Raw genomic sequence first — 140,362 nt, forward strand, 5'->3', positions numbered from 1 at the left:
ACAAATACGCTGTGGCTACATTTAATTATGTAAGCAATTTTAACAATTGGCCTTTTATACCATACCTCTCTAATTTATACACAATCCCACTGTGCCATATACAATGTTTACCTAATAAGAAAATCTACTACTATTTATGATCAGTTCCCTCAAAATGAATGTTGTAAGCCTCCCCACAAAGGCACGGAGCTTACACCACGCATTCACTTGACGGGCTGGAATAGGTTGATCTGCACATCAATCACTGGATTGTTTGGTCCATTTGAGTATTTCCAGGCCGCTGTCATATACGAGAAGCTGGCACGCACGCAGCACGGTCAATTAATATAAATTCCTAGCGTTGGTTATGTTCTAAGTGTGATGAGGGCATGGGAGAAATAACGACACCACAAATAAATAACAAAATAATCAAAAGAATACTACTAGGTCACTATTGTGCCTCTTTTATGTTGACCCAGATCTATAAGAGAAATATTTCTACAACGTATGTTAGAGGGTCATTTCGAAATGGCTATGGAAAAGCGTAGACTTGGTGTACCGTGACGAGGGTTGGTCGCGTGGAGAGGAGGGGCTCTAGGGTTGGAGCAGGACAGTGCTGGAACTGACGTGAGGTGAAATTGGGTTTGACGTCGCGTCAAAGATTATTGCACTTATATAGCGTGCACGTGTGTGTGTGTGTGTGTGTGTGTGTTTGTTGCTGCTTGTACTAGTCCGGACTGATGCCGATTTAAAGTGCTAGCTCACTGAGATACCATGCCGCAGTTTAACATTAATATCCCACTCAGACACAGTATACTGACTCCGAGCCGACCAGTCCTTGTTTTAGCCCCTTAATGCCGAGCGCCAGACAGGGTAACAACAAGTGCCATCTTTTAACGTCTTTTTGTATGACGCGGCCGGGGATAGAACCCCGGACCTTCCGCTCTCCGGGCAGACGCTCTACCACTAGACCACGGAGGCGGCTAAGTGCTGGAACTGACGTATGTCGACATGTCCTCAGTATCCAGTACTTGTTTATATGGACTAAAGCTGATCCGGTGGGCAGGCTAGGAGATGGCGTGGAAAGCTGCTGCTAACAGTTGGCTATTTACAGCCCGGAGAACATCGATTTTGAGAAATGCAAAGATAACAAGGTAGACACAATTTTATGGATAACAACTTTAATATTGTAAAAAGTGACGTTTCCGTATAGATCCTTATACCGTTGTCAAGCAAGACTGAATAGGGGACATAGTACAGAATATATATCATTCAGTCTTGCTTGACAACGGTATAAGGATCTATACCGAAACGTCGCTTTTTACAGTATTAAAGAAGTTGTTATCCATAAAATTGTGTCTACCTTTTCATCTGTCAACTTCTAAGTAATGCCTATCGAACAATTTAGCAAAGATTACACATTGTAATGTCTATTTTCTGAAAATGATCTTTGTCATATAAGGACGGTCATAAACTTCTGTTTAGGATAGTTCCCCCAGCAACCTACAGTATATACTTGTCTTACGAGGCAACTAAATGGATCAGGTTGTCGGGCTCGGTAACTTGGAGGTTGCATCTCGTCGCACTCCGACTGCGTAGATCGTTAAGGATATCGATTAGTGGATTGGCTGGTATACTCGACTACTTCGAGATCGATCTGCATAAAAAGTAGAGCCTTTTTTAGCGATCCCATATGTCTATATAGTATCTCGCACTCGGAAATGAACTTCTAAAAAAATATAATTTGACAAAACATTTAGTCATTAAGAAAGTGTTGTGTCGCGGCATGCCCACCCCTAGCCACCCTCCGCCCAGAGTATACGTACGTACCCACTGCGGTAACACACTCCATGTAGTGAAAGGCACTTGACAATCACTAGTCTTCTCATGCACGGTGGACCATATGTCGGTAGGGGCTGCTTCCCGACACTACTGACCCAGTAGCACAAAACACTGCTGACAGGACCTTTAAATAATCTGCGGAAATGTCAGGTAAGGCATTAATTTGAATTGTTAAGTTCATGTTATACCTATATTGTTTAGATTTCATTTACTCTCCTATTGCGTTCAAATAGACATCAAGAAAAACACCCACAAAACAATTACATTTATCCCAAATGTTATTTACGTGATCTAACGTAATTAATTTTGTATGTTGTATTTCAGAAGCGTTTCTCTATATAATCTTGTAGATAGTTTCAACTACATATGTAAATGATGTTACAGATATATAGAGAACCCGTGAAGATCCGAGTTGAATAGGTCTTCAGCAACCTATACTGTCCTAAGAGGCGACTGACGGTATCAGGTGGTCAGACTCGCTGACTTGGTGCAAGTAATCGTATCCCGATTACGATGCTCATGATGTCAATTACTGGACTGTCTGACCCAGACTCGATTATTTACAGACCGCTGTCATATAGCTGCTACATTGCTGAGTACGGCTTAAAGAACAAACAAACAAACAAACAATGTAGATATTAATACACGAGCCAGTGTCATATTGTTTATACGAAAGTAGGGTCAGAAAAATCAATATTTCCGGAGCTAGATATTTCGAGATATACATTTGACTAGGTGGCTTGTGTTCTGGTAAGTAATGCATCCCTGTTTCTCGGTTTTATAGAATTCTAACAATTCCATTTCCGAATCCAATATCAATTTCCGAAATGAGACCCAGAGGCATGTCGGCGACCTCCACTGTTTGCCGGGGAACAATGCACGGCGTTCACGTACAAACCTGGGCATGTACCATTAAGTCAGTATATATACACAGGCCGAAGCCGGGTAATAAAAGGTTTCATTTAGCTGCCAAATTCATTATAACCATTGGGTCACATTTAGCTTGTTTGTCCACGTTCTGTTTTCAATGTAAGACATATATTCACCATATTCCCCTTGTATGTGTGTTATACAACTCTGTATTAAATACAGATAAAATACGGAACCATCATTTTGCTTTACTTCAGACTGAAATAAAAAGTGCCGGATACCAAATCTTCATAGATGCTATAGCAACATTAAACAGTGACAAAAAGTGGATGTGTTGTAAAATGACGAAAATAATAACTGTCTTGACGATAACTCGATAAATCGTGAGGATAAAAATATTAAGGAATGAAATGTCACATAACGCCGAAAACCATATTTTCAATATGTAAACTACGCGGTATACATGATCAGTGTTCAGGGGCGTAGACTAGCGGTTTAGGGTTCGCTTCCCCACATGGATACACTATGTGAACCCTATTTCTGGTATGCCCCGCCGGGATATATTAATGGGACATTTCTAAAAACGACGTCAAGCCAACCTCAGTCACCCATTCTCTCAATGTTCAAAGGACGGTATATATAGTGGCCCAATGGCTGACTCACGTTGCGTCGTCACATGGGTATACTTAGATATTTGGTGTCACTATGACATAAACATAGACCCGATTATTGGTAAATAGTTATTTTTTTCCTATTGAAAAAACCCCCGGATTGTTTAAGATTTACTACCATATACTGTTCAGAATACTGTTAAGGTGATGGGCAGTCTCCAAAGGCTCATTTATTAGCAACCGTTTCGGGGGATAAGTCGATAGTTAAATGACACATAAAATTCTAAAAAAATCTTTTTTAAAAAGATAAAACGTTAATTAAAATTGCTGCGTCCCAGCGAAATGTTGTGTCACCCAGACGCGATCCAACATGGCAGTATTCCCTAGCCCCGCACATGCTATTATCTAGGGTAAGTGCCGCTTTGGGGGGTAGAATATCAGTCGGGGAGGAAAGATTAATATCTGTCAACAACACGGACAGATTATCGAGTGACAAGACCTTGTTTACACTATAATGCTGTGAGAGAGGGGCTATTGTCTTGTACTGCTACCGATACTGTCGAGACGGGATATATGACCGTTATATACACCGCAAGCCTGAAGTTTACGCATAGTTGTAATGCTGACTCTGTTGTAATAACGAAGTGTTACGTGCATTAAAAGTATACAAGTGATCATGTGGTTTATATTACGAAACCGAACCCAGTGCTTTGACACTCATGCCTTAAACCAACTACAGGATAGGTTTAGCATGTGTAAACATGTCGAACAACAAAGTAAATAATAATATAAATAACTTTTCATGATCAGATCAGATGATTCTTCATAATATTTTTCATATGCGCAAAATTCAAAACGTTACTTAAAAAATCATGACCCGCAGGACATGCTTACCCTTTTCGCGATTTTCAGTGACCCATTCATGTAATATTCACCAGTATCTAGCATTTTAAATATGCCCAATTACAGTTTTGAATTGTTTCGAGACTGATTATTGTCTGGTATTGACGTTATATGTTTATACAAAGTGTACCTTAGCTATGACGTTTGTGAGTCGATGCTGAAGGAAATACGACACCCAAGCGGAAAGATAGCAATGTACAGTCGTCCTGTACTGATACTAATTGAAGATGATTAGCCACAAGTGTCTTTTCAAGTTAAATCCTCTTGATAAAAAAATCCCCCACGTTGAACAACAGTTTTTCATGTCTACGCGCTCAGACAGGTTCAAGGATCAGTGTAAACATTCATCTGTGCGAATATCTGATTCACGAAGATTAGCAATGTGTGTAGGCGATTAAAAGGGTGATACACATGTCAATATTATATATGTCAATATATCAATAACCATGATGGTCAAGATGATAACACACATGTCCTCAATACCCCGGGTGGTCAAGATGGTAACACACATGTCATTAATACCCCGGGTGGTCAAGATGGTTACACACTTGTCATCAATACCCCGGGTGGTCAAGATGGTAACACACGCCCTCAATACCCCGGGTGGTCAAGGTAGTGACACGTGTCCTTAATACCCCAGGTGGTCAAGGGGTCATCAAAAAAATGTCAGGTGTATGAACCTGTGAAGACTAACAACATGTGACCCTTGTATTAACGTTTAGTTCAAGTTAGTTGACTTTAGTTCTGCCCTCCTCAGTGAATGTAACCCTAAACTTGCAATTAGCCACTCCATACTATGCATATCAACTTACAATGCACTTTAGAATGTACTAGGTGTTTTACTTTGTAACTCTCTTGCACCAGTATAAGTTGAAACTACAGTAAACTACGGTTATAACGAACTCAAAGGGACTTCTAATTTTAGTTCGTTATAACCGTAATTCGTTATAAGCGTGTTCGTTATAACCGTAGGTTACTGTACATGACCCTGTATACAAATTCTGTACGTTACATCTCGGGAAATAAACATTTATAAACTAAAATAAATAAACACTTTGTAAGAGGACAGAACTACAAGTAGGTACATACCACAAATCAAGGATCATAGACGTTCGTCAACTTGATGTTTGTTCAGCCTTAACATTCTAATCCAAAAGCACATACAAACAAATCAGTATTGTGGGACTGTGCAATATCTAATATACCTAGAGGAACACGAGCAGATTGGTATAAAAACTTATCTTTGATTTACATATACCTGGATCAAGTAATCGCAGCTTGCCTGTCACAGGTAAAACATAGTGGCACATTGCCTAGATACTATCTACAACAGGATATACACAGATTAACTTTCCTATGTGATCGGGTGGATCCCCTTGCTTCATTTGTCATGACTCTCATATTACACCGACCGGTGCGCGGCATTGAAGGCGGACATACACGCAGTGCCACTCTCTACCGTCAGGATACACTGCCTTGACACTCTCGTGCCCTGAGAAAGGTAAGGGTGAGGGGACAAGAGGCAGGGGCTGGGAGAGGCATGGGGGGTGGGGAAGGGGAAGATAGGTATTACCCTGGACACAAGTGTTAACACAATGGAGGCATGTTCTCAAACCTGTACGTTAACTGTTGTAGATATACTACTCGAAATAAGTTGAACACACCCAATTCTTTCATATTACAATAGTTAATTTGTCAGGCCACCCGATGTCTTCAAGTTACTATCGTGAATCTGTCAGGCCACCCAATTCTGTCATATTACTATAGTTGATCTGTCAGAGCAATATTAAAGAAGAGGGTCTACTTAAACTTCTTTTACATAGAATATATACCTGCCATAATATTATGTATAAAAGTGATGAAATATTGGTATAACGTGCTATATGTGACCATGGTCTTCAAGTTGGTTCCATATTTTGTATTCATCTTCATGTCATGTTTTCTTTTGTAAACGTTGATCTTCAACTTACTTACTTACTTACTTACTTTGGAGATTTAACGTGCGCTTTCCGACTGATGCGTATTTCGCACACGGGCCCGGCCAGGCCATTTAATGTGTTTCCGAAAGGGGCGAAGGTGGTCTGTGCAACCCAAGAGGGGGGTTTTAGGGGTTGCTTATATAGAATTTGGGAATTTTGAGATTTGGAATAGATGCCGATGGGATTGGGGAGGAGAACTAAGGGAGCTGGGTATGGTGGATGTTTGTTTGTTTATGTGATTTTGATTTGGTAGGTTATTGTGTTTTTAGATGCGTTTTATTAGTTCCGTTTTTATTAAGACTACGCCTAAGGCCTTGAAGTTTTCTAGTTTATTTTGTGGGATTAGTATTGCTTCTAGAGTTAGAGCCTTGTTTAGATTGAGGGTGGTTTGTAATGCGGTTCGATGTGTTAGGTAGTGTGTGCAGTGGATGAGTGCGTGTTCTGGGGTTTCTGGTTGTTTGCAGTGTGGGCAGTTACCTGTAGTGTGTTTATAACAAAATTTTAGGTGGTTATTTAGGTTGGTGTGTCCTGTTTGGAGTTTAGTGATTACTCTGTCGATTTGTTTGGATGGATGGAGAATTTTTGGTTTGGTTAGTGGTTTGCTGAGCACTATTTTGATTTGGCTATTTGAGTTTAGATATAGGTTATGCCATTTTTTTGTGATTTTTTGCTTGTTTACACTTTTAATTTCTGATTTTGAGATGGGTAAGTTTAAGCTTATTTCTGGGATTTTGAGGGATAGTTTAGCTGCTTTATCGGCGTTTTCATTACCGTATATTCCTACGTGGGCGGGTATCCACAAGAAGGTTATTTGTTTGCCTGCCTTAGTTAGGTCGTTGGAGCTTTTAAGTATTTGATTTATTAATTTAGGTCGGTTTTTGGTATTTTTGTTTTGGAGGGCTTGCAGTCCACTTAGGGAGTCGGTAAGTATTAGGAATTTTTTTTGTGTTTTTTGGATTCTTGATTATGGAGGGCTGAGGCCATGCCCATTAGTTCTGCCGTGAATATTGATTGGTTGTTTGGGAGTCGGAAGGATTTTGTGGTTTTAGTTGGTTGTGTGGTATGGACTCCGAAACCTGTGTGTTTGGAGGTCGGATCTGAGGATCCGCCCGTGTAAATGTGACACCAATTTGGCCAATTTTCGTGTAGGTATGCTAGTGTGGTAGTTTTAGCTATGTTTGGGTCGGTTTGTTCATTTATTTGGCTAGCTAGTGTTGTGTCTATTTTGGGTATTTTAAGTTTAGGGGTGAAGATATTTGATTGTTTGCAGTTTTGTTTAAGATTTTTAATTTGGTGTTCATTTAGGTAGTTTGTTATTCTTTGGGATATTGGGGTAAGTAAGGGGTGTTTACGAGCTAGAGCTTGGTTTTTGGGGCTGATGTTTTGGTTTATTAAGTTTTGGATGAGAGGGTTTGATTGGGACGCGGCCCAGAAATTTAAGCTTAGCTGTTCCCTGCGTAGACTTAGTGGCATTTCTCCTGTTAAGGCCTGAAGTGAGGTGTAGGAGGTGCGATGTTGGGTGCGTGTAATTAGTTTGAGAGCCTGATATTGTATTGAGTCAAGTGTTTTAGATAGAGAGTTGTTTAGGGTGTTGTATATGGCGCAGTCGTAGTCTAGTTTTGATCTAATTAGTGATATGTAGAGAGAGAGGAGGGTATCTTTGGATGCTCCCCAGTTAGAGCCAGTTAGGCATCTTAAGGTGTTTAGGTCTTTACTGCATTTAGTTGTTAGGTTTTGGATGTGAGCATCCCAGGTGAGATGTTCATCGAAAATAAGTCCTAAGAATTTGGTTTGTTTTTGAAATTTGATTGTTTGATTGTTTAGCTGGAGGATTGGGGAGGCGGGTTTCATGTTTTTATGTTTGAATACTATTCCTGTTGTTTTTTCTGAGTTAAGGGAGAAGCCCCATTTGTCAGCCCATTGTTGTATTTTATTAAGAGATTTTTGGAGTAAATTTTGGACCATGTTCATGCTTTTAGTGCGGATCCAGATGGCTCCATCATCCGCGAATTTTGATGTGTTTACTTTAGGGGATAGGCCCTCGAATAGATCGTTTATCATTATATTGAAGAGGGTGGGGCTGAGGATACTGCCCTGTGGAGTATCATTTTTCTAGGGGACATTGGTCCGATAGAGTTTGGTCTATACCCACGGTTATTTTACGATTGTTTAGGAAGTCCTGGATGTAGTTTATTATCTGACCTTTGAGTCCTATTTTTTTTAGTTTTTGTATTAGCCCATCGTGCCATACCATGTCGAAAGCTTTAGAGAAGTCTAAGAAGATGCCTGTGGTATATTGTTTATTTAGTTGTCCTGTCTTAATATCTTGTTCTAGTCGGGCGAGGTTATCTAGGGTTGAGCGGCCAGGAGTGAAACCGCTTTGATCTGGGTTTATGATGTTATTTTGGGTTAAGTAATGTTGTAATCTATTTTTAGCCATTGATTCCATTACTTTACATAAGTTTGAAGTTAGGGATATTGGTCTATATGAGTTAGCTTGATTAGCTGGTTTATTAGGTTTAGGGATTGGTATGACTAGGGCCTGTTTCCAGGGAGTAGGGACCTGTCCGTTTAGGTAGATGAGATTGTATAGTTTGAGTAGTGCCTGGAGTAGTTTTAGGGGGAGTTTTTTAATTATTTGGTAAGAAGTTAGGTCTAATCCTGGGGCTGTGCCCTTTTTCCTGTTTTGGATTACGTAGAGGAGCTCCTCCATTGTGTAGGGTTGATTTATTTCTAGATTGTTATTGTTTGGTTCTTTTGTGGGTTTGTTTTCTGTTTTAAGTTTATTTTGGAATTTTTTACTGAAGTTGGTGTTACTGCTAACAACTTTGTCATTAGCGTTGTTTTATATGACGGCATTGTTTGATGAGTGAGCGGATGTTGTTTTACGCCACGTCCAGCAGTATTCGTGTTGCATCACAGCAGTCTTTAAATAACCCAGTCAAAGCAGGGGTTGATATTATGAGCAACGTCTAATGCCGTCCTGTACGATGACAAACCATCAAGCGGGACACCGTGCCTGACTATCCGATCCATTTGGTCACTTCTTACGACCAGCATAGGTTACTGGGGACCAATTCCGACCAGATTGGTTGGCTGGTTGGTTTGTTGTTTAACGCCGCACTCAGCAATATTCCAGCTATATGACGGCGGTCTGTAAATAATCGAGTCTGGACCAGACAATCCAGTGATTGATATCATGAGCATCGATCCACGCAATTGGGATCGATGACATGTATCAACCAAGTCAGCGAGCCTGACCACCCGATCCCGTTAGTCGCCTTTTACGACAGGCAAAGTCACCTTTTACGGCAAGCATGGGTTGCTGAAGACCTAATCTACCCCGGAATCTTCACGGGTCAATTCCGACCAGGAATAACCAAGAAGTGAGACGCCTTTTTTAGGATCATGAACACCATATGAACATGCAGAAAAAGTCTTCTGGACATTTTGTTTTGACAAGATGATCATGTTTGTTTTCAGGTTGATGCAAGACGACAAATACTGAGAAGATCCTGAGCGACGCTTGTCATTGGCCTTTCACGAACATGATGAGTGCCCCGCCAGTTACTTTACATGTGACAAGTCAGCACATCTGATGGATAAGTAATATATCCGGTTGCTGAAGAAAGTCTGTGATTAAATATAAAGATGGCGGCTAGCATTTCTTTTGGTCGTCAGCGCGAGAAGACGATGTTCATGCGCAGACGATACCTATTTGACATCTACATGCGCGAGGGGGATGCGCACATGAGGGACAAGAAGTACAGGAAGGCTGTAGAGAGTTACGACGCTGTGAGTACAATATGGGCGCCTTTGAAATAAAAATAATGATCCAATGTTGTCAACAAGAGTAAAACATTCTCACTTTCTAGTTGAAAATAATATAAGTGAGTGAATGAGCTGGGGTTTACGGCTCTTTTAGGAGTTTTTCAACAATAAAGGGGGACACCAGAAATTGGTTTCACACATTGTACGCACGTGGAGAGCCAACCCGGGTCTTCGGTGTGACGAGCGAACGATTTACCCACTAGGCTACCCTACCGCCCTTTACTACCTGCTATAACTTCCCGTTTTATGAAAGATTAATAAACCTACAAGGAAATACATTTTGCAATTGAAAAAAGGAAGAAAAGCATTCTAGGCCATTTAAGTTAATTGGTATTTCGAGATGAACTTGTTCATATGACGTTCTTCATAATACATCTACCACTTCCTTATTACAGGGGCGGTCGGGTAGCCTAGTGGTTAAAGCATTCGCTCGTCACGCCGGAGACCCGGGTTGGCTCTCCACGTGCGTACAATGTGTGAAACCAATTTCTGGTGTCCCCCTTTATTGTTGAAAAATTCCTAAAAGAGCTCTCACATATACCCTCTCTTATTAATGCTGGACTGGGGCCTGTTTCCCAAAGTGAAGACTGTGGTGAAATTGGGTTAAACGTCGCGTCCAAGATTATTGCACTTCTATAGCGACGTGTATGCACGTGTGTGTGTGTGTGTGTGTGTGTGTGTGTGTGTGTACTCGTCCTGAGTGATGCCGATTTATAGTGCTAGCTCACCATGCCGCAGTTTAACATGAATACCCCACTCAGACACAGTATACTGACTCCGAGCCGACCAGTCCTTGTTTTAACCACTTAATGCCGAGCGCCAGACAGGGTAACAGGAAGTAGATCTTTTAACGTCTTTGGTATGACACGATCGGGGATAGAACCACGGACCTTACGCTCTCCGGGTGGACGCTCTACCACTAGACCACGTAGGCGGTCACTAAGTGAAGGGGGTGAGGGGGCTCGTCAAGTAAGGCTCCACAGTTCGAATCCCACATATTTCGCCCTAATTATGTTTCCTAGTTAGGGCTATGGATTGAAATTTCGTGGCGTTACTATATACTTTCTAACTGAGCTGAATAAAAAATAACGTTTACGTTTTCCGATACTGCTTATATTGCGGTAAGTTTTAATTCATCAGTGTTCATATGTCAATGCAGTAAACCAAATCTAATTTTCGTGTTAGAGAAATGTCGGAAGCAACTTTCTGAGACTTATTAGTTCACCGAAGCAACGAACAAAGGCAGCCATGATACACGCATGGCTTTGCTAATAAAGCAGGCTGAGTGGTCTCATGTTGCCGGGAAAGTTAATAATGTCAAGTTCCAATAAGGATATGTCACGAGTGAGTTCTGTTCAAATTTGACTGACAAAAAGTTTATTGAGATAGTGCCCTGCAATATAAGCATTAAGGTCACAAATCATTCAAAACTCCGCCAACAGAGGGGAGAGCGGTGCGCTTTGTGTAACTGACATTTAGATATTGAGCACTATCCACGCTCGCCGACAGCATGTATATATGTGGGTTGTTGATAGGGTTCATGTAAAAATTTAATTACTGTTTTACCTTCATGTGGAAACCACGTTCACATCCGTCTGTCGTATAAAGGATGGCTGTGATTACGTATACGCCTTCTTGCGTTATTTTATGTTGACTTCAATTGAAGTTACTGTCCGTCCATAACTGATCCTTTCCTCTAAAGTCAGTACTTGTACTTCGAATTTGTATCAAATGTCCTTCCTTGTCTTTCTGGTCGCAAGATAACATCGATGGTCCTTTTTGAAGGGCGATAGCACCTCCTCTGTGGTTCTTGAAGGGCGACAAGCGTCCCTAGGTGGTCCTTGAAGGGCGACGAGCGTCCCTAGGTGGTCCTTCTTGAAGAATGATTACTGTTCCTATGTGGTCCCTCTTGAAGAGTGATTACTGTCCCTAGGTGGTCCTTCTTGAAGAGTGATTACTGTTCCTAGGTGGTCTTTCTTGAAGAGTGATCACTGTTCCTATGTGGACCTTCTTGAAGAGTGATTACTGTCCCTAGGTGGTCCTTCTTGAAAAGTGATTACTGTTCCTAGGTGGTCCTTCTTGAAGAGTGATTACTGTTCCTAAATGGTCTTTCTTGAAGAGTGATTACTGTTCCTTGGTGGTACTTCTTGAAGAGTGATTACTGTTCCTAGGTGGTCCTTCTTGAGGAGTGATTACTGTTTCTATGTGGTCTTTCTTGAAGAGTGATAACTGTTCCTGGGTGGTCCTTCTTGAAGAGTGATTACTGTTCCTAGGTGGCCCTTGTGAAGGGTAATTACTGTTCCTAGGTGGTCCTTCTTGAAGAGTGATTACTGTCCCTAAATGGTCCTTCTTGAAAAGTGATTACTGTTCCTAAGTGGTCTTTCTTGAATAGGGATTACTGTTCCTAAGTGGTCCTTCTTGAAGAGTGATTACTGTTCCTAAGTGGTCCTTCTTGAAGAGTGATTACTGTTCCTAAGTGGTCCTTCTTGAAGAGTGATTACTGTTCCTAGGTGGTCCTTCTTGAAGAGTGATAACTGTTCCTAAGTGGTCCTTCTTGAAGAGTGATTACTGTTCCTAGGTGGTCCTTCTTGAAGAGTGATTACTGTTCCTAGGCGAGAATGGTCCCTATAGATGTCCTTCATTGAAGGGTGACCTCATCCTTACACGACCCTTGTCTAAACCAACATGGGATATATTTGTCTGGGATTATCATTTAAAATTGAGTTTCAAAGAAAGTGTGGTTGCGAGTGAATATGGCCTTTTACGCCATTTTTAGCAATATTCCAGCAATATCACGGCGGGGGACACCAGAAATGGGCTTCACACATTGTACCCATGTCGGGAATCGAACCCGGGTCTTCGGCGTGACGAGCGAACGCTTTAACCACTAGGCTACCCGACCGCCCCGGTTGCGTTTAAACACTGCATTTAGTCTTTATTGCTATGCCGTGTTTTGTGAAAGTATACTACTCAAAAGAAGTTAAAGAACACCCGAATTTTTCATATGACTATAGGACCGCCTCCGTGGTCTTGTGGTAGAGCGTCCGCCCGGAGAGCGGGAGGTCCAGGGTTCGATCCCGGGCCGCGTCATACAAAAAGACGTTAAAAGATTGTACTTGTTGTTACCCTGTCTGGCGCTCGGCATTAAGGGGCTAAAACAAGGACTGGTCGGCTCGGAGTCAGTATACTGTGTCTGAGTGGGGTATTCATGTTAAACTGCGGCATGGTATCTCAGTGAGCTAGCACTATAAATCGGCATCAGTCCGGACTAGTACAAGCAGCTACACACACACATACACGTGCATGCACGTCGCTATATAAGTGCAATAATCTTGGACGCGACGTTAAACCCAATTTCACCTCACATATGACTATAGTCAACATGTCATACGACTATAGATTAACTATGGTCATATGAACAATTCGGGTGTTCTTTTGAGCAGTATATATTCTATGTCAATTTCTTCATGAATTAGCCGCGCCAGGTTCCACTGGTCGAAGGTTCGATTCTTAGATTAGCTCCGATTTTCACCCTTGATCTTTCAGCACTATACGCGTGCTTGTAAACTTCTCTGACATGATCCACTTTGGGGTTTCCACCCACACATGAAGCTGACACGCCGTGAGACACAAGTTGCGTTAAAACCGGTTAATTCACTCATTCATTACTGATCGTTGCACCTGTTGTTGCAGGCCCTCCGACTCGATGCCTCTAACCTGGCGGCGCATGTGGGGAAGTCACATTGTCACCTGCGTCTAGGTCACGTGAAGCTGGCGTTGGCGGACGTTGAGGGAGCACTGTCTATTGATAACGTCTACCCACCGGTAAGTGTGGCCCTGTGTAATATATACATGCAATTATTTACGAACTGCCTCTGTATCATGTATAACATTAGAATAGACATCATCTTGACCAGATATATTTTGTGATAAACTTCTTTGATCTGTATGTTAAACGTATAACTTACTAACGTCTCACCGCGTTGCTCGTCCATGCAGAGAGTTTTCAACTTCACGGCTTGATAAATTATATAAGCAATATAAGCGTTTAATGTTACTAAACAATTGGGGGCACCTGTGGCCCAGTCGTCTAAGGCGCCGCGATTCGCTGTGCGATTCGCTTGGGCACGCCAGAAACCTATGATTGTGAGTTCGAATCCCGGTTCACCCCGATTATGTTTCTAGGTTTGTCAGCACCATACCCGTGCTCGTGGGTTTCACCAAAGTGGTAAATGTCTGAGACCTGCATCACTTAGGGCTTTCCTCCCACATTAAGCTGAGACGCCTCGATATAACTGGAATACTGTTAAAAGCGGCGTTAAACCCAACTCACTCACTCACTACTAAACAACCACCCGCATGTTGTTGAATTTTATCTAATGTTCCAGGCGATACTCCAAAAGGCCACCATCTTCTATACTCTCGGTAACTACGACATGGCACTCCTGTTCTACCATCGCGGTCACAAGGTCAGTCCCGAGAGCACCCAGTTCCAGGAGGGCATCACGAGGTGCCGGCGCCACATCACCGAGACTACTAAAGGTACATGGACACACCAGGACCCACTTGCACAAAGCAATCTTAGCCCTAAGATGATTGTAACTCCCATACTTTAACATAAGCTTACAACAGTCTTATCGCTGAGGTCGGTTTGTGCAAGTGGGCCCTGCAGAGGAGTGAAGGAGCCAGTAGTTTTATCGCTGATTCCAACAATATTTCAGTTCTATCATGGCGGTCAGGCTAATGTGGGAGAAACGCCAAACCAAAAGACCAGAGACAACAGTTCTTTGGCCTTATGGACGTTTTCCCACGTGCTCTTTAAAGAAAACCTATGACCACGGGTAATGTGGGCCAACAATAATTCTAACCAATCATTGGACTATTCGAAATGGACGTGTTGGGCCGTTGCTGACACCATGGACTTGGTGTCTGTATTATGAGTGCGTAAGTGAGTATTGTTTTAGGGCCGCTTTTAGCAATATTCCATCAATATCACGGTGGGGGACACCAGAAATGGGCTTCACACATTATGCCCATATCGGGAATCGAACCCGGGTCTTCGGCGTGACGAGCAAACGCTTTAACCACTAGGCTACCCGACTGCCCTGGCTGTATTATGAAACAGGAGATAAACCTTCAATACAGAGCTACGTAGATCCGATGCTAAAATAACCGAACGCTCTTGTTGTACTTTGAAACCTCTGAACATCAGGGTGGATGGGGGCGGTCAGGTAGCCTAGTGGTTAAAGCGTTCGCTCGTCACGCCGAAGACCCGGGTTCGATCCCCGACATGGGTACAATGTGTGAAGCCCATTTCTTGTGTCCCCCGCTGTGATATTGCTGGGATATTGCTAAAAGCGGCGTAAAACCATACTCACTCACTCACTCAGGTTGGATGGCTGAACGAGTAATATTTCATCCTGCATGCTTCACTTTCAGGCACGTCGATGAAACTGACCGAGGCCGGAGACTTGACCTTGTACGTCCACAAGAAGGTACGGGTACCCTTTTCGCGAACACCTGGTGTCATCACCAGTGGAATCTGTTTCTTCGGATAATCGAGACTGGTTATTCTCTGGCGTTGACGTTTTAAATTTTTGTATGATCCACAATAGCTGAGTCAGCTTTCAACAATTCAAATATGTACCTATCCATTTTACTTACATTTATTGCATCTTCAAATTATATCTAACATAAAGATTTTTGCATGGTCATAGATGCGAAAGATGGGCGGAGCTAGAAGGCAGAGTGACACGCCCACAGGACCCCCGTTATCACGTCACAGCAGTGCAGGGAGGGCGAAGAAGAAGGAAGCTAACCCATTACACAGATTAGGTAGAAGACAACCAATTAAATTATCCCGAATTAAAAAAAGAGCCAATCAAAACAGGTTGAACAAGTCAACGAATCAGAGTCGGGCCTGGGGCGGGACGGTGTACTCGGAGCCTGACGAGAGGACGATGAGGGAAATCCTTGGCGAGCTGTATGGCGACAGGGTCTATCTGAGAGACTTCGTCCGCCAAACAGGTACTCACCTCAACATTACTTCTCTCAGTTCGGACCGCCTCCGTGGTCTAGTGGTAGAGCGTCCGCCCTGAGAGCGGAAGGGTTCGATCCCCGACCGCGTCACACCAAAAGACGTAAAAAGATGGTACTTATTGTTACCCTGTCTGGAGCTCGGCATTAAGGGGCTAAAACAAGGACTGGTCGGCTCGGAGTCAGTATACTGTGTCTGAGTGGGGTATTCATGTTAAACTGCGGCATGGTATCTCAGTGAGCTAGCACTATAAATCGTCTAAAGGCGTCTAACGGGATCTAATAGTCAGACTCGGTGACTTAACTGATGCATGTCATCGTATCCATATTGCGTAGATCGATGTTCGTTATGTATCAATGGATTGTCTGGTCCAGACTCGATTATTTACTGACTGCTGTCATATTGTTGAGTGATGCGTTACACAAGAAACACACAAGCAAAGCCTTTATAATATCGATCATATATCGGGTACCCGTACGTCTTATGGCTAGACTGTCCACATTGGACATAAGTGTAGATAATGATTTTGTCGGACCCTATAGTGACATAGTCTTAAAAGAGGTTTCAATTAATGGGATAAAATACTCGACGTTTAATCCAAAGTGACAGATGGAATGACGTGTTAGGACACATACCCATCTTGTGTTTTCTGCGCCATTGTTTCTGTTTTGCATTTACATTCTAACTACAGTAAACTACGTTTATAACGAACACGCTTAGAACGAACTGACGGATATAACGAACTTATTTTTCAGTCCAGACCATTTGTTGCATATATGTTGCATGTTTGCTTATAACGAACTACGGTTATTACGAACTGAAATTAGTGGTCTCCTCGAGTTCGTTATAACCGTAGTTTACTGTATAGCCTATAGCAATAACCCCATTGGCACTGTTTTGATTGTCTTCAGATGAAGGTGAATCTCGAATTGATGTTGAAATCAACTGTATAGCTGAGAATGGTCTTCAGTTCCTTTTGGAGAGGGTGACCTACTGGAGTCTCAGACGCCTGCCACCTGACCCCCCTCCCTCCCCTCCGCTATCACGCAAACACAGTCGTCAGGGCAGTAGTACACAGCGGAAACTCACAGAGTCACCCCTTCCTAGACAGAAGAGCTCCCTCTGGGACAGAGAGGTCAGCGACCTCATTAGGGTTCTGAAAGAAGAGAACTCGCGTGATGACTCTGAAGAGGAAGTGGAGGGTATTGTGGGATACAGGCCTTACAGGAAGGAAAAGAAAAAAGTAAGAAAATTGCATTTTGAGTTTGCCACCTACAGACCAGGAAGTGAAATGGGAGGGAGAAAAGGAGAGAGCAGTGCGGAGAGCGGACAGAAGAAGAGCGGACAGCAGAAGAACACACAGCATCAGAAGGAGCAGATGCCAGACATTGAAGAGGAAGAGGAGGGAGATCACGTATTGGACTACTTGATGAAGGAGCTCGCGGACATTGTGGATGGTAAGGAGAACCATTCATTGTAACGTGTTTCTGAGAGTTGTTTGGCTGTAGGTGCTAAAAGCAACGGGAATGTATTGCGGGGGTCATTTTCATCAAAAATTAATCAATCATTAGTGTTATGACGGGTGGAAATAATTGTTCCGGGTGTCTAAGTGCATGTCTGCCGATGTGTTATAATGTTCAAAGGGCACATGCGGTCCAGTCATTTAAAAAGACGCTATTCTCTGTGTACATGTATGTAGGTGCTAAAAACAACGGGAATGTATTGCGGGGGGTCATTTTCATCAAAAATTAATCAATCATTAGTGTTATGACGGGTGGAAATAATTGTTCCGGGTGTCTAAGTGCATGTCTGCCGATGTGTTATAATGTTCAAAGGGCACATGCGGTCCAGTCATTTAAAAAGCCGCTATTCTCTGTGTACATGTATGTCCCTTAAGCGTGCCAGAAACCTATGGTCGTGGGTTCGAATCCCTGATTATGTTTCTAGGTTTGTTAGCACCATATCCCTGGTCGTGGGATTCACCAAAGCGGCAACTTCTAAGATTTTTCCTCTTATATTATACTGACACGCCTTGGTATAAGACGTTAAACTATACGAGAGAGAGAGAGAGAGAGAGAGAGAGAGAGAGAGAGAGAGAGAGAGAGAGAGAGAGAGAGAGAGAGAGAGAGAGATTATAACTAAATGTCAACGTCACAGTTCACAACACTTAGGAGTGAGATGTCAATGATTCAGTAGCGTTTATGTACCCCACGTGCAAACATGCAAGCGTGCACACGACGTCGGACAGGAGTTCGCAAGGTGCTAATGACGTCATCAAGAATTGACGTCTGACGGTGATATGCTGTCGTAGTTGTCAACGTACTTTGTGAAGACTGGTGGCACGTCGCAGTCGCTGCAGGTGACTTCTCAGTGAGAGTTCTGTCACGTAGGTGAAAAACGGGGGTTTTCCGATTCGTGGCTGCGAGCAGAGCTGCCGGTCACCATGTAACGTTGCATCAACCTGGTTTGCGTACAGTTCACGATTATTGCAACTTGGGCGTAACTAGCTCCCCACTGCACCACACCAATTGCTCTTCCTCGTTGATCAGCAATTAGCCTTGTCGTACACTTATCGTTGACTGATGATTTTATTTTGCCATGGCACTGTTTTTAAACCCTTATGCGCACGGGTATCATGCTTCGTCAGCAGGGTTGGGGTCAAGGGGGGCGATCAAGCATCTTATTCTGTCAGATCGTCATCAGAGCCGGCGCATATGTTTTCAAACATCATTGGGCCGCTTAATGTTTGTTCCAGATTATGCACATGTTCCAACACCATTAATTCAGATAAAGTTTGCGATTTAGAATTATGAACTTTCTGAAATATGACAGTAAGTCTAGCTTTGGAAACTCTATTCGCTATTCGCCTACATGTATTTGATGCCAAATTCTTCAATACTGTATTTTAGCTTTTGATCGCGAAGACTTCGAGGAATGCAAACGGAGGGCCCATGTTTGTCTACAGACAATGTCCAACTACACCGAGGACGACATCGCCGACAAGCGTGACGTCGTGGCCAGGGTACACAGTATCCTTGGTAACACTCACCTGGAACTAGGTGAATATGAAGAAGCACAGGAACACCACGAGAAGGACCTGTCTATTGGAGAAGAATGGTGAGTTGCGGTGTCATCAGCAGCTACGGAATATACAGACTTTAGTGATGTAACATGAGAGATATAACATAAGTTTCAATGCAATGTTTAAAACAATACGTACACATCTGTAATTATATATCGTCATATGTAAAAACAAAAAACATTTATTAATCGGTATAATACGACGTTACTGTCCTAAAATATTTGTGCGGCGTTAAACAACAGACCAACCAACCGACCTAAAATATTTTACATCATGTCTTTCTCAGCAATATTGACGAACCAGTGTCACGGGCTCTTGGAAACCTAGGTCGAGTATTCGTCTATAAGAAACAATTCCACAAAGCACTAGGAGCGTGAGTAACACATCGTTTCAATGATTCTATACCCTATAATCCAACATCGGAAGCATAACCTGTCTTTAACAAATATCTTAACAAACTAAGAACACCTTTTATCTCATACATTTTCTAAATAAGGGACAGTGTTAACAAAAACAAAGAAAAAGTGTCAAAATTTAGCAAAACGCGACAATGGGACAACCTGGCATTTTTACTATACCACAATGTCCCTCCCAGGATTCCATACATCTCTCCCTAGTCGCTATATGGCTGAAATAATGCCGATGCGACGTTAAACTTTAACTCACTGACATTTCTCACTTGGAGTATTTTCGTTTTTTGACAAATTACTGATGATATCTACTTGAAATCTATGGTGCAAATTTGAACACGTGCATATAAGACATGCGCAACTGGATGAGATCGCCCACATTTAGGGGATGGTCAGTGTCCTAGTCTTTTTCAGGTTTCCTGTTGCCAATCTTGGTACACGATAGAAAGCCATTCATCGCACAGACCCGTGAAGATTCCGGGGTAGAATAGGTCTTCAGCAACCTATGCTTGCCGTAAAAGGCGACTATGCTTGTCGTAAAGGTGACTAACGGGATTGGGTGGTCAGGCTCGCTGACTTAGTTGATGCATATCATTGATCCCAATTGCGTGGATCGATTCTCATGATATTAATCACTGGATTGTCTGGTCCAGACTCGAATATATACAGACAGCCGTCATATAGCTGGAATATTGCAGAGTGCGGCGTTAAACAACAAACCAACCATTCATCACTGACCATGATATTGCTGGAATGTCACCGGTATTAAACTCCAATCCCTCACCTGCAATGTGTTTTGATGGTAGATTTGCAAGGAAGACGAAGCTCGTGGAGAGGCCGGTCGAGAGGGCGTGGCTGTTCCACGAGATAGGGGACTGCTTCCTGAGTCTCAGCCAATACGGCTACGCAAGGGATTCTGGGAGGAAGTCTCTGCACGCAGCGGAGGAGGCAGAGCATCAGCTGTACCAGCTTCAGGCCTGCGTCCTCATCGGGGTTGCACAAGGTACACGGGCAATACGCGGGCAATACACGGGCAATACGCGGGCCAAACCCTTGTGGTAGTTAGACTAGCATCTCTGGCATAAGACAGAAGCAGGGGAGCCACGAATTTATTCTTTTATACTAAGTGACAGGTAATTTATTATGGGGATGTAAGAGGGTTTTGATGTACTAACAATAATCCCCCTCCCCCAACCCCCCCCCCCCCCCTAAGGTTTAACATATTTTGGATGACCCTCCCCATATCCTTTTACCATCCTTGAAAAGACAAAAGCACTTTGTATGTTATTATAAAATGACCCCATTCCACCCATAATAAATGACCGGTCAAGGTCACTAGGAAATGGTCAGGCAAATGGTATTCTGTCTAGTTTGTCCGTTGTGATCATTTTGTGACTCACTGTAGGCACCACTAAAGACTACATGCAATTCCCGAAAAAGTTTAACTCTTCTTGCTCATCTTTTGAAGGAAACATTTTGAAGAAATGAGTTTTGTATAACACAGGTGCCAATATTTGAAGGTGTTTGTGAGGAGTGAGGAGTAGATTATCGATACCCTACAATATACAAGGGATAGACCCAAATAGAGAGTTATAATCTATTCGTTTTGTTCCAATCAGTGAGTTTGGTTTGGTTTGGTTTGTACCTTCAGTTATATCACGGCGTGTCGGCTTGATGTGGGAGCAAAGCCCGTGGTGATGCAGGTCTTAGACGTTTACCACTTTGATGAAACCCACGAGCACTATAATAGAGAAAATCTAGGAATAGAATCCGGGCTAATCTGGGATTCGAACCTACGGTCAATGGTTTATGCCTGTTCGTTTCAGTTTAAACAGTACACAGCAATGCTCCTGTTAGGTTAGGTTCCGTTAAACTAATGGTATACAGCCATGCTTATGTTCTGTGAATTTCCGTAATACTGAGGGTATAGGGTATATGTCGATGCTATATTCTGTTTGTTTCAGTGAAACTGAGGGTATACAGCGATGCTTATGTTCTCTTTGAACGGGCGCTGGACCTTGCCAAACTAGAAGGTGCGCAATAATTACCCATAAACTCCACAAATCTGTGGCCCTGGCTCCTCAGAGTAAACAAAACCCCTCTTCCAATTATCTTTAGTACCTATCAAATGCCAGGAGTACGAGTATTCACCGCTGATATTTTCGGAAGCACATAATAATAATAGTATTCAATAATAATATTAATATTAAAAATAATAACAACAATAATAATGATAATAATAATTATAAATTGTATTTGGCCACAAACATAGAGGGACACAGATCCCAAACGTGTTGAAAATGTTAACAACCAACGGATCCCATTCAAATGCATTGTCAACTCCCTGTGGAAGAAACAACTAACATAAACTCTGAACTCACGGTTGAAATGCGATCAAATATATGAACTAAACTAAAAATATGTGAAATGATTATAAGCATATTATAGAAATGAACACTGCCTTCCAACACGATCCTCTCATCTTCTGAAACTCTTTTGAGAAACAGCTGACAAAGACAGTATCAATATTGTATTTCAGGTGATCGTGACTCCCAACGGATGATAACACAAGCCCTGGGTGAGGTGAATACCCGGATGTCAGAAGTGGCTAAGAAACGAGGTCAGAACAGAAAGGGGTCAACAGACAGTGGTCAAAGTGCTCACGCTACTAGTAATGTACTAGGAAACGATAGCAGAGAAGAAGCAGGAGGGAACACGAAAATGATTAGCCCCGCACTTCTTGACGACAGCAGAGAAGAAGAAACACAGCAGACAGAAAAGATGGACCCTACCCGTGCAGACGACAGAGAAGAAGAAAAAGCGCAGACGAAAAAGACTGACCGTACGCCAGCAGACGACAGAGAAGAAGAAAGGGATCAAATGAAAACTGTTTACCCTACACCGACAGACGATACCAGAGTCGAAGCGAACAATCCACAGCCAGAAGACACACAGGAGGGTCAGCAGTCACTGGTAAAGGTGCAAGAACACCCCGATGACACACAAGAAGACCTCCCCCGCGAAGTGACAACAGGTGGAGCTGTGGTTAATGTGGCAGAGAGTGATACTGAAGCTGGTGATCATCAGGGCACATCTGTCGGGGAAGATGACAGTGATGTGACAGAGACAGACTCCGAGACAGCAAGTGACAGTACAACTGTGAGGGGCGACAATGATAATGACACTTACCAAGGTGAGCGTCGATCCCGAGCCTAGACCGGACGACCTTTGGTAGCGGGGTGATGGCAGGACTTACAAATGTCATTGTCTGTAATCCACGACTTTCTACGAAAGTGACTCAATGCAACTTCGGATATGCGTTTTTTATTTACATTCATTTGACGTACAATAAAGGATCTACTTGTACCCACTGTGGAAAGTTTCCGTGTCTTGTAAAACAAATGTTTTCAGTAACATGGTACGTGTCACTTATACGACTGATTGATAGGTTCTAAGCATCACAAAAAAGAATTACATAATAGTGAAATCTTTTGTTGTGGTCTGTGACGTCAGCCGCATCAGAAATGATCCAGAGAATCCACGGTACGACCGTGCGTTATATGACTGAGCGTCATATTGCTAGTTCATTACCACACTCGTTGGCTTCCATAGCTTCTTACGCCTGATCCAAAACGCACTAGCACAATGTCGTGATAATGTAGCTCTGTTCAAAGCTGATCAAGAAAGGTTCTTGCAACGATTTGTGACAAAGGCCGAACCTGGGTAGACCACTTCCAGTCAAAAACAACAATCTGCAAAAACAATCTGCAAAAACTTGATAACTGCACTTCCTTAAATTTGTTCCTATTCCAAAGGCCAAAGGGCCCTGCTTATTTTACTCGCAATTAGCTCAATTGACTCAAGTGAGTGAGTGAGGGAGTATGGTTTTACGCCGCTTTTAGCAATATTCCACCAGAAATGGGCTTCACACATTGTACCCATGTCGGGAATCGAACCCGGGTCTTCGAGCGAACGCTTTAACCACTAGGCTACCCGACCTCCCCTCAACTGACTCAAGATTATGTATTTATCGTGTAATGTCCACAACAAAATAGTTTACTTTTACGCAATTCCTTCCATGTCAATTTGTCAATCGACCCTCGTACTTTTGTACACTATCTCGGCACAGTGATGAACACACCAAGTATGACTTAAAGAGACACAACAGAAATGGTTTAGGGAGACTGGGGACACGACTTAATCAACGACAACCTAATGTTCTGGGAGATTTTTTCGATACAGAATATGTTTCCAGTCAGCGCTTCAAGCGCTCCAGGTACATGAAGGTGGTCTGTAAATAATCGAGTCAGCACCAGGCATTCCAGTGATTGACATGAATACACACAATTGGTATACGAAATGCATCAAACAAGTCAGAAGCCTAACCACTCAATCCCGTTAGTCCCTCTTACGACAAGACACATCCACGTACACCCTCTAGTCTCCATGCGTATCTTTTCACATTAACGGATCCCTTGAGTGTAATATTAGCAGAATGTCATGTTTAGCTTCTTCAATGGCAAAATGTCTTGAACTCTTATTTTAATAACTTACACATAAGCACAAAGAAATGTATCCATAACGTTAAATGCGTGATACGTGAAAATAATATATGTCGTTGGCTAGTAGGTTATTTACTGTGGTTTGTACCAAGATGTGAATTATTGATACCACAAATTCGATTTTAGATAACAATAAATGCGCTTCGAATTTATAATATGTAAACATCAGTTTTTGCTTTTAAAAACGATTTTGTGATATCTAAAATTATTTACTGCAATCTAAAAACGAATTTGTGATATCAATAAATGTATTTATTGATATCTAAAAGTATATTGTTTGGTAGCAATCAGTGAATTATTGATATCATAGAATAGGGAATAAACAATAAAACGGCGCCTCATACAGATATGGTGCAATCAAATATTAATTCAGCTCGCAATACTTATACTTATACCGATAAATGTAAAACACGCCTGGTTCATACTCACGATGCTGTCAGAGAACTAACTAAAGCCATTCCTAGTCACACAGCTGCTGACATGTATATTACAGCCGAATTCCGAGACGGCCGAGACAGCCATGTTAGCAGTGAGGTGTGAAATGCTGCTACGCACAAGTTAGCATATCAAAGCTAATCCATTCATCATGCTAGAACACCCACACGTCATCCCCTTTAATCCAAAAAGAACCATAATCCGATTTTCATGGATTTATAGAATTCTGGGTAGGCCTATGTTGTCAAGAAACAAACGCTTACTTCTATCAACACGCATACAGGTGCCTCGGCTCTAGAAGATATATGTGTATGATGCACGTGTAATGGTGCGGTACTGACGGACCCACGTTGTCTATGCTAAATCACTGATGACCAAAACAGTCTTCGTTGGAGTACTCTTCATCTCAAGGACAAGCAATACATTTTGTCTCCATGTCCGTGAACCTGGCTCAACGAAGAGTAATGGGACATCGTCCTATTTACCGTGGAGGTGTTATATAGTCGTATATACGAACAGTGCGTATATGCTGTACTTGGATCACATCGTTGAACGATGGAGCAGCCTTAGGATGTACGCGTTGAATGTGATACAATTACTATCCTGCCTGTGGCGGAAATCTCAGCTGAGGTTCTCCGGAATCAAATGTTCTGACGTGTTCTGATGAACACACTTGATATCCTGTGACATATATTCTTCCAAAAGACATCCAATCTCGTGAAGGAAAACTGAAACTATAATCAAAATGGTGGATATAAAAATGGCGACTCCTCGTCTGGCAGACGGCAGTCGAGTGAAGGATGGTGGTTCCGCCTCCAGATGCCTGGTTGACATCTACCTGAAGGATGGGCGGGAGTACATGGGTCAGCAGGACTACAAGAACGCCCTGATTAGTTATAACAAGGTGAGGAGGGTCACCCGTTGTCATGGGTAATCAATGTGAGTAGAGGCCCTAAAGGCGCCGGATTGTTTGTTGGTTGTTTAACGCCGCTCTCTGCAATATTCAAGAAAGCGGTCTGTAAATACTCAAGTCTCAGCCAGACAATCCAATGAATGACATCATGAGCATCGATCTTCGCAATTGTGATACGATGACATGCACTAAGCAAGTCAGTAAGTCTGACCACCCGATCCCTTAAGTCGCCTCTTACGACAAGCATGGGTTGCTGAAGATCTATTCTAACCCGGATCTTCACTTGGTGAGGGGCGGTCGGGTAGCCTAGTGGTTAAAGCGTTCGCTCGTCACGCCGAAGACCCGGATTCGATTCCGGTCATGGGTACAATGTGTGAAGCCCATTTCTGGTGTCCCCTGTCGTGATATTGCTGGAATATTGCTAAAAGTTCGCATTTCACAAAGTGTGAGCCCATTATGGTGTCCCTTGAATATTACTGAAATCCCCATAATCCTAACCTAACCTATCAAAAGGTCATAATAATGCATAGAATAATTTAAATATGTATTGTGTATTCCTGATATGGCAATAGTTCTGTAAAATGACACCATTCAAATACGAAAAGTTGGTTATTTAAGATTATGTATCATTATACTGACGGAAAGAAATAAAGCAACATATGTAGGGAGGATTGCATCGGAAGGATTACAAAGTTGCTATTTACTTTTTCTCAATGCGAAGTACGATACAACTTGACCAGCCATCATGTATTATTCATATTATATACACTTACCAAGTTTAATGAATACACAGTAGTAAATGAGTATGCTTCCCCGAAACTGTCCCACAATATTCATTGTCAAATTATATTTTCCGAATAACGGTACCATACAGCTGGAGCAATATGAATTTAATATTCTTTGCTTCACGATTATTCCATCTTGTTGATGCACAGTTTCTTAATGCAGGCCCTAGAAATAGAATCAGGTGATTCCACGGCCCTTGTCGCGAGAAGTTGGTGTTATTTGAAAATGGGAAAGCGACAGAAAGCACTGCGAGATGCGGAGACGGTGATGGATTCTGACGTCATGAACACTGAGGTAAGAGACACGCAGCTGACTGCATCCACATAAAAGCTGTGATTCTTAGAATGAACCTATCGTTTCCATAAAATCATAGGTGTTCAACATGGCGATATGGAGGGTATCCTATCCTCAATAGTATGGTATGGGCTTAGGAGCGTACACTAACGTGTACGCTATATACGCGCAATAAGCTTGAACGCGTTGTTAAACCCCATTTCACATCATCTCTATATATAACAAGATAATAATATTCACCAAATTTCCACAATGACCGATTCTGATGCATCTTGGGTAGCATGATGGTTGACCGAGTTCATCACGCCAAAGAACATTTCTGAAAGTGACGTTGAAGCTCACTCACTCACTCAGGCAGATCCAGAAGAAACCTTAGATGTATATTCGGTCTTGTCTCTGAGTGAGTGAGTGAGTGAGTGAGTGAGTGAGTGAGTTTGGATTAGATCTACTTTGAACAGTATTTCAGTTATAATTATACCATGGCGTGTTAGCTTGATGTGAGAGGAAAGCTCGATGTAATGCAGGTCATAGACGTTTACAGTTTTGGTGAAACCAACAAGCACGGGTATTATATTAACAAAGAACATAATCAGGGAGAATCGGGAAATCGAAGTCACGATAAAAGGTTTCTGGAACGCCAAAGGGAAGCAACTCTGTACAGCGTATTTCTGCGCATTAGACGACTGGGCCACCCATGCCCCTCCTGTATGTTGAGCAAATGCTAAAGAAAGGTGTTGTCTCGCCTCCTAGGCCCTGCATGCCAAAGCGGAAGTGCTGTTCCAGAATGGCAACTTTGAGCTGTCACTGATCTACTTTCATCGGGGACTCAAACAAAGCCCCATGAATAAAGAGTTCTTGGCTGGCGTGAAGAAGTCGCAGGAAGGCGTGCTCAAGTTTGGCGGTGAGGTCACTGAATGCGCAATGTAGAAGTTCATGTTCGACAATGATTTCCGGTTTGATTGTATGGCTGTGTGCAATTATTGATATAAAAGCTGATGTTTTACTTTGTAGGCAGTAACCGGGGTCTGAGAATGTCCACTGCGGGAGACCTTTCTCTTTACATGCACAAAAGAGTAAGTATTGGGATCTATTCATTGATATATACCATGATTCAAATGAATAAAAGCCTCAAAAACCATTTCTATTATAATAAGAAATCTCTGCCAAAAGCAGATTCCATTGTACGATTCAGACTATATAATACGCATGTGTTTAAGAAACACTATCAAATAGTGATGATACCAGAAGTTCGAGAAAAGGTGAGCGTATCGGTGGCAACTGTCACAAACACATGCAAAGGCAAGGAAACCCTTAGGAATTGCAGGGCAGACATTGCCCCCAGTCATCCATACTTGTCGACTATTGAGGGTCAGTTGATCACAATGTGTGCTCTGGCCATGGGTGTCTGTGTGTCATTGTTCCCTACGGCGGGAGCGTTCATCATTCAGATGATTTGCTCAAACTCTAATTTATACAACTAAAAGAAAGTTAAGGATCATCCGATTCATATTACTATAGTTAATTTGTCATGCCACGACAAATTAACTATAATAATAAGAAAGAATTGGGTGGTCCTATACTTGATTTGAGTAGCATAATTCCAGAGTGCAACCTGAAACAATATACACTAACCCATTTCAACAAATCTTCTAGATATTGGTGCCTGTACAGTTATTGCTAAGAATTATTTGTATACAGTGATTATTTAAATTTTCATCTAATCAAAGAAACAATTTCCTTGCATGAATTGCAGCACTCGAGCAAAGGAAACGGGGACCCTGAAATGTCCCCACGTGCAGATGTAGCTCCACCCCAATCAGACAGGACACATGACAGGTTATTGAACACAGCGCCAGACGACTTCCGGTCAACAGTTTACTGCCCTCTGACGAGAATATCAAAGAAACCTGGACTTTCCCACTTCCGGTAGAGTACATTATTTACTACGTTCATATCATCATTGACATTGTAAATGACTATCTCTGCTTTGCATGAAATTTAAAGAAATATAATCTTTCTTTTACGTGTCACGTGACGACTGAGTGTATTTTCAGTTCAGTGACTGGTCACTCAGAAAAATGTTCCTCCGAAATATCTCACATGACCGGAACACAACCAACAGATGGCGTTGCACAGAAGCAGATTCTAGGACAGCTGTATACAGATAAGAAGTACCTTCAAAGCCTCTACCAGTCCGTCGGTATGCATGGAGACCACACTGATTATAACTACCGTATTCGACGTAATAAGCGCCCAGGGCGCTCTCAAAATTAGACATAGGGGGCTCTTATTAGAATATTTTTTGGTGGAAAAAACGGATATATACGACAAATATATTTTTCCAGAATTTAATTGCCCATAATACGGGGTGTATATAACACACGAGTGCGTATTATACACGAATAAATAAGTCTTGTGTACATTGATCAATCGGAAGGGGTGCTAATTGGGATTGTTCACTTGCCAGTATATTCGCAAATATCGCCGTAGGCGCTTATTACGTCGTATACGGTATATAAGGGGCTTACATATTCTGTTCGTGAGAGTGGGGAAAGAGGTGGTTGTGTCTGTGTAGCTGTGTCTGTGTGGCAGGGGAGTGGGAGTGGGTGCGGTGGGCTGGGGTGTAAAATGTTCTCGAAATTGTTGGAGTTCTCAGGTATCACAAATACATTGAACACTGGATGTCTGACAAAATGTTGTTGTGGGTCCCTCAGAATTACAGAGGGAGAATGTGTAGGCTTTGAAAGGCTGACTGAAAACATATTCTGCCTCAGACAAACTTCCCCAGCTCCCAGGGTCCGGATAGGTCCCAGCACCTCGTGCTTGTCAAGAGAGGGGACTAAATGAGCTGGTGGTCACAATATCTCAACTGGCTAACTGACAAAACTATCTATACAACGACAATGCCAAAGAATAACCAGTTTCCATTGGGCATTAAAGGCAAAATAGCGGTAAAAATATATGAATTATGTGAATAACCATGATATAAGAAAAGAAGCATCACTGGAACTTTTGTGTCTGAGTACAGTTTTGGGATAATCTCCTGGCGGTATTATATTTTTATCATTTTCAGATATGTCCATGGAAAACAAGGGATCCATCTCAGACTTGGCCGAGAGTGGAATAAACTTCCTCCAAGAACGAAGTTCATACTGGGATAAATTAGGCCCCCTACCACCACCACAACCCAATCGTCGCGCATATCAAAGAAAACATGGGTCCTCATCCAGCGCTCCTACGTCTGTGAAAAGCCTTACAACAAACCCAGCATCGGGGCCTACAACAGAAAGTCGTGTTGATGCTCCGCCTAGTGTTCAACATGTCAGCTTCTCTTTTGCGTCACATGAACAAGATGAGGAAAACTCAGTTGCAATGGACACAGACTCCCACGGTGGTGGACCATCTGAGAATTTATCTTTGGCGTCTAATGCCACGATGACGTCACTGGAAGACAGCACGAGAGAGGCAACGAAAAGAGAGAGGAACCTCTATTTTGCACAGGAATTGGAAGCCATTGAGAAGCGTGAGTGTACACTTTTTTTACTACATTTGTTATTCAACAGAGTTAACAGCCGTTAGAGTTTCCAATATCATTGTTTGACTTACACTTACCATTCAGGGGCGGTCGGGTAGCCTAGTGGTTGAAGCGTTCGCTCGTCACGCCGAAGACCCGGGTTCCATTCTCGACATGGGTACAATGTGTGAAGCCCATTTCTGGTGTCCCCCGCGGTGATATTGCTGGAATATTGCTAAAAGCGGCATTTAATCATACTCACTCACTTACCATTTGTGACACACCATGGGGATGCCGGGTTAGAATTGCTCCCCAGTGTCGTAAGACACGACTTAATTAGTCAGTCTTGGTGACTTGGTCGATTGTATGTCATTATACCCCAATGTCATGGATGTTTGCTCACAATACTGATCGCTGGACTGTCTGGTCCAGACTTGATTAATAATAACATATAACTGAACTGTTGTTGAGCGCAGCGTTAAAAAATAAACTACTGTTCGTGTGTTTCAGTTTACACTAAAGGCAAGTTCACTGACTGCAGTGACCGTTCAGAAGCTTGCCTAACTGAAGTCCAGGCTGTAAATGAAAGGGAGATAACTGAGAAATTGGACGTACTTGCCACCCTGCATAGTTACATCGGCAACGCTGCTGCCGCCAGAGGGCAGTACTCAAAGGCAAAGTTCCACCATACCAAAGACCTGGAGATTGGCGAGTTCGAGTGAGTGTCCTGAAGAGAAGGTCCACGACCTGACTAAAATTCTGCAAGGAGTGGGGATGATATTGGATGCAGGGTGTGCACGCCTCCTTTTTTCAGACCCCTACATGTAGGTTTTACTGTTGGCGACAACCAAACATTCGAGGGGTTAACGGACATTATCAGAATGTTGCAATATGTGAAAGAAAATATTCTACATGCACTAATGGTTCACAGAGAGAGAAAAGCTCGAATCAAGACCAGTAACCTATCTGTATAATTTTCTGATGAATAAAGGCACAACATTAAATAGAAAGCCACGTTATTGAGATCTATTACATGGTTTCAAGGTGTAGGTACAAATTGTTCAATCAAAACCAGTATAGATAGTGTAAACTGCAGGACAATTGGGGCCAATAGGTTCATACGACGAGCACAATCAAGATAGACGTGTTCCATATTCACTGAATACATTATCCCACTATAGTTCAAGGAAACTGTTTCAGTGATATGCCCGAAGTGAGTTCCAGAGCTCTGGGTAATCTTGGCCGGATGTACTGCAGCCAGCGGAAGTACAACAAGGCCCTAGACGTGTAAGTGTGACAACACCCTGGCCCCTCGAGCATACAACCGCCTCCCAATAAACTCAAGAGTATCACAGTCTCTTCCTCTGTATAATGAAGCTGTTGAGCATTAACGTTTGCAAGTATCCATTGTAAGGGTTCCACTGCTAATGATGAGTATGCATTTTGACATCTTATAAATTCTGTTGATCACAAGACACCAGCACCTCAAATATGTTAGGAACTCCTTCAGTCATTTGACAGGCCAGAGGCAAGAAGCAACTGTCTTGGGTCAGACTATTTTATTGTCGATCAAGTCCCAGGTTTCCTCAACATCCAGAAGATGAGATATTTGACATCTTACACTATAAAACTGTTCGATTCTGCCTTACAGCCTGGCTAGAAAGGCCCCCCTCTGTTCCACTCCACGAGAAGTGTCCTGGGTGTTCCTGGAGATCGGCATGTGCTTCATGGCGCTTGGTTACCATGACTATGCAAGCGATTGTGGGAAGAAAGTGCTGAGTGTGGCCCGTCCTTCAGATCTGCAGGATGAGCTGTTCCAGGCACAACTCCTTGTGGCCAGTGCTGAAGGTATGTATCCTGCTTAATTCTTCACTTAAGACATCCATTAATTTCACCTTTTAATATTCTTTGCATTTAGCCAATTCACCCAGAAGCCAAAGTTGCGATTTTGAAATAGAGCAATGCCTACATACTGTGTGGGACATCTTATGCGTGTTGTTACTATAATTATGAATGTTCATTGATTCATGGGGAAACTGTATATTTTGTTTTGTAGAGAAGATGAAAAAATATGAAAAGGCATCTAGCTTCTATTCAACAGCACTAGACACGGCTATAATTAGAGGTAAGTGGTATTTTGTATCGTTATATGACGTCAGTATTGTCGTTTTACTGAGGACAAAGACACTGTTAAAGACAACAGTTTAAGACTTTGGCATTAATATATTGAGGATTACTAATATATTTCTTTAGACACTGAACTCACTTGTTAGGACTCGACTGTTTCCTGGCTGAATAGCAGTCCAAACACTAGCTTTTTGTAAGGAAACCGTGTAAGTGGCGGGTGCTACCGGTAGAGCAGGTCATGCATACCCTTTTGGCGAACAGCTGGTATTATCACTGTTTTTCAGTGATCCATGCATATAATTGTCACCACTATTTTGAAATATTTTTCAGCAGATAATCAAGATCGACTGTCCTATGGCGTTGACGTTTGTTTTATAATTAATATTTACTTTACACAGAGAGGAAAACATTATTGAGATAATTCTTGAATGATATCTTTTGTATATGCTCATGTGGATAGTCTATGTATAAGAATTACGGTGGCAGTAATAAATACCACTGTAAACCATTCACTGTACCATACAGTTACAATTGATGTTGTGCTAATTAAGGTACATGTAGTTCATTGAAGGTACACGTGAGATTACTTTTCCTGATATTTGTTTAACTCTATTCAGGTGACAAGATGGCAGAATACGCTATACGAAATGCAATGAGGATGATTGAAAAGAAGTTAGCTTTCATGAAACCAAGACAAGGACAAGGAAAGACAACTCCAAGGCAACAAGTCCCAACTGACAAGAAGGAAAATATTTCGCATCTTGCACCCAACGTAGGAGGACAGTTTGAGAGCACTGGAGTTGTTAACCAAGACACAGACCAGACAAATGCATTGCCAGATATATCTGATGCTACAGTAACTGAACCAGATTCGACTGAACCTGAAGCATCTAAAGACGCATTCACAGAATTACATGGAACTGTAAAAAGGGAATTTGAAGGTGTCACTATCTTGTCTGTATTGCAAAAGCTGAGAGAAGAATATAACTCTAGTTCGACACATACCATATCAGAGTACCAAGAATCTGAAACAGACAAAATGGATGACAGTACATCAGATTTGGATCAGATTGACAACCAACGGGTTAAGCATCGCCCATCAATGAAAAAGCGTGGTTCCTTTATGAGACGTAGGTCAAAGAGTCTTCTTGGTAGACGTATCTCATTTAAACAGTGGGATGAAAAAGGAAACTTGTTAGAGCACAGTGAAGAGGGTCTGTACCCCTCGGAAGAAGATGGTTCATCAACTGGAAGAACTCTGTCGAAAAGGGAAAGGGCAGCATTAACTATCCAAGAACAGTCAATGCGAATCAGGTACAAGAGGATGGACACTGACTGGACTCCACGAGATATCAATCTTGCAAAGTATTCTGGAGATGAGTTAGAAGAAGAAACGTCTATCTCCGAAAGACTAGATGGGAACGTGATTGCTGCTGCTCTTGCAGAAAGTGGCTATCTCAAGTTGATTAATATGGTTGGCTCAAAGTTTGATATTGGTGGTGGTCTTCCCAATACTGACGTGGACAACTATACTTTAGATTGTGAGGAAAGTGGTGAATTAAAAACAAACTGTATAAATGATGATGTTAAGATCATACCCTCTGATCTAACTGAAGAGTCTGAATTGTTTGAAGAGGATCCTGGTGAAGGCCAAAACCAGCCTCCCATTTTTCTTTATCCCCCTGAAAGTGAATCATTTTCATGTCCTTTTGACAGTGAATTTGTGGTGGATGAAGAAGACGTCATGGTTGTGTCCACAAGTGGGGTGATACGGGAGGACCATGAACCAACAGCCAAGATACCTCGGCGTCTCTCAGTTGTATTTGAAGATGTCACTGATGAAGTGAAGGAAACTCCTGAACCTCTGTGCATTATTATTGATCAAGAAAATATGCTTGGGGCAGATACGAACGATCCGACACGTCAATCTGAAACAATCCTCTCCTTGGATTTACCTGAAAAGAACAAACCAAAACTCAAACCAACTGATGCTGCTACACGTACAGCCAGTGAACCAAGTGTTTCGGAGAAAGGTGGAGAGGTTGTTTTAGCACCAAAAAACACATCTCGTTCCAAAGCTTCGAACAAATCTATTGAATCAAGAGACATTCCCCAAAATGGCACAAAGGTATCAAACCGAAACAAGCATGTTCATATTGAGACAAACTCAGATACAAAAGAATTATCAACTCCGATAAGAACCAAACTGATACACGCAGAATCAAAGGCATCAAACGGAAACAAGGACGTTCATATTGAGACAAACTCGGATACAAAAGAATTATCAACTCCAAAAAAACCCAAACCGATACACACGGAATCAAAGGCATCAAACCGAAACAAGGATGTTCATATTGAGACAAACTCAGATACAAAAGAATTATCAACTCCGAGAAAAACCAAACCGATACACACGGAATCAAAGGCATCAAACCGAAACAAGGATGTTCATATTGAGACAAGCTCAGATACAAAAGAATTATCAACTCCGAGAAAAACCAAACCGATACACACGGAATCAAAGGCATCAAACCGAAACAAGGATGTTCATATTGAGACAAGCTCAGATACCAAAGAATTATCAACTCCGATAAGAACCAAACCGATACACGCGGAATCAAAGGCATCAAACCGAAACAAGGATGTTCATATTGAGACAAGCTCAGATACAAAAGAATTATCAACTCCGAAAAAAACCAAACTGATACACACAGAATCAAAGGCATCAAACGGAAACAAGGATGTTCATATTGAGACAAGCTCAAATACAAAAGAATTATCAACTCCGATAAGAACCAAACCGATACACGCAGAATCAAAGGCATCAAACGGAAACAAGGATGTTCATATTGAGACAAACTCAGATACAAAAGAATTATCAACTCCGAGAAAAACCAAACCGATACACACGGAATCAAAGGCATCAAACCGAAACAAGGATGTTCATATTGAGACAAGCTCAGATACAAAAGAATTATCAACTCCGAGAAAAACCAAACCGATACACACGGAATCAAAGGCATCAAACCGAAACAAGGATGTTCATATTGAGACAAACTCAGATACAAAAGAATTATCAACTCCGAGAAAAACCAAACCGATACACACGGAATCAAAGGCATCAAACCGAAACAAGGATGTTCATATTGAGACAAACTCAGATACAATAGAAGTATCAACTCTGAGAAAAACCAAACTGATACACACAGAATCAAAGGCATCAAAAGGAAACAAGGATGTTCATATTGAGACAAACTCAGATACAAAAGAAGTATCAACTCCGATAAGAACCAAACCGATACACACGGAATCAAAGGCAATCACTCTTGTAGCAAAACAAGCACCAGTTAACCAGGGTTCTAAGGAAACCACTAGAGGGCATACTACAAACATTAAACCTAATTTTGTAAAGGGTGAAAATGGAACTGAAAAGAAGGATACCAAACCTGGTATTAGCTCTCTTGGCCTTGTGGAGCACAAGTCTCAACTAGAGCCTGATCAGGGAACAGCTAAACATACTGTGACTGAACAGAGAAGTGAAAACATTAAACATGAACAAAAATCAGAAACCGTAACTCGTAAACAAATCTCAAGGAATAAGACACTTTATAAATCAAAGCTTCATGACAATCTTGCAAGGACACCTGAGCCAAAACATGTTCCTGCAAATTATGACCCAAGATCGGCACTCCCTCAACAAACAAACTCCCTGGGTGACACGAAATTGGAATATGAAACGTCTGTAGTTATGAATAAAGATGAGCAGGTCAGTAAGAGTGGGAACAAGGAAGGTGAAGACACGGCAGATGCTGCTGAAACTCCAGTGGTTCTATCTTTCGGTCAAAGACTAAAATCATTCCTTGGTATCCTATCGTTGAGGAAGCCACAACCACAACTAAAAACACAAGAAGCAGAGAAAGATATTCATCCTGGTGGCAATTTGGATAATCGTAACATAGATGTTGGTAAGGATGACATGTCACTGGCGCTGAGGGAAGAGATGAAACATGATGAAGAAACGGCCAATGGAGAGAGCAAGGAGCAGCAAGGAGACACAGATTGTACCGAGGTATCTAAATCTCAGGCATCTGACGCAGACCAATTTGTGCCTGAAAGTGAGGCCAGCACTTCTGACGTGATGCAGAGGACTGATGTTAATCGCCCCCAAAATGGTAAAGAAAGTAGTGGTAATGCGATTAAAAGAAGTGAAATACCTCCGTTCATTAAGAATAGGAATCTTCTTTATAAATTAACTGACAAAGAGGGTAAAATTGTGTTCACTCCAATGGAACCAACTGAACCGAATAACAAGTGGAAGGTTGTCTACATGAGAGTGAGAAAGGGTGAGAGAAACTTCACGATTCCTGTCGTTCAAGCGCCCGCTGACAAGGAGAAGGGCTCTTGTGAGACATCGGGTGAGACATCCATCGAGACAGTGAAGCCTACACAGAAACTGTACCCGATGAAAAGTCAGTCAAAGAAACAGTTCCGGAAGAGGATGGCAACAAACCTGGGGGGTGTTCCTGAGGACAAGGAATCAAACATTGACTCGAAAACAAGGAAATCCTCAGAGAAACCAAAACCAGCGGTAATTCCAATCCCAGACGACAAGGATCGCTACAGTTCTTCTAAAATTGACATAAATTACATTGCGACCATGTTTGAAGGCAAGAAGGGCTCTGGTGGTGAGAGGTTGTCTGTATCTGGAGACAATACTGAGTCTGACACGGGTGTGAAATTGCGGGTTCGACAAGGTCAGGAGGTTGTTTACAGGCAGACAGACAGGGATGGCAAGGTTGTGTTGGTACCGGTTGTGAAGACTCCAGCACATAAGGTTGTCCTGGTGAAAGTGAAACGGAAAAATGAGGCGTTTGTCATACCAGTTATTGTTGACAAAACAAATGAAAACCAACCCACAAAACAATGACAGTCACGTCTATATTTGTGAACGTCCTTTGGGCCTGCCGGAAGCCTGTGATGTTGGGTTGGAATCCCTGTTCGCATTGCTTGTGCTTCTAAGCTATCAGCACCATATCCGTGTTCGTGAGTTTCACCAAAGCGGTAAACGCCTAAGACCTGCATCACCTCAAGTAGCATCAACTTGTAAGTTAATAGTATATTATCATATGCAAGTTAAGTGACTATATGTGTACGGTTGATACTTACAATAAATTCCCAAATGGTTCGCCTTATAGCTGTTGCAATGTAGCTGTCACTGTAAAATAAACTGGTAATATGTCGTTTTGGTCGACTTCTCTGTGGAAATAAATGGGGATGAATGAGTGAGTGATTACATGGCGGTTCTGAGACGCCAACTCACTGAGTTGAGTGTTGAGTTGCGTGCTATAGTCATGCCAGGATCTGGGGCGGTCGGGTAGCCTAGTGGTTAAAGCGTTCGCTCGTCACGCCGAAGACCCGGGTTCGATTCCCGACATGGGTACAATGTGTGAAGCCCATTTCTGGTGTCCCCCGCCATGATATTGCTGGAATATTGCTAAAAGCGGCGTAAAACCATACTCACTCACTTACTCACTCAAGCCAGGATCTGCTGATCTAGAATGAAAAGATTTCGTCGTGATTAGGATCATTTTCTGTAAGCACCATACCAGTGCTCGTCTGTTTCACCTAGCGGGTTAACATATACTCTTTGTCACATAAAGCTTCCTACAACGTGAAGCTGACACCACATGACATTAATGCTCAGAGAGGATTTAAAGGGGCACTAATCTCTAGCTTCTTCCGAGCTGTCTAACACAGCCCACAAGGAGGGCTCACTAGCTGCCGTGAGTTGATTTGTTCATTTGTTCAACGCAACTGAGCGTCACAAGAGACTGGGCTACCGTCTGTTAGTACAGCGTAAATAAACCTTAAAGCAATATCGATACGCATTTCTGAAGACTGATTGATCTGTGAAAATTTCGATATTACAAAGGGCGCATGTTTATTAATTTCTTCAACCTAAACAAACAGACAAAAAGAACGGTGTAAGCCAATCGGATGTCGTTATTTGGTAATACCCCTGATGGTTATAGTTCAATGTCAAAATGTATCCTTACAGTGAAAGCATTTTCGGATTTCGGATCGTGGTTGATAATACGATTACTGGGTTTTTGAAAGGCATTTAGAAGTGATACACATAAGGAAGAGAATATATGGATATCAACTTCTTTATTATGAGGAACACAGCGTTTCGGAGTATATGCTTACACCTTCATCACCCGATGAAGGAGTAAGCATATACTCCGAAACGTTGTGTTCCTCATAACACTGAATGGTTACCCGTGATCTATGAAAATTTCGGGGGCGGTCGGGTAGCCTAGTGGTTAAAGCGTTCGCTCGCCACGCCGAAGATCCGGGTTCGATTCCCGACATGGGTACAATGTGTGAAGCCCATTTCAGGTGTCCCCCGCCGTGATATTGCTGGAATATTGCTAAAAGCGGCGTAAAACCAAACCCACTCACTCACTATGAAAAGTTCGATTTAACAAAGGGCGCATGTCGTTGCCTTTTCGTTTGGATGCGTGTATACGTTACAGTCAATGTGTAAAATCTGATTTGCTCGGGCAATTTATAGAATGTCCAAATAAGATTGACTTACAATTATTACGACGTTCAAAAGGACATTAAAACATAACAATAGACTAAACATGCTAGAGTTAGAGGCCAAAATATATAAAAAAGTACTTTCAATTTTGACTTTCGTTTTCTTTTTATCCTATCATTTTCAGTCAAAAATACATTTTTTCAGTTAATTTGTTAAATAACTAAATACTTAGACGTTTTATAAATTGCCTAAGTGAAAATTATAGTAATTTTACACATTGACTATAACATGTACACACGATAAAATAAGCATTGTTCAGGTGAAATATTTAGTTGGTGTTACAAGTCAAAATTGTCTAAACGGAAATCGCACAATACCAAGCAAGTGACTTATCAAAACGTCGTCATCATTACCGATGCTGCCACATAAGATACCCAAACTTCCTTACTATTTACATGACAAAAGTGTATTTCATTTTGTTGATCAATGTGACGATACGCCCTTATTCAACACACTCTTTCACACACCTCTCATTTTGAACCAACCACCATCCACACTGGCCATGTGATCCAAGATAGCATGCCACGATATCGCTTTACAGATACAATGGCGCGTTGTAGTCTCAACGCCTGTGTTGTACACACGCACTAGGGCTGTCTACATGGCACACGTGTACAGTGTGTATAAAGTCACATGGGTGCAGTGTTTAACAGGCACACGTGTACAATGTGTATAAAGTCACATGGGTACAGTGTGTATAAAGTCACATGGGTGCAGTGTTTATAAAGTCACATGGGTACAGTGTTTATAAAGTCACATGGGTACAGTGTGTATAAAGTCACATGGGTGCAGTGTTTATAAAGTCACATGGGTACAGTGTTTAACAGTCACACGTGTACAATGTGTATAAAGTCACACGTGTACAGTGTTTATAAAGTCACACGTGTACAGTGTTTATAAAGTCACACGTGTACAGTGTTGATAAAGTCACACGTGTACAGTGTTTATAAAGTCACACGTGTACAGTGTTGATAAAGTCACACGTGTACAGTGTTTATAAAGTCACATGGGTACAGTGTTTAACAGTCACACGTGTACAATGTGTATAAAGTCACACGTGTACAGTGTTTATAAAGTCACACGTGTACAGTGTTTATAAAGTCACACGTGTACAGTGTTGATAAAGTCACACGTGTACAGTGTTTATAAAGTCACACGTGTACAGTGTTGATAAAGTCACACGTGTACAGTGTTTATAAAGTCACACGTGTACAGTGTTTATAAAGTCACACGTGTACAGTGTTGATAAAGTCACACGTGTACAGTGTTTATAAAGTCACATGGGTACAGTGTTTAACAGTCACACGTGTACAATGTGTATAAAGTCACACGTGTACAGTGTTTATAAAGTCACACGTGTACAGTGTTTATAAAGTCACACGTGTACAGTGTTGATAAAGTCACACGTGTACAGTGTTTATAAAGTCACATGTGTACAGTGTGTATAAAGTCACATGGTGCAGTGTTTATAAAGTCACATGGGTACAGTGTGTATAAAGTCACATGGTGCAGTGTTTATAAAGTCACACGTGTACAGTGTGTATAAAGTCACATGGTGCAGTGTTTATAAAGTCACACGTGTACAATGTTTATAAAGTCACATGGGTACAGTGTGTATAAAGTCACATGGTGCAGTGTTTATAAAGTCACATGGGTACAGTGTGTATAAAGTCACATGGTGCAGTGTTTATAAAGTCACATGGGTACAGTGTGTATAAAGTCACATGGTGCAGTGTTTATAAAGTCACATGGGTGCAGTGTTTATAAAGTCACATGGGTACAGTGTTTATAAAGTCACATGGTGCAGTGTTTATAAAGGCACATGGGTGCAGTGTTTATAAAGTCACACGTGTACAGTGTTTATAAAGTCACATGGGTACAATGTTTATAAAGTCACATGGGTACAGTGTTTATAAAGTCACACGTGTACAGTGTTTATAAAGTCACATGGGTACAGTGTTTATAAAGTCACATGGGTGCAGTGTTTAACAGTCACACGTGTACAATGTTTGACAATCACATGCAAGATGTTTATCAGTCACATTGTGCAATGTTTGACAGTCACACATGTTCAATGTTTGGCAGCCACGTGTGTACATTGTTTGACATTCACACGTGTACAATGTATGATACACATGCATGTAAAGTTGAATAACCAACCAGTAGACCCCTGAAGATCCGGGGTAGAATAGGTCTTCAGAAACCCATGCTGCCTTAAGAGGCGATTATGCTTGTCGTAATAGGCGACTAACGGGATCGGGTGGTCAGGCTCGCTAACTTGGTTAATGCATGTCAATTGCGTGGATCAATGCTCATGATATCAATAACTGGATTGTCTGGTCCCGACTCGATTATTTACAGACCGTCGTCATTTAACTGGAATATTGCTGAGTGCAGCGTTAAACAAGCAAACCAGTAATCCGCATGCTTCATAAGGAAAGAACAAAACACGCTGGAGAGTACTTAGCCCAGTCAGGTTCTTCAAATGCACACCGCAAAGTAGGTCTCCCGCGCATTAGTTATGCGCTATTGCCGTCTTAACTAACAGCCTTGACGTGTATTTTACAACAGTCCCGGGCCATGTAATGATTACAGTCACACCACGCACCTTTGTTCGGGACGGTTTGAAATACAGGTCTCCATTTTTAAGAGACATTCCAGCCATGTTTATGCCTATGTATGTTTTTCTTTTATTTTGACATGTCACGACCCAAAAACGAAAAGAAAGCTAAACCCTTTTGATATTTTCTTAGGTATATAAAACCATATGGCAATGCATGACGAATTAATATTTTTAAGTAAGGATAAGATATATGGATGAACATAATCTTTATTACAATTAGGAGTGACGTTTCGGTGTAGGTTCTAACATTGTTATCAAGAAAGTGGTGTACAGTGTATGGTTGACAAGCATATATATAGGTATGGGGCAGTGTTTATACAGTAGAGTAGATTTGGATGTAGTTACATTGGAGTGGAGAGTGACCATATAATAGATAATAATAATAATCTATTATATGGTCTCTGGTACGATGAACGAAACATTCCGACAATGAATTTCTCCAGAAAACAAAGTTAATCAATGACTTCCGACTGCCTAACTCAGAGACCATATAATATTTCTGCTCATTCACCCAGAGAACAATAATTGACTGGAATCAAATTAAACAAATAACACCGTAGAGGTTTAATAGAGTTTGGGGACAGCTACTGTCTTTATAAACTACACCCCCTCCCCCTCTTCAAGAAAAAAAAAGAAGAACAAAAAGGACAAATCCTTAATGACTACTGTATCGATGCATGAAATAGACTATATTCCCCGGGCGCTGTCGAACAAGGGAGATAATCCGCGGGAAAAGTCAATAAACAAAATGGCCGAAGAGAGGGTCTCGTTTATAGAGGAAGATCTTCCTGTGGCTGCTTTTCCAAAGATTGCGGACATCAGGCGACAGGGAAAATTATGCGACGTAACACTGAAGGTAGACAGTCTGGTGTTCACATATTGCTGGAAATCACAACGAAACTACATTAATACCCATATGTTTTGTTCTTGACGGCATCGAGATTGACTGACCCAGTTGTCACCCTGTCACTTGTTTGTTTATATGTGTTCTGTTTATTCTGTGAATAAATACAAAACATATAAATTAAAAATATTTGTATTATGGTAACTGCGGCCAAATTGCTGGAACATGAAGAATATATTACCATGGTAACTGGAGTATTCCCATCTGATTTAGGCCTAGTGACATGATAAACATGACCTAAACAGAACCATTTTATGGAAATTTGTGTTGAAGATTATTGTGCCGTTTTCCCCCTTCAAACAAGACTGAGCAGAAATGCAGTTTACCTGGCTCATCTTTCATAGCACTAATTGGCTCAGGCTGCGGTCTGTTGCTCCTGCTTCACAGATCTCACATGCTTGTTAGATCCTTAGGGTTAACCCGTGAAGATTCCGGGGTAGAATAGGTCTTCAGCAACCCATGCTTGCCGTAAAAAGGTGACTATGCTTGTCGTAAAAGGCGACTAACGAGATCGGGTGGTCAGGCTCGCTGACTTGGTTGATGCATGTCATCGTATCCCAATTGCGTGGATCGATGCTCATGATATTAATCACTGGATTGTCTGGTCCAGACTTGATTATTTACAGACCGCCGTCAAATAGCTGGAATATTGCTGAGTGAGGCGTTAAACAACAAACCAAACCAATCCTTAGGGTTAGTTGTGTTAGGCTTAGGGTAGGTTACCCCCAACACTATCCTTACCCCTAGGGTCCCCTTTCCGATCATACACCCCTTTATGATCATTAGAGTTAGGTATCCCTTAATGATCAAACATCACTTCATGATCCTTAGGGGTTGACAGGCTCGCTGACTTGGTTGATGCATGTCATCGATCCCAATTGCGTGGATCAATGCTCATGATATCAATCACTGGATTGTCTGGCCCAGACTCGATTATTTACAGACCGCCGTCATATAGCTGGAATATTGCTGAGTGCGGCGTAAAACAACAACCAACCTCAACCTCCTTAGGGGTTGAGCACCACTTGTCTATCAGACACCACTTTACGGTCCATAGGGTTAGTCGTGACGTAGGGTTAGTCGTGACGTAGGGTTAGTTGTGACGTAGGGTTAGCCGTGACGTAGGGTTAGCCGTGACGTAGGGTTAGTCGTGACGTAGGGTTACTCGTGACGTAGGGTTAGTCGTGACGTAGGGTTAGTCGTGACGTAGGGTTAGTCGTGACATAGGGTTAGTCGTGACGTAGGGTATCGGTTGGCTGTCTCTATTCAACAACTTATTCTTATGTTATTTGAGGAAAATCTGTACAATTTTTATCAAGTTTTGCAGAGAAAATGGCAATTGCACATGGGCATTAGGGTAAACAAATTGGGTGCAGATCACTTAGTAAACAAGCACTTGTTATTTCTGATAGTGTGTGTGGTCCTGTAGTCATGGTAGTTATGTGTTGACTAATTAGATTAACTTATTAGTCTCGCTTAGCTTCAAGCTGGCAACATTAGTTGAAATTCAAAAATTGGGCCCAGTCAAGTGCATTACTCCATAAGTCTCTGAGTCCAGTCAACATGGTCAACTTTCTAAAATAGCAATATACCCTGTAAGTTGTTATGAGCTTCATTATGTCAATGATTGTCTTGGTCGTGATGGTGCATTGTGCCCCTGACCCGGTATAATTTGGTAACATCTCCACATGTGCCCCCTCACCCTGTATAAAAAACATCTTCACACGTGCCCCCTGACTCTGTATAAGTAGCATCTTCACATGTACCCCCTGACTCTGTATAAGTAACATCTTCACATGTACCCCCTGACTCTGTATAAGTAACATCTTCACTTGTGCCCCCTGACTCTGTATAAGTAACATCTTCACATGTACCCCCTGACTCTGTATAAGTAACATCTTCACATGTACCCCCTGACTCTGTATAAGTAACATCTTCACTTGTGCCCCCTGACACTGTATAAGTAACATCTTCATGTGTGCCCCCTGACTCTGTATAAGTAACATCTTCACGTGTTCCCCCTGACTCTGTATAAGTAACATCTTCACGTTTGCCCAGGTGGGAGATCAAAAGTTCTCCGCTCACCGCATCATCCTGGCGGCAACCATTCCCTACTTCCACGCAATGTTCACGCACGACATGGTGGAATCCAAGCAGGATGAGATCGGCATGCAAGGCATTGATGCCAGGTGGGTACCTCTAGCTTTTTGGATCCCTTTATTTAATAACTATGGCAACAACCTGTACATGCTCAAGGACACCAGGACATGCAATCTCAGAAGCAGTAAACTCAGATCGTTCAGTACCACTCTCCATCAAGATCTGACACGCTTCCATAGATCTTGTCAGGCGAACCCTGAGCAAAATTTGACTGCAAGTGAAACTCTGTAAAAATATCCGTGATATGGTATAGACATTATTGTTCTCCATTTGGTACTGACTGTTTACATTCATTTTACAAGATATTGAGATTAGATGTGATGCTTTGAAACCTCAACATTGACTGGCAGATAAGGCACTAGAAAGATTGAGGGGTTGAGAAGTGTTAGGTGCATGATGTGATATAATCTGTTTCAAATGAAGCATGAAAATCAAGTTATAGGTAAGAACGATAGTAGTCTAGATTCAAACTCGGCAACAGCCGACCTGGTTACCATGGTTACATGTGCTGTCTTGTTGCTGGCAGTGCCCTGGAGTCCCTGGTGAACTACGCCTACAATGGCCGTGTGGAGATCAACCTGAACAACGTGCAGTCTCTGCTCATTGCCGCCAGCTTCCTGCACCTGCAGAGTGTGAAGGAGGCATGCTGTGACTTCCTCAAGGACAGGTGAGGAGAAGTGAATGGACGTGCTGAGACATTTACTGTAATGGTGAACGAACGGTTGCTTAGAGTTTAGAGTTTGGGGCGAGAGTTACGTACGTTGTAGAAAGACCATTGAGAACGGCGAATAAGAAAGGTGAGTGTAATTGCGAGAGGTGTCTTTGAATAGTTTCCTTGTGTAATGTTGCACCCTGGGTGCTCCATGATGTTTTATGAACATGTGACTTGGAAAGTTTAATTTGACCATGTGGAACCCCGGAAATGCGATAAGATCGGTTAGAAAGAACATTGTTTTGAACTTTTGATCCCTTGGTTTTCGTTTGTTGTTTGAAAACCCTTGGGAATAACTACCCTTACCGCCATGATAACTTCGCGGGAATGTCCAGTGTCTCTATAGGGGGCAAGGGTGACCCAGTCGTCCAAGGCGCCATTATTTGTTGTGCAGAGTTGCATCACTTGGGCATGTCAGTAACGGTTGATTGGGAGTTCAGATCCCGCTTCGCCCCAAATAATGTTTCTAGTTTTGTCAGCACCATGCTCGGGGGTTTCACCAAAGTGGTCAACATCTGATACCTGTGTCACTTCAGGCTTTTAAGGTGACACGCTGTGACATGACTAGAATACTGTTCTCACTGGCGGTAAACCTAACTCACTCACTCACTCACTCACTCACTCATAACCATGATGACAAGTGGAAATAGTCACTCAGTCACCAAATAGAAACACATTGGTAACCATGGTAACAGGACGTTTTTAATATGTCTCAGATTACAATCGTGTTCACCAGAAGCTCTGACACTGTGATATGTTTGGTGTGTTGTAGACTGCACCCACAAAACTGCCTTGCAGTGCGAGCCTTTGCGGACCAGTACATGTGCTCCGGGCTGGTGGAGGCCGCCAACAAATACATCCAGAACAACTTCCGCCAGGTGTCCAGCACCGAGGAGTTCCTCAACCTGAGTCACACCGACATGGTTGACATCATCTCCAGGGACGAACTCAACGTCACCAACGAGGAGCAGGTAGAACTCGTCACCATCAACAAATACACGATGGGGACATGAATGGCCCAGTTGTCTTAAGTGCTACACATATGTACAGAGTTATGTCCCTTAGCAATACCAGGAACTGCAGGTTGTAGGTTTGAATCCGATTATGATCATTAGTCTGTTGGATGTTTCCCCCCAGTTGCTATGATTGACCTATATTACTGCTGTATTACTTGTAAGCCTGTAAGAAATTATGGCGAACGGTCAAATTTATCAAAGTAGACACAATTTATGGATAACAACTCGTTCTTGTTTTACTGTAATGGCAATGTTTTCGTATGGATCCTTATACTGTTGTCAAGAAAGGACAACGGTGTGAGGATCTATTCCGAAACGTCACCATTACGGTAAAATAAAGAAGTTGTTATACATAAATTGTGTCCACTTTCTCATCCATCAACTTCTAAGAAATGCCTGTCAAATAAGTCAAGTCTGTCAATCAGTGGTTGATAGCAGCACGAATCACCACACCACTTGGGTGCTGTGGCAATCAGAAATGTCTCAGTTTTCCATCATCAACGAATATATTACAGATGTACCAGTGAAACTAGGCTTGACTGACTTATGTGAGCTTGTTGCCAGGTATTTGAGTCGGCCCTGAAGTGGGTGAAGCACTTGATGGAGAACAGGAAGGAGGCGTTGCCGGAGTTGATGGTGAAGGTGCGGTTGCCGCTGCTCACCCCGCAGTATCTGTCGGACAAGGTGGCCACGGAGGAGCTGATCAAGAGCTCGCTGCAGTGCAGGTGATTACCATACTGGAACATGAGGGACACATGTCTCTCTCTCTGTTTTTGTTGTAGTGTTTTTGATGATGGAAATCGTCATTCTATCAGTCCATTTTTGACACTTGATCACCATGATCATGATGCAGTCTGCAACTTTTCCCTCTAGTTTGAAGCCAGAGTCCAGTAAAAGTCTGTATGGTCTAGTAAGCTAAACTATATTATAATGAAAATAATGTTAAGAGCCATGTTTGGGCAAGTAGACTTGGACACATTTGGCACAGACTGATGATGATGTATGTATATTGTTATGGAAATCAGTTTTGAGATTCAGTGAAGGCAGAAGTAGTCTTGGTTATCTCATGAATCTTAGGCTAAAAAAATTAATAGTCTTGGTTCTCATGCACTGCCCGCATCATCATAAGATCTGCCGCACGTTTTGTTTTTATTTCCATTTTCAAAAAAAATATAAAATCCTTAAATATTCTGTACATGCTGTATCTTGAACACAGGACCCCGGCAGTTAAATGCTACAATACTTTAGTACAATATAATTTCACCGAAATTATTGTGAACAAAATTTGGTTACATACTACTATGAACAACAAAAAAACAAAACAAAACATACTACCTGCCCTCGCAATAATTGCCTGTGAACTAATTCTATTATTTACCGGGGTATTTAAGCCTCAGACAGAACTGGAGTCTTTGGTCCTTCATTAGTTAGTTGTGGGTAATTATTTTTATGTCAGACAGATGTTGTATGTCTTCAACCAAAGTGAAATGAGTACTTCATTCTGTGAAACTTTGCAATGATTAGCTATTGCTTGTGTTGTTTCTCAGAGATTTATTGGATGAGGCTCGAGATTACCACCTGATGCCAGAGAGGCGGACGTTGTTACAGACTTTCAAAACACGACCACGGTGTTGTACAGATGTACCCGGCATCATCTATGCTGTGGGAGGCCTCACGTCGTCAGGTAAGTCAGTTCATGTCTTCATCTCACGTTGTCAGGTGTGTCAGTACACATCGTTAGGTATGTTTGGTATGTAAGCTCCACTCATCAGGTATGTGACCGTACATCTGTTCACATCGTTAGGTATGCTAGCTCTACTGATCAGGTATGTGACTGTACATCAGTTCACATCCTGAGGTATGTAAGCTCACTTGATCAGGTACATGACCGTACATCAGTTCATATTGTTAGGTATGTTAGCTAACCTGATCAGGTACGTGACCGTACATTTGTTCACATCGTTAGGTATGTTAGCTCACCTGATAAGGTACGTGACTGTACATCAGTTCACATCCTGAGGTATGTTAACTCACCTGATCAGGTATGTGACCGTACATCAGTTCACATTGTTAGATATGTTAGCTCTACTGATCAGGTATGTGACTGTACATCAGTTCACATCCTGAGCTATGTAAGCTCACCTGATCATGTACATGACAGTACATCAGTTCATATCGTTAGGTATGTTAGCTCATCTGATAAGGTATGTGACCGTACATCAGTTCACATTGTTAGGTATGTTGGCTCACCTGATCAGGTACGAGACCGTACGTCAGTTCACTTTGTTAGGTATGTTAGCTCACCTGATCAGGTATGTGACCGTACATCAGTTCACATCGTCAGGTTTTGTTAGCTCACCTGATCAGGTACGAGACCGTACATCAGTTCACATCATTGGGTATGTTAGCTCACCTGATCAGGTATGTGACCGTACATCAGTTCCCATCGTTAGGTTTTGTTAGCTCACATGATCAGGTACTGTAGTTCACATCATCAGGTTTATCACTTCACATCTTGAGGTACAGTAGTCAACATAGTCAATGATACGTCAGTTCACAACATCAGGTACATCCAACTCATATCGTGAACCCACATTGTTGCAGGTATGTCAATTCACACAAAGTACACATGTTTAATGGTGTTGTAGGTGACTCTCTGAGCACGGTGGAGTGTTTTGACCCAGTGGTGGGGCGATGGAAGGTGGCCGAGGCTATGAGCACCATGAGAAGCCGAGTGGGCGTCGCCGTCCTCAACGGTAAGTCCAACACATCTAGGTTCAAGGCTTTAATCCAACCACATCTTTCAGTGTAAAGGTTTGTGAAACGCAAATAATAAGATGCTGCCCTATCCATAGTTTTAATCTACTCTAATAACATTTACTGGGTATATACATACCTACTATTTGTGTATAATAACTAGCCTCTAGTTGCGATGTAGGATAAGAATATTGGTCTCCAGCACCTATCTGGATTGGATGGTCGGTCTTGCTGACCAGGCTGATTGGTTGTCATCAAAACCCATATACATGGATCAATGTTTATGATGTCAATCACTGGATTGTCTGGTCCTGACACACTTATTTACAGACTCTCATCATATTGCTGGAATATTGAGTGTGTCTTTAGACAACAAACAAACAGCAAACAAACAAACAATTATAACTGATGTTCTGTCTTCATGAGGTGTTGTTTTTTTTAGCTTAGCCTTGCTACTCATGTAAATATCAATTTGATGATGTAAACATCTTATGATATTTTAAAGTTTGGCCAATTGTCATATGCTCCGAGAATGCTTCGTTTCTTAGAAGTTTTCCACCACAAATTGCTATGGATCTTATGATCATGAGGACCGCCTCTGTGATGCATTGGATAGAGCGTCTTCCTGGAGAACGGAAGGTCGGTGGTTCAATCCCCGGACTCCAGTGTCTGAAACTCAGCAGAGTAAATCTGAGAGCCTTAACATGCTTAAGGGCCTGGTGAAATTTAAAACTATCAGCCCGAAAACAAATCTGTCGGCCTCTGGCCTATGGGCTATTTCAAACACTGCTGGCCTCATCATACCAAAAGGCATTGTCCCAACTGCGTGGATCGATGCTCATGATGTCAATCACTGGATTGTCTGGCCCAGACTTGATTATCTACAGACCGCTGTCATATAGCTGGAATATTGCTGATTGTCGCTTTAGGCGAAACCCACAGTACCAGTAAATTGCGGCATGGTATCTCAGTGGGCTAGCATTATACAACCGGCATTAGTCTGGACAAGTGAAAACAGCTAGACACACACGCATATATGCTCGTCGCTTTATATGTACAATAATCTTGAATATGATGTTAAACCCCATTTTGCCTCACCTAAGATCATGATAGTATGATCTGTAGTATTCATTCAATCTCATACAAAGGTATGTCGTACCAATTGTCACTGTGTACACAGCATGTGTGTGAATGACATCATCAAGTATTGAGGAAAGTTTCTGTTGTGCATTGAATCTTTGAGTAATAACAAAAATCTCATATGCTACTAAAAAATAGTTAAGGACCACCTGATTACTTCCTATTCCCATCCTGACCATAGTTAATCTGTCATGCCAGGGTTGACTATAGTAATAGAAAAGAATCGGGTGGTCCACAACTACTTTTTGTGGTATATCTGCTCCTGTTGTGGCTGCCATGTATCTTTGTGTCGTCACCTGTGAAGACTATCACGTCTGTAGTCCACCTTTACCTGGTCAACTGTATGTTTGCCCAGGCTACCTGTACGCCATCGGCGGCTACAACGGCATGGACAGGCTGAACACAGTGGAGGTGTTCGAGCAGGAGAGCAAACGGTGGAAGAAAGTCTCTGCCATGAACTGCAAGAGGAGGTAGGGGAGACAACTCTGTATGACTAGCTCTTGGGTTCTTCAAAGTTTTACCATTGGATGTTAATTTTCACCTTAGTTTACAACAGAGCACTCTACCGTATTCGACGTAATAAGCGCCCAGGGGGCTCTCAAAATTAGAAATAGGGGGCTCTTAGAATATAATTTTGGTGAAAGGGTTGAAAGATCGTAAATTTTATGGTTTCTGCTGACAGCCTGAAATGATACAAAGGAAAAGTCTGTGCGTATTATACACGACAGATATATTTTTCCAGAATTTAATTGCCCGTAATTAAGGATGCATATAACACACGAGTGCGTATTATACACGAATAAATGTACACGAATTGTGTACATTGATCAGTCGGAAGGGTGTCGGATTGGGATTGTTCCGAGCCAATATATTGGAAAATATCGCCGTGGGCACTTATTAGAGCGGGGCGCTTATTACGTTGAATACGGTATATTAAAGACAGTATGGACTAAACTAATACAACATTTAGGTGGAGGGGGGGAGGTGGGGGATAATTGCAAAGTAAGAAATATAGACTGTTTTTGCTTGTCTGTAACTATACTAAGCTTCTGTTTGTGTGTTCTGTGCCTAGTGCCCTGGGAGCAGCCGCACTGAACAGCAAGCTGTTTGTCTGTGGAGGGTATGATGGAGTCTCCTCCCTCAAGTCCGTGGAGTGCTTCGATCCCAAGTCAAATATGTAAGTGGTAGGGCTGGGACGGGTAACTCAGGTACTCGGGTCGGGTGGGTCCTGAGTACCCACATGGACTACCCGGACCCGTGGTCAGTCACCTGACATATTGTTTAATGACAAAAACTCACTATAGCTCAGTTACACTACAAGTTGCTAATGTTGATGATGCCAGTGCTACAGTTAAACTATTCTGAATTAGACTTTGAGTAAGTGAGTGAGTGAGTGAGCAGTATTTCAGCAATATCACTGCAGGGGACACCAGAAATTGGCTTCACACATTGTATCCATGCGGGTTGTCATTTCAGTCAATATGTGTCCTCTGTCAGTTAGACTAACATGTGGTCTATGAAGTATTTCATTTCACTAAATAGATCAGAAGGTCTGGCTTGATGACTTTGTTAATAGAATGTCATTGTACGCTGATTGATGACGTGGATTGTTGCTTGCAATATCAGTGACTGCATGTACCCTGTACATGTACATTAACTAAAAATAGATCCTTTCCACAAGCATTAGTTCAACATGGTGTTGAAAGCTACATCATGTTCATAGTTTATCGATGTATAGATATATATCCATGTGCGCTGAAGTAATAAAGTTCTTTGCTGTTGAAACAGGTCATGTAAAACATGTTTGAGTGAATTCAATGATGTTGTAGGTGGTCGATGATGACAAGTATGCAGAAGTACCGAAGTGCCGCCGGTGTTGCCGTACTGCATGGGGACATCTACGCCTGTGGCGGCCATGATGGATTATCAATATTTGATTCTGTAAGTTCTGTTCTCATTCTTTCATGAATTCGGCTGGGTGATCCAACTATTCTGGTTTCTCTGTCCCTATCATAGGAGGCTGAGCATTCTGGGAGAAATGAAGGTCATGGTCATGTGTTACTTGATTCTCATCTCTGACCAAGCTTACCAGCTTCCGTGTATCATGTTATGTTTATACGTTGACACTTTGGGGCATTGTGGACATATGTGAGAACAAGTTTGAAACGCTTTTAGAACCCGACATGTGTTGCCACCACATGGGGATTCTGGGTTCGAGGGGGCACGGTGGCCCAGTCGTCTAAGGCGCCGCAATTTGCTGTGCAGAGTTGCGTCCCTTGGGCATGCCAGAAACCTATGATTGTGGGTTCGAATCCCGGTTCGGCCCGATAATGTTTCTAGGTTTGTCAGCACCATACCCATGCTCGTGGGTTTCACCGAAGTGGTTAACGTCTGAGACCTGCATCACTTCGGGCTTTCCTCCCACATTAAGCTATGTGATATGACTGGAATACTGTTAAAAGCGGCGTTAACCCCAACTCACTCACTCTTCGAGTGAAGATCCGGGTTGGAACTGGTCTTCAGCAACCCATGCTTGCCTTTAAAGGCGACTACGCTTGTCGTAAGAAGCGATTGGGTGGTCATGCTTGCTGACTTGGTTTATGCATGTCATCGTATCCCAATTGAGTGGATTGATGCTCATTATGTCAATCACTGGATTGTCTCATCCAGACTTGAGTATTTACAGACCCCTGTCATATAGCTGGACTGTTGCTGAGTGTGGCGTTAAAAAACAAACAAATCGGGGTTGGAATAGGATCTAAGCAACTAATGTTGGTTCAGATTACTTCATCATGTTCATGGTATGACTGGTCTAGTTAAGCATGGTATGTGACTTGGTTTATTGTATATAAGCGTACCCCAGCGATGTGGTTCACTGCTCATGATATTGACTTGATTATGTACAGGCTGCCGTCAAACAGCTGGAATACAACTGAGTGTTGTGTTGAAAAAACGAAACAAAATGTGTAGCCATAACCATGATAACTATTCCATATTTTTCAGCCACACATCTTTTGAATTAACTATCTCGATTGCTTGGTTGTAGGTGGAATGTTACAACACAACAACTGGGCAGTGGAGAACAATAGCCAACATGAACTCCAAGCGATGCCGTCTGGGCGTGGCTGCTCTCAATGGTAAACTGTATGCCGTGGGAGGCTACGACGGTGCCGTGTTTCTCAAGACTGTTGAGCGCTATGACCCAGGCAGCAATACATGGGAGTATGTTTTGCCTATGAAGATGAAGAGGAGCCGAGTTGCCGTGGCAGCAACGTATGGAAAGTTATATGCAATAGGAGGCTACGATGGTCAGGCCAACTTGAATTCTGTGGAGATGTATGATCCAGAGTCAAGCACATGGACGTTTGTCGCCTCCATGAGTGCCCATGAGGGAGGAGTTGGGGTCGGCGTGGTCCCCATGGAGGAAGCTGCCGTGTGATGTGGAGTTAGTCATGACTGTGGATGTGAATCTGTGAAACACTTATACGGAACTGGCAATGGTTGGTGCTGTGGAGTCTGGAGCAGGTTCTGATTGATTTTGAGGGATGTTGCCAGAAGGATGCTGAGTGATGTTGCTAGCAGAATGCTGCAGGCCATTTGGTGAATGGTCCTGAATGGAATGTTGCAATGTTGATTCTTGGCTCTGAATGTCATCAAAATGGGTTTGATTGATGCTGAGTAATATTGCAAAGGCTGTTGCTTGCCAGTTATGCTGATGGTCTTGACCAGCTAACTCTACATTAGCTGGTGCTGAGTGGTCTTGATTGGACAGTTGCTAGTCCAGAGTCTTGCTGATACCAAGTTGAGCGGACCACCAGAGACTGAAGCTCACATGTGAACTAGTCACCTTTATACAGCTGTAACCTGTAGTCAAGTTCCCTTGATGAGCCATAAGTTACATATGACATCATGGGACCTTGTTTGATGTTTAGTAAGATACCTCTGCTAATACATGATGATGATGATGATGATGATGATGATGATGGGACCTTGTTTGATGTTTAGTAAGATACCTCTGCTAATACATGATGATGATGATGATGACGACGACGACGGTGACATCTTGTGGACTAGTCAAAACTATGGATATGATTAACAACTGTGTGTAATTTACTCCCAAAATGAATTTAGAACCAAAATAATATATGTTGTTAGTCTATAGCCTGCATTTGCCCTGAGCTTCAGATTGAATTGAATTCTCAAGGGTTACATCACCGATTACAGTTGTAAAAGACGGACCTTGTCTCACATATATAGGGCATGGGGCCCATGTTATTCCTTCGGTCATTTATTTGTAATGGGTCAATGACATGGGCCCTCTGACAATCTGAAGCACTCACTACCTATCTCCTTGTAGGTCTAGATCATAGTAGATTGTATTTTCTGTGTAACATTACACCAAGACGAGATAGTCAGCTGCTTTTTTATGACAACCTACTTTCTTACATAATCATCCAATGACAGCGTGTGCACTGATCAATTCTTTTACTTTTTTGTATGTGGAAATGCCAGGACCATACAAATAGTATGTATGATTGTATGTGATCTTGTCAACACTGTGATTGCTATCTGTGATAGTGTGTTAGCATGTCACTCCTTTCTCTGTTCAGGGTAGGGCATCAGGTACACACAGGGTCTCATAAAATTAGTGCTTCTGTGTCATATACAGAATATAGCATGAAAGTCCTTTCTCTGTATAGATCTTGGGAACAGGTATGATAATATACAGGTTGTTACACACTCAAGGCAAGTGTTATATACAGTATATAGCAAGTCACTTCTTCTCTGTACAGAGCTTGGGAACAGGTATATAGAGGGTGTTACACACTCAGTGCTTCTGTGTTATATACACCATGTCACTCCTTTCTCTGTACAGGGTAGGGGAACAGGTATATACAGAGTGTTACACACTCAGTGCTTCTGTGTTATATACAGCAGGTCACTCCTTTCTCTGTACAGACCCGGGGAACAGGTATATACAGGGTGTTACACACTCAATGCTTCTGTGTTATATACAGCATGTCACTCCTTTCTCTGTACAGGGTAGGGGTACAGGTATATACAGAGTGTTACACACTCAGTGCTTCTGTGTTATATACAGCATGTCACTCCTTCCTCTGTACAGGGTAGGGGAACAGGTATATACAGGGTGTTACACACTCAGTGCTATTGTGTTATATACAGCATGTCACTCCTTTCTCTGTACAGGGTAGAGGAACAGGTATTGACCTTTTTCACACTTTCGCCATCTTGGATCGAAAACGAGGCTTGGAGAGCATAGCTCTATGCAGTGAGAGTCGCATCAGCTCATTGGGAATAGACAGCATGTTGTGCATTTCACTGATGGACATTTCAAACTAACAAAAAATGGTATCCTCTGTATATAATACAGAAGATATTTCACATTAAATCATGAGGTCCAACTAAAATATGCCTGTTATACACTGGAATTAGCATTTTGCTGTCAGGATCCCGGAAGTGAATCGAAAGGTGCATTTCGAGATACGTATTTCAGAAATGGATTGTTTTATCATAACCTCGTCGGCATATAGGTACAATGTAACAGTACATTCAATGACAGAAGTTTTCTATTGTAAATAAACCACATAACATGAAACACGTCAGTGTACTTTTGCAAAATTGCTCAGTCAATGCGTGGCTTGGCGAACTCTAGATCAAGATTGAGATCATGTTTATTTCATGTTTCATAGTGGTGTTTGCTGCACAACGCACTATCGTTTTGCCATGAGTCCAGTTGACAAAAGACACTTTTTCTGCTATGATTTTCATTTTAACATATTACAATGTTAATTATGAAAATAATTCGTGTGTCAAAATAAATATTCAGAAGGGGCGATAACCCTATTCAGCGTGTACAATGACAGATGATACTTTACTTGTTCTTCAAACATCACTTACTTAACTGATTATTGCCGATTGAGATTGCACCGTGCACTACAAAAGTAATAATGTGTGAACTGTTTAAAATAAGTTAAAAGGAAACTAAAAATTGATAAATATAAATAATGCATGAAATTGAAGAAATATAAGAATTGATACAACTACCAACTTCTTGAACACCCTCACCTAATCCTGTATGATGAAAGGTAATTGTACATCAAAAGGAAGCTACTAATACATTTATCCTGAATAGTTTGAAAATGTCTTGATCAGATATGAGTACAGATAAAATAACAAGATAAAAAGAATCAACTTCAATTGGTAATCAAGCCAAGATAAAATATATGTATTGGTACAAATTATGTTGATGGAACAATCTGGATTTCTCATATTTGACAAAGAAAAACAAACCAAATTTTCATATCTTTATTTCTCACAATATAAGTTTTCAAAACTTAACATGGACTGGGTGTCTTTGTCAGTCAAAAGCACCTAATTAAATTCCAGGAGAAAATAATGTTCTTGCTTGTAAACAAATGGTACAATGTGCTTTTTCAGTGTCCGATAAATATTGGCCATGTTGATTTGTGAGTGAATAAGGCTTTTCAGTTCCTCGTCCTTTGACAGGACGCACATTGTAACCATTGTGTTACTGTCAGCAGAAAGCTCCTCCAGACATCCGTCACCGGATACTAGTACTTCATTGTGTTTACTCGCTGGCCTGAAATGAATAATTCTATTATATTGTAATAATATTCCTACTTCAATAACCTTTTTTATAAACCTTTTATATTAACTTTGTCAGATCACAAGATGAAATATTATTAAACATATTTTATTGTCCAAAAAGACAAAGGGCAGCACTTATTACCGCCTTCTCCCTATATACAGTTATACATAATATTGCATAATGAAAATGAACAATTTACAGTTGAAGCTTCACATTGTGGAAACATAGTGCGCAATATATATACAGTGCTCATATGAAGGATATGTACCATGTGCTGGAAAGTGAAGACAGTGTGCATCTCATACATATCCTAATATTATACATTTTAGTGTTGAATATAGATTTAACAATATTAATGATTAACAGTTTGGAAACAATAATATGCTAGCTACTGAATCTGTTAGTCGTTTCTATAAATTTGTGTACAGACAAGAATATTTTTGTATTCAGGAAAACATCTAAGTTTGAATCACCAAAAAGAATACTATGTAGAGTATTTTGTCCTCCAAGATTATCGATAGCTGTCAGTAATGTCTCCCTAAAATCATCATATAAGGTACATTCGAAGAAGACATGGAATGAATTTTCACAAGGAGCATGCTATACAAGGAGCATGAGATAAATTCATGCTATCATCTTTATTTGACAAGGAAAACAAATTTCTTCTATGTATTTATATTTTTTTATTTTTCTCGTTTTGATTGAATTATAAAAAAATATCAAAATGATCACACCACTTGACGTGATTGAAATAAACTAAAGTTCTAAAGATTGTTAACAATAGTAAAATATTACATCATAACAATATAATTATTGCAAAATGACACAGTAAGCACAACTATATTCTTATGTATAAATTGATATGATTAATAATCAATAATACATGGCAATTGCTTGCACCCAAAAATATCTTTTTGTTTTAAAAGTTTCAAAACATGTTTGTGGACATAAAACCAGTAGGTTTCACAATTAAACAAAGGGAATAAATGAGTTATGATTGCAATACGCATGGGAATTAAAAATAATTATTTTTATACTTTAAGTTTTTAGTAATGTCAATATCAGTTTATGCATTTGAAATATTTGAATACAAACTGTTAAAGAGTTATCTGTTTCTGTAAATTATATAAAGATCACATGTAGATTGAACATTTACTGGACATTATTAGTTGGGTTTTTGTCCATTTCATGACATGATTAAATTGGTACAGTAAAGTAAATATCATTTTGGTAGAAATATTAATTTTTACCAAAATTGCAGATCAAACTGTACTTTACTTTAAATATTAACACACCCTTTATGTAATAAGTCAGTTGAAATATTACACCTCATGCTATCTAATCTGTCAACATTGACAATCAAAATAACAACTGTTCACAATCCCAACAGCACAAGTAGATCTAGAGGTCTAATATTTTATTGGAATGCATTTGAGTCCATTAAAATTTACATCAAATACACAACTGATGCAAACTTCTGATTTGTTACGATTGTAAATTCTCAGTAGGTTACAATTTGATACATTATATCAACATATCAATTTAGTTAGTTTCTGACATATATCTAGATATGGTCAAAAGGTCAATATTTCGACTTCAAATACAACCCGCAAAGTTATTTAAACTCACAATAAATAGTTTGGCTTAATGGTGTGTAAACAATGAATTATTTTTTAAAAGATTTCAGTAGAATTTGTTTTAAGTCTGTTCAGCTACCATAAACTGCACTGGGAGTTACCAGGTGGTCATGGATATTTTAAATTTAAATCACAACAGAACGGCCAGACTCAAATTTATATCGGTAAGGAGACCAGATAACAGTAAAATAGTTTGTCAATAAGAATAATGTTCAATACTTACGATAAATGTACCGGGATGGTTAAATTGTCACAGTTTGTCCCGATTGCATGCCTTGTTGACATCTCCATGTGTTTCATGTGCTATCCAGCCTTCACCTTCTGCTCTCCAAGCCTCGCTTTCAAACCGGAAGTAGCGAAGTGTGAAAAAGGTCAATATACAGGGTGTTACACACTCAGTGCTTCTGTGTTATATACAGCATGTCACTCCTTTCTCTGTACAGGGTAGGGGAACAGGTATATACAGGGTGTTACACACTCAGTGCTTCTGTGTTATATACAGCATATAGCATGTCACTCCTTTCTCTGTACAGGGTAGGGGAACAGGTATATACAGGGTGTTACACACTCAGTGCTTCTGTGTTATATACAGCAAGTCACTCCTCTGTACAGGGTAGGGGAACAGATATATACAGAGTGTTACACACTCAGTGCTTCTGTGTTATATACAGCATGTCACTCCTTTCTCTGTTCAGGGTAGGGGAACAGATATATACAGGGTGTTACACACTCAGTGCTTCTGTGTTATATACAGCACGTCACTCCTTTCTCTGTACAGGGTAGGGGAACAGGTATATACAGGGTGTTACACACTCAATGCTTCTGTGTTATATACAGCATGTCACTCCTTTCTCTGTACAGACCCGGGGAACAGGTATATACAGAGTGTTACACACTCAGTGCTTCTGTGTTATATACAGCATGTCACTCCTTTCTCTGTACAGGGTAGGGGAACAGGTATATACAGAGTGTTACACACTCAGTGCGTCTGTGTTATATACAGCATGTCACTCCTTTCTCTGTACAGAGCCGTGGAACAGGTATATACAGAGTGTTATACACTCAATGCTTCTGTGTTATATACAGCAGGTCACTCCTTTCTCTGTACAGACCCGGGGAACAGGTATATACAGAGTGTTACACACTCAATGCTTCTGTGTTATATACAGCATGTCACTCCTTTCTCTGTACAGGGTAGGGGAACAGGTATATACAGAGTGTTACACACTCAGTGCTTCTGTGTTATATACAGCATGTCACTCCTTTCTCTGTACAGGGTAGGGGAAAGGTATATACAGGGTGTTACGCACTCAGTGCTTCTGTGTTATATACAGCATGTCACTCCTTTCTCTGTACAGGGTAGGGGAAAGGTATATACAGGGTGTTACGCACTCAGTGCTTCTGTGTTATATACAGCATGTCACTCCTTTCTCTGTACAGAGCCGGGGAACAGGTATATACAGAGTGTTATACACTCAGTGCTTCTGTGTTATATACAGCATGTCACTCCTTTCTCTGTACAGGGTAGGGGAACAGGTATATACAGGGTGTTACACACTCAGTGTCACTCCTTCCTCTGTACAGGGTAGGGGAACAGGTATATACAGGGTGTTACACACTCAGTGCTTTTTGTGTTATATACAGCATGTCACTCCTTTCTCTGTACAGGGTAGGGGAACAGGTATATACAGGGTGTTACACACTCAGTGCTTTTGTCTTATATACAGCATGTCACCCCTTTCTCTGTACAGGGTAGGGGAACAGGTATATACAGGGTGTTACACACTCAGTGCTTCTGTGTTATATACAGCATGTCACTCCTTTCTCTGTACAGAGCCATGGATCAGGTATATACAGGGTGTTACACACTCAGTGTGTCTGTGTTATATACAGCAAGTCACTCCTCTGTACAGGGTAGGGGAACAGGTATATACAGGGTGTTACACACTCAGTGCTTCTGTGTTATATACAGCATGTCACTCCTTTCTCTGTACAGGGTAGGGGAACAGGTATATACAGGGTGTTACACACTCAGTGCTTGTGTGTTATATACAGCATGTCACTCCTCTGTACAGGGTAGGGGAACAGGTATATACAGGGTGTTACACACTCAGTGCTTCTGTGTTATATACAGCATGTCACTCCTTTCTCTGTACAGGGTAGGGGAAAGGTATATACAGGGTGTTACACACTCAGTGCTTGTGTTATATACAGCATATAGCATGTCACACCTGTCTCTGTACAGGGTAGGGGAAAGGTATATACATGTATATGAGTGTTACACACTCAGTGCTTGTGTTATGGACAATCCCCCCCAACACACTGATTGTATCTTGGACATTATAGTACTTGTTTTAACAGCTATCCAACCAGCACTATTCATTATATATAGAGCACAGTGAGCCTTCATCATGCTTATGCCTCTATACATTATGTTTAGTGGATCTTTGTACCAACGGAACAAACGCTGGTGTTTGAGAAACATGGCCATCTCCCGAGAAATGGCTGTCTCGTAACAAATTTAACTGTTTGATCACTGGAGTTCTTTCTCAACTAAACCTCTTTTTGTAAGCCTTTATCTTCTAAGCGTGTACAGATAGAAGTAGAGATCGTGACAAATCACTTAAGCCATGTTACAAAAAACATCATGACATATTGGTACATTCTCCTTACCAGAGGGGGCACGGGTGGCCCAGTCGTCTAAGGCGCCGCGATTCGCTGTGCAGAGTTGCATCCCTTGGGCACGCCAGAAACCTATGATTGTGGGTTCCAATCCCGATTCGCCCCGATTATGTTTCTAGGTTTGTCAGCACCATACCCGTGCTCGTGGGTTTCACCGAAGTGGTTAACGTCTGAGACCTGCATCACTTCGGGCTTTCCTCCCACATTAAGCTGACACGCCGCGATATAACTGGAATACTGTTAAAAGTAGCGTTAAACCCCACTCACTCACTCACTCACTCTAAGCATGTACAGATAGAAGAAGAGATCGTGTCAAATCCTTTAAGCCATGTTACAAAAACCATCATGACATATTGCTACATTGTCCTAGTCAGACCTTGGTGGTAGCTATTGGATGCAATGGTTAGTACTAGAACTTTAGTGCTTGTCCCCATCAGTGTATTTAGTCAACATGGATATGTAGTGGTCTCACTCTTTTTCATGCAGTACCGGGGTGGCCCAGGGATCAAAGTTTTTTTCTCAATCAGCTGATCAGAGTTCTCATCCCCATTTATCCTGGATTATGAACTTGGTTTGTTGACGGCACAATATATATGTTGGTGTAGTTAGCGTCTTTGACCTGCATCACTTTGGGCTTTCATCCCACATTAAGCAGATATGCTGTGATATAGATTGAATACTGTTTGTCCTCCCTGCCTGTCTGCCTGCCTCCCACCATCCATCCCTCCCTCCCTCCCTCCTTCCATCCCTCCCTCCCTCCCTCCCTCCTTCGAACCCTCCCTCCCTCCCTCCATCCCTCCCTCACTCCCTCCCTCCTTCCATCCCTCCCTCCCTCCTTCCATCCCTCCATCCCTCCCTCCCTCCTTCCATCACTCCCTCCCTCCTTCCCTCCCTCCTTCCCTCCCTCCCTCCCTCCCTCCTTCCATCCATCCCTCCCTCCCTCCTTCCATCCCTCCCTCCTTCCCTCCCTCCTTCCATCCCTCCCTCCCTCCCTCCTTCCATCCCTCCCTCCTTCCCTCCCTCCTTCCATCCCTCCCTCCCTCCCTCCTTCCATCCTTCCATCCCTCCCTCCCTCCCTCCATCCCTCCCTCCCTCCCTCCTTCCATCCTTCCATCCCTCCCTCCCTCCATCCCTCCCTCCTTCCATCCCTCCCTCCCTCCCTCCCTCCCTCCCTCCTTCCATCCCTCCCTCCCTCCCTCCATCCCTCCCTCCTTCCATCCCTCCCTCCCTCCCTCCCTCCCTCCCTCCCTCCTTCCATCCCTCCCTCCATCCCTCCCTCCCTCCCTCCCTCCCTCCATCCTTCCATCCCTCCCTCCATCCCTCAAACTCACACTCTCATAACCACGGAAGACTTAGATTTGTGGTCATACTGGGATTTTTAAGAAATAGGATCAACTGTTCCAATGTAATGGGATGCATGATTTGGAATATTGCTGGGTGAGGCGTTAAACAACAAAACTTAAAAAAACAAAACCTTACCTTGTTTGAGAGCTGATATGTTTGTGTGGCATATGGTATGGCATATCAACAACATGATTCATAGGCATCAGAGAAAGTGTACATATTGTTAGTGGAAATTGAATATTACAAAGCTTGCTTGTGAATTGTTCCACTTCAACAAGGAACATCAAGATGATGCTGGTCCTTAACTTCGTGAGTGTTGTTAAGTGGTACTATGTAAGGGGACGTCCTGTTTACATCATGTTAGGGAGGGGCGGTCGGGTAGCCTGGTGGTTAAAGCGTTCGCTCGTCATGCCGAAGACCCAGGTTCGATTCCCGACATGGGTACATGTGTGAAGCCCATTTCTGGTGTCCCCCCGCTGTGATATTGCAGGAATATATTGCTAAAAGCGGCGTAAAACCATACTTACTCACTCACTCACTCATGTTAGGGATGTTTCAAGTCAGCTGGTGCATGTTAAGCTCGTCCTGTTGCTAATTCCTCTCCTTCAGCATCATGTCATGTTTTGGAAACAAAGCTTTACCCCAATCTGAAGCTGAGCTGAACAAGCTGTGTGATAATGGGAGGTATGTCAGCCTCTCACATGTAGGGCTTTCAGCATGCTTTAGGATGTATATTTACACATTATAGACATGCTCATTATTAAAATGACTGCCACCTCATTTCATGAGGTCATGTCACTCCTCAGATCCTCGGAATAATATGAATGTCATGATTTTAAGATGTGATTTTTTAGAATCCCAGTCCAATCGTATCCCAATTGAGTAGATTGAGGCTTGTGATGTCAATCACTGGACTGTCTTGTTATTTACAGATCGCCATCATCTAGGTGTGCGTTAAACGACAACAAACAAACAAATATTTAATAAGGCCAGTTGGGACCATAGTTTTGAGACACTGGTACGGAGACTGGTACATTGGTGGAAGAGGACAAGATACAGGGGTTAGTCTTATACTGGGGTTAGTCTTATACTGGGGAGTGGAATAAGTGGGTTTTGTATTTGGATTAATACCGAACATATGATAATATTTAATAATCATGTGTATCTCTGTCAGTAGGTTAGAAGAGAATGTTGAAGCATGTCAAACAAGATCAGTGGATGTGTCTTGAGTACCTAATACACAAATACTGCCGAGGCGGGGCGGTCGGGTAGCCTGGTGGTTAAAGCGTTCGCTCGTCACGCCGAAAACCCGGGTTCGATTCCCGACATGGGTACAATGTGCGGTTCCCCCGCCGTGATATTGCTGGAATATTGCTAAAAGCGGCGTAAAAGCACACACACACACACACACACACACACACACACTCTCTCTCTCTCTCTCTCTCTCTCTCTCTCTCTCTCTCTCTCTCTCTCTCTCTCTCACTCACTCACTCACTCACTCACTCACTCACTCACTCACTCACTCACTCACTCACTCACTCACTCACTCACTCACTCACTGCCGAGGCAGGAACTTGGTCAGTGTGTTGTAGGGCAGCACCTCATGGGTACAAGGCGAATGTTAGTATTTCATTACTATGGTTACGTTTGTACATAATTTGTGATGAGACGTAAGAAAGTAAATAAAAAAATATGATTTCATTCAAGTGGGACTTAGAGTGGTTTGAGATGTGTTTTGATATCAGAATCACTGTGATTTCTGTAAATGAAGGTGGTGGTATATTCATGAATTTGAGCATGTTGTATTATTTGTCTACACCTGAAATCCAGTATTGAGTATTTTACATTACACTGTACCAAAAAAATGAGATTGTCAAACCTTGCTTTTTACAAATGTTTAATGTAATAGACATTATACCTGTGATGAAATTGTTGCACCATTGATAAATATATATGCATGTGTGAGATTAATGGAATTGTTTTATTCATAAGCAAAAAATATAATTATGAATATGTATTATGATTGATGATAATACCCCTTATAACTGTCAGGACTATGAGTCGTGATCGATGATGTACTATCACTCTGTAGCCAGTGGGTTGTTTTTATACATGATAAGCAAAAAATATTACAATGAATATGTAATATAATACTACCCCTTATGACTGTCAGAGCCATGACGACTGTGATAGATGATGAACTATCACTCTGTGGCCAGTGGCCCATGTTGTGGGGTGTGTCTACATGTGCAGGGTGTATGGACGAGTGAGAAACATTTCTATCTCTGTACTTTCTCAACTTAAATGTGCTTGTTTTTTTGTGTGTGATACATGCAACATTGTCATGTGATGTTTTTAGTTGTTTTTGTATATATGTAAATATACTGATGTCAACACAATTCTGTCTCTGTTGTTGATATATGTTACAAGGCTGCAGTGATGACAGGTGCTGACAAGCTCTGCTACAGTGGTGTTATTGTTGCTCTCCTTAACCAGATGTTCATACATGTTGGTGGTTGGTTGGTTGGTTGATTTGTTGTTTAACGCCGCACTCAGCAATATTACAGCTATATGATGGCGGTCTGTAAATAATCGAGTCTGGACCAGACAATCCAGTGATTAATATCATGAGCATCAATCCACGCAATTGGGATCGATGACATGCATCAACCAAGTCAGCGAGCCTGACCACCCGATCCTGTTAGTCGCCTTTTACGACAAGCATAGTCACCTTTTACGGCAAGCATGGGTTGCTGAAGACCTATTCTACCCCGGAATCTTCATGGGTCAATCCTGAATGTGGCACCAGATATTGTTATACAGACAAGGTAAATATGCAAAATATGCTACTCAAAAGAAGTTAAAGAACACCCATGTCTTCATATGACTATAAACTATTAACTATATGAAACATTGGGTGTTCTTAACTTCCTTTGTGTAGTATATATTGTACAAATAGGCATGGGACTAATCCATGCTGACATTTCCGATATTTGGGATTTCATTTAATATGATTAATGCAATCTGGCAATCAGTTTATGGATTGTTGTTCATGCTATCAACCACTGTTTGTACTGTAGTTGTGTATGTACAACATCCACTCACATGTCAGTGTGTGGTCAGGCTAGCCCAGTCATGTGAAGAACTACAAGCTGGAATACAAGCTACATATAGCTGGGATTTTGTTGACTGCAGCATTAAACAACAAACAAACAAACAAAACAAACGAATGTCAGATTTTCACTCACTATGAGCATGGGTTTGTCAACAAAGACATGTGCTCATGGGCTGCCCTAAAGTGGTCAACGTCTAAGACCTGCATCTTCTCGGGCTTTCCTTGGGGCGGTCGGGTAGCCTAGTGGTTAAAGCCTTCGCTCGTCACGCCGAAGACCCGGGTTCGATTCCCGACATGGGTACAATGTGTGAAGCCCATTTCTGGTGTCCCCCGCCGCAATATTGCTGGAATATTGCTAAAAGCGGCGTAAAACCATAGTTACTCACTCACTCACTCACTCGGGATTTCCTCCGACATCAAGCTGACAGGCCATGATATAACTGAAATACTGTCCACAGCAGCCTTAAACACACTCAGCCACTCATTTACTCATTGGAATGTTTTCAAGTTATTTCAATATTTTTCATAGTTTGAAATCCGACAACTAGGGAATCATCTTGAAAACAATAATTAGGATGACTTCAAAACAAGTGCATTTAGTTTATTGTTCTCACTATTTTTAGGGTCACAGAAGAAATTAATATGACAGACGAGTGTCAAATTTGGATTTGGATCAGATGTGGTTTACAAACATTAATTTTATCTCACAATCGTCTTAAAAATTGTGAGCTACATTAGCTATACTCCGTTTCGCTAAGTTTTTGTTCTAAAATAAACTTAGGAAAACAATTTGCCATATTGAAATGACATTGAAATCAAATCCCTTTGATCAAAACACCTGACGCTAAAATTCATTACATGAGGGATGTTAAACCGAATGGATTGATCACATTAAAAAAAAAATTGTTTTGAGACATGTTTATTTCTGAAAAACAATGAACCATGACATTTTATTCCCTCAAATATATATAGCATCACGATTATTCTGTCCTGTTTCCCACGTTGTAAAAGCCCCTGCTATTTCGTCCCACAGAACAGCGTACCGGCTTGTCTTTGTTTGGCCTAGCCAACATCCGCGGAGCGAAGCTTGTACCCAGTTGACCTTTACGTGAAGCATAGACTGCGCTGAACCTCGTTTCAATTAGCTGTATCACTCAAAAGATTATTTATAATTCCATTTCACACATTAATATTTTGTTATACTGATATATTCAATGAGATAACAGAAAATTTGAACACATTTCATACTTTTATAGATGTTTCTATTTATAACAACCAATCAAAAGACTCGTTGATTCACAATTCAGTGTGGACGAGGAACCAGTCTAGACTGCTGTGATTCACATGGCATTCCCGTTTTGATAAGCATTGCTCCGAGATATAAATGGTTGACTTTATCCGAAGTTTATTTGAGAGTGAAATTGACAACACATGTACACAAGCGAAGTAAGTGGTAGAGGACACGTATATTTGCTGGGGATCACATGGATTCCAAACGTAACGTTGTTGCCATGTGGGGATTTCTAGTCGCGTGCTTGTTGTTTCCCGCTAGCTCAACCAGTGCACATTTGCACGGACCAAACACACCTGGATCCGACACTAACTCTTCTACGCGTGCAGCGGAAGACATGCATTACCACGGTAACAGGACCGATACACTTTCCAGGCGGAATATGGGATTACATTTTTCGTCATTACTGATGTCACTGTATTCGAATTCCGGTATACTGAAAGTGAACGACGTAATACGCATGTTGAGAGATGTCGGGGTACATTTAGGCGTTGATGACAATCATCAACATCAGCCCGATCATAATCATCATCATGATCAACGGCACAGACGAAAACGTGGCCCTGGACACATCAGCCGCCATGCGAGAGATGTATCAAAGACTGAACACATATCACATGGCTTTGAAACAAGTGAAGCGACACATTTTACGGAAAACAACGAGAGCAACGACGATATGGTAATTAACCACGCTTTTATATTTATTCTATACTTAGACAGTTAAACTGCTTCCTTTTCTATTTCGAGACTGTTTATATATATTTTTACGTTTTCTACAAATGGTTTTTTTCATGTCTAATGGATACATGTGATAATGGGTAAAGGAGTACCACTTATTGTAAGTATATAATATTCTACCAGGAAATTGAAGAATGCTAAAGCGCTCGGTTCAAGTTTAAATAAAGGGGTATCTACTCTACAGTGGGACTACATCTAGGGTTTATCTCCTAAATCATACGCGGATATAAAGGTGTGCCGGGGTACGCACACCCTCCCCATTTTTGAAGCATCTAAACATGTACTAAAAAGACATATTAAAAATATCATAAATATTATATTATTTGGTGAAAAGTTAAAAAAAACAAAAACTTGTTTCGCGAGTGATTTTCATTCTGCTTCTTTCCTGTTTGAAGCTTAATACAAGCTCTGGTCTGACGGGTTGATGTTCAGGAAACACAGGTATATAAGCGGCTTCATTCTTTTTTTCCAGGAGGAAGTTTAAGGAAGTGTTTTTTACGGATTTGACGCTTTAAGTATCGCGGAGCTAGTGAAGGCAAATATCGACATGCCTGTGGGATCAACGCGGTTTAGCTGGGTTATATCACAAGTCGCCATGCAAGAACACAGCCGAACAATATTCTGTTTCCATAATAATTTCTCAGATATATACTACTCAAAAGAAGTTGAAGAACACCTCATTCTTTCACATCACGATATGGTTAATGTGTCATGACAGATTAACTTTGGTAATATGAAAGCACTGGGCGTTCTTTCACTTTTTATTAGCAACATACTTTATTACTCTATCATCGGTGCCTTTAACTCCAGCATAAGGCATCATTAGTATCATTATTATTATTATTACTATTATTATTATTATTATTATTAATAACAGAGACTACTCATGTCTAATGAACGTGATGGTTTATGATTTAAGAGAAAGAATGTTCTAAATCGCTTTTCCCCTATTGAAATTGTACACGCCACATTCATGTAGTATGACCTGCAAGTGGTTTTATCGCTAAATCAACCCGTGAAGATCCGGGGTAGAATAGGTCTTCAGCAACCCATGCTTGCCGTAAAAGGTGACTATGCTTGTCGTAAAAGGCGGGATCGGGTGGTCAGACTCGCTGACTTGGTTGAAGCATGTCGTCGCATGCCAATTGCTAAGATCGATGTTCATGACGTCAATCGATGGATTGTCTAGACCAGATTAGATTTTTTACAGACCGCCCTCATATAGCTGGGATATTACTGAGTGCGGCGCTAAACACACCTGTCTCTAAATCGCTCATTAAAGAGAGTGAGTGCAGTGCCTGGGTTTTACGATGCTTTAGCAATATTCCATATATACCAACACTGGGAATCGAACCCTGTTCTTTTGTCGTGACGAGCCGACGGGCTAACCGCTGATCTACCTCATCGCATGTATATGAATACGTATTCTGATGAATATCTACGTAAAGATCAAAATCGAATGGGGATGGGAGCTAACGGGCTGAATCAACTCTGTCCGGGTAATGCTGTGCAGAGTTGAGTTCCTTATGCTGCCATCACAACAAAGTAGTTCTACCCCGCTCTACCCCGTTCTAAACAAAATACTAGAACGGGCTGTGATCACGGTAGAACGCGTAGTTTGGCGTAAAATACGATGCTAGTTCGTTCATAAGCAGTCCTCAATACGTCTATCTCGTTCTTAGCCAGTCTGCAGTCAGTTTGTATCCAGTTCAGATCGTGTGAAAGTGTCCGTTCACCTCATCCCGACAACGTTTCGAAGTAGTTCGAGTACGTCCGTGGCCGTTCTGAATCCGTTCTTTACCAGTTCAAACTCGTTCTACCTCGTTCACAATACGTCGAATCCAGTTCTAACTAATTCTTAACCCGACCAACTCGTTCGCTGTACGTCCTCATCTCGTCCCAAGTGCGTGTGTATTCGCCTCCTGGCTCCGTCCTGGCCCGACTCCTTTGGATACCGAGCGCGTTGTTTTGAAATTTATGTCCGACTGCACCACGTCGTAACACGTCCCTAGTAGGTTCGAAGTACGGCAATTCCGTTCGTAATACGTCTTTCTCGTTTTAAGTACGTTGTCAATCCGACTAATTGCAGAACGGGATGGACGGGATAAAATTTTGAGCAAAGTCAAAGTTCAAGAGCACCCTCCCGTCCGAGCCCGTTCATGAAGTTCGTAAACAGACTGTCAATAGTTGCTACTACGTCCACTACGTTCATACACAGTTTGAGCCGGCTCGACAACATTTTCACGAACGTATTGAGAACTAGTTTGGTGTGATGGGGGTATTAGGCGAGCCATATACGTATCTTTGATCGTGGTTCGAATCCAAGATTCGCCCTGATATATGTTCCAAGGTTTGTCAGTACCATCCCCGTGCTTGTTTCACGAGAGTGGTAAACGTCTAAGACCAAAATCATTTCGAGCTTTCCCCTCGAAACAATATGACACACTGTGGCATAACTGAAATAATGTTGGAAGTGGCGTCACTCCCTGCATTGTCTAATATTTGATCTGAAAGTGATAAGGACGGGTCTGTATATGCATGGGACATTCAGCCAGTCTCTAAAGAGACCCTGTGTGGATTCTGTGTTAGAATAGGTCCCCTGTACTGGTTGTAAGAGGTGACTTAAGAGAACGGGTGGTCAGGCTCGGTGACTTGGTTGATTGCATGTCCTCGTACCCCGACGGTATCAATCACTTGATTTTACTGGGCATATACCTGGAATGTTGCTGAGTGCAGCGTTAAAAAACAAACACACAGAAATTGTATACAATGTTGCTGAGTGCAGCGATAAACAACAAACGAGCACATATAAACTGCATACATCGGTAAGTTGTATGTATGTGTACATATACACACATTCCGTTACTTATTCATTATATTTTTATTTTTATTGAATAATTAACCTGACGAGTATGTAGTGACCTTTCGAACTGACGTGTCAAATACAAGTGCTTGTCAGAGCGATAGTTGCATTTATTGGGAAAAAATAAAATTTTCCATTTGTTATGACAGTCATTTGACGTTTATAATATATTTTACGAACGCTTCGGCTTATATTAAGACTGATAAATTGCTGTGACGGTCAGGTCAGACCGACCTTGCGCGAATTTTGATTGACCAATGGAATGACCAATCAGAAGGCAGCTTTCTCGTCCTTTACGGCACTTATTTCAAATTGGCGTCTACGCTTCGAGACATATTTTGACATATTCTCGATTACAAATTTGAAACCTGAACAAAAGAACATTTTTGAATGGCTAATAGATGGTTTAGATTGTATGGATTCAGTCGTTAAACCCGTAACTATCGTTCGGAGTTAAAGTTTTCGAGGTTGTATGATTAGAAATCACATTCCGACTGTCACTTTCATAATCTGGTAAGCGATGCTCTGATTAGTCGGATGAAAGGTCGTGACCCCTAATGGGATGTCCTCAGATCTTTGTTTAGCGGTAGCGAGAACTCTAGATCTGATTTTAATGAGATTGCTGTGAATGTAACCAGATAGCGGCACTGTTTCGATACCGGAATAAGCACTATTAAATATGGAATACATTAAGGGACAATTTCGCAATCTCGATCTTTGGACGAAAAAATGTCCCTTACAATATTCCATAATTAAATATCAGACTGAAAGTATATTAGGTAGAGGTATAGGAGTCGATCGCTGTGCTGTGACCGTGTGTTGTATTTATTTCAGTGCCTCGGTCTGGACAATGTGGCGATGTTACATGGAGGGGGCATTCGTGACCCGCAGGACATGATGTATCTAGCCCCAGTAATACTGTACCAGCTGACCCATATCTGTGACGACCGTTTGCCCGATAGCGCCGACCACCCTTCACCTGACCAGCATCAGCATCATCATCATCACCACCACCACCGCCACCTCCAGAGGCAGCATGAAACTATAAAGACCAACAGAAACGAAAGCGGAGGAGTTGGGAGTAAACTGCATATTGAGAAAGGTGACCGTAGCCATGGTGATCAGATCCATGAACACCTTAACGTGGGCCGTAGCCATAGCAACATGGATCATGACCAACGTCATCTAAACCATCCTTCAAAGAAAGTGGAAGAGAAGGGTAACCATAACGACAGACATCCAGGGTTAGATGAACAAAATGGTTACCATGACGACCATGGTGACGACAAACATCATAATTCTAAAGGAAAGGATACAAAGCACAGCGTTGAACATATAAATTATGATTCTGAAGAAAAGGACACGGGTCACCATGGTGACCACGAGCACAATAATCAGTCGGAAATCAAAGGTTATCATAGTGGCCATGTGCACCATGTTCATAAAGAAATGGAGACCAATAGAAGCCACATACACCATGTTTCTACAGACAAGGGCAAGCGTCTCCATGGTGACCACATACACCATGTCTCTACAGACAAGGTCAAGCGTCTCCATGGTGACCACATACACCATGTCTCTACAGACAAGGACAAGCGTCTCCATGGTGACCACATACACCATGTCTCTACAGACAAGGGCAAGCGTCTCCATGGTGACCACATACACCATGTCTCTACAGACAAGGGCAAGCGTCTCCATGGTGACCACATACACCATGTCTCTACAGACAAGGACAAGCGTCTCCATGGTGACCACATACACCATGTTTCTAAAGACAAGGACAAGCGTCTCCATGGTGACCATGTCCATGAATTGCCTGGCCATCTTGATCTTGACCACCACGAAGACAACACACATCACCACTTCTATCAAACACCAATAAAAGGTACGTGTCTGAAACAAGGTTCAAGTCACATTCTTAATCATGCTCTTGGTAAAGTTGAAGTGAAATGTGGTTCAAGATTATTGCATGTACGTATACGCGCGCGCGTGCGTGCGTGCGTGTGTGTGTGTGTGTGCGTGCGTGACTGCTTGTACTAATACGGACTAATGCTGGTTTTATAGTGCTAGCCCACAGAGATACCATGTCGCAGTTTAACATGAATACACCACTCAGACACAGTATACTGTCCCCAAGCCGACCAGTCCTTGTTTTAGACGAGCGCCAGGCAGGGTAACAACAAGTGCCATCAATGCACGTCTTTTGGCCGGGCATCAAACCCCCCGATATTCCGCTCTTCGGGCAGACGCCCTTCCACTAGACAGGGAGGCGGTCCCCTGGGTAAAGAGAAACTGTTTCTTTCTCTAGTCTATTGATGTCCGTCATCATCTGTGTGTTTCAGTGTGGGGATTCAGCATCCTTGCTGTTCTCCTCATCAGTCTCGTGGGCCTCGGGAGCGTCGTCATCATCCCAATCATGAGGAGCGTCTTCTACAACTACGTTCTGCAGTTCCTGGTTGCCGTTGCTGTCGGTGCACTCACTGGGGACGCCCTGCTCCACCTCTTGCCACATGTAAGTCAGTTCGTAACGCGCGATTAGGAGTCATGATACATGTCTGCAATGAACTTGAACATTTTGAAAACGTTGTTCAATAACTTTGCACTGGCGCCGTTTCCAATCTGCACAGTTATATTCTACCACAGGCAATGTCAGGAGATGTCCATGACAACCACGAAGAAACAGACGAGGACGATCACCATAGCGACCATGTCGATTACCATAGCAACGCTGTGTGGATGGGACTGTGTGGAATGGGTGGAGTGATAACTTTCTTCACCATGGAAAGGCTGCTCAGGATATTCATGGAGAGAAAAGCGAAGATGAAGGTTAGTGTACGATCTGCTGTTGTTCATAAACATTCCTGGCGGTTTGGTAACGTGGTGGTGCGTTCGCTCAGCACACAGCGAACCCGGTTTGATTCTCATGTTGTATTACGTTCATGTCAACTTCTGATCGAAAGATTAGAATGTACCTATACCTTAAAACTATTTTCTCTGATATGGTGAGGTGAGTTGAGGTGAGGTGAGGTGAAATGGGGTTTAACGTCGCGTCCAAGATTATTGCACTTATATAAGCGACGTGCATGTACGTGTGTGTGTTTGTGTGGCTGCTTGTACTAGTCCGGCATGATGCCGATTTATAGTGCTAGCTCACTGAGCTATCATGCCGCAGTTAAACATGAATACCCCACTCAGACACAGTATACTGACTCCGAGCCGACCAGTCCTTGTTTTAGCTCCTTATTCAAACCCCGGACCTTTCGCTCTCCGGGTGGACGCTCTACCACTAGACCACGGAGGCGGTCTTCTCTGATATGGATCAAATATGCACATATTACTTTGTTTGATCTTGTCAAGAGGTCCCGAAACCAATTGTCCTATACCTAAATTGTAGTGTGTGTGTGTGTGTGTGTGTGTGTGTGTGTGTGTGTGTGTGTGTGTGTTTGTGTGTTTGTGTGTTTGTGTGTGTGTGTGGTTAACTGCATAAGTAACGAGTCTCGAATATCCGCCGAAAAAGGTTTCTCTTGGCGTAAAGGACCCGCACAGAGGGGGGTGATGGGGGGGGGGGGGGGGGGGGGGGGGCGGTGAACTGCACACTAGGTGTGGTGAGCATCAGTATAGGTGAGCATCAGACCTGCACAGACTGCGCCCCTTTACTGCGACTGCAGGTCATGTCACCAGCATACCGACGTGCTTAAACTACCACGCGGGCCCTAGGTATGTCATTATAGCAGTCTTCATGAGAAAGTTTATTTTGATTTTTAAGCAACCTTTGCAATTCCATGTAATTTCTAGGAAAGGAAGGCCAAGTCTGTTCCGTACCCGCAGAGTCCTGACAACGCCGCGGTCGACTGCGTGGTGGGCGTCAAGCTGTCAGCTCACGAGGACCCTGACTACCAGGAATGCGAGGAAATGATGTTTAACGTGTACAGGGAGCGCAGTGAGTAACTCTAAAACACGTGTACAGGGAGCGCAGTGAGTACCTCTAAAACACGTGTACAGGGAGCGCAGTGAGTAACTCTAAAACACGTGTACAGGGAGCGCAGTGAGTAACTCTAAAACACGTATACAGTGAGCGCAGTGACGACGAATAAAGACCTGAAGGACACGTCTTTTAAACCTCTAAGTCAACCGTCCCCCTAAGGAACCCCAAATGACTCGTCAAAAGGTCCACAACATTATATATACTTATATACAGTTGAATTGCGAACCGTGTGTACTTTCCAGCTATAACTTCACAATGCTCAATTCATTTTTCATTTTTCCTTCTACAGGATTACCACTTGGAGCATGCGCAAGCAGCCTTCTGTCAATTGCGGCAGTCTCCCATCCCAACATCAGTGCATCGCGATGTGAGGCTCAGCCTCTTTCTGAGGCTCAATCTGACAAAGGTCACGGTCACTCTCATTTAACCAATGAGCTCCCGTCGTCAGTAGCAACGATTGCATGGATGGTGATTCTTGGAGATGGTATCCATAACTTCAGCGACGGCCTCGCACTCGGTGCAGCCTTCGCCAACAGCATCACAGGCGGTATCAGCACCACCATCGCCATCTTCTGCCACGAACTGCCACACGAGATAGGTAGGACTTAGAAGAGACTAGTTGTACAAATCTAAACGTAGGACTGTCATGTGCAGTAAAACCGCCATTTCTTGAAGTCATCGTGATTATCAGATATTTGTGAGTAATCCGTCGTTCGAGACAGTGTGTCGATATAAAACCACACTGCCCAGTATGTTTCTACCTGGACCAATCGTCGTACACAACATATCAACTTAATTGACTTCCAGTGCTGCATTTGTATGATGGTGGTTAATGAAAAAAATGTGAATGTGGGTGCAAAAAGTTGTTATTAATATTGTAATTTGTTGTGAAAGGCTGTTTCTGTTTGAAACCAAAATACGCCATATAATTAATCCATTTTATTAGTAGTCTGCAGTAGATTAGCCCAAGGTCCTTAACGGCTCTGTCCAGCCGATGTTACCGGAAGTTACCGATGTCCCCTGAAGTTCTATTCCGCGCGATGTGATTCCTCATTCTGAGATACTACGTATTGCAGGTTTACACGAAGTCATTACTTGGTGTAGGCGCAGGACCAAATGTTGTTTCGCTGCTAAGCTTTCCTGTTTCCCGATTCTTCCCGATGTTTCCCGATTCTCTATTTTGTCGTTGTTGTTGCTGTTCGCAGGAGACTTTGCCGTGCTGCTGCAGGCGGGGATGTCGGTGAAGCAGGCCCTCGTCTACAACTGTGTCTCCTCTGTGCTCTGCTTCCTGGGGATGATCTTTGGTGTTGCCCTTGGTAACGTGGGCGAAGCCTCTCTTTGGATCTTTGCCTGTATTGCTGGAACCTTCCTCTACATCGCTCTGGTTGATATGGTGAGGGTGGCATATTACAGCGTTTGCACTAACAACATGTTGTTAAAGACGAAATACGTATAGCATTGAGACTACGGTAAAATCTATATCGATAATATGGACGTATACCATATCAAAAGAAGTTTAAGAACACCCGGCCTTTTCATATGACTATACTTATAACTATTTGAATACACGAAATTTTGTTTATGGATAACAGCTTCCTTTATCCTTTATCAAGACGTTTCAGAGCTACTTCTTGCTTCTTCGCCATGTTCATTCATCTGATGAATGAGCAAGAAGTGGTTCGGAAACGTCTTGACAAAGAATGAAAGAAGTTGCTATCCATAAAAAGTGTCATGTATTCAAGTTCTTCTAACTTCTTAATACCTATCAAAGAGTTCATCAGATTAACTATAGTCATATGAAAAGCGCGGGTGTTCTTTAACTTCTTTTGAGTAGTATATATCAAGGGATAAGTCCAGAAAACCGAACACTAATGGGGTTTCACTGCTGTAGGTATATGGTAATATTTGACAATTAGCCTTGATGTTTAATCCTTATAATTATATAGTAATGGATAAAACATTGCAGGGAAGTCGTATTTAGCGTCAAAGCTTCATCAATTATGTAAAAAAGTTATAACGAAATACTGATTTTATTTCAGCTCCCCGAATTGTGTGTTCAACCAACGAAGGGAGACAATCCTTACTCTATACTGGGCATACAGCTGTTGGGTATTTTGGTAGGGACGAGTATCATGGCTTTAATTGCAGTGTATGAACACAGCTTGATGAAGCTGCTGGACATGTGACGTGTACAGCTGTATTATAGTCATTCCACTCGAGGTTACCATGACAACCGAGTACAAATTGTGTTACCAGGTGATGTCTTTATTGGAACGGAGAGGTTAACCCTGAAATCGGTCGTACAAAACTAAATTGGTTAATAAGTAAATAACCACACGATATCAAAGAATAACCAGCAAAAATATGGAAAAATACAGTTTTATGTTTACGATAGAAAAGGTCATAAACTTGGTAAATGAGTGAGTTTGGTTTTATGCCGCTTTCAGCAATATTCCAGCAATAACACGGCGGGGGACACCAGAAATGGGCTTCACACATTGTACCCATGTCGGTAATCGAACCTAGGTCTTCGACTAGACGAGCTAACGCTATAATCGTTAGGCTACCCCACCGCCCCTAAAGGTGGTGAAAAAAAGTGATAGCAACAAGAAGTAGCAGTCCTAAACTGAATGAAAGTGCTCTGACGAATGTCCAGATTTATGTCACTGTAGAATGTCTTGGAACAGGATGTCTCAGTTCTTGAATCAAGAACAGTGTTGGAATCTGGCAGGAATTCAGTGTTTTCAGATAGGTATGCAATCCCCACTTGGCAAGCCCAGGTAAAAAAAAGGCTTAAAATCCCCCCTTTCTATTTAGATACCGTCTCATCCCGAAATATCCCGAACGATCAAGCAACCAGGTTGTTCGCGAACCAAGGGTAGATAACTCTAAATTCCACTCCCTTCTGCCGAAAGCCCTTGACATTTTACTGGCACTTCAATCATTTGCTGCCCCGACAATTACTGCAAATACATCGACAACAGTCTCTACTACCACATCACGATTGCTTTTTGCTTTAACCAACAAGTTTGGAGGGATTCGATGTTAAGAGAACCAGCTGTAATTCATATTTGCTATTAGAGAAACTTTTGTAACTTAACATAACTTTGACAATGGCAGACTATTGAACATGCAATGTTTATTTACATAATCTAACAGATATTGTGAATCGTGGTTGTTAAGATTAGATATAGGAAGAATATTCCACATTGTACCTGCATTCCTCATCATGGGTTCATGATTCGCCTGAATATATGGTGAAGCTGAAATACTTCAACTATACTTTAATAAAAACATTCCAATTTAGCGTTTTGGTGTTCTGGAGTATATACTGCATGCAAAAGGTTGTCGCTCGTGTGTGTCCACATTGTGGGCATGAACTTCTTAACAACACCCATCTTCTTCAATGAAACTTAATTCGACAGAAATACACATGCTACAGTTTCAGATGGAAACGCCAAGATCTAACATGAGTGGGTGAGTATGGATTTAGCGTTATTCCAGACATGTTTCGGTGAAGGACCCAAAAATAGGATTCACACCTTGTACCCCATTCGTCACCACTCGCTCCTTTCCGTAACCTGCAAGAAGACTCGTCCCCCTATCGATGAATGTTATGTGCGAAAATACGACAAACCAATCAGAATGCGCGTATGATTTCAGGTTCTTCGTCAAAGAATCCCTCAGAAATAATTTTTGATTTTACATATGCCTTGCATCTAAAAATATACTCAAGACACAGTTAAATGTGTTCAATCATACTGTATAATTTCGCATGTCCCGATGTGCTTTAAATTGTATCTGAAATATATATAAAATATGGGGAAAGATGCGTGAACCATTACGCAACGAGTTGACAAATGTTTTAGGTATGCCCGTTTGCGCTAAGACGGAGCCAGGTCACAAAAATAGCCATGAGAGGGGCACTAGTCGCTGTTCGGCTTGTCCCGGAATAACACGAGTTGGTCACGAATGCTTGTACCCTGGCCACAGCGTGACGAGCCAGTACCTTACCAATTAGGCCACCCTCAGTTTGTGTATATTCTCCTCTTCAGTCAGGGTGTGTGTGTGTGTGTGTGTGTGTGTGTGTGTTAAAGCGCTCTGTCGTCACGCTGAATGCGAGGTTCAATTCCCCAATGGGTACAATATGTGAAGCCCATTTCTGGTGTCCCTAGCCAAGATATTGCTGGAATGTTGCTAATAGCAGCGTAAAACCATACTCACTCACTCACTCTTCAATCACAATCTTCACTCTTCAATCACATAGTCCACATATCCATCTAAGCCTGATCTGCATCTGGTGAGAAAGAATCTTTTCTTTGCCAACACACGAAGCAACTTAAGCCTTTATATCGTGGCAAGCCTATGTATGCTGTTTTACGCCACAGTAAGAAATATTCCAGTTATCTCACGTCAGCCTATAAACAATCGGGTCTGGCCCAGACACACTGGTGACTGATGTCATAAGCAAGTGGTGTAGCAATATTCCAGTTATCTCACGTCAGCTTATAAACAATCGGGTCTGGCCCAGACACACTGGTGACTGATGTCATAAGCAAGTGGTGTAGCAATATTCCAGTTATCTCACGTCAGCCTATAAACAATCGGGTCTGGCCCAGACACACTGGTGACTGATGTCATAAGCAAGTGGTGTAGCAATATTCCAGTTATCTCACGTCAGCCTATAAACAATCGGGTCTGGCCCAGACACACTGGTGACTGATGTCATAAGTATTTTGGTGTACGAAGACACGCTATCAACCAAGTCCCACCGCGCCTGACCACGCGATCCTCTCACGTCAAGGTTGATGTGGAGCGTATTTTAACGCGGCATCAACAGAAGGGGAAGTCTATGTGTATGTGACCATTTGATATTCTTGGGGGCAGGGGAAGACTGTATGGAGTCTAGATTTTGTTTTAGTTTGGGCAACGTATTTGTTTGTGGCTGTGAATTTCTTTCTTTTCATCAGTCTGAAGCATAATTATTATTTTCCGGGTTGTCTGGGACAACTGATTTTTTTCATATTGTGAATGTGTCTATTGTTCCATGGACCCAATAGCCAGTTTCTATGTGTTACTTTTGGGCGTATACTTAATGTTACTTTACTAGTATAGTGAAAAAACCCTTTTAGTATTGAGTACCAGGTGTTTATGTGTGATTGGTGAATCTTCAGATATTAGTGATGCAATCTTTATCAATAAACAGCCACAGTAGACATCATAGACATCATATCGATTAAAAAACAATAGAACCATACTTTGAAAACAAATTTAATTCCTAAATAGAGCCTCTAAGGGTAACAATCATAAAAAGGTTCATAAATACAACAGAAGCATTTGCATGAGACGCGAAAACACGTTCAGTTTTGTTTCAGTGTAGCTAAATATCTTTGCAGTGTCAATTGTTTGTTTACCAAAGCTGTGGTAAGCTAGCATTTGGAACAGTTTTTGTCACATTGACCATTATACACGTGTAGGTAATGTATTAAGTTATTCGTTCCCAAATGAAAACTGTTTTATTTTGGCTATACTAAACAACTTTCATCGTCATTCCGTGTGTTTATTTGTAATTGTGTCTCCGTGTCACGACGCTCCTTTAGTTCTGGTAATAGTAAAAAGTTGTCAAAAATCAAACCGGAGGTCAACCTTGGACGACACACGTGTGACGTACTGAGTTAGTATCACACTACCAGTAGGTCCACTACATGGGTAATAAAAAAGATAACAATCAGCTGTGGTGCCGTCTACACGATGAGAGTCATGTCAAAAATGATGCCACATGAGTAGAACAATGACTTCAACTATGCTTTATACAAATGTTAGGGTAAATATTGTTTATGGGTGTCTGATATCAGAAATATTCTTTGTATGTCTGGTTTTTCTCTTGCATGGATATCTCAAGATGTTGGAAATGATAAACTATTTATCTTCATGCTTAAGGAAAGATTAGTTGATATATTTTCACAAGATTGGCACTGTCAAATATCATCCTCAAGGTTTTTATGCCATTATACGAATATAAAATCTTTACTTGTTCCCGAAAAATATGTATCTGTACTTCAGGATAGAACTTTGAGAAGATCTTTGTGTAAATTACGTATATCATTACATAATTTTAATGTTAACAATCTCAGAAAGAAAAATGTACAAGATAAAGAAAGTAGTTTATGCCGTTATTGTAATGAAGGCTATGTTGAGGATGAGTTTCATGTACTTCTCATTTGTAAATATTATCAGTTTCTTAGAAATAGATACCTCCCTATGATTTCAACTATGTACAAAGATGAACAACTGATGAGAAATTTGTTGAACTCCTGCAATGCAAATACAATATCATCTCTGTCAATATTCCTGAGGAAGATTTTTGAAATTAGACGTTAATATTTTTATGTAAACTTATTATTACCTACACGTGACTGTACAATGTTGATACAAAAAACAAACACTACTGTACTATAGGTCATATGGCCTAAAATATTGAATAAACTTCTGTCTGTCTGTATACAAATGTTATCAAGGCGTGTAAGTTTGATGTGGTAGGAAAGCCCAACATGACGATACGGCTACGGTGCTGCCAAACCAGGGGTTACATTCAGGGCGAATCTGAGATTCGAACCTACGAACATGGCAGCGGATCATGACATGGCTAGGGGAGGCAACTCACAATGCATTGCGGGGCCTTGGACATGTTGCCAACCCTTAACCCGAAATTAGAACTAGAGAGTACAAGTACAAACACATTGAAACATATACACTCTCATAATTAAAAAATAATGTAGGTTTGTAAAAGCATATATGGTCATGATTTTTTTGGGTTGTGTAAGTAAAAAAAACACAACCATATGCACATGGAGATGGGGCGATACGATGTATGCAGTGCGCAATGGGTTATCTCAGTCTAACGTTGCTGAATAGAATATACAGGTCAACGGCGAAATACACAGACACAGTAACCCGTAGTCCGTACAGAAACTGCTGAGTCACAATGAATAAGCATTTGCTTCAGATGAATACACAACTAGGTCCCGTCTTTCACGGCCTCTTCGGCGGCTGTCACGTGTCACAGATCTCGCCCTAGTCGGTCTATCTCTGACACGACGAAGTCCATGTCGTGGAGTGTGGAGCTGGTGTTCGACACAACCATCCGGAAGAAGTTAACCCTGTGTCCGTCAGGTTGGTAGCCAATCAAAAGCGTTCCTTCTTCTGTCATGCGCTGTTTGATACGAGGCGCCACCTGAAAGAAAGGTTTTAATTTTCTGTGTTATTATAATAATGATAATAAAACACCCGCGCGCGCGCACACGCACGCGCGCACACGCACGCACGCACGCACGCACATACACATACACACACACATTGCGCCCTATCCTGTTCATGTTCATGGTGGACACTATTGGTACCCATTCGCTGCTGAGTGTACATAGGACAATTTCGAACAAAGTCACTCTTGCTTCAATTTGGTAAGGGCTTTATCCTTTCTCAAGCCTCACCCGAGTCGACCTTGCTGAGCGCTTTAACCAGGCCCCGACAACTCCCCCCCTCCCCCCCCCCCCCTCCTCTACATTACCTGCTATTTGTTCTTGCTGACATGCATGTTTGTTGTGTCATGGCGCCTGCACGCTGCACGCAGGGTCACGGTAAGCGATCATGGTATTGATCATATGATTTTCGCAATTATTAACAAATATAAGTTTACACTTGATTCTATCAATTCTATTAATTAGTTGATTCTCGTGATTCTCGCAGTTATTAACACATATAAGTTTACACTTTGTTGATTCTCACGTGATTCTCCCAATTATTCACACATATACGTTTACACTTTGATTCTCACCGTTATTCACACATATAAGTTTACACTTTGTTAGTTCTCACGTGATTCTCGCAATTATTCTCAGATTAATTATTCACGCATATAAGTTTACATTTAGTGAAGTCTGATATGTTTCTCGAAAATTATTTACAAATAAAGTTAGTCTTAGTTGATTCGTTGAACAGAATACAACGCTGCCCTCTGAAATATCCTATCAATGATGTGGGACACCGAGACAAAGTTTCATACATTGTACACATCTTGTTGAATCCAGGCTGTGTCTTGGGCATCACTCGTCTAACCCTACCATATATGTATGCATACCAGTATGGAAAATGTTTCATACATATTCATGTCACGTGATATAATTTAATTACCTTCGCAAGTGCCTCCCACCAGTCTCTGTCTTCCGTTTTATTGCGCATGCTCGGGGGGATGTACCAGAAGCAGATGTTGGTGCATTCCGGCTGCAATACAGAACACACACACACATATATATACACTATGCATATACACAATACGCATATGAGGGTAGGCGGAGGTCACCACTGGTGTCCAACCAACAAGCATGGGTATGGTACTGACAAACCCAGAAACATTTAAAATAATGAAGGCAAACCGGGATTCGAACCATTAATCATAAGACTCTGCCAATCCCGAGGGACGCAACACTGTACAACGAATTCCGGCGCCTTAGCGACTGGTCGACCCGCGCCCCCTATACTTCGAGAAGAGTCGACAGGTCGCAATGAATAAATAAAATATATATACAAATATATATATCGAACACGCTTATAACGAGCTGACGGATATAATGAACAAATTTAGAATCCCGGCCATTTCATGTATAGATGTTGTATATATATATGCTTCTGTCCTACAGGGGGCGGTGGGGTAGCCTGGTGGCTCGGCGTTCGTCCGTCACGCCCATGCCCCGGGTTCGATTCCCCATATGGGTAAATTGTGTGAAGCCCATTTCTCGTTCCCCAGCCGTGATATTGCTGAAATATTGCATAAACCGGCATAAATACTCACTCACTGACCTACAACCAGGTTTTTTCAGTTTACGCATTGTGTGTTTCTGTTTCAGCTATGTTACGTGGTATTTCAGTGAGCCACAGTACCTCCTCCAGGACAAGCCGGAACCCTTCTGTTGACTGAAGCTTCTTAGTTAAATACCTGCAATGACAATACAAACAAGAGTCATCGGAAAGATGACATATCGCCCCGGCAGCTGTCTGTAAAGTAACCACTAGTAAATGTGCAATTCTGTATGTAATGAGTCAAGAGATGAATGTTCTTGAAGAAGCATACATTGTTTACCCACAAAAGATCCACCATGGTCGCATCCATATGAAATGGAAAGTAAAATAAGGGTGTTTCTGTGGGTTTTTTTATGCAATCAAAAGACAAATTACAAGAAACAATAACTAAACAAGCGTATAGTCAACAAAGCCATCTATATCCCCCGCCCATTTTAACACGTTATGGTCCCAAACCAGGTAACTGACCAAACATTTCTCCTAGCCCATGTCAAAATAGCTGCAATGGAAATTCTAAAATAAACATTTCTAAAACTCCTTACTATCAAATGGCACCAGTTCAGTATGTGCTTTATAAATAGACATGCAATGTTTGGGAAGGAAATATTAAACAGTTTATTTTTTATACTCCATAAGTGAACCCACCCTTAAATTCAACCTGCTACCATGGACACGTAAAAAATGACAAAAATAAATATTCCTAAATAGCAAAAGGTACCAGTTCAGTATGTGCCTGGTAGACATGCAAAGTTTGTAAGAAAGTTTTGAATGGGTTTTGAGTTATGCTCCGGAAACGAACTCTACCCTTTAGAACCAGTCCAACTTGTTGCCATGGAAACGTAAAAAATAATTTTTTAAATAAAATTCCTAAATAGCAAAAGGCACAACTTCAGTATGTGACTGATAGATTTGTAAAGTTTCGATCAAACACACTGAATTGTTTTCGAGTTCTGCCTCGGAAAAGGAAATGATTACGGGCGGACAGACGGGCGGACAGACAGACTGGCTGATCGCTATACCCCCCCCCCCCCCCCCCCCCAACACACACACACACACACCACCACCACCACCACCACCATATTAAATACAATCGATGATAAGGCAAACGTGAATCTGATAAATGTTTGTGAATATTACCAATTTCCATACATGGTGGATGATGAACACTTTGAATCAATTATAACATCTCATTACTCTAAACGGACGTACGCAGACTTGATCGTCAACAAAGAGCTTTATTACCTTGCTTGATTTGCTCATATCTAACACTGGATCAAATAACTGAATATAATTAGGCCTGCTGGATTGATATTTAACAAAACAATAGGGCCGATATTCGCACGTTGAAAACATATATTTGTATACAAACATGTCAGAACTAGTCAGAACAATACTCATCGCGAAAAGAAGGTTTAGCACACGAGTAACACTTCATTGCCTTTACAAAATGGTTTACATACAGATGAGTTCGGTTCGTGACTCACCTTGAACAAGCAAATATATTGTCGATATCTCTCTCGAACTGGTTGTCTCCCTTGGCCTTCCACATCATCCAGAGCTTAAGGACGTCGACCTTGCGGCCACACTGGACTGACTTGTCCCCGGTGTCGTAGCTGACGTCGTAGAACTTGTCCTGCTGGAACAGGTACTTGGCCTTGGCAGAGTGGCACTCAGAGAGCAGGTTCTGAAACAAGGTTCGAGTCACAGTGACTGATTTTGACACAGGGTCAAAAATTACGGTCACACACAGACAGACATAGGTTCTGAAGTGAGTGAGTGAAAGTTGTTTTACACCGCAGTCAGTGGTCGATTTTAAATATAGGTGAGGTGAAGGTCAGGTGAAATCTTCGCGGCCAAGATTATTGCACTTATATAGCGATGTGCACGTGTGTGTGTGTGTGTGTGTGTGTGTGTGCTTCTGTTTGTACTAGTCTGTACTGATGCCGATTTATAGTGCTAGCCCATGAGCCCATTGAGCAACCATGCCGCAGTTTAACATGATTACCCCACTCAGACAAAGTGTACTGACTCCGTGCCGACCAGTCCTTGTTTAGCCCCTTAATGCCGGCAGACAGGGTAACTACAAGTACCATCTTTTAACGTCTTTTGGTATGACGCGGCCGGGGATCGAACCCCGGACCTTCCGCTCTCCGGCGGACGCTCTACCACTAGACCACGGAGGAAGTCGTTAACTACAGTGCGTGATCAAGAATAGCTCACCTTGTGACGCGTGAGGAAGGCAGAGGTCTGCAGCGCTGCTCCCATCATCTTGTGCGGATTCCACGTCAAAGAATCAGCTCTGGAAAAAGACGAAAAATATAAAAGAGACCAAGCCCTATCCATAACCATCAGAAATCTCTGCTACAAGCAAAGTTCCCTTGTAAGAAATGCATCGGACACCATGTTTGTCAATGAAGCGTCAAATTTAGAAATGTCATTCGCATGTCTACCTTAACAAGTTTTGAGACCTCTACTTTGGCCTTGAATGTTGTAAACAACCTTTGAGCATCAGTCGTACATAGAATGGGGTTATAACTGCTGCTTATATTTAAGCAAGAAAGTCTTACCTCTCTATTCCAGTCATGAGGTGTCTTAGACTTCCAGACAGAAGTACCCCAGCGCCCCACGCGCCGTCCACGTGCATCCATATACCGTACTTCTCACATACGTCGGCGATGTCGACTAGCGGGTCGTATGCCCCGAGAACTGTCGTGCCCGCCGTCGCATTAACCATCACCGGATCCATGCCCTGCAGGTATCAGATCCGACATTTTGACCTCTTTCGTTACTATGGGGTCACCGTGTCTTTAGAATCCATCTTACGAAATACTAGTATGCATTCTATGACCCCAATGGACAATTTACATTCGTTATTTTACATGATGTCTACTTAATCTGTGACACAAACTCTTCGTTTGTGTGTGCGTGCATGCATGCATGTGTTTGCGGTATCTAAAACACGTAATAGATAAAAATAGAGCCTCATATAGTATTCCATATCAATATATACTAGTATTCAGTTCACCTGTCTTTCAAACATCATAAAGGATCCATATTTTATTTGTTTGTTGTTTAACGCTGAACTCAACAATATTCCAGCTATATGACGGCGGTTTGTAAAGTATCGAGATCGATAAAAAAAAAGATCGAGTATGGACCAGACAATCCAGTGATAGATATGAGCATCGATCCACGCAATTGGGATACGATGACATGCATCAACCAAGTCAGCGAGCCTGACCACCCGATCCCGTTAGTCGCCTCTTACCACAAGCATAGTCGCCTTTTATGGTAAGCATGGGTTGCTGAAGACCCATTTTTTCACGGACCATCACGGGTCGATCCATGTTTTTTTAACACGTTTAAAACAGTTTTTTACTTATTGTCGCATATATTTCCATTCAACAACCGTCGCAGCTTCCAGTACAACAGCGAGCGTATATCGTGATGCTCACGTGGCGATTCCTGGACACAGTACACCATGCGTGACGTAGGAACCGACCAACATGAAATGGGGGTTGTCGAAATGCTGGCTGACCCTACCCCGCTGCTCATAGCAACAATCGGGGCGGTCGGGTAGCCTAGTGGTTAAAGCGATTGCTCGTCACGCCGAAGACCCGGGTTCGATTCCCGACATAGGTACAATGTGTGAAGCCCATTTCTGGTGTCTCCCGCCGTGATATTGCTGGAATATTGCTAAAAGCGGCGTAAAACCATACTCACTCACTCATAGCATCAATCACTGGTCAAGACTAGATTTTTTAATAGTCACTTTGAAATAGTTGGAATATTGCTGCCGTGGCGTAAGAAACTCACTCAGTCACTTCATTGGTGACGTCCGCTTGAGACAGAAGGCTTAGTGCATTGAAGGCTTTGTGCATTGACTATTGTTTGTCATCAATAATTGACTTCGATTTTGACTGGTTATAGTGATTAGTTTCGTTACTTCGTACACAGTCACTATCGGAAAGTGACAAACCCTAAATACTGTGGATGTATTTTCAAGAAATCGAAAACTTTGGTTCATGTATACGAACATTTCCTTTCGCCTTCAAAATGGCGTCCTCAAGAGCAGACGACAGCATCCTGCCCTTGTCGTCACACTTGACGGCGATGACATTGTCCATACCGAGACCGAGGAACGACGCCCCCTTCTTCATGGAGTAGTGGCCCTGCAAAGTTGGCGGTGGGGAGAGTCAATGGCATGACGAAATATAGGCCCAATCACACAGTACAACTAGTCGGTACGACAAATTGCATACGATAAGTCGCACCGCGTGACAATGATCGTAAGGGTTTACACAGAAGGACGAGTCCATAGGCTCTTTGTACAAAGCGCTAATAAAACTGGCTCTCGCACAAACAGATTTCATAGCATATTCCGATGGAAGGGAATAGCGGAACATATCTCATTACTGCAGAATATTAATGTCGACAAATTTGTGACCAAGTGACCTGCAAAGGTGTGAGGTCACCACATTTTCCAACAACGTCTGGTAATCTTCGAGGAACATAACACAAATCCACCTGCTCATAGCTGTTCCATTATTTCTTCCCATCGGTATACTTTGATGTTCACATCATGAAGTAAGTACGGGCATTTCATCCATTCTAAGGGGCGGTCGGGTAGGCTAGTGGTTAAAGCGTTCGCTCGTCACGCCGAAAACCCGGGTTCGATTCCCGACATGGGTACAATGTGTGAAGCCCATTTCTGGTGTCCCCCGCCGTGATATTGCTGGAATATTGCTAAAAGCGGCGTAAAACCATTCTCACTCACTCACTCACTCACTCATCCATTCTAAGAGAATCTTTTCTTTTCATGACTATTATATACACATTCAGCAATAGCAATAATAACACTTACAAAAAAAAAGATATTAGAGGTTGATTATAGAATACATATATGATCATTTAGTTAAGGTTTTGAAGGACCACGTCGATTGCGTCTTTACTAAAGGGACAACAAATGACACTGTAAGGATAACAACTTTTAATGGCATCTTAGACAAAAACCACTCGGATATCACCCGATATAAACTGCAGGTCAAAAGAGAGTATAAACCCATGTGTGATGGTTGCTAAACATGAAACAAACAAAAGATCTTTTGAACCTTAAGTTTGCAGTGTTTGGACAACTGTTTTCAGCCTAGAAACGTTTTGATAACGTTTGTAATTATTTTGGTCAAATACAATAATCAAGCGTATACCTCCTGTTGCATTGTAGTTTAGATATTGCTACAACTAGTACTGCAACTACCACCATGTACTGTATAAAGCGCAGATATCCCTGCGTATAGTTGTTTTGACTGTGAGAACAACGATGTCTGAAGGTGACCTTACCGTCTCTGACGTCATGATACACAAGGGAGGTAATCCCCCCATTCCTGCTGTCTTGACAGAAGGGTATTTCTTGTAGCGTGCTAGGTTGATTCCATACATGTTAGACACAGAGCCTCCTGCAAGATGACGTAGACGAGAATGTAATGACGACATTGTCGCGACTACCAGAAGTCAAAGCAAAGCATGTTTGTGTTCGCTTGTCTATTTTGAAGCATTCAAAACAGAAAGCAAGCCGTGTGTAAAATACGTTACTTACCAGGACAGAAGATTGCATCACCATCTTGAAAACCAGCCAGACGACACATCTTGGCGAGGACGGTTTTCTCCATCAGGGTGAACACAGGTGCCACCTCGTATGTGTACCTGGACAGACAGGTAAACAGATAATGCAGGTGTACAGAAGTAATTACAGGTGTAATGTAATAAATACAGGTAAGTTGAACTCGAGACAGGTATACAGAGGTTACTAATGAAATGAATGAAGCATAAATTATCACACGTATACAGGACATGCGCACAACAAGACCAGGCAATTGTTGTGGCTTACATAAGTAAATAAGGAAAATCGTTTGTATGTTGTTGGGTAGTCATCACAACCATCTTGAGTATGAGTCCGATTGTCATTTGGAATGTAATTTAGGAAATATCCCCAGCTAGAAGGGGATGAGGGGCATGGGTGGCGCAGTCGTCTAAGGCGCCGCAATTCGCTGTGTAGAGTTGTGTCCCTTGGGCACACCAGAAACCAGTGATTGTGGGTTCGAATCCCGGTTCGCCCCGATTATGTTTCTAGGTCTGTCAGCACCCGTGCTCGTGGGTTTCACCGAAGTGGTAAACGTCTCAGACCTGTATGACTTAGGGCTTTCTTCCCACATTATGATGACACGCCGCGATAAAACTGCACTATTGTTAAAAGCGGCGTGAAACCCAACTCACTAACTCACTGGGGGCACGGGTGGCCCAGTCGTCTAAGGCGCCGCGATTCGCTGTGCAGAGTTGCAGAAACCTTTGATTGTGGGTTCGAATCCCGGTTCGCCCCGGTTATGTTTCTAGGTTTGTCAGCACCATACCCGTGCTCGTTGGTTTTACCGAAGTGGTAAACGCATCACTTTGGGCTTTCCTCCCACATTAAGCTGACACGCCGTGATATAACTGGAATACTGTTAAAGCGGCGTTAAACCCAACTCACTCACTCACTAGAAGCAGATGATGATCATTATATTGGTAAAGAATACAATCTATATATTGTGCTAAACGTGTAATTCCGTCAGTTTCCACAGAATTATAAATTGGTGAATTTTCAGGAAATCTGAATCCTTATACTGAAAAATACGAGTAACAATACCCTGTTGAACAAGGCGATACTTCACAAATACCGTAACTCCTCCACTATGACGACCTAACTTCTTTGCACAAGTGCGAACACTATTAAGACACTATTGTTTGATCATAGCTCACTGGCTGGTGTTGAGGGATTCAGTAAGCCACGCCCCTGCCAGGGTGTATGGGTCGAATCCGCCATATAACTGATTGAAAAAATGGGGATGTCCTGAAAGGAAACAACATTAAGGTTGTGAATATTACATACAAGTAAAGGTGATATTACATACAGGTATAGGTGATACTACATATAGGTATAGGTGATATTACATACAAGTAAAGGTGATATTACATACAGGTATAGGTGATATTACATACAGGTATAGGTGATATTACATACAGGTATAGGTGATACTACATATAGGTATAGGTGATATTACATACAAGTAAAGGTGATATTACATACAGGTATAGGTGATACTACATATAGGTATAGGTGATATTACATACAAGTAAAGGTGATATTACATACAGGTATAGGTGATATTACATACAGGTATAGGTGATACTACATATAGGTATAGGTGATATTACATACAGGTATAGGTGATATTACATACAGGTATAGGTGATATTACATACAGGTATAGGTGATATTACATACAAGTAAAGGTGATATTACATACGGGTATAGGTGATATTACATACAGGTAAAGGTGATATTACATACAGGTATAGGTGATACTACATATAGGTATAGGTGATATTACATACAAGTAAAGGTGATATTACATACAGGTATAGGTGATATTACATACAGGTATAGGTGATATTACATACAGGTATAGGTGATACTACATATAGGTATAGGTGATATTACATACAAGTAAAGGTGATATTACATACAGGTATAGGTGATACTACATATAGGTATAGGTGATATTACATACAAGTAAAGGTGATATTACATACAGGTATAGGTGATATTACATACAGGTATAGGTGATATTACATACAGGTATAGGTGATACTACATATAGGTATAGGTGATATTACATACAGGTATAGGTGATATTACATACAGGTATAAGTGATATTACATACAGGTATAGGTGATATTACATACAGGTATAGGTGATACTACATATAGGTATAAGTGATATTACATATAGGTATAAGTGATATTACATATAGGTAAAGGTGATATTACATATAAGTTTAGGGGATATTACATACAGGTATAGGTGATATCACATACAGGTATAGGTGATATTACATATAGGTATAGGTGATGTTACTTATAGGGATAGGTGATATTACATACAGGTATTGGTGATATTACATATAAGTATAGGGGATATTACATATAGGTATAGGTGATATTACATACAGGTATAGGTGATTTTACGTACTGATCTGGGTCATTTTACATACAGATTTAGGTGATATTACATACAGATTTAGGGGATATTACATTCAGATTTTGGTTACATTAAAAACAATAATACACATGTATGTGAACTTAATTTGCGCAAGGAGGCACTTTCTTCAACACATAGAAATTTAGAATTAATTCATTAGGTGTGTTATGAAGCGTCGCATCGTTGACAAGAACGACTCGAACTTGAGACAATGTTGGCCCCGTCGTCTAAGGCGCCACAATTCAGTGTGCAGAGTTACGTCCTATAGTTTCTAGATTTGGTAGCAAGTGGTGAGGTGAGGTGATACTGTGTTTAGCGTCGCGTCCAAGATTATTGCACTTATATAGCGTGGCTGCTTGTACTAGTCCGGACTGATGCCGATTTATAGCTCTAGCTCACTGAGATACCATGCCGCAGTTTAACCTGAATACCCCACTCAGACACTGTATATTGACTCCGAGCCGACAAGTCCTTGTTTTAGCCCCTTAATGCCAAACCCCAGACAGGGTAACAACAAGTACCATCTTTCAACGTCTTTTGTATGACGCGGCCGGGGATCGAACCCCGGACCTTCCGCGCTCCGGGCGGACGGTCTACCTCAAGACCACGGAGGCGGTCGGTAGCAAGTGGTAAACGTTTAACATCTACATAACGTTTGGCAATCAAGCTGACACGCCGTTATATAACTAAAATATTGTTAAATGCGGCGTAAAAGCTGACTCACTTAAAACAGTGCTGCCGAGAAGACGAACCTGACTTGACGCTGTATTTGACGATCTGTTTGGTCATGCTGATGAGAGTCTGGTCAGGAGTCCCAGCTTGACCGATGTCCAGATCCATGATGGACTCCAAATCTTTGGGGTGCTTAAACTCCACCACCTTGCTTCAACATAGGGAATAACGCTTTGCATAACAAATTCTGACGTCACATACGTCCTACAAGCCCCATGCCTATCGTCTATTCCTGATAACATCCATCCCTACACGTAACCCCCTATATTACTCTACCTATTAATTATTCATGCCCAGCCCTTCCCAATCAACCCCCTTCTTACTCTACCTATTAACGCCCAGCCCTTCCTCTTTGCGCCCCCCTCCCCCAACACACACACACTGACATCTTACTCTACCCGTTAACGTCCAGCCCTTTCTTCAAACCCCCTATCTTACCCTACCTGTTAACGTCCAGCCCTTCCTGTAAGGCCTCCTTGACCATCACGTCAAACATGGCTGACAAGAAATCCGTGTTCAGAGCAGTTCTGGGTTCTGAAAGCAGAGTTATCGAAATTAGTAGAAATTCTGAAGTTTATGTATCAGATGTCAGTGGACCTGGGGGTGACGTCCACATGACGCCTCTTAATGGTCGAAGGTTGGCATCGATGAACATTTAAAGCTCAACATTGGCGATAAAAATATTTCTTGCCTTTGCATGTGTTTGTGACGGATGCCACCGATGGAGCAGGATACGCTCACCTTTCCGCGAACACCTGGTATTTTGTACAATGGATTTTGTACCATGGAGATTTTATGGAAAGGATTTGTCCTTTTATTTTCATCTTTAAAATGAACATAGTATTATTTGTAAAGTAATGAGCGGTTGATTGTATTTCGCTGACGTTACTATGCATGGTTTCGTAATAGTAGAAACCACTTACTTTTTGCAGGACTTCCATCTCCCCGCCGGACACCATTCGTCACACCGTTCTGAGCTGACCCGTCCGCCATGTTGACAGGGAGAGTGACGCCATTTCGTGCCATTTTGGTCTCAAGCAACTTAAAAGTGTGGAATACCTTAAATAAGATTAAAACAAGATCTCAAACATCCTGATGACCACCCTAGCGATGCTACGTATACGCCATGGCCACCTGCATGTGTTCTATCTACATGTATGGCCGGTGCATGGCGTCTTGTTGTCAATACTGTTGTCTCTCATGATACCCGTGAGTCGTTTATACTGATTCATGTTCGCACAAGCAATGACGTTTAAACATCTGTCACGTGTTCAAATTAATATGAAAATTACTTGGAAGCAGCGCATTCAAACCCACATGCCCATGCAATAATTGATCACACCATATGTTTGCAACATGTCTGAGGTAGGCCGACATCAAAGCCTTAAGTTTATACCAGCCAACATCAAAGCCTTAAGTTTATACTATTATATATAAAAACCTTAAGTTTATACCAGCCTATATCAAAGCCTTAAGTTAATACTAGCCTATATCAAAGCCATAATATTATACTAGCCTATATCAAAGCCTTAAGTTTATACTAGCCTATATCAAAGCCTTAATATTATACTAGCCTATATCAAAGCCTTACGTTTATACTAGCCTATATCAAAGCCTTAAGTTTATACTATTACATGTCAAAGCCTTAAGTTTATACTAGCCTATATCAAAGCCCTAAGTTTATACTAGCCTATATCAAAGCCTTAAGTTTATACCAGCATATATCAAAACCTTAAGTTAATACTAGCCTATATCAAAGCCTTAAGATTATACCAGCCTATATCAAAGCCTACAGTTTCTACTAGCCTACATCAAAGCCTAGTTTGTACTAGCCTATATCAAAGCCTAAAGTTTCTACTAGCTTATATCATTTTGTGATTTGTCATTTTGTGTTTACCCGACTCAGCAATTTCGAGCTATATGACGGCGGTGACATCATGAGCATCTATCCACGCAATTGGGATACGATGACATGCATCAACCAAGTCAGCGAGCCTGACCACCCGATCCCGTTAATCGCCTCCAACGACAGTTTGAATGAATTCATAGGTTCTCTATTACGTTCTATCAAAACGTCTTAAGACTACTACAAATATACTCACGGGAGAGAATGGGAGAAAACAATAAACGGTTTGACAATTATGAATGGAAACAATATGTGTTTGTTGTTGAACGCCGCACTCAGCGATATACCCAAAACTTTATTATTATCATGACCACCGTAAAAAGCATAAGATTCCACGTCACAGGCAAGCGTGTCTGCTATGGTTTATAAAACGCCATCGACGTTATCAGGATGCTGGTGTAGTGGCGCATCATCGATTTGATAGTAGTTAAGTAAAGGCCTGTGGTGGCACAAGAGAAACTGCAAGGGCACAGTTGGTGTTGGGAATCTCATCACACAACCCTACAGCAATGAAATATTTGCCCCAATTGTGGAACCATTCATGAGGACTGCACGCCGCTATAGAGAGGAGCTATACAGGGCGACAATGCTCGCCCGACCGTGGACAATATTCGACAATATTGAATAAGCAAGCAGGATGTATATAGGCTACGTAAAACAGGTGTCAATGACTTATTCGACAGTAAGGCATACACAGGTCGATGTCTTTCACAAATACGTGTTCAAACAACATATGGTTGACACAGTCATAGATACCTTAAATCCTGATTCATTGCTGTTGTAATTGCAAGCTTATGACAAGTCATACTGCCACGCAAAATGGAAGCTACGCAGCTCATTAACATATAGAGGGCGTAAGGTGACCTCGGGTCGGGATGAAGTTACGGGATATGGTTTCAGCTGACATCAATACATATCATCACAACTGTAGGATTACTTGTTTCAACTGAAGAAAGATTTCACTCTCTGCTTCCCTGATCTGTGTGGCTGTGCAGAGTTGCGTCCCTTGGGCACGCCAGAAACCGGTGATTGTGGGTTCGAATCCCGGTTCGCCCCGATTATGATTCTAGGTTTGCCAGCACTTCACCGAAGTGGTAAACGTCCCAGACATACATCACTTCGGGCTTTCCTCCCACATTAAGCTGACACGCCGCGATATCACTGTAATACTGCTAAAAGCGGCGTTAAACCCAACTCACTCACTTACACATCTGGTCCGTATGATTATTTGTTGTAATAAGTTATCGGAGCGTGACAGTGAACGATTCTGACATACGCAGCGCTTATAACGTTCGGTCAACCAAGACAATATTTGTGATGAAACTGGTGACCGCCTTAGGTCTGGTTAACTGTCCTCCACAACACACTGTGATCAGATTAAAATACTGTTCAAAGCGTGTCTATATTTAAACAGATAAAGCGGATTTTCTTTTTTTTATCCACGGACCTGTAACTAATGTGGGTGCTACCAGCAGGGCAGGGCATGCTTACCCTGTTCATGTTTGTTTGTTTGTTTGTTTGTTTGTTTGTTTGTTGTGTAACGTCGCACTCAGCAATATTCCAGCTATATGAAGGAGGTCTGTAGATAATCGAGCCTGGACAAGACAATCCAGTGATTGACATCATTACCATCAATCCACGCAATTGGGATACGATGACATGCATTGACCAAGTCAGCGAGCCTCACCACCCGATCACGTTAGTCGCCTCTTACCACAAGCATGGGTTGCTAAAGACCTATTCTACCCCGGATCTTCACGGGTCTTACCCTTTTCAAGAACGCCTCGTGTCATTACTGATTTTCCAGTGTTCCAATCATATAACTTTCATCGCTATTCTGCCTTTCACGCCAGGTGGTAAATGTGTCGCTGGTTCCAGTAATCTGGACTGGTTATTCTCTGGTGTTGACTTTTTATCTTATCTTATTGCAAAAGAGTAAAACTTGGAAATAACGAACTCCAGAGGACCAAGAAAATCACTTTGTTATACATGTAGTTACTCGGAACGCGAGAATATGTCCACCATCTTGGATTGAAATATTAAATATTTAATAATACTTATTCAGTATGTTCAGTATGTTGCAGCTGAATAAGACGCGGTTACGCGGCATAGACACTGAGAAAATAATAACATGTTTGACCTAGCATGTCGAAGTATGTCGTTTAAAGCTGCAGTTTTACAGGATATGGCTGTGTTCCCTCAAGCGTTCAAGTATTTGTCAACTGATCGTAAATGGCTGCCTCTCATATTTGCAGGTTAAACGCTATTAACGATGTTAATGTCGGTGTATAGCAGTCATGCTAGGTTGCCGTTGGCATGTGACTGTTGATGTGTCTTTATTGTTGGCGTATTATTGTTTTGTGATGCAGTTGGTGTGTATGGGTTGGTGTTGTTATGCTGTTGCTTTCTTTTGATGAAGTTGGCTTTTGATGTGTCTTTTGAAGTGTAGCTGTTGGTGTTATATATAAATGATACCAAGATCAAACAATATGCTTTTTTATCAATACATATTATGATGAAAATAGTATTTTGGTATGAAAACGTTCCTGGGTCTTTAAGGCGCCGTGTTTTATTCAAGAAGAACTCAAAGAGAGGCTCCTTTTTCTAACTGACATTTTATGATTTATTAAAATAGTTAACTGACACGTCAGGCAGAATAACGCAAATTACAATTTACACAAAATACGCCTTGTGAATAGGACGATGAGATCAACTTTTGTACAACGAAAAATGGCAACGTGTTTTCTGCCAGGTCGACTTGTGCAGTACCATGTTGGAGAATAGCAGGACAAATCGCTCCAGACATAACCTCGGAAACATTGATGTGTAGTGTGAAGTAGAGCAAGACAATGTTCAAGGACATGTAAATAATGTACGCGCGTTCCTAGAGCACGCTATTGATTATCAGGACAACCCAATCGTGAAAGTGGAGTCATTGACCATTTTAATGTGAGATTACAGTGACGACATCACTTAACGTCGATGTCATGGAGGTCTGAGGCAGTAGTCCTCGCTGCCACGACGGATCTACCACTGACCCGCGTTCGAACCTAAGACTCCCCACAATTATTTGCAGGACGGCTGCAAGGACTACCGTATAGCAGGAGTGAGTGAGTTGGGTTTAACGCCGCTTTTAAACAGTATTCCAGTTATATCACGACGTGTTAGCTTAATGTGGGAGGAAAGCCCGAAGTGATTCAGGTCAAAGACGTTTACCACTTTGGCGAAACCAACGAGCACGGATACGGTGCTGACAAACCTAGAAACATAATCAGGGAACAGGCGAACAGGGATTCCAACACGCGAACATGTGGTTCTGATGTGCCCAAGGGACGCAACTCTGCACAGCGTCGTAAAGTACGATGAAACAGGGGAAGACATTTAAAAAGAAGTCACATACATATTGCCATGGCGCAGTTACAAAACATGTCGTTAGAGAATCGATTCCCCTTCTGGTAATTCAATACGAGTATGTCGCTTATATAAAAGTGAAATGTGTTTCGTCAGGCAAAAGCAGGATATGCTTTTACAAAAGTGTTATTTTAAATGGCAACATATAGTAAGCGGTGCTTATTCAATGTCAAGGTGTATATGAAGAAGACGTGTGTCCAGAGACCGTGTTCCAGTTACACAGCTCAGGCGACAGAGGTGAAGGCGGGGCTTTCCGCAGCTGTTGTCGTCGTGTACTCATGCGGTAGTGACACTAATGTATGACGTACCCAGGACATCCTAACTGAACTAGAACAAGACAAATAGTAAGCAGGGCTCAGTTATACACCCCCCCCCCCCCCCCCCCCCCCGAAAAAGCTGTATTTTTGCAGAAAAACCAAAAATTGAAATCAAACTTCTTCTATAGGTATAAAAGGTGTTCACCAAGTTTGAAAGGAATCTATATAGCAGTTATAGGTTACACAAGCACATGTTCTCGTAAGGACGAACGGGCGGACGGGCGGAATTCTTTGGTATTGCCCTTCCAGGTCGGGGTCAATAAAGTAGAATAAATTATACAACTGTATGACATTCAGCCGATGGGATATTGTGTCAGATCGTGATCGTGCGCAGAAACAAAAGTGTGAATGTAGCCATGTGTGACCGGCATTATGGACTGGCAGATTGTATCTATAAAAACCCTACAAATGATTTTCAACAACTAGTAAATAAACATCACACGATAAACGTTCTGAAGAAGCAGGGCAAAACATGAGCTTGAGTGACAAAGGGGGCCACTGAACACGGGAAACACGGGAATTCAACATTTTCAGAATTTATTTATTTATTTATTTATTTATTATTATTATTATTTTTTTATTTTTTTGGGGGTGGGGAAGTGGGGGGTGGGGGGGGGAAGTGGGGGGGGTGGGGTGTTGTCTCAAAACATAAGGAATCAGGTTTGTATCCGACATCGAACTTTTGAACTCGTCCCTTACTTAAGGAATTAGCATTGTACATAATTGAAGATCGATACTAGAGACACGCCATGCATGCCTGTTCAAGTATTAGAGTTATCCTTACTCTGTATAAACCTGTTTGGTGTTTCGGGACGAGCGCAGAGACTTGCAACGGTCGGATGCTTTACGTTGATAAATCACAACTGGTCCCATCCCCATCCCCATCCCATCCCTACACCAGCACGCACCGCCCGCCCCCCCCCCCCCCCCCCCCCCCCTCCCTACATCAGCACGCACCCCATTCCCCTACACCAGCACGCACCCCCTCCCCACCCACCCCTCCCTACATCAGCACGCACCCCATTCCCCCTACACCAGCACGCACCCCATTCCCCCTACACCAGCACGCACCCCATCCCCATCCCCCCCTACACCAGCACGCACCCCATCCCCATCCCACCCTACACCAGCACGCACCCCATCCCCATCCCCCCCTACACCAGCACGCACCCCATCCCCATCCCACCTCTACACCAGTATAGAGCTTAAATATATGCTAGATACTTTGAAGCAAGGTGAAATCCACTCACTCGACTCGCTGTACCTATATTACTGCTGACGCACTTAACACAAAGTCATTTACACATGACAAATGTCATTCCTAAAACCCTGTTACACAACACTGTTTTCAGCAACAAAACGTGTGCGTGTGTTTATTTCCAGAAAGCATCATTTAAAAAAAGTTGTTAACATTTCAGCTGACCACAACAATAACATAACTTGTTTTCAAAATACATATAAAAATCGAATCATATAAATTGTTACTTTACCTCACAGTGGGGCAGAACTCCGTTCAGTGCGTGCCGACAGTTCTAGAAGCTGTTATAGATTTTCCACGCGAACTTTTCCGCTGTCGTCCCACAGCTGTGGGTCAAGGCCGTCTTGCGCTTGCTATGAAGTTACCTTTGCATGACAAACTGCCTTGGGGTGAACACGACTGGGCCATGCAGAGTATATATTATAGACAATTGCATTGCTTTATCATCGCTCACTTGGATACAGTTGTGGACGAACGGTTACACCCTGATTGGTCGAATTCCTAGAATGCAGTTGAGCTGATTGGTAAAAAAAATGCTTGAGTGCATTCCATCCCCATAGATCGAATCGGTTACGTTAGCCAATAACAATTTTAACAAATCATAACACAATTCAGCACTTATATGAGAATTGGTTTCCCGTAGTATTAATGTTCGCTTAGGCTACCTTGACATCTTTTACAGGTTTGTTTTTAAAGGGGAATAGATATACTTCAATTTAATGTTTTCATGACATGAAATCTATAATTTTATGTTTCACTTTTTAAAATTATAACGATGCTGACATCCAAAAACCATTTGTTTTATTTTTAAAATCCCTACTTGACAAAGAGTGAAAAGTTCTGTTTTGAGATTTGTAATCTCCAGGTACTGATTCCTCTAATGTGCTTGAATACATGTATATACAGTGCTGATTGGTCGGCCACTATTATCTCGAACTCCTCGATAATCGTTTAAGCCGATGGTTCAGGCAGATTTATTATCGGGACAAATTTATATGGTCTCCCAGTCTGTCTCGAACTATGGATAAGTCGATTTTTGTTATCCTAACTCTGAGTTGTGGCCAATTTTTTTTATCTGTATATGATTACATGCTGCCAGTTTCGGTTCGGTTCGGTTCAATCGATTCTGTCCGGACCAGCGTTCAACAATACGAATACTAGCTACGTCCACACGCCGACAGTGTGTCACGTAATTGCTGCATGCACACACACTCGATGACAGACTGAAAACACTTACAATGTATGGTGGTCGAGAGGGGACATCATTTTCTCGCCTTTAAATATGGCCGCGATATTGCGATAACACGAGACGAGACAGCGATAGCGACGACATTGCACAATTATTAAGGGTACTGTTAATGTTATTGTGCCCAGGGGGTTGTCGCTTTATCGCTTTATCGTGGCCCTAATTGAGGGGCAGAAAGCGATGTCCCCACTCGGCCACCATAACAATGACATGCACTTTTAATAATTGTGCAATGCAGTCGCCGTGACATATTAGGGTCATCCGCATTTAAAACAGTATCCATATTTTTCGCCTTGGGTTATTTTGCTATAACTTTTGTTTGTTTGTTTGTTGTTTAACGTCGCACTCAGCAATATTACAGCTATTTGACGGCGGTCTGTAAATAATCGAGTCTGGACCAGATAATGCAGTGATTGATATCATGAGCATCGACCCACGCAATTGGGATACGATGACATACATCAACCAAGTCAGCGAGCCTGACCACCCGACCCCGTTAGTCGCCTCTTACGACAAGCATAGTCGCCTTTTACGGCAAGCATGGGTTGCTGAAGACCTATTCTACCCCGGATCTTCAAGGGTCCTATAGCTACCAGTCGTTATCAGACTGCTCGAGATTTATGGCATTCACGTGAAGGGTGTGTATCCAATATATAATATAGATTGTGCATTGCTTATTCTTTCCATAGAGATCAGAATATATACTACTCAAAAACGTTAAGGACCACCCGATTCATTCATATTATAGTTCATTTGTCATGGAATGGAATCGGTTGGTCCTAAACTTCTTTTGTGAAGTTTTTTTTCCTAAGGTTATTCAACTTCTTTGCAGTATGATCAAGTTCAGTAGAATGCTGACGAACTAATGCATCATCTTTCCGAGGCAAGAGTGTGTAACTATAGCAGTATAAAAAAATCTGGTGGTCCCTAACATTTTTAGTAGTATAATTCGCTACATCCATTCCTGAGACGAGGATGCATGACGTTGAAATATATTTTCCCACAGTTATAATATCGAGGAGAAGAAATCCCGTTTTCTTTCAAGTTAGACTCAAAGTCTGATACAGACGAAATTTTCCTGCAATGTATCTTGAGTTTTGTAATGTATCTAAAATCCAGATTATCCGTCCTAGCTAAGGGATAGTGAATGAGTATGGTTTTACGCCGCTTTTAGTAATATTCAAGCAATATCACGGCGGGGGACACCAGAAATGGGCTTCACACATTGTACCCATGTCGGGAAACGAACCCGGGTCTTCGGCGTGACAAGTGAACGCTTTAACCACATAATGCTATAGTTAATAATCTGGCGGCCCATTTATAGTGAGGTTAGGTGAAATGGGGTTTAACGTCGCGTCCAAGATTCCATTTATAGTGCTCAGGCAATACATACTCGTGGTTTGTTGGATACAGTTGTTTGTGTGTGTGTGTGTGTGGGGGGGGGGAAAATAAACTGTTCTAAAAATAAATATCCCTACCCCAACCCTCATCCCAATGCAAAAATGACGGAGATATTATGTGGGGACGAAGGACAGAGGATGATAGGATGTTTAGCGTGCATGTGACACCAAGACATAGCATATAGTTATTGTATTATTACGCTGTGAACAGCATAACCTTAACGTTGGTTGTAATCAACTTTTGTTTCTAACAAAACTGTTTGACGATGGAACGTTTCCTCCCTAGTGGGGAAACAGTATTGTTTCTCCACTGCACAAGGCAGGAAATATTAAAGAGACTAATAACTACAGATAATATCCCCCATTGACGCATATTGTAAAATGCTTATTCTAAATAATGAGGAAGGAATTTATTGTATATGTATATATTTTCAAAATCATTTGATATTGTTAATCATGAAATTCTATTCCAGAGTTTAATCATATTTTTTGGGTAATTAACATTTACCTTTTAACAAATTACTAATGTTCTGATACGATGTCATAAGTGCCAACATGTGTAAATTAAAGTTTGATAAATGTAAACAGGTTTTATATCGTAGATAAGAACTTGAAATGTCTTATCCGGCTTATATTGACATATTGTCATATATTCTGTCGTAGTAAACTTCCTCAAATGATACAATGCGGGTTCGAGCCCAGCTGATGGAACATGTTTTCCGACTGCCAAAATAAGGGTCAACAACAAGTACTTTAATTGTGGCTTCACGATAACCTAAGCATGTCAAACTGACAATCAAGTGACAATCAACTGTCAATCAACTTTCATTCGTGAAAAAATAAGGATCACTGAAAGCTTAGAGTGATAACATTGTTCAACATTTAATGTATAACAACGAAGCCTTTATAAACTGCAGGTAAAAAGAAAGAATACATTTGAAACTTGGATTTGATCTAGAAATTACAAACGTTATGAAAACGTTACCAGCCTGAAACAGTCGCCGAAAGACTACATAACAACAATGACATCCATATCAAACACATCACCATCGATAAAACATTTATAATTTCATTTTAAGCCACTATCAAACATGGGGGTATACTTTCTTTTGCCCGGCAATGTATATCACTTCGTCGGGGTTCGTGGTTTGTTACATGGCCATTAAAACCTCAATGTCATGTGACGAAGGTCATGCCCAATATACAGAATTAAAACGACTGCGTCATGACACACGTGTCTCAAAGCTTTGTTTCATATGTTGAAGTGAACGATTCTCACTGTACTCATGTCCACAAATCGCTAATACTATCAAATATGCAGAATTCCTGCGTCGATAAATTAATAATATTGATGTAGCAATATTTTCACCGTGGTATTAAGAATGGTTCCAAACCACAGATGGGTATATTTCTCCCTTCACGGTCGAATTATCTAGACAAGAAACCCACGGACGAGCGTTGCTGAAAATGTTGACAGAAATTGGTAACACCCAAGGACGAGCGATGGGTGTGTTCTTTGTGGCGTCTTGATGTCGATGAACCTAAACCTAAACACGAGAAATATATGCTGTGTTTTGGGTCTAAAATGGTGATATTTCTTTCTCAAATTTTGATGGTCAACGAGTCTGTAGGCCTTTTACGAGCGCTTTACGCGGGCGATGCTGGCAGACGATGTAGAGCAATCTAAAGTCCCAGTTTAGAGCTCGCATACATAACGTCGCAACTAGTCTGTACTATTGCCGGTTTTATAGTGCGAGATTTGAGCGATGAAAAGGCAGCTGTGGTGGTGAATAGGTCAAGGGTATCTATCATAATAAATGATGTAATAAAATACAGCTGAGTGATCGAAGATGCGAGGATATTTGGGAATGTAGAAGATTTCCTCTCATGATATATACAGGGTTAAAGGTACTCAATTCACGAAACGTTTTCCTTTTAATGTCCACTGATAGGACCCGAGAAGATCCGGGTTAGAATAGGTCTTCAGCAACCCGTGCTTGCCATAAAAGGCGACTATGCTTGTCGTAAGAGGCGACTTACGGGATCCTGAGATCGCTGGTTGATGCATGTCATCGATCCCAATTGCGTTGATCGATGCTCCTGATGTCAATCACTGGATTGTCTGGTCCAGACTCGATTATTTACACACGTCATATGGCTGGAATATTGCTGAGAGTGGCGTTAAACAACAAACAAACAAAACAAATCCAATCATAGATTTAGACTTTCGATGCGTTATTAAACCATTGCACAATGAGGGTGATTAATTATATCGGCTATTAAACCGCTCTTTGTGTATTAGTTAAATAAGACATCGGAAGTGTGTATTAACATCTATCATTTGACCTTGGTAGTGGGGACATGAAGATTGGTGCTTTGGTGTGGGTTGGCTTTCTTTACTGTTATGCCAATATGAGATATATCGTCTTACATTTCGTCATGGAGAAATCAACAGATTCCAGGGATTTCTCCGACTTAAACATAATATCTCTATAATGTTTATGATCTAAAACTGCGTCAGTTTTACTGGTTAACATGCGCAGAATAGCCAATGAATTCCTGGCTCAGAATCATCTGCGACAACAATAGCGTGACGTCAACACAGTTGTTTAAACATACAGAAACGCATCGTGTCAATCAACTGATAACGATTGTTGTAACTGGTTCATGCTTCAGGCAAACACCCCATGCGTCATTCGTCCACCTCAGTTAATTACGTATGCCAGACCGCCTCCGTGGTCTAATGGTAGAGCGTCCGCCCGGATAGCGGAAGGCCCGGGGTTCGATCCCCGACCGCGTCATACCAAAAGATGGTACTTGTTGTTACCCTGTCTGGCGCTCGGCATTAAGGGGCTTAAACAAGGACTGGTCGGCTCGGAGTCAGTATACTGTGTCTGAGTGGGGTATTCATGTTAAACTGCGGCATGGTATCTCAGTGAGCTAGCACTATAAATCGGCATCAGTCCGGACTAGTACAAGCAGCCACACAAACAAACACACGTACATGCACGTCGCTATATAAGTGCAATAATCTTGGACGCGACGTTAAACCCCATTTCACCTCACCTCACCACGTAATGCCATATTATGTTTATCCTCAGCTAATGTCAATATTAATCCACTTTCTCTATCATAACATGCACATATGACAACAGGCGTCAATAGGTCTGAACATGTTGACAACCGTTGAAGAACATGTTGTCTATGCCTATGTCATTCTGACTGGTGCTTTCAGAAACAGGTCAAATGGACAACGACTATTTAAAACAACGAACAGTGCAAGATTGAAGGTGGTGGTAAAAGCTACCCAAAACACACGCCTATTTTTTTACTTTTTTACTGATCTTGTGAACATCCAAGTAACGCTTAAATTCAAAACCCTTATCTCGATTTTTGAATGTATAATGAGTTAACACACGTATCTGTGTGAAGATGTGTTTCTCCGGTACAAGTGCACACAACATTTATACTACATTATATAGTATTGTATAGTATTTATACTATCGGCCGTCAACATCCCAAAGCTGGTGCGTTCAAATTGATTCCATGGAGGTGAGGTGAGGTGAGGTGAGGTGAGGTGAGGCGGGGTTTAACGTCGCGATCATGATTGTTGCACTTTTATAGCGATGCGCATGCACGTGCATGTGTGTGTGCATGTGTGCGTGTGCGTGTGCGTGTGTGTGTGTGTGTGTGTGTGTGTGTGTGTGTGTGTTTTCTTGTGAGTATGTGTGGGGGTGGGGGGATGGGTAAGATGCGGGTGGTGTGTTGTGCTTGTACGTGTTCGAAATCACGCCGTTTTTAAAGTGCTAGCCCACTTAGATACAATGCCGCAGTTTAACATGGATACGCCCTCAGACACATTATACTGGTTCAGATCCGACCAGTCCTTGTTCTATCACCAGAACGCAGAACACCAGGCAGAGTAACAACAAGTTACATCCGTAAATGTCTTTTGGTGTCACGCGGGGATCGAACCACCGACCCGCTCTCCGGGCAGAGGCTCTATCCACTAAACCGCGAAGGCGGCCCAGAGGAGATGGTTATATAAATATGTCAATAGATCCCATGTCAACGTCTGTTTCACATCGTGTCCGCTGGCCGTGGTCATTGTCCGGGTCAGATTGTTCAAGTATTGACCATCTGTTCCAGGTCGTGACCTTACATACATCAACAACTTACCGCATCCGGTCACACTATTTCGAGTACACAGTGTGTGAGAACCCGAACATTAAGTGAGATCTTAACACTTTTATAAACAACCGGGCGAAAGAAAGCACGTAGTATAATGGCTAAACAAGAAATGGTTATTCGATGGTAATGCATTTGATGAAGTATTTCGGTGACTGTTATCAGCCTAGAAACGTTTTGATAGCGTTTGCAATGCTTTGGGCAAATCCAATTTCCAAGTGTATATTTTCTTTTGCCCGGCAGTTTATATGAACTACACATATCCGTGATGCAGCATGATTTGCCCCGCTAGATAATATCTAAAGTCATGATAGTACTGTTAATTAAGAAATAAACGACTCGTGGACGTTTAATAAAACACTGCAGCGAGAATAAAGCCTGACGGGCGCACCTTGAATGGTTTTATTCTCCCTGCAGTGTTTTGTTGCACGATAAACAACGACAACGAGTCGTTTATTTGTTTTATGAGATATCAACATTATATACAGCCTCTTTAAGGAGGTTAATAAAATGTACAAGCTTTAATAATACTTACCCGTATTTAAGTAATGATGACTCCCTGAATCCAGTCCGACCTAGGCAATGTCGGACGAGTCCATTTTATGAACGGTGTGTGTGTGTGTGTCTCCGGGGGGGGGGGGGGGGGGGGGGGGGGGGGGGGGGGGGGGGGGGTCGGGGGTCGGGGGGGGGGGGGGGGGGTCGGGGGTCGGGGGGGGGGGGGAGATGACATGATATTTACACGTGGCGACATAAAGACTTCAGAGTAACGTGTTGACGTGAAATTTGCATGTGCTGTCATAACGACTTGACAGTAACATATTGACGTGATAGAGTTCATTGCAGTATGAACCTTCATTAAGAAAGGGTCAAACCGTATAAACGTCGGAGCTATATACGTTGATATATACGTTCTGAGGCTCACATGGAAGGAACTGCGTAATAGTGAGATCATTGGTTATGGATATTACATAATGTCATAGGACCCGTGAAGATCCGGGTAGAATAGGTCTTCAGCAACCCACGCTTGTCGTAAGAGGCATCTAACGGGATCGGGTGGTCAGGCTCGTTGACTTGGTTGGTGCATGACATTGTATCCCAAATTCGTGGATCGATGCTCATGATGTCAATCACACAGATTCAAACCAACCAACCAATCAAGGATATACTATATATGTATTATGAGCGTATTTGTAGAGGCGTTCTCTGAAACCAATATTGGTCATAAAGTCTACAGCAAAATGTTTTAAATTGTTTGATAGGCATTTCTTAGAAGTTAACACATGTTAAAAGTAACCACATTTTATGCATAAGAACTTCTTCATTTTACTGAAGTGGTGACTTTTCGGTATAGATCCTTATACCGTTGTCAAGCAAGGACGCGCCATTACAGTAAAATAAAGAAGTTGTTACCCTTAAATTATGTCAACTTTGTAATTTGCGTGGGTCGATGCTCATGATATCAATGACTGGATTGTCTGGTCCAGATTCGATTATTTACAGACCGCCGTCATATAGCTGGAATATTGCTGAGTGCGGCGTAAAACAACCAACCAACCAACTACTCCCCAGCACAATACAATGGACAAGAACCGAGATACTGTTCAAAGCGGCGTTAAATCCAACTCACTCACTCGCTCGAGCAGGCATCATAAATTTACTTATGAACAGCTGTGTGTGAGAATTCAATGTTTACCAACGCCTTGGCAGTTTCAGTCAGCTGTACTGTCACGGTATTACAATGTCCCCGTTGTAAGACACACACACATGCACAATACCTCAACGACCACTCCAGCAAAATATGAACCGCGTGTGCTATATATAGTGTATTCACCACACAACGAAACCTCGTCGTCGTGTCAACTTCCGTGACTGTCGAGGGGGGCGTGACCGCGGTGATAGCCGCGTAGCACATGACGCCAGGCTGTATGGATTTCAATGTTGTGTGTTCACGTGACAGCCACCATGTGACGAGATCAATAGATGTGGTTTCGTTATCCTTGATTTGACTGAAGGTTTATTGTTTCACGTGAGTCTTGTTTTAGTCTGCTCGGGTGCACACAGTGGTAACTGACGACGTGAGTAGAGGCACATCTACAGGAGCGTTTGTGCAGGTAAGGGTAAAAAACACGATGAACACCTTGTACGTGATGGTAAACCTTCAGACTTTGAAAGTATGTCAGTGAACAGGTGTGACGTTTATATAAGTTGCTTATGTTCATTAACCGCTACACACAAAGTTGTTAGTTGAGTGCTGAGCAGAATAGGCCACATATCTTTCCGGCCACCTTGCCGTGAGTTGACTGAAGAGAGGTGAAATGGAGTTTAGCGTTCAAGATTATTGCGACGTGCATGCACGCGTGTGTGTGTGTGTGGCTGCTTGTACTAGTCCTGACTAATGCCCAATTTAAAGTGCTAGCTCACTTAGATACCATGCCGCAGTTAAACATGAATAACCCACTCAGACACAGTATACTGACTCCGAGCTGAGCCGACCAGTCCCTATCTTACCCCCTTACTGACGAGCGCCAGGCAACAAAAAGTACCATTTTTTACCGTCTTACGCGGGCGGGGATCGAACCCCGGACCTTCCACTCTCCGGGCGGACGCTCTACCACTAGACCACGGGGGCGGTCGAGTTGACTGGAGCAGGGTGACACTTAGATACTAGTAAGTAATCAAACACCATCTCTCCAAGTTGTCGCGGGATGCTCCAGCAGTAGGTGTACAGTGTAGGGTAGTAGACTAATTAACGCAGTGGTTAAAGCTTTGGGTCAGCACGCCGAATTGTGGAGACCCTGGTTCGATTCCCTTCATGGGAATAATGTGTGGAGCTCATTTTGTGTGACCTAGCTCGAATATTGCCCAGTGATGCGTTACACCATCACTCACGCAGTTTCATAGTGTCTTTCAGTTTGATTGTTGATGTCGCTAAAGACGGGATCCGGGGCATTAACACTGTGACACACATGCGAGGAAGTTAGATAACTAGAATGTCTAACTTTAAATAACGTCTTATTTGAGGAGGATGTCTTTGTATTATTGGAAACGGGTTTTTTATAGACATATACTAACCACAGCCCGAGCAGATATCGCATCTATACAACTAGGTGTTGTATGACGTTTGCCACAGCTCTGTATCAAGTGATCACGTGTCTGAGGTGCGTGCTCAAGAGCCACCTTCCTCATTTGTTGACATTTCTTTCCAGACGGCAGTATGGCGTTTTCGTGGTTTGTGGGGCTGCTGATTGCCATGGCAACGTCATGTCAGTCAGCGAAACGTCCAAACATCGTCTTCATCGTTGCAGATGATCTGGTACGTTAAGAACAGCTCCGAGGCCACAGCTACGTAATTATTAGACTAACATCTAGTCTCTGAAATGAACATATCGTACAGAAAAAAACAGTTGTTCAGTTATCTTAATAAAAATATAATAAAAGGGAGCCCAGTGACTCTCTTCATTTTCAGATACTGATACTGCAGTAATCTAGACTTGCCAAATATTATAGACGTGCATGGGCTGTATTGAATATATTTGTATCAGGGTGTGTGTGCGAACTACGTAATTATATGCTGTCGGCGTTTTTCGAAAGCGAGGAGCTTGGAAACGATTTTAATATTTTAGAATTAGAGAACAGTTTTACACTTGTCTCTTGAATGTTGTGCATTTTAGGCGATAATTCCCCATGAAGATTCAGGTTAGAATTGGTTTACAGCAACCCTAGCTTGTAAGGAGCGACTAACGGGGGGTCAGGATTGCTGACTTAGTTGATGCATGTCATCATATCCCAATTGCATAGATCGAAGCTCATGATGTCAATCACTGGATTGTCTGGTCCAGATTCGATGATTTACAGACCCCCGTCATATAACTTGAATATTGATGAGAGCGGCCTAAAACAACAAACAAACAAACAATTGTATGCATTTTATACGATAATTAAACTCTCAGCTGAAAGGAGGGATTCTGAGCATGTCATGAATGTCCCTTTAATGCCCCTTTCAATGTTGAGATACCTGCAGGTCGCTGAGATGACTGCATGTGTTATAGATCTGACGAACGAAAATGGCTGACCTTTAGTCTACTTGTCTGTATACAGGGATACAACGATGTCAGCTTCCATGGATCTAATCAGATCCCCACCCCAAACATCGACAACCTCGCCTACAACGGCATCATTCTCAACAACTACTACGTGTCTCCAATCTGTACTCCGACTAGAAGCGCCATCATGACCGGCAGACACCCCATACACACAGGTAAGACATACACCCCATACACACCGGTGATACAGACACCCCATACACACAGGTGAGACAGACACCCCATACACACAGATGAGACAGACACCCCATACACACAGGTGACACAGACACCCCATACACACAGGTGACACAGACACCCCATACACACAAGTAAGACAGACACCCCATACACACAGGTAAGACAGACACCCCACACACAGGTGAAACAGACACAACATACACACAGGTAAGACAGACACCCCATACACACAGGTGAGACAGACACCCCATACACACAGGTAAGACAGACACCCCACACACACAGTTAAGACAGACACCCCATACACACAGGTGAGACACAGACACCCCACACACACAGGTAAGACAGACACCCCATACACACAGGTGAGACAGACACCCCATACACACAGGTGAGACAGACACCCCACACACACAGGTGAGACAGACACCCCATACACACAGGTAAGACTGACACCACACACACACAGGTGAGACAGACACCCCATACACACAGGTGAGACACAGACACCACAAACACACAGTTAAGACAGACACCACAAACACACAAGTAACACAGACACCCCATACACACAAGTAAGACAGACACCCCATACACACAGGTGAGACAGACACCCCACACACACAGGTGAGACAGACACCACACACACACAGGTGAGACAGACACCCCATACACACAGGTGAGACACAGACACCACAAACACACAGTTAAGACAGATACCACAAACACACAAGTAAGACAGACACCCCATACACACAAGTAAGACAGACACCCCATACACACAGGTGAGACAGACACCCCATACACACAGGTGAGACAGACACCCCATACACACAGGTGAGACAGACACCCCACACACACAGGTGAGACAGACACCCCATACACACAGGTGAGACAGACACCACAAACACACAGTTAAGACAGACACCACAAACACACAAGTAAGACAGACACCCCATACACACAGGTGAGACAGACACCCCATACACACAGGTGAGACACAGACACCACAAACACACAGTTAAGACAGACACCACAAACACACAAGTAAGACAGACACCCCATACACACAAGTAAGACAGACACCCCATACACACAGGTGAGACAGACACCCCACACACACAGATGAGACAGACACCAAACACACAGAGGTGAGACAGACACCCCATACACACAGGTGAGACACAGACACCACAAACACACAGTTAAGACAGACACCACAAACACACAAGTAAGACAGACACCCCATACACACAAGTAACACAGACACCCCATACACACAGGTGAGACAGACACCCCATACACACAGGTGAGACAGACACCCCATACACACAGGTGAGACAGACACCCCACACACACAGGTGAGACAGACACCCCATACACACAGGTGAGACAGACATCCCATACACACAGGTGAGACAGACACCCCATACACACAGGTAGGACAGACACCCCACACACAGGTGAGACAGACACCCCATACACACAGGTGAGACAGACACCCCATACTCACAGGTGAGACAGACACCCCATACACACAGGTAAGACAGACACCCCACACACACAGGTGAGACACAGACACCCCCCATACACAGGTAAGACAGATACCCCATACACACAGGTGAGACAGACACCCCATACACACAGGTGAGACAGACACCCCATACACACAGGTGAGACAGACACCACAAACACACAAGTAAGACAGACACCACAAACACACAGTTAAGACAGACACCACAAACACACAGGTTAGACAGACACCACAAACACACAGGTTAGACAGACACCCCATACACACAGTTAAGACAGACACCACAAACACACAGGTTAGACGGACACCCCATACACACAGGTTAGATGGACACCCCATACACACAGGTGAGACAGACACCCCATACACACAGGTGAGACAGACACCCCATACACACAGGTGAGACAGACACCACAAACACACAGTTAAGACGGACACCACAAACACACAGGTGAGACAGACACCCCATACACACAGGTGAGACAGACACCCCATACACACAGGTGAGACAAACACCCAATACACACAAGTAAGACAGACACCCCATACACACAGGTGAGACAGACACCCCATACACACAGGTAAGACAGACACCCCCCACACACAGGTGAGACAGACACCCCATACACACAGGTGAGACAGACACCCCATACACACAGGTGAGACAGACACCCCATACACACAGGTGAGACAGACACCACATACACACAGGTGAGACAGACACCCCATACACACAGGTAAGACAGACACCCCATACACACAGGTGAGACAGACACTCCATACACACAGGTGAGACAGACACCCCATACACACAGGTGAGACACAGACTCCCCATACACACAGGTGAGACAGACACCATACACACAGGTGTGACAAACACGCCACACACAGGTGAGACGGACACACCATACACACAGGTGAGACAGACACCCCATACACACAGGTTAGACGGACACCCATACACACAGGTGAGACAGTCACGCCACACACAGGTTAGACGGACACACCACACACACAGGTGAGACAGGCACCCCACACACACAGGTTAGACGGACACACCATACACACAGGTGAGACAGACACCCCATACACACAGGTGAGACGGACACACCACACACACAGGTGAGACAGGCACCCCACACACACAGGTTAGACGGACACACCATACACACAGGTGAGACAGACACCCCATACACACAGGTTAGACGGACACCCATACACACAGGTGAGACAAACACGCCACACACAGGTTAGACGGACACCCATACACACAGGTGAGACAGACACCCCATACACACAGGTGAGACAGACACCCCATACACACAGGTGAGACAGGCACCCCATACACACAGGTTAGACGGACACCCATACACACAGGTGAGACAAACACGCCACACACAGGTTAGACGGACACACCATACACACAGGTGAGACAGACACCCCATACACACAGGTGAGACGGACACACCACACACACAGGTGAGACAGGCACCCCACACACACAGGTTAGACGGACACACCATACACACAGGTGAGACAGACACCCCATACACACAGGTTAGACGGACACCCATACACACAGGTGAGACAAACACGCCACACACAGGTTAGACGGACACCCATACACACAGGTGAGACAGACACCCCATACACACAGGTGAGACAGACACCCATACACACAGGTGAGACAAACACGCCACACACAGGTTAGACGGACACACCATACACACAGGTGAGACAGACACCCCATACACACAGGTTAGACGGACACCCATACACACAGGTGAGACAGACACACCATACACACAGGTTAGACGGACACACCATACACACAGGTGAGACAGACACCCCATACACACAGGTTAGACGGACACACCATACACACAGGTGAGACAGACACACCATACACACAGGTTAGACGGACACCCATACACACAGGTGAGACAGACACACCATACACACAGGTTAGACGGACACCCATACACACAGGTGAGACAAACACGCCACACACAGGTTAGACGGACACCCATACACACAGGTGAGACAGACACACCATACACACAGGTTAGACGGACACACCATACACACAGGTGAGACAGACACCCCATACACACAGGTTAGACGGACACACCATACACACAGGTGAGACAGACACACCATACACACAGGTTAGACGGACACCCATACACACAGGTGAGACAAACACGCCACACACAGGTTAGACGGACACACCATACACACAGGTGAGACAGACACCCCACACACACAGGTTAGACGGACACACCATACACACAGGTGAGACTTGCACCACACACACAGGTGAGCCAGGCACCACACACAAAGGTGAAACAGACAACATACACACAGGTGAGACAGACACACCATACACACAGGTTAGACGGACACCCATACACACAGGTGAGACAAACACGCCACACACAGGTTAGACGGACACACCATACACACAGGTGAGACAGACACCCCACACACACAGGTTAGACGGACACACCATACACACAGGTGAGACTTGCACCACACACACAGGTGAGCCAGGCACCACACACAAAGGTGAAACAGACAACATACACACAGGTGAGACAGGCACCACACATAGGTGAGACAGACAATATACACACGGGTTAGAAAAGCACCACATACACAGGTAAGACAGACAACAGATACAGGTGAGACAGACAACATACACACAGGTGAGACAGGCACCACACACAGGTGAGACAGACACCATGCACCAAGTGAGACAGACACCCCATACACACAGGTGAGACAGGCACCCCATACACACAGGTGAGACAGGCACCCCATACACACAGCTGGGACAAACACTATACACAGGTGAGACAGACACCCCAAACACAAAGGTGAGACAGACATCCCATACACACAGCTGGGACAGACACCATACACACAGGTGAGACACACACTATACACACAGGTGAGACAGCCACGATACCCACAGTTGAGACTTCATACACACCGTTGAGACAGATACTCTATACACAGGGGTGAGACAATGGGCACAGGTACCGACAATGACGACACATAACAAACGTCTTATTCTTTGTTCAGGGATGCAACATAGCGTGATCGCCGGTGACACAGGTGAGACAGACACCCCACACACACAGGTGAGACAGACACCCCATACACACAGGTGAGACAGACATCCCATACACACAGGTGAGACAGACACCCCATACACACAGGTAGGACAGACACCCCACACACAGGTTAGACGGACACCCATACACACAGGTGAGACAAACACGCCACACACAGGTTAGACGGACACCCATACACACAGGTGAGACAGACACACCATACACACAGGTTAGACGGACACACCATACACACAGGTGAGACAGACACCCCATACACACAGGTTAGACGGACACACCATACACACAGGTGAGACAGACACACCATACACACAGGTTAGACGGACACCCATACACACAGGTGAGACAAACACGCCACACACAGGTTAGACGGACACACCATACACACAGGTAGGACAGACAACATACACACAGGTGAGACAGACACACCATACACACAGGTTAGACGGACACCCATACACACAGGTGAGACAAACACGCCACACACAGGTTAGACGGACACACCATACACACAGGTGAGACAGACACCCCACACACACAGGTTAGACGGACACACCATACACACAGGTGAGACTTGCACCACACACACAGGTGAGCCAGGCACCACACACAAAGGTGAAACAGACAACATACACACAGGTGAGACAGGCACCACACATAGGTGAGACAGACAATATACACACGGGTTAGAAAAGCACCACATACACAGGTAAGACAGACAACAGATACAGGTGAGACAGACAACATACACACAGGTGAGACAGGCACCACACACAGGTGAGACAGACACCATGCACCAAGTGAGACAGACACCCCATACACACAGGTGAGACAGGCACCCCATACACACAGGTGAGACAGGCACCCCATACACACAGCTGGGACAAACACTATACACAGGTGAGACAGACACCCCAAACACAAAGGTGAGACAGACATCCCATACACACAGCTGGGACAGACACCATACACACAGGTGAGACACACACTATACACACAGGTGAGACAGCCACGATACCCACAGTTGAGACTTCATACACACCGTTGAGACAGATACTCTATACACAGGGGTGAGACAATGGGCACAGGTACCGACAATGACGACACATAACAAACGTCTTATTCTTTGTTCAGGGATGCAACATAGCGTGATCGCCGGTGACGAGCCATACGGACTTCCCCTGACTGAGACCATCATGCCTCAGTACTTCAAACACCTGGGCTACAAGAGCCACATTGTGGGCAAGGTAGGGACCGTCTTAAAACTACATGAACGCTGCAGTACCTAAGACTAAAAATTTCCAAAATCAAAGTGATCTTGTCTTTCATGTTTGTCCCTTAAAAGAACGCATCGGGGTAAAATAACAAGATAACAGGCTCCTGCGTAAATGGTTATTCTTCAGAAGGCTGCATGGGCACTCGTTCATAAACAGTTCTTGAATTTCAGTGGCATCTCGGGTTCTTCGCCAAAGAGTATACGCCCACGTATCGTGGGTTCGACTCCCATTTCGGCTACTGGCTCGGCTGCGAGGACTACTTTGATCATACGTCGGAGGCGTGGCTGGTAGGTGTAGTGTTGAGAAGGGTGGCGTGATAGCCTCGGTTGATACGTGACCGTACGTAGTGACGGTGATCGTAGCCGTACGCATGGAAGTATGACATCTTCCCGAGACAAGGGCGTTAACTGACTATAAAAGTCAAGTTTCCACTGGACTTTTATAGTCAGTTAACGCCCTTGCCTCGATTGGTTGATGCGTGACCGTAGGTGAAAGTAGAACACTTATAGAAAGGTAGGGTTTGGGACATGGTTTGTCGAAGACATTGGACAAATATTGTGGTTTGGGGACATGATTGTTACAGATGAGGAAAGGAAGATGAGGATGTCGCCCGCGAGTCATGGTCATAAGCGAGACGGTGTGAATAAGGAGGAGGTTTTAGGAGTGAGTGAGTTGGGTTTAACGCCGCTTTTAACAGTATTCCAGTTATATCACAGCGTATCAGCTAAATGTGGGAGGAAAGTCCGAAGTGATGCAGGTGTCAGACGTTTACCACTTCGGTGAAACCCACGAGCACGGGTATGGTGCTGACAAACCTAGAAACATAATCGGGGCGAACCGGGTTTCGAACCGAGGTTTTAGGAAGGGAAAAATCGAATGGTGTGTTTCAGGGCACGACTGTATTTTAAGGTACAACTGATTAGGAATGAAAGTATGTGTTTGTCGATGGACTACAATGTGCTGGGGAGTATGAGCGTTACATGAGAACGGGTGGACAGTGTATCCAGATGGGTGGTGTCTACAGTAGGTGGAGGCTGGGGATTTAGTGTTTGACGTCAATCAGCTCTCGCGACTTGAAAGGTGATATTGTTAAAATGAAAGTTGATATGGTTACACTGACACCAAATCTTACGAACGCCCTTGAAGATAACACTATCTATCACACCGTAATAGGTACCTTCAAAATGTGACATCCGGGATAGAATAGGTCTTCAGCAACCCATGCTTGCCATAAAAGGCGACTATGCTTGTCGTAAGAGGCGACTAACGGGATCGGGTGGTCAGGCTCGCTGACTTGGTTGATGCATGTCATCGTATCCCGATTGCGTGGATCGATGCTCATGATGTCAGTCCCTGGGTTGTCTGGTCCAGACTCGATTATTTACAGACCGCCATCATATAGCTGGAATATTGCTGAGTGCAGCATTAAACAACAAACAAACAAGCAACTAAGCTTCAAAATGTCAAATATGTCTAGATATACAGTAGTGGTACGTATTGTATTGATGAGAATGTCACATTATTCAAGAAACCAAAAGTCATTTTTGCAAGGTTAAAGACTGATGTATTGAGGGAGAAATATCTGGAAGATTTACATCTGAATAAACTTAATGAAACATGCCTCTGTCACTATGACCAAAGAAACGGTGACCTTGACCTCGACTTCCTGTGTTGCCAGAGTCAGTGGGGGCTGGACTTCCGGCGGAACATGGACCTTCTGGACAACTACACTGGTCAGTACTCCACGGAGCTGTTCACGCAGGAGGCCGTCAACATCATCAACACCCACGACCAAAAAGAGGTAGGACGCAAACAATGAGTTTTTTTAAGGATGAATGAGTGTTGATGTCAAATAAATATACATATTTCCCAATTTACGCTTGTTGATTATGAAATATATTTTGCATTACTTGAGGTTTGCAAGGTCTGAATATGTGTCATCGCATGTATGGCTAGGTTTCATCAAGGTATCGTAGGATCGATCGGGTAGCCTAGTGGTTAAAGCGTTCGTCCGTCACGCCCACGACCCGGGTTCGATTTTCCCCATTGGTACAATGTGTGAAGCTCATTTCTGGTGTCCCCGTCGTGATATTGCTGAAATATTGCTAAAAGCGGCGTAACACCATACTCACTCACTCCAGGGATCGTAATGCTCTACTTGAATACATCACTGCCATGATAGAAGCCATGCGGTCGGATGCGCTCTACCGCGCGATGTATCCCATCAGGCGCTGTATCACATGCGTACAGCATCAAATCACGCTGCAAGAAACCTTGCAGCCAAGTACGCTATTGGTATGTAAAAGATGCTGTATTTGGCCATACGACCTTCTCGTTATTTTCTTGCGTCTTAGTATTTTGAGACAGCAGATTTAACGCATGCTGAGACTGTTTATTGTTTGTTGAGTGGCACAGTTGTTAATGCGTTCGCTTGACAGACACGAGACCCAAGTTCGGTGTATCTCTTACCCATCATGTGAATTCCGTGTACTGGGTACAAACATTGATTAAACCTCGAGCGATGTAAACCACTTCTCACTTTACTCTGGTTGCTGTTGTAACTGTCTAACGACGCTTGTCCCCCTCCCCAGCCCCTTCTGTTGTACCTCCCGTACCAGGCGGTTCACAGCGCCAACTTGGACGCCTTCCCCCTACAGGCGCCGGAGAAGTACACCAAGCGCTTCCCCAACATCCAGAACATCAACAGGAAGCTCTACGCAGGTCAGTGCCCCAAGGGTTATTGGTCATGGACGTTTGGAGAGCATATGAATACCAAATGGAAAATGTAGACAGACAAGGAAACAAATGGCAAATAAGCCCTTACCTCTGTTGTGTAGGATTTGGTTCGGTTGTTAATATACAAAAAAGTCATTCGATAGATGAAAAAAGCTAAAATCACTTATCAACTAAATTGTTTGTTGTTTAACGCCGCATTCAGCAATAATACAGCTATATGAAGGCTGTATGTAAATGAGGCGGTCGGGTAGGCTAGTGGTTAAAGCGTTCGCTCGTCACGCCGAAAACCCGGGTTCGATTCCCGACATGGGTACAATGTGTGAAGCCCATTTCTAGTGTCCCCTGCCGTGATATTGCTGGAATATTGCTAAAAGCGGCGTAAAATCAAACTCACTCACTCATGGTATGTAAATAATCAAGTCGGGACCAGGCACTCCAGGGATTGACATCATGAGAGCGATCTACACAACTGGCTCTCTGCCTGACCACCCGATCCCGTTAGTCGCCTTCTTACGACAAGTATGGCTTGCTGATGATCAATTCTAACCAGGATCTTAACTTAAAAGAACATATATTTGAACCGGTACGGGTCTGGAGGTCAAAGCCCAATTACGCACCAGTAGCACATCTGTCTCAGGCTAGGGACCAACTAGGGTAGTGTAAAATGCATTGTGTTGTCCGTTGCTCTTCCAGGTATGCTGTCCGCCCTGGACGACGGTGTGGGAGAAGTGGTGAAAGCGCTGACCCAGGCCGGACTCATGAACAACACCATCATAGCCTTCACCACTGACAACGGGGGGCCCTCCAATGGGTTTGATGGCAACGCTGCTAGCAACTACCCACTGAGGTAACTTTACCAGAGAGAAGAATACACAACAACCCGAAATGATGAACCATGAGGACTGTGTAGTGTCACTTCAAGTCATCCAGCCTGAAATTTCAACTTCAAATTTCCGATTCAAATCGGGTAATTTCTAACCTGAACAGGCCGGGCTCAAACGAAAGAATCTAGTTTTCCGGTTCTTTTAGTTAAAACAAGACCAAAACCTGTTTCCTGGTGCTCACTGTTAATGGTCCTAATACCTAGCAACACGTAGAGGTAGGGAGACGGGTGACCCAGTCGTCTAAGCCGCCGCAATTCGCTGTGCAGAGTTGCGTCCATTGTGCACGCCAGAAACCTATGATTGTGGGTTCGAATCCTTGTTTGCCCCGATTATGCTGATATAACTGACATATTGTTCAACTCACTCACTCGTAGAGTGTAATCAAGGTCAACGCGACATAACTGATCCGATCCCGTTTCACACTGAAACATATATTTGTGGATGAAGATGTTTTTTATCTTTCAGGGGGGTCAAGGCCACGCTGTGGGAGGGTGGCGTTCGCGGGGTGGGGTTCCTCAACAGCCCCCTCCTCCAGAAATCCGGGTACGTGTCGCAGCAGATGATGCATGTGACGGACTGGCTGCCCACCTTGTTCAGCGCGGCAGGCGGAGACCCCAAGATGCTGAAAACACAAGATGGGTTCGATTCCTGGAACATGTTGTCCACCAACGGCACGCCTGTCCGGACGGAGATGCTGCACAACATTGACCCCATCAACAAGTTCGGCGGTCTGAGAGTTGGGGAGTACAAACTCCTGACCGGTAACGTTGGGTTTGGCGATGGCTGGAATGGGTGGTACCCGCCCTGGCAGCTAGAGGAGGATACAGATCGTCTTCACGGCAGCAAATATGACAAAATGTCAGACAACTCTTGGACAAAGTATGCCGAATCACGCCATATCCCTTCCAATGATGTGCAGATGAAAACGGCGGGAAATTATCCGACAAGCAGACGACTTTCTGGCACTCCCGTCCCCATCACCTGTGGGCCTAAACCACAGAACGCCAGCACGAACTGTGAGCCGATGAAGGCGCCTTGTCTGTACCACATCCCCTCCGACCCCTGTGAGTACCACAACATCGCCGACCAACACCAGGACATCGTCATCCAGCTCCTCACAAGACTCGAGCAGTATACGTACACCATGATTCCCCCGGGGAACAAACCACTCGATGAGAGGGGCAATCCCACTCTCCATGGCAACGCCTGGGTACCCTGGGTGGAACTGTAGACTTTGATCATTATTTTTTTTAGGATTTTGTTAGCTCTTTATTTTATACCCCCACCTCGAGTCTTCTACCGTCTGTAGATTTTCTTGACCACTAGTTTTTGGGTTTAAGCTGGATCCCCGGAGTCCTCGTCATATGTTGAGATTCACTATGTTTGCAGTCAGCCAGACATGACATTTGCTGTTGTTTGTCATTTAAGTTGTGACTTTTTAATAGAGCACATATTGGTGTAAATTGCTGTACTTACTGAAAGTGTTTGTGTGTGTGTGCGTGCATGCGTGCGTGCGTGCGTGCGTGCGTGCGTGTGTGTTCTTTGACCCGGCACCCTGCAATATTCAAGCTTATGTCGGTGGTCTGTGAATAATCGCGCCTGGACCAGCCAGACTACGCTCTTTACATATTGTGCAATATATGAAATATACCTCATCTGTGGTATATGTAGATAATGTATAATAACATTACGGCTAGTATTAGTGAAATAACCGTACCATGGATGTTTGTTATTATGTAGTGCCAAATTGTAAATAAAATGCTGTTATTTCCGGTTGGTACTGAGACTTACGCTGCTGTGAAACTACGTTTATGTCATATGTAAGCGTCGCTCTACTCTGGTCACAGCCCAAACGTTTGGAACATGGGCGGGTATTATTCTCTCTCCTGGCAGTTTGCCACAAAAGACGAAGGTGGATCTACAGGCTGATTCTGTGATGACATGAGGCTATGACAATCAAGGCTGGACATGTCGTTCAGTAATCGGTCAACATGTTATTTCACAAGGAACCACGAGGTTTTTCATAGATATAGTTTATTATTTTCTTAATAATTTTGTACTTGTGCCATTTGTACTGCGGGATAAATAAAGTTATTTTTCTTGGTATTTCTTTGTTCGTCATTGATGTGAAGTATAAAGACCACATCCCATTGTTCTTCTGTAGCTCCATTTAATGTGTCCATCCCAGACTTGACACCTGACAATAAGTGACGTGAGCTGGCAATAAACACAGTTTACCCAAAGATAATGAATTACTAACGTGATCTTGTCATTTATAGCAGACGAGTGCGAAAATGTCCAGCAACGTGATGTTGGCCAGTATATACCGTATTCGACGTAATAAGCGCCCAGGGCGCTCTCAAAATTAGCAAAAGGGGGCTCTTATTAGAATTTTAGTTTTGGTTTAGAAAATAAACAGAGTTGAAAGATCGGTAATATTGTTGTTTATGCTGACAGCCTAATATGATACAAAAGAAAAGTCTGTGCGTATTTTACACGACATATATATTTTCCAGATATTTAAATGCCCATAATTAATGGTGCATATAACACACGAAGGCGTATTATGCACGAATAAATAAGTCTTGTGTACACTGATCAATCGGAAGGGGTGCTAATTGGGATTGTTCAACAGCCAATATATTAGCAAATATCGCCGTGGGTGCTTACTAGAGCAGGGCGCTTATTACGTCGAATACGGTAATCCAGTCTGAACTGGACACCATTGAAACGAGCAAGATTTACACCATCACTGAAATTTGTCCCGCAATCAGCCCGGCAGCCCGATCCCAGTTTTAGTGGGTTCCTAAAAACACGAAGGGGCCGTGAAGATCTGGGGTAGAAGAGATTTTCAACAACTCATTCTTGTAATATAAGACGACTATGCGTGTCGTAAGAGGCGACTAACGGGATCGGGTGGTCAGGCTCGCTGACTTGGTTGATGCATGTCATCGTATCCCAATTGCGTGGATCGATGCTCATGATGTCAGTCACTGGGTTGTCTTGTTCAGATTCGATTATTCACACACCGCCGTCATATAGCTGCAATATTGCTGAGTGCAGGGTCCTAGGCCTGAGTTCCACACAAACAAATCTGCTTGCTGTCATGGAGCAAGACATCCAACAATGGTTCAGGCTCATCCCTTCAGACAGTTTTGAAACAAAGTTCTGTGAAGGATGAGTGAAAACAGTCAAGGTGACCTAAAATATGACCAGCTGTTATTGTCACCCAAGACTTTCTGTGAGAGTAATCCAACAGTTAAATCTCATGGCGAGTGTATATGATTACATATCCACCTGGTACACAAGGGAGTGATGAATGGTACAATCAATACCTTCAACATGTTGTATACAGATGACATAACATCAACATTCTCAAATATTGATTGTTTAATGGGGATTTAGGTAGTCATGTGCCATCAAAGCTGTGTGCAATATTTCTGCCCTTACAGAACAGAATGATCAAAAACAATGAGCTGGAACTCCATTTGTCCCTGATTGTCACTGATTAGCCAGCATTATTAAACTAAATGCCTATGGAAGGCAGAATGGAAAAACCTTTACTTGTCATCAATAGAAATTGTTCTCAATTTTTTTCTGAAATTCAGAGGTAAACTTTAAAAAATTACAAAGTAGACAAATTTTATGGGTAACAACCTCTTTATTTTACAGTATTGCGACGCCCTTGCTTGACAACGGTATAAGGATTTATACCTTAAACGTCACCACTACAGTAGAATAAAGAAGTTGTTATGCATAAATTGTGACTACTTTGTCACGTGTCAACTTCTAAGAAATGCTTATCAAACAATTTGAAACATTTTGCTGTAGACTTTATGACCAACAATGGTTTCAGAGAACGCCTCTAAAAATCCCTGAACATAATACATATAATACGTAATACATTATAACAGAGACATGTAAACATCAAGTCATTACCATGAGGCCGTAACTAGAAATCCCACTGCAGACTTTCAATAAACTATTTCTGCATGCTGTATTTCACACTGTTTTTGATAAACGTTACTAGGCAATTATATACCTCTTCTGCACAGCTATTTTTTGTAAAAATATCTGTAACATACACATGAAAATATGGACTGGCATGTTATTTTGGTCTTTGAAGGGGGCACTTACCATGATTACTCAGAGACTGGTCTGAAGTTGGTAGAGCAGGGTACTTATATTACCAGTAATACGGTAACTGGTACGTAGTGCATTTAAGCAACAGACACCATTCTCAAATATCTTCTGTTGTTTCAATCTCAGTTCTCCCATATATCATCAGCTAAAATTATTCCCATTGAAATTTCAATATGACTGCCACAGGAAACACTTAAAACCAATATGCAGCCAATTTTTACACTGTCTGATACTGGTGTAGACAAGATTCTTGTCCTAAAAGGCTCTGTGCACAAACATCCTGATCAGCAGTAAGTTGGTAGGTTTAAAGCATTCAACAATAGAACCATGTCCGATAATTTACATAGGTTGAAGGAACAAAATAGATTTGTTTTGATTTGATTTGTGCAGCTGGGATGAAAACAGACATAAACCAAATGAATGTGACAGGAGATCTGGAGAACTGGCTTCACAGACAAGGCCAGTATACAAGGTAAACAAATACTGTACAATAAGACCGATACTGTCATGTATAATAAAACTGATAAACAGATATTGTCATATGTAATAAGACTGATATTGTCATGTATCATAAGACTGATACTGTCATGTACAATAAGACTTATATTGCCATGTATGATTAGACTGATATTGTCATGTACAATAAGACTGATATTGTCATGTATAATAAGACCGATACTGTCATGTATAATAAGACTGATATTGTCATATGTAATAGGACTGATATTGTCATATGTAATAGGACTGATATTGTCATGTATAAGACTAATTTTTCATGAATGATGGATGAAAAAACCCAAAAAAAACCACACAATTGACAGTATTTTTAAAAACAGTGTGTATTCTTGCCACCTGGACAACACATTCTTCATACCAAAAATAAAAACGCATGCTATCACCAATGTTTTAAAACCAGGCTTCATTTCATCTTTCAGACTGATGTATTACAAGTTAACCCACGGGTCCCACACCCCTCCGTGATGCGAGGGGTTGCCACGGTCGTCCGAGGGCTTGTTGACAGGGGGAACCATGGTGTAGCTGTACTGCTCCAGACGGGTAAGCAGCTGGATCACAATGTCCTTCCTCTCGTCCGCGATGTTGTTGAACTCACACGGGTCGGACGGTATGTGAAACAAACACGGCGACTTCGTGGGGTCACAGTTTGTGCTGGCATTGGCAGGTTTAGGACCACAGTTAACTGTGACTGGAGAAAACTGGCTACGACGTGATTTACCGCTGTTTTGTTTTGGCAGATAACCGTGACTTGAGGTGTATTCACGAGGGAATCCGCCTTTCGTGTAGTTATCAACATGGAAATACAGGTTGTCTGAAGTCAGCTGCCATGGTGGATACCACCCATCCCAGTTCATTCCAACGTCACCAGTTAACAGTTTGTAGTCACCAACTCTCAATCCGCCAAAACGAGATCTCGGGTCTATATTATGCAGCATTTCAGTCCTAACGGGCTTCCCATTGGTCGACAGCATTTCCCATGAGTCAAAGCCATCAGGGTGTTTCAGTTTGCGGGGATCGCCCCCGGCTGCTCGGTACAGTGTGGGGAGCCAGTCGGTGACGTGGAGCATCTGCTCCGAAACGTAGCCAGACTTCTGTAGCAGGGGGCTGTGGACAACGCCCACCCCTCGCACTCCTCCCTCCCAAAGTGTGGCTTTCACCCCTCTGCATGAAAACAGAAAATTTATCATGAAAAGTTTGTTTGTTTGATGTTTAATGCTGCATCAGCAGCACTCTAGTTATATGATGGTGGTCTGTAAATAATGGTGGACCAGGCAATCCAGATTTTCCTTGAGATCAGTATTTTTGTTTTCAATGTTAGGAGCTTAAAAGAATTTCAACATAAACAGATGATCAATTATATAATGTTTAAATAAATAACAATAACATCTGTATTCTTTGAACACATAATACAGTCTTCATATAAGAGACTTAACATTTAAAGTAAACCCCTCAATTACATGCATACATTGAATAAATACATACATATTATTAATCGTAGTGAGTTGAGGTTTTTTCCCCTACAATGCAAGGCATGTGTAAATTGTTTTTAGTAAAGAAGGGTCTTTATTATATTTGTAGAAAAGATCCCTCCTTCCCTGAACATTAAATGGATGCTCCCTAGAATACCTTACTTTTGTTAAGGATAAGATGAAGTAGTACCAGGAGTCTATTGTCTGGGGTTACCTGAGAGGGAAGTTGCTGGCTGCGTTAAAGTCGAAGCCATTTGACGGGCCACCATTATCCGTGGTGAACACAATGATGGAGTTGTTGAGGAGACCAGAGTCTCCGAGAGCCTTCATCACCTCCCCTACGCCATCGTCCAGTGCAGATATCATGCCTAGTGGGAATACAATCATTATAACTCAGGGAAAAGTATTGGATCTTTGGTGACACCATCTTGGGTGACAGGGTTATGGATATCCCCTGTGGTTCTTGCAAGATTACAATTGTAAATAAACAATCTTAGATTTCTGTGTAAACAATAGGTATTAGTCCTGACTAGCCAAATATATTTGCGAAGTTTTACAATTTTTTTTGAAAGGTTTGGAATCAGAAACAAACCCAATGCTCAGCTGAAGGAAAAGAAGAACCATGCCAGAGACCAGACACACACGTAGGGATTATGGGTGATAACACAATGCCAGTGACCAGACACACGTAGGGATTATGGGTGATAACACCATGCCAGAGACAAGACACACACGTAGGGATTATGGGTGATAACACCATGCCAGAGACAAGACACACACGTAGGGTTTATGGGTGATAACACCATGCCAGAGACAAGACACACGTAGGGATTATGTGTGATAACACCATGCCAGAGACCAGACACACACGTCAGGATTATGGGTGATAACACCATGCCAGAGACCAGACACACACGTAGGGATTATGGGTGATAACACCATGCCAGAGACAAGACACACACGTAGGGTTTATGGGTGATAACACCATGCCAGAGACAAGACACACGTAGGGATTATGGGTGATAACACCATGCCAGAGACCAGACACACACGTAGGGATTATGGGTGATAACACCATGCCAGAGACCAGACACACACGTCAGGATTATGGGTGATAACACAATGCCAGAGACCAGACACACACGTAGGGTTTATGGGTGATAACACCATGCCAGAGACCAGACACACACGTAGGGATTATGGGTGATAACACCATGCCAGAGACCAGACACACACGTAGGGTTTATGGGTGATAACACCATGCCAGAGACCAGACACACACGTCGGGATTATGGGTGAAAACACCATGCCAGAGACCAGACACACACGTAAGGTTTATGGGTGACAACACTATGTCAATGACCAGACAACACACCCATGTAGATAGGGCAGCCAAAGTTTGCTCAGAGTTCCCCTGATGCCGCTTCCAATGTCCAGAGATCTTCACACAGAGAAGTATCAGCTAATCAGAGGGAGGGTCCAGAAGGTCCAGACCCTGCCCCCCAAATTTGTAGTATGCTGTAGGCAGTAAAATTGACTGAGAGAGGATTTTGATATTTTGGACCCCTCCCTTTTCAAAATGCTGGCTCCACCCTTGGAGAAGTATTGTATTGGAGTAAAAGATCAGGGCCCACTTGCACAAAACTATCTTAGCGCTAAGACTATTGTAAGCCTATGCTTAAGTATGGGAGTTACGATCATCTTAGGGCTAAGATCGCTTTTGGCAAGTGGGCCCTGGTTTTAATGAGATTGTTTACAGGTGGCACATGAAGGGGTCTTCAAACAGTGCTTCAACATAACTTGTTCCCACAATAACCCTACACAGGTGTAGTCAAGGCCCGATGTCTCTCACCTGCAAGTAGCCTCCTCCTGATGTTCTCAATGTGAGGGAACCTATCCACGTACTTCTTGGGCGCCTGGAGTGTGAAGGCGTTAGGGTTGCCGCTGTGGACTGCTTGATAAGGCAGGTACAGTAGAAGGGGCTGCAAGGGTAGAAACACACAAGTGATAACTGGTGTACAATATACCTTAACTGGGTTATATACAGTCGAACCTTGCTTATCTGGACACTTGTGTTTTCTCCAATATTGTCTGGATAAATGAGTTTCCAGACATCTGAAACACTTGTAAACTGACCAGAATTACCCTATCCAAAATTCTCCAGGCATAAACTGGAGCGTGTAAATGAAGTGGAGAATGAGGGAGGGATGATTAGGACGAGTTAGAGATATGTTAGGAAGGGGATAGATGTTTATCTCAACATCCCGAGTCAAAACGCTATTAAACCTCTTTTTTGACAACTACAATTCAGTTCTTCTATGGGTGAGGCGTTACTCCAGTGTAAGTGGCGTAATTGTTAGTTCAGCACCATGACAACACCACAAGCCTACATTCAGATATATCATGTGTATAACATGTAACACTTTAATAAAATGTTCTTCTTCTTCTTCTTCTTATTATTATTATTATGGGATGTTGTTATTATTATAAGTAGTAGTATTAGTAGTAGTATTCTACCTAACTAACACAATGATCACATGACATCTGCCACTTTTGATGTTGGCTGTCGGGTATCGAATCGTAAAACAAACATCGTTGCTGTCTGATGAGAAGGACACAATAGTGTGTATTTTGTACCATTTGTAATTGAAACTCTCTATCCAGATCTGGACTTCTAGATATCAGCAATACATGTAGTACTTATTTCATTTCAAACAAATACTGTACGGTAGATGAGGTTTCCGGTTATCTTAGTCCGGACATACCTCAGCTGGGTTGTGGTTGTGGATGATGCTGACTGCCTCCTGTGTGAAGATCTCCGTGGAGTAGTTCCCATACTGGTCGTGCAGAGCCTCCATGTTCCGGCGGAAGTCCAGCCCCCATTGTTTCTGAGAAGACATACAATAATAATTGAAATGGGTTCCTCTACCCATCCCCCCATCCCACCTGACCCAATACTGCCCATGTGGCACATGACTTGGTCCTACACAACCCCATGCTGCCACCTAGAGACAATGTGACCCACCATGTTTGCCTCAGCCGTGTGGTCGAAGTAGTCCTCCGCACCAAGCCAGTAACCAAGATGGGACTCAAAGCCGCGGTACGTGGGGGTGTACTCCTTCGCAAAGAAGCCCAGGTGCCACTAGAAGTACAGGAGAAAACATTAACTACACAACAGGACGTAAATCCAGAGCGTGCATAAATTCATTAAACTATGATATCAACATGGACACAATATTCAAATACCAGTACAAATATTTACAAAAGAACAGACATTCATAACAGAAATAATTATTTTTTATTGATAAATTAATATTTGTCTAATGAGGTTTACAACATAATTCTCAAAGTTTACATTAAATAATATTGCAGATGCTTTACTAGGTATGGCCCTTAGTGACTATCCATGATAACTACATAAGGTCGCTACATGTCTGAAGATGCTTTACCAGGTATGGGCCTTCGTAACTATCCGTGATAACTACAGAAGGTCGCTACATGTCTTCAGATGCTTTACCAGGTATGTGGCTTAGTGACTATCCGTGATAACTACATAAGATCGCTACATGTCTGCAGATGCTTTACCAGGTATTGGCCTTAGTGACTATCATTGATAATTACATAAGGTTGTTACATGTCTTCAGATGCTTTACCAGGTATGGGCCTTAGTGACTATCCCTGATAACTACATAAGGTCGCTACATGTCTGCAGAATCTTTACCAGGTATGGGCCTTAGTGACTATCCCTGATAACTACATAAGGTCGCTACATGTCTGCAGATGCTTTACCAGGTATGGGCCTTAGTGTCTATCCGTGATAACCACATAAGGTCGCTACATATCTGCAGGTGCTTTACCAGGTATGGGCCTTAGTGACTATCCGTGATAACTACATAAGGTCGCTACATGTCTGGAGATGCTTTACCAGGCATGGGCCTTAGTGACTATCCGTGATAACTACATAAGATCGCTACATGTCTGCAGATGCTTTACCAGATATGGGCCTTAGTGACTATCCGTGATAACTACATAAGGTCGCTACATGTCTGCAGATGCTTTACCAGGTATTGGCCTTAGTGACTATCTGTGATTATTACATAAAGTCGCTACATGTCTTCAGATGCTTTACCAGGTATCGGCCTTAGTGACTATCCGTGATAACTACATAAGGTCGCTACATGTCTGCAGAATCTTTACCAGGTATGGGCCTTAGTGACTATCCCTGATAACTACATAAGGTCGCTACATGTCTTCAGATGCTTTACCAGGTATGGGCCTTAGTGACTATCCGTGATAACTACATAAGGTCGCTACATGTCTGCAGATGCTTTAACAGGTATTGGCCTTAGTGACTATCTGTGATAATTACATAAGGTCGCTACATGTCTTCAGATGCTTTACCAGGTATGGGCCTTAGTGACTATCCCTGATAACTACATAAGGTCGCTACATGTCTGCAGAATCTTTACCAGGTATGGGCCTTAGTGACTATCCGTGATAACTACATAAGGTCGCTACATGTCTGGAGATGCTTTACCAGGTATGGGCCTTAGTGACTATCCGTGATAACTACATAAGGTCGCTACATGTCTGCAGATACTTTACCAGGTATGGGCCTTAGTGACTATCTGTGATAACCACATAAGGTCGCTACATGTCTTCAGATGCTTTACCAGGTATGTGCCTTAGTGACTATCCGTGATAACTACATAAGATCACTACATGTCTGCAGATGCTTTACCAGGTATGGGCCTTAGTGACTATCAGTGATAACTACATAAGGTCGCTACATGTCTGCAGAATCTTTACCAGGTATGGGCCTTAGTGACTATCCCTGATAACTACATAAGGTCGCTACATGTCTGAAGATGCTTTACCAGGTATGGGCCTTAGTGTCTATCCGTGATAACCACATAAGGTCGCTACATATCTGCAGGTGCTTTACCAGGTATGGGCCTTAGTGACTATCAGTGATAACTACATAAGGTCGCTACATGTCTGCAGATGCTCTACCAGGTATGGGTCTTAGTGACTATCTGTGATAACCACATAAGGTCGCTACATGTCTGGAGATGCTTAACCAGGCATGGGCCTTAGTGACTATCCGTGATAACTACATAAGATCGCTACATGTCTGCAGATGCTTTACCAGATATGGGCCTTAGTGACTATCCGTGATAACTACATAAGGTCGCTACATGTCTGCAGATGCTTTACCAGGTATTGGCCTTAGTGACTATCTGTGATAATTACATAAGGTCGCTACATGTCTTCAGATGCTTTACCAGGTATGGGCCTTAGTGACTATCCGTGATAACTACATAAGGTCGCTACATGTCTGCAGAATCTTTACCAGGTATGGGCCTTAGTGACTATCCGTGATAACTACATAAGGTCGCTACATGTCTGGAGATGCTTTACCAGGTTTGGGCCTTAGTGACTATCCGTGATAACTACATAAGGTCGCTACATGTCTGCAGATGCTTTACCAGGTATCGGCCTTAGTGACTATCCGTGATAACTACATAAGGTCGCTACATGTCTGCAGAATCTTTACCAGGTATGGGCCTTTGTGACTATCCGTGATAACTACATAAGGTCGCTACATGTCTGGAGATGCTTTACCAGGTATGGGCCTTAGTGACTATCCGTGATAACTACATAAGGTCGCTACATGTCTGCAGATGCTTTAACAGGTATTGGCCTTAGTGACTATCTGTGATAATTACATAAGGTCGCTACATGTCTTCAGATGCTTTACCAGGTATTGGCCTTAGTGACTATCCGTGATAACTACATAAGGTCGCTACATGTCTGCAGATGCTTTACCAGGTATGGGCCTTAGTGACTATCTGTGATAACCACATAAGGTCGCTACATGTCTTCAGATGCTTTACCAGGTATGTGCCTTAGTGACTATCCGTGATAACTACATAAGATCGCTACATGTCTGCAGATGCTTTACCAGGTATGGGCCTTAGTGACTATCCGTGATAACTACATAAGGTCGCTACATGTCTTCAGATGCTTTACCAGGTATGGGCCTTAGTGACTATCCCTGATAACTACATAAGGTCGCTACATGTCTGCAGAATCTTTACCAGGTATGGGCCTTAGTGACTATCCGTGATAACTACATAAGGTCGCTACATGTCTTCAGATGCTTTACCAGGTATGGGCCTTAGTGTCTATCCGTGATAACCACATGAGGTCGCTACATATCTGCAGGTGCTTTACCAGGTATGGGCCTTAGTGACTATCCGTGATAACTACATAAGGTCGCTACATGTCTGGAGATGCTTAACCAGGCATGGGCCTTAGTGACTATCCGTGATAACTACATAAGATCGCTACATGTCTGCAGATGCTTTACCAGATATGGGCCTTAGTGACTATCCGTGATAACCACATAAGGTCGCTACATGTCTGCAGATGCTTTACCAGGTATTGGCCTTAGTGACTATCTGTGATAATTACATAAGGTCGCTACATGTCTTCAGATGCTTTACCAGGTATGGGCCTTAGTGACTATCCGTGATAACTACATAAGGTCGCTACATGTCTGCAGAATCTTTACCAGGTATGGGCCTTAGTGACTATCCGTGATAACTACATAAGGTCGCTACATGTCTGGAGATGCTTTACCAGGTATGGGACTTAGTGACTATCCCTGATAACTACATAAGGTCGCTACATGTCTGCAGATGCTTTACCAGGTATGGGCCTTAGTGACTATCTGTGATAACCACGTAAGGTCGCTACATGTCTGGAGAGCTTTACCAGGCATGGGCCTTAGTGACTATCCGTGATAACTACATAAGATCGCTACATGTCTGCAGATGCTTTACCAGGTATGGGCCTTAGTGACTATCTGTGATAACTACATAAGGTCGCTACATGTCTGGAGATGCTTTACCAGGTATTGGCCTTAGTGACTATCCGTGATAACCACATAAGGTAGCTTCATGTCTTCAGATGCTTTACCAGGTATGGGCCTTAGTGACTATCCGTGATAACTACATAAGGTCGCTACATGTCTGCAGAATCTTTACCAGGTATGGGCCTTAGTGACTATCCGTGATAACTACATAAGGTCGCTACATGTCTGGAGATGCTTTACCAGGTTTGGGCCTTAGTGACTATCCGTGATAACTACATAAGGTCGCTACATGTCTGCAGATGCTTTACCAGGTATCGGCCTTAGTGACTATCCGTGATAACTACATAAGGTCGCTACATGTCTGCAGAATCTTTACCAGGTATGGGCCTTTGTGACTATCCGTGATAACTACATAAGGTCGCTACATGTCTGGAGATGCTTTACCAGGTATGGGCCTTAGTGACTATCCGTGATAACTACATAAGGTCGCTACATGTCTGCAGATGCTTTAACAGGTATTGGCCTTAGTGACTATCTGTGATAATTACATAAGGTCGCTACATGTCTTCAGATGCTTTACCAGGTATTGGCCTTAGTGACTATCCGTGATAACTACATAAGGTCGCTACATGTCTGCAGATGCTTTACCAGGTATGGGCCTTAGTGACTATCTGTGATAACCACATAAGGTCGCTACATGTCTTCAGATGCTTTACCAGGTATGTGCCTTAGTGACTATCCGTGATAACTACATAAGATCGCTACATGTCTGCAGATGCTTTACCAGGTATGGGCCTTAGTGACTATCCGTGATAACTACATAAGGTCGCTACATGTCTTCAGATGCTTTACCAGGTATGGGCCTTAGTGACTATCCCTGATAACTACATAAGGTCGCTACATGTCTGCAGAATCTTTACCAGGTATGGGCCTTAGTGACTATCCGTGATAACTACATAAGGTCGCTACATGTCTTCAGATGCTTTACCAGGTATGGGCCTTAGTGTCTATCCGTGATAACCACATGAGGTCGCTACATATCTGCAGGTGCTTTACCAGGTATGGGCCTTAGTGACTATCCGTGATAACTACATAAGGTCGCTACATGTCTGGAGATGCTTAACCAGGCATGGGCCTTAGTGACTATCCGTGATAACTACATAAGATCGCTACATGTCTGCAGATGCTTTACCAGATATGGGCCTTAGTGACTATCCGTGATAACTACATAAGGTCGCTACATGTCTGCAGATGCTTTACCAGGTATTGGCCTTAGTGACTATCTGTGATAATTACATAAGGTCGCTACATGTCTTCAGATGCTTTACCAGGTATGGGCCTTAGTGACTATCCGTGATAACTACATAAGGTCGCTACATGTCTGCAGAATCTTTACCAGGTATGGGCCTTAGTGACTATCCGTGATAACTACATAAGGTCGCTACATGTCTGGAGATGCTTTACCAGGTATGGGACTTAGTGACTATCCCTGATAACTACATAAGGTCGCTACATGTCTGCAGATGCTTTACCAGGTATGGGCCTTAGTGACTATCTGTGATAACCACGTAAGGTCGCTACATGTCTGGAGAGCTTTACCAGGCATGGGCCTTAGTGACTATCCGTGATAACTACATAAGATCGCTACATGTCTGCAGATGCTTTACCAGGTATGGGCCTTAGTGACTATCTGTGATAACTACATAAGGTCGCTACATGTCTGGAGATGCTTTACCAGGTATTGGCCTTAGTGACTATCCGTGATAACCACATAAGGTAGCTTCATGTCTTCAGATGCTTTACCAGGTATGGGCCTTAGAGACTATCCGTGATAACTACATAAGATCGCTACATATCTGCAGAATCTTTACCAGGTATGGGCCTTAGTGACTATCCCTGATAACTACATAAGGTCGCTACATGTCTGCAGATGCTTTACCAGGTATGGGCCTTAGTGTCTATCCGTGATAACCACATAAGGTCGCTACATATCTGCAGGTGCTTTACCAGGTATGGGCCTTAGTGACTATCCGTGATAACTACATAAGGTCGCTACATGTCTGCAGATGCTCTACCAGGTATGGGCCTTAGTGACTATCCGTGATAATTACATAAGGTCGCTACATGTCTGGAGATGCTTTACCAGGCATGGGCCTTAGTGACTATCCGTGATAACTACATCAGATCGCTACATGTCTGCAGATGCTTTACCAGGTATGGGCCTTAGTGACTATCCATGATAACTACATAAGGTCGCTACATGTCTGCAGAGCTTTACCAGGTATGGGCCTTAGTGACTATCCATGATAACTACATAAGGTCGCTACATGTCTGCAGATGCTTTACCAGGTATGGGCCTTAGTGACTATCCATGATAACTACATAGAGACACAACGTGTGTGGCTGTACGACTACAGACAGGAACTCCAAGTACATGCCGATTGTGTGTGATCATTCTGACCTATCAGAGATGGAAACAATGATCTACAGAGTGAAGAGTCTGGTGAGGAACAGACACAACAAGAAACAGAATATTTTGTCACAAGTATGTTGTGCGACAGCACTCTTCCATCAGCACCTGTCATGTTAAAGCGTGGAGCGTGGAGGTGGTACTGAACTGTGCTCAGACGTACATTCTGGTGAGAGAAACATCTTGTTAAACTCCAAGTACAAAGTGTATTAATGAATGTCTACCTTGCCAACGATGTGTCGTCTGTATCCAAGCTCCTGAAAGTACTGAGGCATGATGGTCTCATTGAGGGGAAGTCCGTATGGTGAATCTCCGACTATCACGCCGTTTTGCATACCTGAAACATAGGACATATGCGTGGGGCTAATTGTCTCACTTAACCATGGTACATAGATGACTTAACTGCAGATGTCTCACCTCTGAATAAGGTCAGTCTCCGCTGTGTGTATGAGGCATCAGTCTCACCTGTGTGTGTGGGGTGTCTATATCACCTGTTTGTATGGGGTGTCTGTCTCACCTGTGTGTATAATGTCTGTATCACCTGTGTGTATTGGGTGTCTGTCTCACCTGTGTGTATAATGTCTGTCTCACCTGTGTGTATGGGGCGTCTGTCTCACCTGTGTGTATTTGGTGTCTGTCTCACCTGTGTGTGTTGTCTGTCTTACCTGTGTATGTGGTGCTTTTCTCACCTGTGTATGTTGTCTGTCTCACCTTTGTGTATGTTGTCTGTCTCACCTGTGTGTATGGGGTGTCTGTCTCACCTGTGTGTATAATGTCTGTATCACCTGTGTGTATGGGGCGTCTGTCTCACCTGTGTGTATAATGTCTGTATCACCTGTGTGTATGGGGTGTCTGTCTCACCTGTGTGTATAATGTCTGTATCACCTGTGTGTATGGGGTGTCTGTCTCACCTGTGTGTATGGGGTGTGTGTCTCACCTGTGTGTATAATGTCTGTATCACCTGTGTGTATGGGGTGTTTGTCTCAACTGTGTGTATGAGGTGTCTGTATCACTTGTGTGTATGGGGTGTCTGTCTCACCTGTGTGTATGGTGTCTGTCTCACCTGTGTGTTAGGGGTGTCTGTATCACCTGTGTGTATGGGGTGTCTGTCTCACCTGTGTGTATGGGGTGTCTGCCGGTCATGAGCGCGCTTCTAGTTGGTGTACATATTGGAGACACATAGTAGTTGTTGAGAATGATGCCGTTGTAGGCAAGGCTGTCGATGTTGGGGGTGGCTATCTGATCAGACCCATGGAAGCTGACATCGTTGTAACCCTGTAAACATCAATAACAGACTCTGTTACCCCGTCTCTAAAAAATTCGTACAAAATGAACATGATTATCTCTAGCGTCACACGCGTCACACGCGTCACACGCGTCAGTATTAATAGCAATTCAAAGACAGAATACTTTGAATGTTTGCTAGTATTGAGCTCTGGAGGGTGTTTTCTGGACAACTTTTCACCATATTTCACCTGGAGTTATTCCAGTAAAGCCAACGTAATACATTGTGCACCTCGGCATGCATGCATTTATCAAATACACGGTGGAACAAGCTGATTAAACTCGGAATGTTTTACAAATTGCAGCACCATCTGGCGTCCTTTATTGTCAACGTCCTTTCATGCCCACTGACGTTCTATATTGTCAACGTCCGTTTGTGTTCACTGACGTTCTTTCGTACGCATTGTTCTTTCTTTTCTTATGACGTCTTTTCGTAATATTACACTATTAATATTGCAGACTTTCGACCTTTATTTCTTCTTTGTATTTTTTAAACCGGCGTCTCATTGTTTTGTATTTTGACCTTTTTTTGTAACATTTAGGTCTTTATTCGTAATATTTCACCTTTATTGCGTATTTTTGTCCTTTTTTCAATTTTGTATTTTTTGACCGAATGGCCGGCAATACTAATGCATTGAATATGGTAAACTAAACATGCCAGAATTACCAGATCATCTGCTACAATGAGGATGATGTGTGGACGTGTCGCCGCCGTCGCCGCCGTGCACAGCGAGGCCATCAGCAGGAGGAAGGAGAGGAGGTGATCCATGGCGACAGCGTGTCACTGCTGTAACCTGCAACACATGGGGGAACGTCAACACATATCAGAACAGCAACGTCCGAGGCAGAAGAACAGCAACATCCATGTCCGAAGAACAGCAACATCCATGTCCGAAGAACAGCAACATCCATGTCCGAAGAACAGCAACATCCATGTCCGAAGAACAGCAACGTCCATGTCCAAAGAACAGCAACGTCCATGTCCGAAGAACAGCAACGTCCATGTCCGAAGAACAGCAACATCCATGTCCGAAGAACAGCAACATCCATGTCAGAAGAACAGCAACATCCGAGGCAGATGAACAGCAACGTCCATGTCCGAAGAACAGCAACGTCCATGTCCGAAGAACAGCAACATCCATGTCGGAAGAACAGCAACATCCGAGGCAGATGAACAGCAACGTCCATGTCCGAAGAACAGCAACATCCGAGGCAGATGAACATGACATAAAATATGACATAAAGTGAAACGAGTGATACATGTTGATCAAACACCACTTTAATTTGTTATTTGGTAACTCCAAATGTATCATTAGGTGCATCGGGAGTAGTGCACTTTACCGGGCGCACTTTTTCAGATCCAATTAGCGGTGTGGGTGCTCGAACACGCTTCGCCGGCTCAACGTTAATTAGCCGACGCTCTACCACTGGACCACAGGCGCTATCACATGTAATCAGTGCTCGTTTAACAGGTCATTAGAATCCCCATTGACATGCATGCGTAATTCAGTAAACAATGAATTGCGCATGCGTGTGACATCACTGCCCGCTCTCCCATTCATCTTTTCTTGAAACCACACCCGCAATTGTTTATGTCAACATGACCAACCAATGGGATTAACTGGATTAACGCTTGAAGAGGTAAGAATTTATGGCTAACCCTTGCCCAAAGCAAGCTGACCCTAATGACCGAAAAGGGGTTTTGTATCGTAAAGACGTGTAAGTTTCCCTAAGACCTAGAACGGGTGTTGGATCGTAAAGTTGTGTAAGTTTCCCTAAGACCTAGAACGGGTGTTTGATCGTAAAGATGTGTAAGTTTCCCTAAGACCGAGAACGGGTGTTTGATTGTAAAGATGTGTAAGTTTCCCTAAGACCGAAAACGGGTGTTTGATCGTGAAGCGAGAGTCACCAAAGCGTGAGGCACGGTAACGGTATAACGAGACAGCGGTGGCACTATAGCGCGGTAATTGAGCGGATGGTAGAGCTCGGGCTGCGCCCGGTAAACTGCATTGTTGCCGGTGCATCATATCTGTCGAGCAGTTTATGATTAACTCAGTTAACATCTAGAGCATGGCGCACAGCCCCCTATCTTTTATAGAGATGTATGTACAAAGCCCTGGAGTGATCAGACTCCAAGAAACATACTTGCTTTATTAGTCAATCACGTAGCAATAAACCTACCGACACCGTGTTGACGGCTGCATGAATCATTAACACCAGCTGGTGTTCTCTAGCACGTGCAGCGTCTGTCATTTGTTTACTAACATCAAGGGGCAGATAACTCTCAATTCATGTAACTTCAAACCAGTGGAAGTGGACATAAAATCGATTAGTTGAAGTTCAGTTTTCGGGTTCAAATTCATCGAAACTGTAACATGCGAAAAGCAAATGCATTTCAGATCTACCTTTTATGACACACTGATATAAAGTTTGAGTGCATTTTTTTCTTTTAAAGTAGGAAAATTAGATATTCACACACGACAAAGATATTGTATTATTTCCGCATGATAATATTAGCATGTGACACCTAATATACATATATTTAAATGCAGTTTTATCACGAGCTATGACATCATGAGCGCACATGGTGTTCATGAATAATAAGATTTTGTCATTTGTCGAATCCCGACATTACTTACCCTGTGTTGCACAGACCAGGAAGACGAACAATGGTGTTGTAAGCTCACGCGCTGGTGACTGTCTCTTGATAACAATCGACCCCTGCAGTAAACATATCGAGTCGATAACCAGCTGTATAACGAGGATCGCGTGACGACAAGTAGGCGATCACGGGACCGTTATGTTTCAGGGCTGTCACGCTCCTAGCCTATTGTTGCAAGGATGTAATGATGAACCTCATGCACATGTGTATTTGTGTTTGTAAGCAATGGGTTTAGAATATTGTTTTTATGTCATTATGCTTTTCTGTTTGTGTACTTCTTGTTAGTTGTTGTTAATTACCAGCTCTCTAAACAAATGGTATGGTTATAATTAAGAAATAAACGACTCGTGGTCGTAGTTTCTCGCATAATAAAACACTGCAGGGAGAATAAAGCATGGTGGGCACAACCCCGAGTGGTTTATTATCCCAACAGTGTTATATTGTATGATAAACAACGACCACGAGTCGTTTATTTTTTATGTGCTATTTCAGCATTAAGTACAGCCTCTTTAAGGATGTTAATAAAATGTACAAGCTTTAATAATATTTACCCGTTTTTGAATAATGATGACTCCCTGAATACAATTCGACCTCAGCTGTGTCGGACAAGTACATTTTATGAACGGGGGGATTAAGTTTGGTATTTCCCGCATATTCTCACAATTTTCACGTCGATTATCTGTACCTTTAATCCAAATACCGATCGTCATATCTCTTCCAATTTTGGATGCCATCGTTCGGGCATTGTGTTTATCTTCGTTGCCCAGCTACATCAATGGAGAACAACTCGTCCAATTTACGACTTCATCAAGTTGCGAGGGCATGTTCGAAACTCCAGAAATGACGTCATGATAGAACAATGTTTTATCGTGAAATAAACCACGTTTTGCTCTTTATTGTTCTTTGCGATATATCGTGCAGCTATCTTATATATGGTTAGATCAAAGACGTATATACAATATCTATATACGTCTTTGGTTAGATATACTAGTACTTTATATCCTACCCAGTATTGATGTATATGGCTTTGTATTCCACTCAGTATTGGTGTATAGGACATGCAGGTGGTTATATATGCTTTGTATTCCACTCAGTATTTGTGTTTAGGGCATGCATACAGGTGGTTATATATGCTTTGTATTCCACTCAGTATTGGTGTTTAGGGCATGCATACAGGTGGTTATATATGCTTTGTATTCCACTCAGTATTGGTGTTTAGGGCATGCATACAGGTGGTTAGACATACTTTATACCCTACCCAGTATTGATGTATAGGACATGCAGGTGGTTATATATGCTTTGTATTCCACTCAGT

At 42.7% G+C, this 140,362-nt stretch overlaps 7 protein-coding genes across 12 annotated transcripts; 5 read left to right on the forward strand and 2 right to left on the reverse strand.

The window, feature by feature from the left end:
• Window positions 1-1,823: 1,823 nt before the first annotated feature.
• On the forward strand, window positions 1,824-22,915 carry LOC124113281 (outer dynein arm-docking complex subunit 4-like). Of its 3 annotated transcripts, none has more exons than XM_046473586.2 (12): window positions 1,824-1,971; window positions 9,668-9,979; window positions 13,709-13,840; window positions 14,404-14,557; window positions 15,455-15,510; window positions 15,733-16,042; window positions 16,964-17,509; window positions 18,962-19,169; window positions 19,421-19,507; window positions 20,351-20,547; window positions 21,509-21,577; window positions 22,084-22,915. In XM_046473586.2, the coding sequence occupies exons 2-12, from the start codon at window positions 9,836-9,838 to the stop codon at window positions 22,758-22,760; spliced, it is 2,580 nt and encodes an 859-aa protein (XP_046329542.2). In that variant the 5' UTR covers window positions 1,824-1,971; window positions 9,668-9,835; the 3' UTR covers window positions 22,761-22,915. The 3 variants fall into 3 exon arrangements, with proteins under 3 accessions (XP_046329542.2, XP_046329537.2, XP_046329550.2); XM_046473581.2 differs by lacking the exon at window positions 1,824-1,971 and adding an exon at window positions 5,554-5,706; XM_046473594.2 differs by lacking the exon at window positions 1,824-1,971 and adding an exon at window positions 5,554-5,706 and having other exon boundaries at window positions 15,733-15,850.
• A 19,197-nt stretch (window positions 22,916-42,112) lies between these two features.
• Window positions 42,113-55,442, forward strand: LOC124113266 (kelch-like protein 18). The gene is made up of 11 exons (XM_046473557.2): window positions 42,113-42,258; window positions 44,365-44,495; window positions 44,993-45,133; window positions 45,951-46,149; window positions 46,759-46,919; window positions 47,742-47,878; window positions 48,843-48,950; window positions 50,447-50,561; window positions 51,164-51,268; window positions 51,921-52,032; window positions 53,138-55,442. The coding sequence occupies exons 1-11, from the start codon at window positions 42,151-42,153 to the stop codon at window positions 53,528-53,530; spliced, it is 1,710 nt and encodes a 569-aa protein (XP_046329513.2). The 5' UTR covers window positions 42,113-42,150; the 3' UTR covers window positions 53,531-55,442.
• A 3,179-nt stretch (window positions 55,443-58,621) lies between these two features.
• On the forward strand, window positions 58,622-61,154 carry LOC124113272. 2 transcript variants are annotated; one of them, XM_048382066.1, is made up of 3 exons: window positions 58,622-58,905; window positions 59,234-59,895; window positions 60,124-61,154. In XM_048382066.1, exons 2-3 carry the CDS (start codon window positions 59,364-59,366, stop codon window positions 60,759-60,761), a joined length of 1,170 nt encoding a protein of 389 aa, XP_048238023.1. In that variant the 5' UTR covers window positions 58,622-58,905; window positions 59,234-59,363; the 3' UTR covers window positions 60,762-61,154. The 2 variants fall into 2 exon arrangements, with proteins under 2 accessions (XP_048238023.1, XP_048238022.1); XM_048382065.1 differs by having other exon boundaries at window positions 58,622-59,895.
• Window positions 61,155-66,800: 5,646 nt separating this feature from the next.
• LOC124113255 (zinc transporter ZIP10-like) lies at window positions 66,801-77,687 on the forward strand. The gene is made up of 8 exons (XM_048382275.1): window positions 66,801-67,470; window positions 71,227-72,280; window positions 72,738-72,907; window positions 73,039-73,221; window positions 74,191-74,335; window positions 74,670-74,978; window positions 75,586-75,773; window positions 76,420-77,687. The coding sequence occupies exons 1-8, from the start codon at window positions 66,985-66,987 to the stop codon at window positions 76,564-76,566; spliced, it is 2,682 nt and encodes an 893-aa protein (XP_048238232.1). The 5' UTR covers window positions 66,801-66,984; the 3' UTR covers window positions 76,567-77,687.
• A 1,948-nt stretch (window positions 77,688-79,635) lies between these two features.
• LOC124113230 (cysteine sulfinic acid decarboxylase-like) lies at window positions 79,636-99,324 on the reverse strand. Of its 2 annotated transcripts, none has more exons than XM_048381816.1 (14): window positions 99,171-99,324; window positions 92,970-93,087; window positions 92,490-92,580; window positions 92,067-92,197; window positions 90,032-90,122; window positions 88,833-88,939; window positions 88,577-88,692; window positions 87,274-87,408; window positions 85,804-85,985; window positions 85,457-85,535; window positions 84,721-84,920; window positions 83,318-83,372; window positions 82,571-82,660; window positions 79,636-81,614 (listed from the first exon to the last, which is right to left on the reverse strand). In XM_048381816.1, exons 2-14 carry the CDS (start codon window positions 93,070-93,072, stop codon window positions 81,441-81,443), a joined length of 1,554 nt encoding a protein of 517 aa, XP_048237773.1. In that variant the 5' UTR covers window positions 93,073-93,087; window positions 99,171-99,324; the 3' UTR covers window positions 79,636-81,440. The 2 variants fall into 2 exon arrangements, with proteins under 2 accessions (XP_048237773.1, XP_048237772.1); XM_048381815.1 differs by having other exon boundaries at window positions 92,970-93,105; window positions 99,171-99,323.
• An 8,307-nt stretch (window positions 99,325-107,631) lies between these two features.
• Window positions 107,632-121,729, forward strand: LOC124113216 (arylsulfatase B-like). The gene is made up of 9 exons (XM_048382423.1): window positions 107,632-107,883; window positions 108,979-109,085; window positions 109,871-110,030; window positions 115,861-115,973; window positions 116,174-116,290; window positions 117,682-117,804; window positions 118,595-118,724; window positions 119,433-119,586; window positions 120,089-121,729. Exons 2-9 carry the CDS (start codon window positions 108,987-108,989, stop codon window positions 120,852-120,854), a joined length of 1,662 nt encoding a protein of 553 aa, XP_048238380.1. The 5' UTR covers window positions 107,632-107,883; window positions 108,979-108,986; the 3' UTR covers window positions 120,855-121,729.
• A 1,266-nt stretch (window positions 121,730-122,995) lies between these two features.
• Window positions 122,996-139,179, reverse strand: LOC124113120 (arylsulfatase B-like). Of its 2 annotated transcripts, none has more exons than XM_046473360.2 (9): window positions 139,025-139,179; window positions 137,053-137,179; window positions 136,217-136,376; window positions 135,326-135,438; window positions 128,777-128,893; window positions 128,517-128,639; window positions 127,604-127,733; window positions 125,966-126,119; window positions 122,996-125,443 (listed from the first exon to the last, which is right to left on the reverse strand). In XM_046473360.2, exons 2-9 carry the CDS (start codon window positions 137,152-137,154, stop codon window positions 124,711-124,713), a joined length of 1,632 nt encoding a protein of 543 aa, XP_046329316.2. In that variant the 5' UTR covers window positions 137,155-137,179; window positions 139,025-139,179; the 3' UTR covers window positions 122,996-124,710. The 2 variants fall into 2 exon arrangements, with proteins under 2 accessions (XP_046329316.2, XP_046329324.2); XM_046473368.2 differs by lacking the exon at window positions 139,025-139,179 and adding an exon at window positions 138,567-138,753.
• Between the last annotated feature and the right edge of the window lie 1,183 nt (window positions 139,180-140,362).

Source organism: Haliotis rufescens, unplaced genomic scaffold, assembly GCF_023055435.1.
Source record: "Haliotis rufescens isolate VD_foot unplaced genomic scaffold, xgHalRufe1.0.p SCAF_4, whole genome shotgun sequence".
In the NCBI taxonomy this organism is placed as follows: Eukaryota; Metazoa; Mollusca; class Gastropoda; order Lepetellida; family Haliotidae; genus Haliotis; species Haliotis rufescens.

Excerpts from the sequence above, each read along its gene's own strand:
- LOC124113120 (XM_046473360.2), bottom strand. The coding sequence starts at position 137,154 with ATGGATCACCTCCTCTCCTTCCTCCTGCTGATGGCCTCGCTGTGCACG. Across the intron at positions 135,439-136,216 it reads CAGACACCCCATACACACAG|GTATGCAAAACGGCGTGATA; the intron begins GTGAGACAGACA and ends CCTATGTTTCAG. Across the intron at positions 127,734-128,516 it reads ACAACCACAACCCAGCTGAG|CCCCTTCTACTGTACCTGCC; the intron begins GTATGTCCGGAC and ends CTACCCTTGCAG.
- LOC124113266 (XM_046473557.2), top strand. The coding sequence starts at position 42,151 with ATGGCCGAAGAGAGGGTCTCGTTTATAGAGGAAGATCTTCCTGTGGCT. Across the intron at positions 46,150-46,758 it reads ACGTCACCAACGAGGAGCAG|GTATTTGAGTCGGCCCTGAA; the intron begins GTAGAACTCGTC and ends GCTTGTTGCCAG. Across the intron at positions 52,033-53,137 it reads GATTATCAATATTTGATTCT|GTGGAATGTTACAACACAAC; the intron begins GTAAGTTCTGTT and ends GCTTGGTTGTAG.
- LOC124113230 (XM_048381816.1), bottom strand. The coding sequence starts at position 93,072 with ATGGCACGAAATGGCGTCACTCTCCCTGTCAACATGGCGGACGGGTCA. Across the intron at positions 90,123-92,066 it reads CAAATACAGCGTCAAGTCAG|GACATCCCCATTTTTTCAAT; the intron begins GTTCGTCTTCTC and ends GTTTCCTTTCAG. Across the intron at positions 88,940-90,031 it reads GAATCCCTCAACACCAGCCA|GTACACATACGAGGTGGCAC; the intron begins GTGAGCTATGAT and ends CTGTCTGTCCAG.
- LOC124113255 (XM_048382275.1), top strand. The coding sequence starts at position 66,985 with ATGGATTCCAAACGTAACGTTGTTGCCATGTGGGGATTTCTAGTCGCG. Across the intron at positions 67,471-71,226 it reads ACGAGAGCAACGACGATATG|TGCCTCGGTCTGGACAATGT; the intron begins GTAATTAACCAC and ends TATTTATTTCAG. Across the intron at positions 75,774-76,419 it reads ACATCGCTCTGGTTGATATG|CTCCCCGAATTGTGTGTTCA; the intron begins GTGAGGGTGGCA and ends ATTTTATTTCAG.
- LOC124113216 (XM_048382423.1), top strand. The coding sequence starts at position 108,987 with ATGGCGTTTTCGTGGTTTGTGGGGCTGCTGATTGCCATGGCAACGTCA. Across the intron at positions 115,974-116,173 it reads AGAGCCACATTGTGGGCAAG|TGGCATCTCGGGTTCTTCGC; the intron begins GTAGGGACCGTC and ends CTTGAATTTCAG. Across the intron at positions 118,725-119,432 it reads CAACAGGAAGCTCTACGCAG|GTATGCTGTCCGCCCTGGAC; the intron begins GTCAGTGCCCCA and ends TTGCTCTTCCAG.
- LOC124113272 (XM_048382065.1), top strand. The coding sequence starts at position 59,364 with ATGTCACTCCTTTCTCTGTACAGAGCCGTGGAACAGGTATATACAGAG. Across the intron at positions 59,896-60,123 it reads TGTACAGGGTAGGGGAACAG|GTATATACAGGGTGTTACAC; the intron begins GTATATACAGGG and ends GTAGGGGAACAG.
- LOC124113281 (XM_046473586.2), top strand. The coding sequence starts at position 9,836 with ATGGCGGCTAGCATTTCTTTTGGTCGTCAGCGCGAGAAGACGATGTTC. Across the intron at positions 9,980-13,708 it reads CTGTAGAGAGTTACGACGCT|GCCCTCCGACTCGATGCCTC; the intron begins GTGAGTACAATA and ends CTGTTGTTGCAG. Across the intron at positions 15,511-15,732 it reads CCTTGTACGTCCACAAGAAG|ATGCGAAAGATGGGCGGAGC; the intron begins GTACGGGTACCC and ends GCATGGTCATAG.